General features: G+C 40.4%; 1 protein-coding gene across 2 annotated transcripts; it reads right to left on the reverse strand.

Moving 5' to 3' along the window:
- Positions 1-2,716: 2,716 nt before the first annotated feature.
- ABCB1 (ATP binding cassette subfamily B member 1) lies at positions 2,717-75,170 on the reverse strand. Of its 2 annotated transcripts, none has more exons than XM_070424175.1 (28): positions 75,024-75,170; positions 74,385-74,452; positions 70,202-70,253; positions 65,722-65,908; positions 56,567-56,618; positions 54,201-54,392; positions 53,431-53,602; positions 47,695-47,819; positions 39,659-39,830; positions 37,172-37,285; positions 36,911-37,021; positions 36,611-36,736; positions 36,304-36,507; positions 34,868-35,038; positions 32,400-32,561; positions 30,335-30,511; positions 29,512-29,658; positions 26,788-26,895; positions 25,767-25,844; positions 22,745-22,828; positions 19,832-20,035; positions 17,870-17,970; positions 16,156-16,296; positions 13,936-14,092; positions 13,007-13,204; positions 7,064-7,270; positions 4,344-4,490; positions 2,717-3,552 (listed from the first exon to the last, which is right to left on the reverse strand). In XM_070424175.1, the coding sequence occupies exons 2-28, from the start codon at positions 74,444-74,446 to the stop codon at positions 3,346-3,348; spliced, it is 3,858 nt and encodes a 1,285-aa protein (XP_070280276.1). In that variant the 5' UTR covers positions 74,447-74,452; positions 75,024-75,170; the 3' UTR covers positions 2,717-3,345. The 2 variants fall into 2 exon arrangements, with proteins under 2 accessions (XP_070280276.1, XP_070280277.1); XM_070424176.1 differs by having other exon boundaries at positions 74,986-75,170.
- Positions 75,171-108,501: the final 33,331 nt, after the last annotated feature.

Here is a 108,501-nt window from a genome sequence, read left to right on the forward strand (position 1 = left end):
CTTTCCTTTTATTCTGTTGAATAGATAAGGCTGGGTCACAAGTCTTATGGTAATGATGGGTACATAAAGTTATATGGCTTCATATAAGAATCATTTTAACATATCATATTAACAAAGGGCTTTTCAGATGTTAATTTGTGATCAAACAAAACTGACCCAGAGGAAGGCACATACTAGATCAAAAACTTGGCAAAAGAGTAAATACTTATGGAACCTTTGCTATATGTTAAGGACTTTGCCAAACACAAGAACAGAGTGATGCAAAGACACAGTCCTTTCCTCAAATGGTTCACAGATGGGAGCTGCATTTGAAACAGAGATGTGAGTAAGAAAAATGAATAAAAAAGACATTATTGAAACCTGGGAACAAATGGTTGCTTTGTGTGTAAAGAAACAGATTGAAACACATTTTGGCCTAAATTCAGACGTTGATTCTGATGAACCAAAGAAAAGGGCCATCACTGTTTAGAATTGGATATAGCTAGGAAAATAAAAGAGTTGAACTCAAGCAAACAGCACACACTGGTACCCATGCTTGTTTAGTTACTACCTGAGGCCACACTTTCAAATGCCTCCTACCATAATGTCCCCTTCAAGCCATATGAACAAATCATCTTCCTCCTAAAACAGTTTATCTCCATCAATGTCACAGCATTTTGCTAGGCAACTTTTATCATCCCTCCACCTTTCACGTCTAACCTCCGCTGTTTCCCAGAGCCACTTGTTCTTCTCTGTTCTAACCAGCCCAACTCAGAGCCTCATTACCCTCACACTGAACAAAAAATAAAAGCATCTTGTTTAACCTCCCTGATTTGAGGCTTGTGTCAGTTTCCCAAGGCTACTGTAAGAAATAACCATACACTTATTTGATGGCTTAACATTATGGAAAACAGAATAGAGGTTACTAAAAAAATTTAAAAAATTAAAAAGAGAAATACCATACAGCAATCCCACTTCTGGTTATATATATCCAAAACCCAAATTAGCAACACCATGTTCCTGCAGCATTACACACAATAACCAAGATATGCAAACAACATGTATCCACTGACATATGAAGGCATAAAGAAAATGTCACACACACATAACACACACGAAACATATTCAGCCATAAAAAGGAAATCCTCCCATTTGTGAAAATAGATGAACTTGGAGGACATTGGACTAAGTGAAATAAGCCAGATACACACACACACACACACACACACACACACACACACACACACACGATCAGAGCATCTGCAAAGACAATTTTACTTCTTCCTTTCTGGTTGCAATGCCTTTTGTCTTGCCTGATTGCTCTGCCTAGGGACTTCCAGCACTAGGTTGACTAGGACTGTTGAGAGCAAGGACCCCAGTCTTGTTTCTGATCTTAGAGGAAAACCTTCCACCCTTTCACCATTGAGTATGATGTTAGCTGTGGGCTTGTCTTTATAGCCTTTATTGTGTGGAAGTATGTTTTCTCTATACCCGATTTGTTGAGTTTTCATCATGAAAGGATGATGTATTTTTGTCAACTGCTTTTTTTGGGGTATTTATTGAGATAATTTATGTGATTTCTACCTTTCAATCTGTTAATATGGTGTATTACACTTGTTGATTTGCACATGTTGAATCGCACTTACATCCCAGAGATAAATCCCCCTTGTTCATAACGTATGATACTAACAATGTGCTATTAAATTCAGTTTGCTAGCATTTTGTTGAGAATTTTTACACCTATATTCATCAGAGATATTGATCTGTAGTTTTCTACAAGTGTCCTTATTTGACTTGGGTATCAGGACAATGCTGGCTTCTTAAAATGAGTTTGGAAGTGTTCTCTTCTCTTCACTTTTTTGGAAGTGTGAGAAGAATTGCCGTTAATTCTTCTTTGAATGTTTGGTAGAATTCACCAGTGAAACAATCTGTTCCTGGACTTTTCTTTGTTAGGAGGTTTTTGATTACTGACTCAATCTCCTTACTCATTGGTCTATTTAGATTTTATATTTCTTCAAGATTCAGTCTTTGTAGGGTGTATGTATAATTTTACTTATAATTATATAAATTATATAAGGACCTTTTTTTGGTCTCCTTAACCATTTTTTTATCCTCACCCGAGGATATGTTTATATTGATTTTAGAGAGAGAAACATTGATGTGAGAGAGAAATGTCAATCAGTTGCCTCCTATACACGCCCCCCAAAGGGGATCAAACCTATAACCTAGGTATGTGCTCTGACTGGGAATTGAACTGGCAACCTTTTGTGCACAGGATGTCGCTCCAACTAACTGAGCCACACTGGCTAGGGCTTATGTGATATTTTAAACATCTGCCACCAGAAAGATCAACTTTGGAGAGATCAATAACTGGGAAAAGTGATTCATTATTGAAACAGGAAAAGAGTAATTGTATTTTTTTAAAGTACAAAAATATTAAAATCCTATAAAAGTCCTTTGTAAGAGCAATGCAAAACATGTAATGAACATCAGAGTAGACAGGTCACATGGTGCATCCTCTGTCCCACCCAAACCCATGAATCTTGTATCGATCTGTGTGGTCAGTTTGAGAACCATCATTATGTGCAAATGCAAGAATCAGCAGGGCCAATTTCAAGAATGAAGGTAGATAGTTCTTTAGGACCCAGTGTGAAAATACATGTAGACCAGGAATTATTTACACTATTTAAGCATTCTCACAACAATAAAAAATTAACAGGCGTTTTTAAAGGAGTCCTTTTATTTTTTTATTATTATTTTTAAAAAAAATTTTTTATTTTTATTTTATTTTATTTATTTTATTTTATTTTATTTTTTGCTAAAAGTATTACAAAGGGTATTACATAAGTGTCCTTTTTCTCCCCCCGCCCTTGTTAAAGGAGTCCTTTTAAAAAATGCAGATAGGATCTTCAATATTCCAATTAGGAGGTAATATATTTACAGGTGTTTTAGACAAGATGACTCCAGTCATATAAAAGTTTAGTTTTATTATAGGCGCTTTATGCAAACATTCAGTACTTTTTGCTTCTTCTATAGTACTTTTAGCAAGGCAGTCAGTTGCAGTCCAAATAAGAAAATATACACAAAAGTTACACATTTTATTGACAAAATCTACTTTGAATTATTATATAAACTTCTAATGCAATTGAAAACATCGTTTTATTCCATCTGATGATGTTTCTTCCGGTTCCTTCCACTATAAAGTCTTTCAAGACTCTGAACTTGATGGGATGATCTCGTGTCAGGAAGTATGAAACAGGTCGCTCTACATAGTGTTTCCAGTAAGTGCTCACTTTTTAACTTTGACTAAATGCCATATTTTAACACAAACATTAGAAAATATTTAACAGCTTATCTGGTCACAGTTCACGAGCGCTTGGCCCCAGCCTGGACGCTGACCATGGAGAAGTAGATGCCCTTCTGTGCAAGCAGCTGCTGATGGGTGCCGTGCTCCCTGATCTTGCCGTTCTGAAACACCACTATCAGGTCTGCGTTCTGGATGGTGGACAGGCGGTGGGCGATCACAATGCAGGTGCGGCCTTCTCTGGCTTTGTCCAGGGCTTCTTGGACAACCTATTTAATATTCATGTAAATTAATCCTGATACAAACAGCCCTCTCCCTTTACATCCTCTCCCATAATAACCCTTAAAACTAATTTATCCAACAATAGGTTCTTCTGTAACAATGGTATCGGCGAAACGTAACAGGTTTTACAAAGCAAGGGATCTGGCGTGTCAGAAGATAATCGAATCCTAGTTTGGATTAGTTCTGAGGCACGAGTGATCTATTCTCCAAGACATGACAATAAATACAGCCCATCCAATCGTTTAAGAATATTTACTGGTGGCCTCGCTATACAACATCTTCCAAAGCAGCCCTCTGGTACCGCTCTACCGCAAATTCGGGAAGACCGAGCACAAAGACAGCTTCCTTGCATTTTGGTCCTTTTAAGATAGGCTACCTCTCAGAATTAGTGTGCTTCCAGGTGCCTGAATACTCCACTTTTTCTCGAACTGAAAACGATTAGGAATGTCTACCTTAAGGTACGGTCAGCTTTTAATATCGTGGTGCCCTCCCCCTTTTTTTCTATAGTCGCGGAGGAAATGCCTCCAGTGGAAATGGAAACATATCGTCTCCTGAATGCAGCTTCTTAGCTCAATACAGAGTGATCGAGGCTGTTGTGCCTGGTTTGATCTCAGTTCCCTTTACCAGTAATAACAGCTACAGGAAGTGTTTGAGTTCCACTGAAAGGTGACATAAGTGATCATCAAAATATGTGGCCGAATGCTGTCCTCTACTGTGGAAGTTAGAAGAACACATAATATTTTAGGTCCATGTGAGTAAGTCCAATTTCCATTCTTACCTTTTCACTCTCTGTGTCCAGAGCTGACGTGGCTTCGTCCAGAAGCAAAATGCGCGGCTGTCTCACCAGGGCACGTGCGATGGCAATGCGCTGCTTCTGGCCGCCGGAGAGCTGGGTTCCTTTGTCGCCTACTCTGGTGTTATATTTCTGCAAATAAGGTGGAGTTATTATGAAAAGTAGAACTAAGATCCAAAAAAGGGTTTGCTCCAAATGGCAGGTTTGATCTCTCTTCTTGAAACTAGAACACTTACATCTTCAAAGTTATGTCTTCGTATAAACAAGTGAGCATGTCTAGGAGGAAGAATACTGTCTCAATCTTAGTCTCTTCCAGTCTTCTGGTTTCATTACATTTGGGACAAAGATTGGTAGGAGGAAGGAAATTTGATTTCAATGGGCTATGCATACAAAAATAAATTAAGTACAAATTTGATGCTCATTGTATTTATAACCAGTAGGTGACGCTCTCTGCATTATTTTAAAGTGAGGAAGGGAAGACTTCTTAGGATGCCCGCCTTTTGGTGTCTGTTTTAATAAAATTATCTCCCATGTTTCAACAATTTTAATGGATGCTAAGCATTGAATCTGGCTCTCCCCAATTTGTTTTCACACACTTGTTGCCCACATTAGGTAACTGTCACTATTCAATATGATGATAGGAACAGATGTTAGGAGGGTACATAGGGGAGAGCCAAAACAGGATATGAAAGCACGTGTAACCCTAGATAACAATGCTATCTTATTTACAGGCCCTTCCCGGCTGAAATTTTAGTCAGAATGTAGACTCTGATTCTGACACTCAGAGTTTGTAAAGTCCAGGCTCTCTTTTTAGTTGCTATACCTGCAACCCTAGTTCTGTGGCACTCAGACCAAGGACTCCACCCGCAGATGGAATAAGGAGACTCCAGGTGAGGTCCCAGCAGATGCGTGGGGCTGGCTCTACCCCAGGGCTCCATCTGCCAGGGAGGCAGGAGCACTGTGTCCCATGTGAGTGCTGGGGTGACCAGGTTGCACTGATAAAATATTGAGCCTGTTGAGGCCGGGAAAGGCAAGGCTGTAACCCTGCAGGGCGAGGTAAATCCTAGTACAAATCACTCAGGAGAAGAAGTGGCTCCTCAGACAGAAAACGGGACTCAGGGGATTTGCCTTCTCTTTCCTTGTCCGAGAAAAAGACTCACAAGATCTACTTGTGCTCTGTGTGACAGATGGAGCCCAGGAGCCCAGAATGGTGGGGTCCCAGTGGAAGACCAATGTCAGAGGGCAGGCATATCAATAAGCTAGGTAATAGCTCCTCTCTGTGTTTGTCTTTGTCAATCCCTAGCCCAGTGGTTCCCAAACTTTAGCCTGAGTCAGCATCACCTGGGCTACTAAAGCATCAACGGCTGGACTCCTCCAGAGTTTCTGATTCAGCAGGTCTGTGGTAGGATCTGAAAATCTGCATTTCTTACAAGGTCCCAGGAGATGCTGATGGTCCATCCCCCAACCTCGTCATTAGTAAAGGGGACTGAAACTATATTTTAAAATGTGCTAGCTGTTGGAAAGGGCCAGCTATTCACAGGGGGGCTAGAAGATGAAAGGCTGGGAGGGGGACAATACCCTGTCCTGGGGACTATGATGTGGTGGCAGCAGTTATCCAAAGAAGAGCATCAGGAAAAGAAAACACTGGGAAAGAGGGCCACCTGGCATTGCTATCCTTCCCCACGAGCAGACTGCCTTCCCTGCTGGTTTGAAGCTACTGAGCTTTATTTCTCAGGGGAGACTTCCTTACAATAAAGAGGGTTAGATGAGTTACGTCAAGATGCACTTTAAAATGTAGGACTTATTAGTAAGCCCTGACCGGTTTGGCTCAGTGGATAGAGTGCCTATCGGACTGAAGGGTCCCAGGTTCAATTCTGGCCAAGGGAACGGACCTCGGTTGCAGCCTCAATCCCTGGCCCTGGTTGGGGCATGTGTGGGAGGCAACCAATCCACATGTCTCTCTTATATCAATGTTTTTCTCTCTCTGTCTCCCCTCTTCCCCTTCCACTCTCTCTAAAAATCAATGGAAGAATATCCTCGGTGAGGATTAACAAAAAAATAAAATAAAATATAGGACTTAAGGGGCTGAAGAGGGTGAGAAGTTCTGTTTATCTAGCTTCCCAGGAGGAATTCGGAGGGCAGCCATGGGACCACAGCCCAGGGAAGGTTTCAATAATCAACCCTATAAGCAGAGCTTGGGGCCCATGAAACGGGCAATGGTGAGAGATTACACGACATCACTGCCACCCTGGCGGTTCAGCCCTATTCACAGAGAGCCTTCTTCCTGGCATGGGTCCTGTCCCCTGGCCTGACTCCACAGGGAGGTGTGAGGCTTGGGGAAGAGCTGCAAGGAGGAAGGTTGGGAGACACTTGGGGAGGGAGGGCCATGCCTGCTTCTGCGGGCCCTGCACTCAGACTTGAAGGGAAAGGCCCCCCAGACACATGCCCTGTCAGGCTGTTCACAGGGAAGGTCAGCCAGTGGGGATAGAAAAATGTGGCCAGACTCTTGTATTCAGGTGTGGGTGTGTGTTGGGGAGGGGTGTGTGTTGGGGAGGGTGTGTGTGTGTGTGTGTGTGTGTGTGTGTGTGTGTGTGTTATAGTTGCTCATTTTCGTCACCTTTGGGCAACCAGCCCTTTAGAAATCAAACTGTAGGTCAGGGTGGCTGCCACAGGCTCCTGGACTCCCATGTGGGAGGGAGACTTACGTCAGGCAATGTCTCAATGAAGTGGTGGATGTTGGCCTCCTTGGCGGCCCGCACAATCTCTTCCTGTGACACCACCCGGCTGTTGTCTCCGTAGGCAATGTTCTCGCTGATGCTGCAGTCAAACAGGACGGGCTCCTGGGACACGATGCCCAGCTGTGCTCGCAGCCACTGGACGTTCAGCTGCTTTATTTCTTTGCTGTCGATGCGCTGAAAGCAGGAGTTCACAGATCAACCTCATGACCAGGACACTGTGCATTTGGCAATATTAATATCATTATCCATACACTAAAATTGCCAACTGACTGTGAGACTACCTTTTTATTGTTGTTGGTTTTTTTTATTATCAAGGTTAATTAAATAAGGTCATAACGGTATGCTTTGAGGAGCTGTCATGGTTCTTCTGCTTTAACCCTAGTATTTGATATATGCAGGTGGTAGGTACAATAATGCCATACACACAAGCTCAAGAAACTGATGTTCTAATCCACGAAACCCATGAATGTTATGTCACACGGCAAAGGGGAATTGTATAAATTTGCTCATCAGCTGATCCCAAAATGAAGAGATTATCTTGGGTTATCCAGCTGGACCCAGTGTGACCATAGGGTCCTGAACTATGGAAGAAGTGGCAGGAGAGTGAGTAGCAGAGTGTGCGATAGGAGAAAGACTCAATCGGTCATTGCTGGGGAAGGGAGGGGCCAGGAGCCAGAAAAACAGATTCTCCCTTAGGGCCTCCAAAAGGAACCCAGCCCTGCTGACCCCTTGATTTTAGCCCAGTGAGAGCCATTCTGGACATCTGACCTCCAGAATTGCTAACATAATACATTGTTATTTTTTACACCACTAAATTAGATGAAACTTGCTATGGCATCCACAGGAAACTAATAAAATGCATTATATTTCCGGAATATTTCCTGGCATCCTTATTCTTATGTATCAATTTTTCATAGGAAAAGTAGCTGAGATTAGATGGGGAATAACTACTCTGACCACATAATAGGTTTGCAGGTCAGGGTTCTGATCTGCCCTGAGTTGGTTAGGATCAGGTTGTTGAGGAATGGGCTGCAGCAATGAAATGGAATAGAAGTGAGAGTGGGAGGAAGGTGGCTGCTATACTCAGTAGTTGTTGATGCTGGGAAAGTGATTTAATTTCTTGAGAGCTTCCTTGTAGATAAAACGGGAATTGTGATCATTCCTAAACTCTTGGAATTAAAGATTAAACAAGATCATGTATGGACCCCCACTAGCACAGTTACTGGGCACAGAGGATGCACGCAAGGACTACCAGCAATATACCTCTCTCTGCATGTGCTGTAGTTGGAACTAAGGAGGATGGGTAGATGGTTGATGGATGAAAGATGGATGGACATCTATAATGCTGAGCCAAAGAAGTAGCAAGGAGAGGCTGGCCTTTCTCTGGTCATTGGCTCCCTGGATTCTGCTATAGATGCCCAGGGTGGTGCCCCTCACAGCCTTGCTGATAAAAGTCCTCACTCTCTGATGTGGATATGTCTGTCACAAAGATCTACTTTGCAAGAGAATTCTGGCATTTGAGTGAGACAGCTGTTCATTCCCTCTGATAAAGACATGAGTGACTCAGCTTCAAGCTTTTCTAACAGTGGTGACAAGTATACACCGAGAGCCATAAATACTCTCTGGATTCTGCGTGACTGGCTGGGCACCTCTGGGAGACAGTTGGCCAGGGGTAGGGTACAATCTCTGCTGCAGGAGGACAGCTTCTGTTTGTGAAGCTCGCAGATGCAGAATGGAATACAGCCGTGACCTTATTGGTACCAAGCCCAGTTGCCATGGAGACTGTTCCAAGCATCTATGCCCCAGGCTTCCTTACAGTGTGAAGTGAAGGTAGAAAGAGGCAGGAAAAACCATACAAACGTGTGGCAAAACAGCAGACCTTGTTAAATGGAATACGGTGCATGAGAAATGGAAATCTGAGGGAAGAGAGTAGTTGTGTGTTTAAAATTCTTTTTTCCAGGGGCATGCCCCTGGAAGGAAAATATATACTGCCGAATATAATCAGACAAATTTGAATGATTCCAGCTAGTTTAAATGAGTTTCTCCTTCACACTGAATACAATAACAGTCTTGGGCCTCCTCCTTCCCACACGATACACCAGAGTTTCAAACTATTTAAAATCTGTGTTAGCTGAAGAATTCTTTTTTGGGGGAAACATGTTTAGAATCCAAAATGTAAAACAGATGAATGCAGAGCTTCTTTGTCTGAGGTCTAAGGGGTGGTTTGAGGGAAGACCAAGGAACTCTTGGAAATCAGTGAGTACCGTTCAAATAAATAAACACTTAATTTAGGAAATCAAGTTTTTGGGTTTTGGTAACACAAGTGTCTCATAATTGAAAGATATTTCCTGTCCTGCCTCAAAAGAGGAATGCCCCCATGTTAGCCCAGACACCCACCGGGCAATACCCAGACAACGAAGACAGGCTATTAACTGTGTCCTAAGGACAGAGGACTCTGAGGGTGGTGTGTGGGATGGACCAGAGAAAGGAGAGAGGATAGGTCAGGTGAAGACTCAAACCAGAGGCAGTTTAACAGTGAAGCTAATGAAGTTAAGCTTTAAAGGCCTCAACTGCAGGTCAACGCTGGGTCTTGGACAGTGTTCTGCGTGGGAGGAAGGCCAGGCTGTGGTCAAGAAGCGCTTTTAGGTAAGTATTGTATTGATGATAATTTGCCTAAAGAAGGAACCAGAATCTTTAAGTTTCTAGTTAAATTTTGTTGTGGCTTTTTTTCACTCTAAGCAAATATTCACTTCTGTACCTAATTTTGTATTCATAACTTTATTCTTTTAAGTAGGGTCCATAAAATTGTATAACCTCCAGGCTCCACACAACTTGGAACCTCCCTCTATACATACAATTCTGTTGCTTCGTTGTTCAACACTCCCCACAATTTAACCAAAACCATTCAAATGTATCAGTCCAGTGGTTCTCCAACTATAATTGGCATCGGAATCACCTGGGAAAATTGTGAAAACTAAAAGGCCAGGTCCTAACCTACTTGAATAAACCAGGTGACTGTGCTGGTTACTAGCTCTCTAGGCCATTCTGATAGACACCATTTTGAGAACCACCACACGGGTAATGTTCATGAGATTTCCTGAGTTCAGGATCAAGTCCTTTTTGCAGTTCTTACGATCACAGATCAAATAATGCTCAAATCCCACATCCCCATTTTTACACGGTAATGAGGACTAATTACTAATAACCACTGAGTTAAGGGTTACTAATTGGTATTCATAAACAAACTTGGCACATGTACTAGTGTTTACTGGTGACACTTCCACTAAGTCTGGCTGCTCTGTGCCACTTGGCAGTATTTCAAAGTTCTAGTGTAAATGCACAGGAGGAGATAAAGCAATAGATGAGGTCACTGCTTTCAGTGCATTATCAGTGTCGTCTTGAGATGGTTATTGTCCAACGCACTCAGCATTCATCTCCATTTTATTCTGTGTCTGCCCTTCCATAAATCAAGGGACTGGAAGGCTAAAACTTATTTCCCAGACTCTCTTCTGGTTCTGGAAGTAACTGAGGTTCTACCACTGAGGAACCCTTTGCAAACTCTGGAAGGCAGAGGCCACTTCTCTTTAGCAGCAGAGGTAAGCTTACACACATGTTCTAGCAGATGGGAGTTTTTGCAAAAGGCACACTTTGATCTTATGTCTTCAAGTTTGGAGTAGCTGTGACAGTGGCATAATTTACGCAACTTCCTGGCCACAGGATCCCAGCCTGTGGTGCTGTGATTTGGCTGTCTTAGAGCACTTACTTTCTTCCACTTTTTCTTTCTACTTTTCCAGCTCTCTCAATGATTTTGTAAGCAGCTAACTGCTTTTATTAAATACTTATCTACTTGAAATACCTATAGCAGTTTCTGTTTCATATGCTGAATCATCACTGATATGACCCATGCTTTTAATTATGCTTCCCTTTTATTTCTGTATGTGTAGAATAATTAATTAATTTCTTTACGTTCTTCTTGTTTAATTATTGTACTGTTTACCATTACTGTTGTTTTTCAACTCAACTCTGTTATCGAGAGATATTTCCATTAAAGTGACTATGAGTGCAGCAGTGAGGCCATAAGAAATTTTTTTGTCCTTCCTAAATGGGTTATAATTTTAAAAAAGCATGAGAGGGGTGGGGTGGCCAGGGAGAGATCAATGGGGGGGCGGGAAAAGGAGACATATGTAATACTATATGTAATGCTTTCAACAATAAAGAATTAAAAAAAAGCATGAGTTAAACCTGGTTAAACCCACTATTTCAGCCAAATGGGCCTATATAGACATAGGGAACAAATCACTTATCAACCACAGCTCACATGATCTCTTGGACCAAATAGCACCTGATTGACTGCTCATCCTCATACCCTTATGCAACCAGTTCTACTTATCCCTTAAGAACTGGTTCAAATTTATCTCCTTCTTTATTCTACCTCATGGAAGTATGTGCCCCATCTCTTCAGTTGAGGACAGACACCAGACCCTATAACTCATTAGAGCTCAACATTTAACACACGGCTTACTACATGTCCATTAAGGGCCATCATTGGTGTCTGAGAGCTAGCATTTCCTCCTCTGATTGCCTCATTTGTCAGCGAGGTCTTCATTTAGAGTCCTTTGTTCAAACTTTAGCCACAAAATTGAAGCATGAAATCAGAATTCACAAAAAAAATATTAAAAAAGGTAATAAGAAATAAGAAACAAAGCTTATGTAGCTGCGAATGAATAGACTGCGTAAAGGCATAACTGTCTTTGAATACAATAATACAACTGAGTAACCATAAATGCTATAGGGAAATAAAAATGCCCTGGTCTACAGGCTGAAAATTCTATTTTCATATCAGTCACTAATGCAAGTAGGGCCCATAGGGAGATGATGGGCATCAATCTGACTATATGGAACAGGTGTCCATTCTGGTTGGTCAGTGCCCATACCATTCCAGTTGTTAAATATTTTTAATATCATCTGAGTGCAACCAATAATTAAATAACATCTTCATAATGAAATTTTCTTGCTGTAAATTCTATTCCTTCCTACTCTGATCCCCGCTCTCATTCTCCATTATAATTATTTAAAATTTTACTGCTCCCTTCATGACTCCTATCTCATCCCCAGTACCTAAGATAGTCCCTGACAGTTACTCAGCAAGGTTTGTTGAATAAATAAATATAACCATTCACTTATTCTATTAGTTCAAGAAACAAAAGGGAATCCCTCTACATTCTTTACCCATTTCCACAATTGGTTGATCTTACTATTTCCCCTCAGAAAATGCTGCAATGCCCTTTCTCCATCAACAGCTTTCTCTCTCTCTCAGCCATAAAAATGCTCAAGATCTCCCCCCTCACCATTTTCCCTAGACTCCACCTCCCCACTCCAGCTGCTATTCCTATTTGCCCTTCCTTCATCTTTGACCTTGATAGTCTATACCAGTCTCTGTTTCCTCTCCTAACCACAACTCAGCAATGCTCACCTGCTTCCAAGCACCACCTCTTTACTGAGAATACCTTACACTGCCAGAAGCAGCCCATTCATGGCCAAATCCTATATACTTTTACATTCTTCATCTTACCCTGCCTCTCCATAGCCTTTGTCATTGCTGACACCTTCCTCTTCTTGAAACACTCCCCATCCTTGGCTCCCACCTTGTCTCTCCTACCACCCCTCTTCTATCTTTATGGCTCCTTAAATTTTTGCTGGATCTTCTCATGTAAGCTGAAACCCAACTGAGAGAAGGGAGGGGGCAGTGTTGAGAGAGAGGCTGGAGATGTTGGCTTGGAGACCATATCGAGGATGTCAGAAATTAAAGGACTGTTCTTCAAAGGTTTGAAACACTGTAGCTTACAGTGAAAAATTAAATGCGTCCAGGTTTTTAGACGATGAAAAACTTCAAGTGAGTTGAGTACGCACCACTGTGCCGGCCAAGGGGTCGTAGAAGCGCTCCAGCAGCTGGACCACCGTGCTCTTCCCGCAGCCGCTGCTGCCCACCAGGGCCAGCGTCTGGCCCTTCTTCACCTCCAGGCTCAGCCCCTGCAGCACGGGCACGTCGGGCCGGGTCGGGTAGTTGAACACGACTTCATTAAATGTCACATTTCCTTCCAATGTATTCTAAAATCAGAACAATACCATTAGGTTTCATTGCTGTAATCCTGGAAACACCTTGTATGGCCAACCCCTTGAGCTCCAGGTGTCAAAGGTAGTGAACTTGTATTATAATTGGGTTTCATTAGTAATTGCTAGAATGTAATAAATACAATCTCAAAGAGTCAGTGTTTTTAGAGCCTGCATTGTTAATACAAAACAATGTGATAACTCAATCTGTTCCCCAAGAATAATCTACATATAATAAAACTTGGTTAACAAGATTTGCTTTTAAGTGGGCAGTATTCCTATCTCCCAGTAACTTCGTCATACAAAAAGTATTGGATGTAAATATATATTATTAACATTTAAAAAAATGAACCCATGATCTAGAAAGTTTCATTTTATCATCAGCAAATTTTTAAAAGCACAGATTTTATCAGATTTCCTTAGAATATGTTTTATCTCTCTTTTTTAAAAATCCTTAGCTGAGGACATACTGTTTTAGAGAGAGGAAGGGGTAGAGAGAGAGAGAAGAGAAACATCAGTGTAAGAGAAAAACATCAATCAGTTGCCTCCTGTATGCACTCCAACTGGGGACTGAACCCTCAACCTAGGTATGTGCCCTGACTGGGAATCAAACCTGCAACCTTTTGGTGTATGAGACAACACTCTAACCAACTGAGCCACACTGGCCAGGGCTCCTTCCAGAATACTTTCATTCATCAGTTAGGAGCAGATCTTATAATCAAACTCACCAGCTGTAGGCCTTCTGTGCTATAGCTGTCGATGAGAGGCCTCTTTTCAATTATCATGAGGATGTGGGCTGCTGACACTTTGGCTTTGGCATAATCAGGAGCAAATGAACTGACCTGCCCCACGGCCATGGCACCAAAGACAATAGCTGAAAATACCCTATAAAAAACAAAGACAAAATGTGCGCAAAGAATTATAACTGCGAAACTTGAAAGCTGGCACTTTTACAACCAGAGAGCATAGCATCAAACAACTACAAAACAGAAAACCACTTCTCTTTTTAAGGTCATGTAAGTGCAACAGGTTGACTGTAAAATGGCCCCATTTTTCATCTCTGTATCCTCATCTTCTTGCATTGTGACTTTGCAGCTTCTCCATTTAAGAAGGGGAATTTGTTTTCCTACCCTTTGAATCTGGGTTGGGCTTGTGACTTGCTTTGGTCAACAGGATGTGGTGGAAGTGACTGTTGCCAGTTCCAAGCCTATGACTCAGGGGGTTCTGTATGCTTCTCTCGCTCTCTGTCTCTCTCTGCTTCTGAACTCTGCCATCACCGCAAGCCCAGCCAGCCTGCTGGAGAACAAGGCACAGATGGAGGGAAGCGTGTGGGTCCCGGCCAACTAGCTCACAGCTCACTGCAGACACGGATCAGCCTAGCTGAGCTCTGTTATGCCCAACCTACATCAGCAGAACTGTCCAGCTGACCCATAGACTTGTGGGCAAAAATCAATGTCTATCATTGTACACCACTGTAATGGCTAGCTGTTATGCAGCATTATTGTGGCAATCAATAATGGACATAGGCAGGGATGCTGGAATTGCATCAGTCTTAGAAAACCTATGAGCTGTACAGTAAGGAAAGAGCTCCTTACAGACCCAGGTAGCATGCTGCTCCCAAGATGCATTAAGCTTCTTCATCTATGACATGGGAACCATAACTGCTTCAAGTGGGGAAGGACTCTACAGGATATCTAGTCCAGCTCTCAATGTTTACATCCAGGCACTTCCCTACATTCGCTTCTATCTTCTGTTTTAGGAAGTAGCAAGTTTGATTAAGTCTACTGTTAAGTTTTTCAAATTGGAAAAAAAATCTATCATTTTGCTTAAGATATCCTTCAAGTATAGGAATATTGTGGGGGAAAAAGAGCAGCACAAGGTAAGAGCTGGAGAATTTCAGAAAAAGCAAGGGAAAGCTAGATTGGGATTTCGGCTACACCACAGGTATAGTGCAGGAACTTTGCTTCTTTGATAACTTCTCATACTCTCAACATTCCAGCTGCCTTCCCCTGCACACATTTATCAACATGCCTTTTGAAACAGTGCACCTGGAACTGACCTAAAACTTGGGAACCCTCCCAGATTAATACTGTGAGTCCCTCACTGCCTCTCCTCCAGAATCCAGACCCTCCGCCTCTAGCGCACAGTGTCTAATCAAAGCCCCGATGCGAATGATGCCTCTCCTGGTCATGGTCATAAACAGCACCAGCGTATCACTTGTCAAATGGATATATTATGTGGAAATATAGTTTTCCCAACTGGCGGCCTGAGAAAACTATAAAGCATGCATATGTCCATATCTACATAGGATGAACATCTTATACTAACACATCACGTTGCCAAGCTTAGGTGATTCTGGTTTAAATGTAAAACTATATTCCTACCAATGATCGTATGTTATCCCAGGGCAGAATCTCACCCATCACCAAATCTAGACACTCATATACAAACTGCATATCTAAGTAATTTAGAAATATAATGAAGTTCAGGCCTATGTCCCCGCAACTGAGGTACAGTTTTCAGCATTCAAAGAGATGGAGCAAAAGTCCAAGTCTAGCTTTCCTTTGTCATTCCTGAAATTCTCCAGCTCTTACCTTCTAACTCCTCTTCTTTATCAAAGAGGGCCAGATACTTGGTTCGGGGTTAGGCTTCCTCCCAAATGTCAAGGCCTTCTGGAAACCCCTTACTGAATCACCACCCCAACAAACCACAGACCCAGAAGATCAAATGTGTGAGTCAGCACTTTGGGGACGGGAAGTCACTGACTCCCCAGATGAAAGAGGTGCTTCAGTGACAACACACGAAGACTCAGAGGCAAAATGACACCTTCTGAATCATGAAAATCTGTTCCTGAAGCTTCACAGGAAAAGTTTTCCAGGCAGGCATGAAGCTTGTTCACCTCGGCTTTATTTCTAGAGTCTAAGTGTAAATATTAATCCACTACTTACAAGAGAACATCCTCGAACGTCATCATCCGACGTGCCACCAAGTAGGCACCAAACCGGAAACAGGCAGCGTAGGAAAAGTACATCATTGCCTGGGTGAAGGAAAACGTGATTCCAAAGATGTGTGCTTTCTTCAAAGAGTTTCTGAAAAGAAGACATTTGGAAACTTACTTGGCTTTCATGTTTCAGTCCTTAAAACGTAACCTTTGATAGGTCAGTGGTGGGGCAATGGAGGCATGGCAGGCAATGGTGGGTTTAGTTTCCAAACAGCGAATTTTGGTCCTCACTTTACCACTTGTGAGAATTTAGGAAACTGCCTAATCCCTGAGCTGCAGTCTTTATCCTATATAATAAAACCATAATATGCAAATCAACCGAAAGGCCAAACAGTGGACGACCATCCGGGACCACTCTATGACACCCACTGGCACCAGACCAGCCAAGGCGGGGGCAATGCGATTGGTTGGGGGCCTGGCCATCACCCCATGATCGCCACAGAGGGAGGCCCAGGCTACCAACTGGCGGGCTGCGGCAGGTGGGTGGGGCCTCCTGTGAGGGAAGCCTGGGTCCCGGCAGCCGGATGGAAGTCTGGTTCTCAGGTGCCAGAGGGAAGCTGGTGCCGGCAGCCAGGGGAAGAAAGGCCTACTCTTGCATGAATTTCATGCATTGGGCCTCTAGTCTTTCATGAAGGATTAACCACACTTCCAAGTGTTGAGGCTAAGTTAAAATAAGCCAAGGAAAACCTGAAGAGCCTGTTAGAGATTCATAAATGGAAGTTTCTTCCCCATTTCCCCTCCTCTTGGATATATAATGTATAACGTATGTACACTATAGTAAACATTCATGCAACATACATTTATCCAACACCTACAAGCTGCAGGGACCATGAGGGGCAGCACAGAGGAATCAGGCATGTTCTTGCCATTGGGGACCCAGGAATCAAGTTGGATTAGAGTGTATGCAATGGAGGTACCTTATGAATAACATGCTAAGGGGAGTTAGTGGTTTCACAAAGGAGTTTCCATTCATGCATTTTCTGAGCCACCCGGGACTGGGCAATGTGAAGGTAAGAGCAGGCCGACAAGTGGGCGGTCTTCTGGGCCTCTCCTCCTGCTTCAACCAGATCAACTCTGCTTTCATCTACTTCACATATTGGGATTTCAAATAATTTTCTCCCCAGGAAAATATAGGCTCTACTATCGTAAAAGAAAAGTTTGAAAACCCATCGATAAGGTGGAGCTCTCTCCTTTTCCCATAGAAGAAACTGAGACTCAGAGGTTGGGCTTACTTATTTATGCTTAGATCACTTCCCAGAGCCCCCACTGGATGAGTTCATTAGGGGAAGAGCAGGCTTCCCTGGAACAGGGTAAAGAGAGGAAGAAAAGGCATCCTTTAAGATGCACCACCCCCTCATGTTCCACAAAGAACTAATTTCCAACGAGGCAAATACTTGGGTCATTATCCAAACTTGGCATCAGAGAGTCATTCTCAGTATCCTCTCTCCCACCCCCTCCCATCAGGCACCTGTTCTTACAGGTTCTACCTCAGAGATGCCCCCGTCTTAGGTCCGGGTCTTGTGATTTCTCTCCTGCACAGTTACAAGTACTTCCCAAATGGTTCCCTTCTAGTAGCTTCTCCACTTGTTCCCCACCTTCTGGCCAAAGCAATCCTCCGGAAAACCACTCTGATGATCAAAACACTCTTCAGTGGTTATTACCTGTATGGTACCTGCAAACTCTGTGCATACATATATTCAAACTTCTGCTCCCGAGTCAAAGAAACAACAGTTCGGAAGTTTTCAATGGCTTCGGTAGCGATCTGTAACAGAGCACCCAGTCACCCAGGGGCACAGAGACAAACGAGGGCAGTTAGCTTGAATTCCATAAAAGTGAGAAAGAATATGTCATAATAAAATTAACATTATTAACTTATTATGACCTATGAGCTTCTTCACTATGGAAAAGGATCCTAAGTAATTCATCAAATTGAGTTTTAGATCTGGAAGAGAGGTCAGCTAACTCAATCTCCTCTTTACAGAAAGAGAAGCTAAGGCTTAAGCCGATAAAGGCATTTACCTAAAGCCACACAGCTTTACAGTGGCAAAAGTCACCCAAGAACTCAGTATTTTACATTATTGCAGTGCTGTTTCTTCTATGACAGTCACATTTTAAGTTTACAGTAATTTTATATTTTTAATGTGATGTTCATATTTTCCTCTTTATATTTATCATTCATGACAACTGAATAATATTTGGAAAATATAAAAGAGGTACAGAAAGTGATACAAAGTCACATATTGGTGTATTTTAGATATTAGCTTACATTTTATTTTCCCCTAAGCATGTACATATTTAACAAAATTGGGATACAATTCCGTATTTGGCCTTATATCATTATTTTTTACCTTAACAAATATCAAGAGCACTTCCTAAGGTCATTGAATATACATTAATAATGGGATGTGCAATGGGCCACTTAATATCCCAGGCACTTAAGAATGCCTTTATTATTGAACAAGGTTTTCCGTTCTTTTTTTAACGAAAAATAATGCTGTGATAATCATCCTTGTACATAAATGTTTGTCAATGTTTAATTTTTTTCTTAGAAGTTCTTCAAAGTGAAATTCTTAGGTCAAAGAGAATAAACTAATTTGTAAAAAAACATGGCACATATTATCAATTTGTTTTCCAGAGAGTTTCTATCACTTAATTATTAAAAAATTTCTTTTAAATTTCGATGATAATTGACATACAACATTATATTAGTTTTGGGTGTATATTATAGTGATTAGACATTTATATAACTTACTAAGTGATCATCCTGATAAGTCTAGTACTCACCGGGCACTATTCATAGTTATTATAATATTATTGACTATATTCCCTATGTTGTACTTTACATCCCCGTGACTGTGTTTATAACTGGCAATTTGTACTTCTTAATTCTTTCACCTTTTTCACCCATTCCTTCACCCCCTTCCCATTTGGCAACCAGCAGTTTATGCTCTGTATCTATGAGTTTGCTTCTCTTTTGTTTGTTCGTTTATTTTGTTCACTTATTTTGAAATTATATGTATTTGTCTGACTTATTTCACTTAGCATAATACCCTCTAGGTCAGTGGTCAGCAAACTGCAGCTCGAGAGCCACATGCGGCTCTTTGGCCCCTTGAGTGTGGCTCTTCTTAAGCCTTAGGAGTACCCTAATTAATAACAATGTACCTATCTATATAGTTTAAGTTTAAAAAATTTGGCTCTCAAAAGAAATTTCAATCGTTGTACTGTTGATATCTGGCTCTGTTGACTAATGAGTTTGCCGACCATTGCTCTAGGTTAATCTATGCTGTCACAAATGGCAAGATTTCATTCTTGCTTATGGCTGAGTAATGTTCCACTGTATATATGTACCACCTCTTCTTTATCTAATCATCTATCAATGAACACTTAGGTGCTTCCATATCTTGACTATTATAAATACTGCAATGAACATAGGGGTGCATATATCATTTTGAATATCTTTGGATAAACACCCAGAAGTGGAATCACTGTGTCATATAGTTCTATTTTTTATTGGTTGAGAACATTCTTGGAGCTTATGAGTAGTAATGAGTTATAGTAACAGAATAACACTGATTAGAATATTTTAATCTATTGAGGTAAGCAATTAATTTAGTTGAACTCACCTTCCCAGAACCTTCTAGCTCTTTCTTATCTTTTAGTGCATGTCCAGACAACATTTTCATTTCAACAACTCCTGCTATTGCAATGATGGGTACAATCGCTAAGAGTAAAAGTGTTAATTGCCAGCCATAAATTAGGGATATAACAATGCCTGTCCCAAGATTTGCTATATTCTGGGCAATTATAGCGAGTCTGGAACCTGTTGCCTGTAAAACAAACAAAACAAATTAGATGGACACTTTTACATTATCTTTAAAATCCATGCTTACGTTTTCTTTAGGATTGTGACAATTCAGCCTCATGAAAACCTATTAGGTATCTTCTCAGTAATAACATAAAAAATAAAGGTTTCATTGGTTTGTAAAATGAAGACTTTCATGACTTCACAATAAATACTGAAAGTACAGGATCAATAATACAGAATTCAATTTCATATTTCTATTTCTTCTGATGTTTCAATACCAAGAAAACTTCCATTAATCAAACCACGATCACTAAAGTGAGGTCTGCAAATTAACAAGATAAAAGAGTCTGACAATTATATTAAACTGGGAATGTTGGAAATTTCCAATGTCAGCTGCAGAATTACTTATAACATTTGTCATTAAGAATATTCAAATGTATGTTGGCATATGTGAGATGCTTATTGTGTGCAATTTAATCTGCATTTGATTTGGAAAAAATACAGAGAGCTGAAAGTTATGGAATTTAATTCAGGACATTAAGCAGACATCAGATCCTTCTGTTTGAATGCCAGGGGGAGCCTGAAGCATGACTTTCAGTAGCGTGCAGGGATTTGCAACTCTTAGACCAGGAATCAAACTAGACGGTCAATTCTATCTACCATTCCATACTTCCCTTCCTCTACCCTGGAAACCCCCTGTGCCCGAGAGCTATTCCACATCCCTCCTCTGGCCCCCAGATCTGCTTTGTCTGGAAATGGCTATGCTCTTTCCCACTCTCAGAATTTCCTCTGCTTGAGTAGGGCTGGTCGCAGGTAAAGATTACGGTGAAGTACAGTCCAGGGTGGTCACTGCCACTTCTGTGACTTTGGACAAATTTCTCCCAACCCCGAAATGAACAGGTGCATTGATTCATAACTAAAACTTCTCTTAGTTATGAATTTCAGGACAGAATCCTTTATAAGACCCCCTTCCCCAATATCGACTCTCTAAACCCATTCAACACTTATGTGATAAAACAATAGACCAGTAATTAGGGGAAAAGGTTGCTAGAACTACCAGTAGCCTCTTTACTTTAAATTGCGTACCAGGGAACTGCCTTGGGGCTGAAGGGACAGCATAAATAACAGAGCATTTATTTGTATTTGATGCCGTCATTGAGCTTCTATCCAAGGAGTGCTTAGCTAAATTGGGTATAAGTCAAAGAATGGAGTGGCCTTCCAAGCCAGCTCTCTCTGTATTTATACATTTTTAATTCAAAAGTCGGAAGTTACGAGCCGATCAAGGATTCTCTCATACGAGGAGAGAGCTGCCTACAGGAAGGATGTAGAATGCTCCTGTTCTCAGCATTTACAGGTCCTGCTCAGAGCTCATTCCCACAGCAGACGGCTGAGAGAAGCACTGAGAACCTCCCCCCAGTGCGGGGCCCATGAGTTATCCGGGCACGCCTTTCACACATATAAATATTTAGCTTTGGATGTTAGTCAAGGCCACAGAAATAAGTAACAGGGGTCAACGATGACAAATTCTTCTTTTATATAGTTCACGAAAGATGAACTAAAAGATCTAGAACCTGCAAGCTGGGGAGTTGGGGGGGATTTGTGGGAGGAGATTAAGCCCCTTGGTTTAATTTAATTTCAAAACATAGGGCTGAGAGGAGGTAACATTCCAAACACCACCGTCCAAGTGTGAAGCAAGGGAAGAAAAATGCTTCATCACTTGAAACGCACGAAGCCCCCTCGCAATCTCTCCACTGTACCCCCATGTATTTGTATCTCACTTCCTCACCTACTCATTTTTCTCAAAAAAAGCTTTTTTTTTTTTTTTTTGCTATAAACAGTTGTAGTTGTAGAAGGAATTGTCACTTCATCCATAAATCAAAATGTCCTGGTTCAAGTTTCTAGTTATATCAATGAAAGAGATTCATACAGCAGCAACATGTAGCTTTATAGTCAGATAAAGTTGTTCCTTCTACCCTGGCTTTAACTTTTTAATGTGCTTCCAATGCATTTCTTTCAAGCATTTTTATTTTATTTTATTTTTTTCTCAAGCATTTTTAAAGGTTTTCTTCCCTCTCCTCTGAATGTAGTGCCCCAAACTTTCTTTTTCTTATTTTTTAAAATATATTTTTATTGATTTCAGAGAGGAAAGGAGAGGGAGAGAGAGATAGAAACACAATGAGGGAGAATCATTGATCAGCTGCCTCCTGCACGCCCCCCACTGGGGATCGAGCCCGCAAACACGGGCAATGTGCCCTTGACTGGAATCGAACCTGGGACCCTTCAGTCTGCAGGCTGACGCTCTACCCACTGAGCCAAACCAGCTACGGCCCCCAAACTTTCTTATAGCAACTACATACATTCTTTTTTTTTTTTCTGGAGGCAATTAAAATTTTGTCGATTAATTGAACATTAAAACAGACTGATTCCTGTGTGATATGCTGATAAATACCTTTGCTAAAGAATCATCTTTCCACGTGTACACTACTACTAGCATAAACAAGATAGCAAATAACAAAAGAAAGCTTGTAAGTTATCTATACACTAAACAGTATATGATGTTTAAATAGTTAACATTTTTGCTATCAGGCACATGATATACTGTGTGGGTTATATGTTCATTTAACGTTTTCTTAAATATAATGGGAACTAACACCGGAAATGAGGAAATTAGTTTCATGCTGAGATTCAAAGTGGCCACTGAGACAAACACCCACAGAAAGGAGGCACGTACCCCTTTGACTTGAGCAGCGTCATTGGCCAGCCTGGTCGTCAATGCTCCAGTGGTGTTTTTGGGGTCATCAAACCAGCTCACATCCTGTGGCACAGAAAATGGTTTTATTCTCTTAAAGCCCAAAGACTCTTAGCTCCAAAGACAATGAGAGGGTCTGTTCTGTTTATCATTTACATCTCCTGCATTTAGCACTCAGGATTTGACACTCAATAGAGAAGAAAAGGGACTTAGCAGACCAACACATAAATGTGTCAAATTTTTTTGAATGCCTAATTTGTTCCAAAGATGATTTCTAAGTGTTCAATCCATACAGTAATGAACAACAACAACAACAACAACAAAAGACAAAGTTGCTGCCTTCAGGAAGACTGAATTCTAGAGGTGAAAGCCACAAACAAATAAATATATACCATGCCAGGTGGTAATAATGCTATGAAAAAACATAGAGCAGAGCAAGAAGGATAAAAGTGAGGAAAGGTGCTATTTTATAGACAGGGAGGTGACAGAGAAGGCCTCTCCAAGGTGCCATTTGAGAAGAGATCTGCATAAAGAGAAGAAAGAGAATTTCCGAGAGAAGGAAGAAATAGCATGTGCAAAGGCCCTGTGGCAAAGGCATACTTGATCTGCTCATGCACAAACAAGAATGTCCGAAGGGCTGCCACTAGTCTTAAAAGCACCTTTGTGTGTATTTGTAAAAGTTGCCTCTTCCTCTAGACCAGCCGTGGGCAAACTACGGCCCGCGGGCCGGATCCGGCCCGTTTGAAACGAAGAAAACTAAAAAAAAAAAAAAAAAAAAAAAAAAAGACCGTACCCTTTTATGTAATGATGTTTACTTTGAATTTATATTAGTTCACACAAACACTCCATCCATGCCTTTGTTCCGGCCCTCCGGTCCAGTTTAAGAACCCATTGTGGCCCTCGAGTCAAAAAGTTTGCCCACCCCTGCTCTAGACAGATTTCCTTTCTCACTTGTCTCTCCCACTCCTCCATTCGCATATTCAGAGTCAGTGCATATATTGACTATGTGCATATATCGAAAAACATGTGAAGCTGTGGGTGATGAGGTCTGAGAGGTAGTGGGGGGCCACACCTTGTGTGACCTTCTAGTCAACCGCCAAGATTCCAGATTTTTACCCTGAGAGAGATGGGAAGCTTTCAGTAGGTTTTGGGCAGAGGTTTGTGATCTGATTTTATTTTAGAAGAATGACTCTGGTTCTTGGGAGATGAACCTACTGCATTGAGATAAGGATGGAGGTGGTGAGACCAGTTAGAAGGCTATTGTAATATTAAACAGAAAGAAAGGAGTCAAGGGTGACGCTAAGAATTTTATCCTGAACAGCTGGTGGAATGAAGCTGCTGTTTATTAATATGGAGGAAGACAAGACAAGGAATGGGCCCTGTGGGGAGGGGAGAGTCTAAAATTCAATTCTGGAAATAAGTATGAAATGTCTAATAGATGGCCAAACAGAGAAGCTGAAGAGCAGTTAGGTAACTATTGTTCAGGGCAAAATAAACGAATTAGATTTTTAAAAACTCACCAAAAGAAATCTAGACTAAAAACTCACATTCAATGTAAAATAGGATTTTCTTTGTAAAACCACTTACGTTTTTAAATACACAAATATGAAAAAGATTGTATGTTTGAGATATACATTTATGTCTGTTACAAAAATAACTATGGTCCTAAAAAGTTATCTGAACTGGTGATTTGCATTAAAGCAGTATCTATCACTCCCCCCCCGCCCCCCCGCCCGCCCAAAGAATTAAGGAAAAACAGCATTATAACTTATTCTAGCACATGTCAACTTGCTTTGTAAAGCAAGCCCCCAGGTGCCTCCCGCACTGGAACTTAACTTCCTTGAAGATGGGGTCCAGCCAGGTTTGAATGACTTATAAAATACTAAGCATTGTAAGCAGAAGGCACTTAAATGTATGATGACTGGATTTCATAATTTATGGAGAGGGCATTACACAAACCATCTGCTCACCTTTCAAAGTGTACTGGACCTAGGAGTTGGCCTCGGGGCTGAGGGGGTAACGCGGCATTTGGCCCTGGGCCAGGGTCAGCCTTGAGCCAAAGAGGAATCTCAGCTATCAAAACCTGAGTCAGGGCCCTCCATCGAACAGTGTTCTGTCACCCATTAGATTCAGCCCTGGCTCTGTGGGTCACTAGGTAGCAAGTCTGATAACTCGGTCTTCTTTTAAAGTGGCATTGAGTGGTAGGGGTGGGAAAGCATGGAGGAACCAAAGACAGCTGGGAACCTGCGAATATCACCCAGGAATTCTAAGACAGCACACAGGTGTTTCTCAGCCAGGTTCCAGTGCCCTGGCATCTCGGGGGCATCCTTTTACTCACTGGTAAATGATTAGTGGAAAATTACATTACAAAGTCACACACACAATGTTCATGATGGTTATTAAAGAAACTTTCTTGTTTGAACTGGACTTCTTCGGGCTACACTCCTCGAATCTCCTGAGCCCTTTCCCCAGGAAAACATCACCTCTATCAGTTAGGGTTTTGAAGGAGTAAAATGCGAGCGCCATTATCAGCTGGTAACACTGCAGCTTAAATTAGTCTATCAGACTGGCCCCAGCAAAGGAACAGGGCAGTGAAGAAATGGGCGTGGGATGCATTGTGCGTTGTAGGAAGCAAGAGGGCATCCGTTGCTGGGAAGAAACACCAGAACCCTGGGTTTCCCAGGGGAAAGAAGGAAAGAGAGAGGAGAGGGAGGAGGGGGACTGAAGATCACTTCTGCCTGCTCTGCCAACAGCTGCTGAGGTCAAGCTGGGGGTGAACCTGCTCTGGAGACTGCCTCGCAGCCATCCTGAGCCCACCCCCTGCAGACAGGCAGACGGCAGGGCCTGAGCCTGCACCTGGCAGCATCCAGCCTCATCTTCCCCATGAGACCCAGGGAAGAGCAATGCAGGAGCTCCTAAGAGTGACGTGAGAACGCCCCCACCACCTGCACCCACAGGCCCAGGAGCTCTGCACATCCCAGTGCCCAGTCCTCAATGCAAATACCTGTCTCAGCATGGATCTGAACACCAGGTATCGAAGCCGCTTGGTGAGGATCTCTCCGGCTTTGCCAAATGTGAAGCCCTGTGGAGAATGAGAAGACACCATAAGGAAGGGGACCTGTCAGAGGCTGAGGTGCAGATGGCATGGTGGCACGGCGAAAGCAGAGAGGAAGTGCCTGGCTGGGGCATCAGCAGAGCAGAGGCCGTCCTGACAGCCCGCGTCTCCTGCAGAATCAGAGGAGAGGAGGAAGGCAGCCACAGCTCCACTGTGCTCCCAATAGCATGCTGGGCACGACTGAGAGAGGGAAGAAACAGATGCAAAGGACACAAGTGTAGAAAGAACCACCTCACACAGTCCTAGGCACTTGGTCACGTTCTCTCTTTTAATCATCTGCAGTGGTCGGCAAACTCATTAGTCAACAGAGCCAAATACCAACAATACAACGACTGGAATTTCTTTTGAGAGCCAAATTTTTTAAACTTAAACTATATAGGTAGGTACATTGTTATTAACTTAATTAGGGTACTCCTAAGGCTTAGGAAAAGCCACACTCAAGGGGCCAAAGAGCCATATGTGGCTCTCGAGCCGCAGTTTGCCGACCACGGATCTAGGGCAGTTAATGATCCTTATTTAACAAATGAGAAAACTTAGTTTAAATTACTTATTTGCCTGAGGATACAACATTAAAAACTGGTTCAACTTGTACTTGACGTATGTCTAACATGAAAACCCATAATGCCTTACAATACTAATCTCTTAGGGCACTGAATTCCTTTCCTCTGTTCCCTCTGATTTCATTAATATTACAGTTGGGGATGGTAAGAGTGAAGAGGAGGAGGTAAGCAAGGGAGCCAGAGGAAGCAAAACATTTTTTTTTAATATCCAAAGAAATTTAGCTGTGAATAGCCCAGTTAATATAGGAGCAATTCTAGTAAAAAGCAAATTAAATAGATGTTTTTAAATTCCCAGAGTGGAATAATGATGCATTTCTCAAAATCAATAAAGTGAAAATGTAGACATTTACCTGAAGGAAAAATGTAATAAAAGAAATAATTCCGAGGACTAGAAACAACAGTGAGAACAAGTTACTGTTCTGTCGTTTTGTTTCAGGATCATCATTTCTGGTAAAAACCTGTTAAGAAAATAATTAAAGGGTTCAATCACTAAAGAAGTCATTCAGGGTCAGACCCATTTCCCATCTAGCACAGTAACCAGGGGTCAAGAGGCCTTTGGCATATTGAAGGTTGGGGTTGGCTTCCTTAATCCCAAACTGAAAGGTGTACATGCATCCCTTTCCTTAGAGACTGATAATGGGTCTGTCATTCCCAAATCAACCCAACCCTTTTTCTGCTCAGACTCCCCCTTGGAGCCATGAGTGCCACCCCTACTCTGTGAAGTGGAACTGACACGGAATACTCTGCTCCTCCTTTGGTGGGAAACTACACTGTGTGGCCATTCACTGCTTTACAATTTGGACAGTTCAAACTGTCCCAAGGTGTCTGGAGACAAGCCTGATGTGATTTGGGTGAATCAGAAAGTGGTGGTCGTTCACTCAGTGCAAAAAGAGAGGTGTTCCCTTGACCCAGCCTTCTCTGTAGCATGGCCAGTTGGGAAGCCAGTGGGGAGCCAGCTGACCCAACACCACACATGGAGACACTCCCAGAGATGGGCAGAAGAGTACTAGGATGTACTGGGCTCTAGGAACGCAGAGAATAACCACTCCACAGGGGAAGACAGCAAACTCGCTCTAAACAGTGAGCCCAAATCAGCATTGTAACAGCCACATTCCCAACCCAACCCAGACAATTTTATTCTTTGTAAAGAAAAAAAGCTTTTTAGAAAAAATTAATTTTTCTTGATGTCATTCCAACAAAAATAATCGCTACCAATCAGTGAGTTCTTACTCTGTGCCAGGCACTATTCTAAGCAAATTCATGTATACTATTCTTTTATCCTCACAATCACCTCCTGAGGTTTGTTTCATTATCATCACTGTTTTACACAGAGGAAAACTAAGCACAGAGAGGTTAATTAACGTGTTCAAAGTAACACAGCCAAGAAAGTGATGATCCAGGGATATAAACCCACGCAATCTAACTCACAGCCCACAACCTTAAACTCTGTGTTACAAACCTTCAATGAGGCCGATGGCTGATTGCCTACCTAATAATATCTAGGAGCTAATGTGTCAGTCTGGACCACTTGCTTTTTTAATTTTATTTTTTAAAAAAATATATTTTATTGATTTTTTACAGAGAGGAAGGGAGAGGGATAGAGAGCTAGGAACATCGATGAGAGAGAAACATCGATCAGCTGCCTCTTGCACACCCCCTACTGGGGATGTGCCTGCAACCAAGGTACCTGCCCTTGACCAAAATCGAACCTGGGACCCTTCAGTCCACAGGCCGACGCTCTATCCACTAAGCCAAACCGGTCAGGGCAATACATAACGTTTTAACATGACAACTTTTGCACTACCATGGCAAGGTTGAGTATTTGCCACAGAGACCATATGGTCTACAGAGCCTGAAAAATTTACTATCTTATCCTTTATAGAAAAAAAATTTGCTAAACTCCTGACCTAGAACATATGCTCCATGCAATCAGACCCTGTTTTCCTTCTTGCTACCTTTTCAGCCCCTAGAACAGTAGCTGGCACAAAGCAGACACTGAAAAAATATTTCTTGAATGAATACATTAAGCATATGAATGGCAACCTGAAATAAGTTAGCCAGGCATGGGTAGACCTGGATATTTATGGCAGTTTTTGATATAATCAAAAGTTAGTGTTTGGCCTATGTTTTATGTAGTGATCAATTTCTTTTTCCATAGTATTTCCAGAAGTTAGGGCCAGGGTATCCTCAGCTTGAGGTTTGAATATCTGTCACTAAAAAGAAAGCATTCCTGCCTGGATTGTACCTTTTTTGTTGAAAATGCCATCATTAAAAGCAAGTGCAACCAATGTATGACAATTGCAATCTTTTGGAAGCTGCTCCATTTGTTTGCATCTTAATAAACGAGATGGACTTCTTATGGAGGCAGCAAGCTAGGCCTGCTCACGTCTTGATAAGTGCATATGTCAGAGAAGAGTTCCCTCTGACAAATACACGAGGGACTCTCTCTGCCTGGTGGTGATAGGACAGCTCATGACGTTTACTCAGAGCCTAGTGATGGCAGGTAAGGTTCAGTCACCTAGTCAGTTTCATCGACTACTTCAGGGATCTGGTCCCCTGGGCCCTAGAGAAAGCGACTACCAGACTGCTATTCTTACATCTTCAAGCTGCTTAGTTTCATAAAAAGGTACATGTTCTTTGTGGCTTTTATATACACCTAGAGGCCCAGTGCATGAAATTTGTGCACTGGGGGATGGGAGGGGGGTCCCTCAGCCTGGCCTGCGCCCTCTTGCAGTCTGGGAGCCCTCGGGGGAATTTCGACTGACAGCAGTCGGACATCCTTAGTGCTGCTGTGGAGGTGGGAGAGGTTCCCGCCACTACTGCTGTGTTTGCCAGCTATAAGCCCGGCTACTGGCTGAGTGGTGCTCTCCCTGTGGGAGTGCACTGACCACCAGGGGGCAGCTCCTGCGTTGAGCATCTGCCCCCTGGTGGTCAGTGCGCATCATAGTGACCGGTCATTTGGAGGTCCGGTAGATTTGCATATTAGCCTTTTATTATATAGGATTACAAATATAAACAGTTCATTCTTTAGTCAGGACTCACAAGTAAATCCAGATGTAAACATAAACACTCACCCCTATGATCTTTGAAAATATCACTGAAAATGCTGGTTGCAGGCCTCCATTTATAATGGCACAAAATATACCCACCACAAAATAAGGCCATTCGGTGATATTCAGCTTTAGAATCCTCCAAAAGCTAACTGAAGGTAAATCTTCATCCTGGAAAACACAAAATAGTTCAACAGGCTAGTAAGAAAAAGAATTGATACTTAATTGATTTAATGATGAACAGTTCTTCCATATATAAAAAAATTTTAATGAATGAATCTAATTCTTATTTCCTAATCAATTGATGGCTCTTTAGCTTTAAAAAAAAGCATGCCCGGCCAGTGTTGCTCAGTTGGTTGAGCACGGACCCATGTACCAAGAGGTCACTGGTTCGATTCTAAGTCAGGGCACATGCCAGCTTGTGGGCTCAATCCCTAGTTGGACATGCAGAAGACAGCAGATTAATGTTTCTGTCAAAGATGTTTCCATCTTTCCCTTTCCCTTCCTCTTTCTCTAAAATAAAAAATATAAATACTTTAAAAAGCACTGACTGTTACTCCTCTGTTTTTAAAGAACTAAATGATATTTCCACAAACATGACAAGAATATTTGCAAGTAGGGATAAAAGAATAGAAATGTTTATATTTGAAGCCCTATAATAATATTTCTCTTCACATTCTACATTATAATCCTATAATTCTTGACCTATAAATTATCATTCATAAATTCTAGCCCAAGTCTAACATGTTGAGATTTTGGTTTGTGGAACACTCTGGGGGATAGGACAGGAGGATTCTGGATAATCCTTTCTTGTTCCCACTCCTACCCCAGCCCTAGCCCTCCGTACCAAGGCCTCTTTTTCACTAAGCTTTCTGTCTTGGCTTTGTGGTGCACGGATACTCTTGCGAGATGATCTTCTTCTTACTAGACTGGATCCTGAATCTTTTGGAGACATTTCCAAGGCATCCATTTCACTTCTGGATTCACTTGTTTCATTTTCTAATTCAATTTCATTTCCTCTTGTCTAAAATAAACAAGATATATACATAAGCTGGTTAGGCTCAGTTAACCCATGAAAATTAATCACTGAATATCAGGTATCCAGGAAAATGGCAATCTGAGTAAACATACAGGAAAGGGTAAAGTTAAACCGCCATTTCGTTTTTTATAATGTATTTGAAAATTAAAACCACTAAATAAGGATTCCCACTAAATATACTAAAATGGCATGGCATCACTCCACATAGCTGATCTAGTCATCGGTTTTGTGGGTGTTTTTGGCTCAATCATGTTTGCTTTGGACCAGTGCTGTCAACAAAAACATGGTATAAGCCAGCCGTGGGCAAACTACGGCCTGCGGGCCGGATCCGGCCCGTTTGAAATGAATAAAACTATTGAAATAATATAAAAAAAAAGACCGTACCCTGATGTTTACTTTGAATTTATATTAGTTCACACAAACACTCCATCCATGCTTTTGTTCCGGCCCTCCGGTCCAGTTTAAGAACCCATTGTGGCCCTCGAGTCAAAAAGTTTGCCCACCCCTGGTATAAGCCATATTGTGAGCCACAGCTGTCATTTTAAATTTTCTCAGTGGCCACATTAAAAAGTGTGAGACAAGTACTAACAATCTTTTTGTGTGAATTTATTTTTTTATATTTTGATTTTAATAATTCTTTATTGTTGAAAGTATTACATATATCCCCCTTTCCCCCCATTGACCCCCTCAAACCCGCCCCCATCCTCCTGCAGGCCTTCAGCACTCCATTGTCTGTGTCCATGGGTTACGCATATATGCATATAAGGTCTTTGATTGATTACCTCCCACTCCCCACCCACTCTCCCCTACCTTTCCTCTGAGATTCCACACTCTGTTCCATGCTTCCATGTCTCTGGATGCACTCTGTCAATCAGTTTATTTTGTTATTTAGATTCCACACATGAGTGCATTCATGTGATACTTGTCTTTCTCTGACTGACCTATTTCACTTAGCATGATACTCTCCAGGTCCCTACTCTTACTGTCTCAAAGGGTAAGAGATTCTTCTTTTTTATGCTGCATAGTATTCCATGCTATAAATTTACCATAGCTTTTTTATCCACTCATTTACTAATGGGCACTTGGGCTGTTTCCAGATTTAGCTATTGTAAATTGTGCTGCTATGAACATAGGGGTCATACATTCTTTCTGATTGGTGCTTTGGGTTCCTTAGGATATAGTCCTAGAAGTGGGACCACTGGGTCAAATGGCAAGTTCCATATTTAATTTTTGGGGGAAACTCTATACTGTTTTCCATAATGGCTGCACCAGTCTGCATTCCCACCAGCAGTGTACTAGGGTTCCCTTCTCTCCACATCCTTACCAGCACTTGTCATTTGTTGATTTGTTGATGGTAGCCATTCTTACAGGTGTGAGGTGATACCTCATTGTTGTTTTAATTTACATCTCCCTGATAATCAGTGACTTTGAGCATTTTTTCATATGTCTCTTGGCCAGTAATATCAATTTTAATTACATATTTTATTTAACCTAATGTATTGAAGACATTAGCATTTTAGCATGTAATCAGCGCAGATATTTATTGAAATATTTTGCATTCTTTTGTATTAAGTATTCAGAATCTGGAATGCATTTTCTGCTTACAAACACTTCAATTCAGATTCTGCTCAACAGCCACATTTAAACCTTTTTAGACTTTTCTTTAACTTTCTCTAATAAGCCTTCTTTATTTTCCCTCCTTTAAAGAGAAATAAGATATCTAAAACAGTGGTCTAATCCTAAATCCCTCAAATATTTTTTTTTCCTCACTTCTCAAGATAATCAAATCAACTTACCTTTACTTATAGTACTAAGCACAGCAAAATCAGTGTATACCTGAGGTACTTTAGGAAAATCTGGAGGTAGACTGTACCTGCATTGTGACAAGTTTGAAGTAAATGCCTTTCTCTTTCATGAGTTCATCATGATTTCCTTTCTCTACAATGACTCCATCATCAAAACCAGCAATTACATCAGCGTTACGAACTGTAGACAACCGATGTGCTATCACGATGGTGGTCCGGCCTTTTCTGGCCTAAAGAGAGGAAAATTTGTCTTTTGAACACATGAACAATTTTAGGCAAAAATTTATTCATTCAACTTGTGTTTACTGAGTATCAATGTTTACATTGTAAAACCATCCAAGCTATATAATGTAGTCTCTGGCTTTAGTAAATGTATAGTCAATTGATACTGGCTTAAATGATGCTTTATACTTATAATAAAGCTAAGTATAAATATGATAGTCACATGTTAATATTATGTACACCCCTAAGTTTACAGTTTAAGGGCTTATTCAAAGTAAAAACTCTACAGCCCAGGCATTGGCCAATCAGAGCAGACACAGGCCAGTGTGCCACACTGGTGCACACTAGCTGTTTCACAGGATTTCTGGAGGATCAAGACAGGCAGTAACTAGGAGGCAGCACAGTCCAGATAGACTTCAGCGTCACATTGATATCACCTCATATCTTAGTTCTTCCATTTATGAGTTCCAGTGTTTTATCCAAATCTGTTAACCTGCGTGAGGATCAATTTATTCAAACATAAATGGGGATGATAATAGTACTCATTTTTTTTAGAATAAGTGTGATGCTAAATAAAATAATGCACATGAAGCATTGTAACATACACACAGGACGTTCTAAGTAAATGATACTTTGCCTAGGTGAAGCACTATGGAAACACTGAAGAGCTATAGATATTTTTAATGTCAATCTCATTGTTATTTTAATACTAAACACAGCCAGATAACCAGAACTTGTATGAGATTTCTTTAGGTTTTGTAACTTTTCCAATGCTTATGATATTTGGTACTCTATATTTTCCTTCTGGAACTGGCAATAAAATTCTCAAAACAAATTACCAAAAAAGATATCAAGATCAACATGAGAAAAAGTGGAAAACTCTAAGGAGAACAATACATGTAGGAAAATTAGGTAATGGCAACTAGAAAGTAGAGAAGACAATGGCTCAATGCTTTGGATGTTTTCAAGAAAAGGATAACAAAAACGTGTTTTTAAATTTTTTAATACTTTTTTGTTGATTTTTAGAGAGAGAGGAAGGGAGCAGGAGAGAGAGAGAAATATCGGTGTGAAAGGGAAACATCTATCAGCTGCCTCCTGCAAGCCGTCTCTAGGGGATTGAGCCTGCACCCTGGGCATATGTCCTGACTGAGAATCGAACCAGCAATCTTTCAGTGCATGGGAAGATGCCCAACCAACTGATCTACACCAGTCAGGGCAGCAGAAAGTATTTTTAAATGCAGCCTTTTAAAATAGTTTTTATTTATAAGTTAATACTATTGTAGAATAATAAGAAAACACAGATGTGAAATTACAGATAAGCAGAGCGAAGGCGGAAAACACCACACAATTTTTATAACCTTCTTCCTCCCTCAACAATCTATTAAGCACAATGACAGGATGTTTAAAGGAACATGCCGTGTTGTTTTATTATTGGAGAGAGGAAGAGTTGGGACAAATACTAGTCCATCTTTGAATTCTACTGTGACACTTCCACTCAGAGCGCTTTTGGGTTAAAAGGTCTCCGCATTCCTCGTCCTCACGGAGCTGGCCTGGTTACGTTGTATGCCAGGGACACAGCACCTAGTGCCTGGTGCAGAAGAAGCACTCAAATCCTCTTTGGTGAATGAGTCACACCAACTCAAGAATTGGAGGAAGTTAAAACCCTGTGGCTAGTCAAGGACATTTCATGGCCTCTCTCTGGGGGATAAGAGGTTTCTCATTTCCCATGGAGTCTTCATTAAGCCTTTAACATCTTGGAAATTAAACGTGAACCTTCGGATTATATTTCCCTCTTGTCGACAAAAGTAAAAACTCACAAAACCTCAATAACAGGTTTTCTCTAAAACTACATTTTCAAGATTACAATAAAGACCCATTTTCCTTCGAGTCTGTATTTCCCATTGTTTAATTTTAAAAATGTGCAAGTATCTTTTAATGGGAGTTTATTCATCTCTATTTAAAAAAAATAAATAGAAATGAAACAAACAGATCCAGAGGCCTGATTATTTTATTTTGATAGTGGAAGGAATCACTTTAGAAGCGATTGAAAATTTACTTAAAAAAAAAAAAAAATAATACTAAGGCCCTGGCCAGGTAGCTTAGTTAATTAGAGCATCGTCTTGATACGCCAAGTTTGTCATAAGAGAATCAACCAATGAATGCATAAATAAGTGAAACAACAAACTGATGCTTCTTTTTCTCTCTCTCTACCTTGCTCTCAAAAGAAATCAATAAATAAAAATACTAAGAATAACTTATGGTGAGGTGATCTTATGCTTATGAATCAGGTTTGTTTGAATTGAGGCTCACAGACCTTATCCAGGGCCACCTGAACCACTGCTTCACTTTCAGTGTCCAAGGCTGACGTGGCCTCATCCAGCAGCAGGATCTTGGGGTTGCGAACCAGGGCCCGAGCGATGGCGATTCTCTGTTTCTGTCCGCCACTCAGCTGCGCCCCTCTCTCTCCAACCAGGGTGTCAAATTTCTACAACATAGAAAACACAGGATGATTTAGCAGAAGCACAAGCTATCTCAGCTCCCGTTTTAAGATGGGAAGGAATCCCCTAGACCAGTGGTTGGCAAACTCATTGGTCAACAGAGCCAAATATCAACAGTACAACGACTGAAATTTCTTTTGAGAGCCAAATTTTTTAAACTTAAACTATATAGGTAGGTACATTGTTATTAACTTAATTAGGGTACTCCTAAACTGGCTTTTGCTAAAAATGTCCTCAATCTGATTGAGGTATGTTCGCTGAGGTCAACCCCTTCCAACTCTCCCATCCACACTCGTCTTGTATACTTGTTTCGTCTATCTCCTTTGGTTCATCCTCTCTATATGTCCAAACCATCTCAACATACCTTTCTCAATCCTCGACACTACATCTTCTTTCACTCCACAACGTTACCTAAAATTAACTTAATAAACTTTACTTAAAGTTTTAAGTCATCTTTGCACTGTACATGCATGCCCGCACGTGGTATTTTGTGAAAGAGCCACACTCAAGGGGCCAAAGAGCCGCATGTGGCTCGCAAGCCGCGGTTTGCCGACCACTGCCCTAGACCAGCAGTTCTCAACCTGTGGGTCACGACCCCTTTGGGGGCTCGAACGACCCTTTCACAGGGGTTGCCTAGGACCATCAGAAAACACATATATAATTACATATTGTTTTTGTGATTAATCACTATGCTTTAATTATGTTCAATTTGTAACGATGAAATTGGGGGTCACCACAACATGAGGAACTGTATTAAAGGGTCGCGGCATTAGGAAGGTTGAGAACCCCTGCCCTAGCCCATGCCAGCCTCACAGGTAATACAATCCAGTTCCTTAAAACTTAGCAATAACCAACCTTCCTTTTCAAAAATATGACTGGCTGCTAGAGCTTTAAAATCTGAAGTTGTCTGGATTTCCCTTCTTAGAAGATTCCTCCAGATCACAGTTTCCTAACTTAAGCATTAGGTCAGCATTCTATTCTCTGAACCTCTAGCATGACAAAGATCAAGAAGGACTTACGCCTTAACCTGTTTGGCTCAGTGGATAGAGTGTCGGCCTGCGGACTGAAGAGTCCCAGGTTCGATTCTGGTCAAGGGCATGCACCTTGGTTGCGGGCACATCCCCAGTAGGGGGTGTGCAGGAGGCAGCTGATTGATGTTTCTCTCTCATCGATGTTTCTAACTTTCTATCCCTCTCCCTTCCTCTCTGTAAAAAATCAATAAAAAATATATTTTTTAAAAAGAAGGACTTACATTAGGCAGTTTCATGATAAAGTCATAGGCATTGGCTTCCTTGACAGCTTTCTCAATCTCATCCATGGTGACATTTTCACGGCCATAGCGAATGTTTTCGGCTATTGTGGTGGCAAACAGCACAGGCTCCTGACTCACCACACCAATGATTTCCCGCAGATACCTTACGTTTATGGTCCTGATGTCCTGTCCATCAATACTGACCTGAAATGAAAAGTGTGAATTTTATTCACTGTGGCATTGTAGCGTGTGGTCTGCAATGGTACTGTGATCACTGCAGCATCTAGCCCAGCCAGCGCCCTCTCACCATGCCCTCCGTGGGGTCGTACAGCCGCTGCATCAGCTGGACTGTGGTGCTTTTCCCACAGCCGCTGTTCCCAACCAGGGCCACCGTCTGCCCACTCCGAACCTGCAGGTTGAGGCCCTTCAAGATCTAGCAGGATGAATGAGAAATAAACTTAAGAGCAATGCACAGGACTATGAATGGACAAATGAATTCAAAATGAGGTTTAAATATTCACATTCTTTTAAAGTCTCTAAAGGAAAGTATGAGAAATTCTTTATTCAATACATCATTGAATCATCGATTAGTCATTTATCACTGTACCTTAACTTCTTTTCGAGATGGGTAACTGAAGTGAACATTTGTGAATTCCAAATTTCCCTGAATATTATCTGGTTTGTGCCCATTCTTCGAATAGCTGTCAATGCTTGGCTTCTAAACAGAATAAAATACCAGAAGATTTAACTAGGTTACAACAACTACTTTGAGTGACATTTGTGGAGAGTTGGAACAAGTGATAAAGAAATCTACTTTGTAACTAGAAAAACTTTTAAATATCTGGGTAAATAGCCAGCGGAGACTTACATTATCAATTATCTTGAAGATTTCATATGCTGCTCCTCTTGCATTTGCAAATGCTTCAATGCTTGGCGATGCCTGTCCAATACTAAAAGCCCCAATTAACACAGAGAAGAAGACCTGAGGAATGGGAAGGAAAATCGTCAAGCTACTGAGGTACTGTTTAGACAATTTTTTTTATACTCTTTTTTCTTAATACAACTTATTAAATTTTAAAATGGCAAGGCAACATATAAATACTGGGTGTTAAAAATATTTTTTTAAATATTTTTAAATATTTAAAAGTTTAAGTACTTTTCAACTTAGAATGCAGGATTAGTCTTACTTGCTCAGTGTGTAAATTCTATAGGACCAGACTATTACTAATATAATAGAATATTGTAATATTTCTTCAATGGCCAAGAATTTTGGTTTAGATCATCAGCAGAGGATAGAGGAAATAAACCCTAGTAGGAGACACACAAGGTCTAAGCCAGCCGTGGGCAAACTACGGCCCGTGGGCCGGATCCGGCCGTTTGAAATGAATAAAACTAAAAAAAAAAAAAAAAAAAAGACCGTACCCTTTTATGTAATGATGTTTACTTTGAATTTATATTAGTTCACACAAACACTCCATCCATGCTTTTGTTCCGGCCCTCCGGTCCAGTTTAAGAACCCATTGTGGCCCTCGAGTCAAAAAGTTTGCCCACCCCTGGTCTAAGCACTAATTGGCTATATGTCTCCAGGCAATTCTTCTAGAGTTTCTGGGTTTCAATTTCTTCATTTGCAAAAACAGGCAAGATTCTATTTTCCATACCCAGCAACCTTAGAGCTGGTGTATCAAATGAAATAGTATATATAAAAATATTTTGTAAATTATAAAGCACACACACCTAAGGCATTATTCTTTACCAGGTTGTCTTTCCCCCCCGTCTACCAAACTGTGTTCTCTTTGAGGTCTGGTAAACAGGTTTTTATTTTGCCCAAATCAGTGTCTTATGGATAAAGACCTGTCTTTGACTTTATTTCTCATCTGGGTTAAAGAGAACTAATGTCACTATTCCTTTCTTTCTAAAACACACAGTAATTTTAGTCTCCAAGAATTTACATGCAAGGAATTTTGCTAAGTGATTCTATATTTATTTTATCAATTAGTCCTTACAACAATACTGCCATTTATATTTGGCAAAAGAGGTATGAAGGCTTGAAAAGTCTGTATGTGGCCGCCCCAAATCTTACAGCTAAAAGTTGTAGGCTGGAATTTGAAACACGTCGGCTTGATATCAAATCCTGTGCTTGCTCCTACTCTTGATGGTTCCAGTTGGAAAGGCAGATCTGTGTTCAGTGAATACTGGATTTAAAACTGCCTATCTACATCACAAGTAAGCAGAACACTTCTCTTGCCAACCTAGGCTCACCCACAGAATCACTATCCTAATAAAAGCTTTTTGGTTAAAACCATTCTTAACTGAAGAACCCTATACATTGTGGGTGAGGCAACAGTCTGAAAAAACAAGAGACACAATTATCAGATTCACACTACCAACCTGTTTCCTGAGAAAGGGAACTGTTTTTAAGGGACTCAACCACATAATTGGGTCTGTCATTTACTGAATATAGGTACTGATACTTAGCCTGTGAAAAAGGAACCAAGTGACACTTCTAACAATATGTACTTTATTAGATCAAAATGCAGACTGAGCCCAGCCTGTGTGGCTCATTTGATTGAGCATCGTCCCGGGCACCAGGAGGCTGTCAGTTCAATTCTCGGTCAGGGCACATGGCCCCGTTGTGAGCTCGATTCCCAAGAGGGGGTATGCAGGAGGCAGTCAATTTATGTTTTTCTCCCTTCTCTCTCTCTCTCTCTCTCTCTCTCTCTCTCTCTCTCTCTCTCTCTCCCTCTCCCTCTCCCTTCCTCTCTATGAAATCAATAAAAACATTTTTTTAAAAAGATGTAGATTGAGCTTGGTTAGTGAATAGTTCATTGTCTTTAAATACAAAAGGATAGCATAAAATGGCAAGCCTTCTATACTTGTACAAAGATCTATATGGCAGAGAAACTCCAAATAGCACATTCTTTTAGGAAGAATAACACTCTATGCTTCCAAAAATTGGCTAGGTGTATTAGCTGTCACTCAAAAGATTCTGAAAAGAAGTTCAAGTGTATTTTGCCATTTATTGTTATGAATAGTAAATCAGAAAATAAAAGTAAAGTGCTTAGCACAGTGTATGGCACAAAGAAATAATCTCAACTAATGAAAAGTTTATGCTATAGAGACTGGTGATGTTGGTATTATTTAGGCCACAGGATAGGCTTTTCAAGAGGGGTTACAAAAAAGACAAAACTGGTTGTTGAATACATCTAATTTCCTTGCCACTTTTTAACCTAATAGTGCATGTCTGTGTTAGTCATTCGTTCTTCAAGATACATTCTCCAACAGTCAAGCCAAGACCACACAGCAATTTCATTGGCATTTTAAACAGTGATTCTTTTCTTAATATAATATCACTTACAGTGAGTACTTTTCCAATAGAATATTGTCCTGAAAGGACCAAGGAGGTCCCATACCAGAATGCCAGAGCATATGAAGCATAGATCAGCAGGAAAGCAGCGCCCATAGAGATGTTGGCCGTAATAGCTTTCCTTATCCCAATTCTTTTAGCTTCTTCTAAATTTTTGTTGTACCTGGGAGGAGTAACAAAAATGATCACATATACTCATAAACATGTGAAATGGGTCAAATAGCATGATGCTTGTTGAGGATTTAGAATGTGCCCAGCCCCATGGTAGGTGTTTTACACATATTTTCTTTTTGTCCATACATTGACCCTAGGATGTTAGAACTATTTAATCTCTTTTTGTAGAAGAGGAAACTGAGTCTTACATAGATTAATTGGTGGGGGAAGTCTTCTAAAAGCCCCTTCTCTGTTGGCCTAAGCAACAGTGAAATAAGTGGAATAATAGCACACTTCTAACACTGGCATTGTTTCATACACAAAACAAAACAGACACTATGAACACTGTACTTTCCCTTACAATCTGCATGCTTTTTAAATGTATTAATAATCCGAAGACATAACGCTAGATAGTGTTCAACATAAGTAAGTCCTTTAAGTCTCTGAATATTACAGAAGCTCTGGAGACAGTCTGCACCCCATCCTGCATCCCTGTGCGTCTACTAGAAGAACCAACTGAAAGAAAAAAGTGAGGAAAAGGGTGAAGAAATAAAATGGAGTCACTATGGTCAAGCTGCTAAATCATTCAAAGCCAGTAGGCTGAGGCATGAAGTGTTTCTATTCCTGCTTTAACGAGCCGGCAAACGAAAACTTTTGAACTTTCCAGTCTTGCTCCAATGCCCAGACATTTACTTAACTGCGGATAACCCTCTGACTATCCGCCAAAGAACTCGGGACAAGACCAGACCTCCTGGCGCCTATCCTCCACACCACGTGGCATCCATCATCCAGATCACCTGACATCTGACTGGTAACGGTTCTGGGCCAATTGTGGGGCTAAGAATGCAGGACTGATTATTCTCAAGGATGTGATTTTTATTATAGGAACTCTTAACTTTTCTTTCCTCATCAGAACACTTCTGGGGTTTTGCTTTGCTGTGTTTCTAGTTTGCATACTATAAGAACTGGGAATAAATCTTAGTCATTTATTTCTAGCAAAGCCCCCAGTCTCTTTTGTTCGACATAGGTGTAGGAGCATTTTGAGAGCTGTGAATTGTTATGTAATACATTTTACATTTAAATAAACTATATAGTTTATCTTATTTCCATTGACATTTATTTTAAAAAAAATCACTGACCTGAAAAAATGACCAGGCTTAAAAATATATAATAATCCCTCATTATGTATGAGTGTCCCCTTCCTTAGTCTTTCTACACATTGCCTACATCCTATTCCCTCAGTCACTGCTCCCGACACGGTCATGTCATGGCTGCCCGCTGCTGGAAGAAGGGGCTCTGGCCTGGTGGCTCGGGTCACCCACCCCAGGCCTCAAGGACTGAGAAAATAAAAATCTCAGCACACTGAGGACTGTGTAACCTGTTCACAGCACAAAGGTCTCTACTATATTAGCCAAACTTGGAGAATACCCATGAATACTTCTCACAGAAAGTACAGCAAATTTCAACTGATTATTTAAAAAATAATCACTATGGAAATAAGATAAAACATACAGTTTATTTAAATGTAAAGAGTATTACATAGCCCTTCAAATTATACAGAAGAGGGCAACAGCAAGGAAGCAAATAAAAAACAAAAACAATGTTGGTGTCCGCTGATAAGATTTTCTCCCTCCAGTTCTAATGGTTTAAAGCTCTCTCCCAAACGTTAATTCTCGTACTTTTTAAACCCGTGGGGAGCAGTGAATATCTGATGTTAAAGTGAAAGGAGATGCTGTCTGTAACTTCATCTTCATTTGAAAGGAACACAACAGACTATTTTGCTCAAAAAGACAGATGTGGAGATAAGATCATGGGGCCCAAATTTAAAGTAAAGGAAGGATCTTTGAAAATATAGAATCAAGGTAATATTAGTAGGGAAATAGGACAGATTATAATTAAGCTTTAAATCTGACTTTATCCTCTTAATCACAACGCCCTGCAGAACTTAGACCATTGCCTTATGGAAAGGAGTTCATAATTGTGATAAAAGAACTTACTTCCATATAGAATTCTTATTTTGAGGTCTTTAATCTAAAAAAACATGGACCATTTAAATGTTATACTAATTTTCTTTGGATGTTTGTTCCATTCGCATGTACAGAGTGGTTCAAGCCCTGCTCAGATGGAAACATGCATTCTTTCTTGGCCTCATGACTTTTTTTAACCAGCTACTCTACTAGTTGGGAAAGTCTGTCGAATGAAATTTACATGGCCCCCATGTTCGCTGAAGACCAAATTTAAACAGAACTTTATGGTGATAAAATAGTAACATATTATTAGAGTTTCTTCCTCCAAAAATGTCAATCCCCAACTTGCCAGTTTTAACCTTTGAACAAAAAAATTATCTTTGAGAAAGATGTTTCAATGGTTTATATATATATATATATATATATATATATATATCTCCCACTTCATGAGTTGATCTAATGTGAAAAGTACTACTAAGCATGAATTATACATGATTACATTTAAGGAACTTTAACAGTTATAACTCACACCCTGTTATCTCCTTTATTTCAGTTCTTGCTTACCGAGAGACTAATGTAGAAATCTTTCACTGATGTCGCATGCAGCCAGAGGAAACATTTGCGTAGGAAGAAGCAACAAGGAAGAAAATCATTTAGATACCAGAAAAGATAAATGAAAAAAAAGAAAGGGGTAAGGAGGGAAGCGGGGGAGACATAAACAATACTCCTTTTACTTTTTGATTAGCATTTCCATAAAAAATGTCACAATACAAAATCAGCTATTAAATTCACTAAAAGCATTAGTACGAAAATGGTAATTAAAGTAGGAGTTCCTAAAATGGAATAAAGTCACACAACAAAAACATTGATATTTAGAAAAAAATTCTTCTTAAATATTATAAAAATATTTACCAGCCACTTCCAAGAGCAAGGAACAATTTTAATTAAGCAAATAAAAAGCAACACTAATAGATAAACATTTGCAAGACACATGCAGAGAGAAAAAAAATTTAATTAAGGAGAACAAAACAATTCTCTACTAATGATTAAATTCGTTTTAAATCCTGGTTAATTTTCCTTTTTTTTTTTTTTTAAAATATATTTTATTGATTTTTTACAGAGAGGAAGGGAGAGGAATAGAGAGTTAGAAACATCGATGAAAGAGGAACATCGATCAGCTGCCTCTTGCACACCCCCTACTGGGGATGTGCCCGCAACCAAGGTACATGCCCTTGACCGGAATCGAACCCGGGACCTTTCAGTCCGCAGGCCGACGCTCTATCCACTGAGCCAAACCGGTTTCGGCTAATTTTCCTTTTAAGTTTCCTCCTGCACCTGCTAATCTGAAGAGGGAGACTGAGAGACCTTAGTTGCTTGTCTATTTGGAAGCACAGAAGGGTAGGGGAAGAAACTGAAGGATTATATTTGGTCTCAGAATAGTTTTCTCAATTCTACCCCCAAATTATATCCCAAATCTATGTACCTGTCACCCATCTCCGGGCAGCAGTCTTGATCAGGCCACAGTAAGCCCTCTCACCTGGACCACTATTGCAGCCTTCCCACTAGCCCACCTGGCTCTACTCTTTAACTGCTCTCTTCTACTCACCAGACCAATTACAGACAGAGAAATAATCTATAATAATAAAAGGGTGATATGCTAATTAGACCAGACGTCTTTCCGGACATGATTCCAGACAAAGCCAGGGCCGGAGGGAAGCCAGTGCCAGCAGCCGGAGGATGGCAGGCCTACTCTTGCACGATTTTCATGCATCAGGCCTCTACTCTTAAACATAATGTGGACACCCGTTCCCTTCTTTAAGATCCTCGACCCCTTCTCTATGCGCTTGGAATAAAATCCTAATTCCTCATCACAACTTGCAATTCCCCACGTTATGGCCTGACCCACCTTCAACAGCTTCCCTTCACCGCAATCTCCCCTGGCTCAGCTGAGCTCCAGCCACAGGAGCCTTATATTTCCTACAGTCATTGCCACCTCAGGACATCCAAAAGCCTCTACTATCCCGGCCCTCACCCGGGAAGGCCATTTCTCATCCCTCCCGTCTCAGCCTAGATGGAACCTCCTCAGAGATGCATTCCTGACCACCAAATTTGCCCTCCTCACCTTCATCAGCACACTCTTTGATTGGTTCACTGACTGTTTTAAAAATCTATAATCTGCTTCTTTGATGTCTTTCTTATATTCCTTCTTACTTTCCTTCCTTCTCTTTTTTTCTACCTTACTGTTTTGACTAAGGATCACATAAGGGCAAATATCCTGTCTTTCCGATTCATTGACAATCCAGACCCTAGCACAGTGCTTGTCATGTGGTAGATGCTGGTTAAATTTGTTGAATAAATGAACTTTTAAGAAATGGGCAAGCTGGAAAGAACCTTAGGCCTTCAGGTTATAGTCTTAAATCAACTCTTAATCTCAGACAAAACTAATTTCCAATTTTCCAGGGGAGGTTGTTCTTTCAAAGACACATCCCAGTAACTTATCGTCTGAAGAAATGCTTCCACATATAAAATGAATCTTTAAATAGAACTATGTAGGCCCACTTCACTTGCTTATTCTTATAATAAAAAGTTGATCACCATCTTCTCTAGGGGACAAAATTCTTTCTGTACCTACTAATTAAAGCACTCCATTTAAAAAATATCTTGATTCCTTTACACTTTTAGTGAACTAAAATGATCAGATTCACCTAAGTTCTGCATATTGGACTTGACTCCCATAATGCCCTCTCCCTTCTACCCAGGTTATATCCCATATCTCATTATAATGTTGTTGCTAATAATCTTTCAAAAGTATCATATTTCTCAAGTTTAGGATGTGATTATTTGTAGGAAGTATTGCTATTCTGTTATTTTTTAAAAAATATATTTTATTGCTGAAACCGGTTTGGCTCAGTGGATAGAGCGTCGGCCTGTGGACTGAAGGGTCCCAGGTTCGATTCCGGTCGGGGGCATGTACCTGGGTTGCGGGCACATAGGGGATGTGCAGGAGGCAGCTGATCGATGTTTCTCTCTCATCGGTGTTTCTAACTCTCTATCCCTCTCCCTTCCTCTCTGTAAAAAAATTAATAAAATATATATATATATATAAGCTGTCAAGGAAGCCAATGCCTATCATGAAACTGCCTAATGTAAGTCCTTCTTTTTTAAAAAAATATATTTTATTAATTTTTTTACAGAGAGGAAGGGAGAGGGATAGAGAGTTAGAAACACCGATGAGAGAGAAACATCGATCAGCTGCCTCCTGCACACTCCCTACTGGGGTTGTGCCGCGCAACCAAGGTACATGCCCTTGACAGGAATCGAACCTGGGACCCTTGAGTCCGCAGGCTGACGCTCTATCCACTGAGCCAACTGGTTAGGGCCTATTCTGTTATTTTATGTAGCATCAGTTCATATACAGGTGGGACCCAAAGGGCTAGAGCCTCAGTATAATAAGCACATGCCACATGGAAAGTGACAGCAGGAGAACTTGTGTTTCAACCGTGGCAATAGGTAAAGGCAGGGAAAAACCTCCCCTGGGAATCTGAACCATAAGGCAGTATCCATGCAGGTCTGAAGTGTGAATTCATACTACCAGTGTAGACAAAGAAGTTAATGTAAGGTGGTCTCGGATCAGTGACCCCAGTGAATGGCGCAAACCCAAGTCCCACCTGGAGGAATCGACCTCCATCCAGATCCATAGCAATTGTAAAAAGACACTGATCATAGGATTTATCTCAGTGCCAGAGAAGATGAGTTGTGACAGAAAAATGTGCACCTTAGAACTGATGCAATACTATCTATTTCCTAATTGGCCACTGCTGGTTCCTGGAATGCCATTTTTTTCTGAATCCTGATCAGGTTCTCAGATCTTATTTTATGCTGTTAGTCTGCAGGCTCTACAGGAATTTCCATGCATACAATCATATCGTCTATGAATAATGAAAATGTTGTTCCTTATTTTCCAATCATTATAGCTTTTATTTTTATTTAGTATTCTTACTCTTTGTATCTTTGGCCTGTAGACTATATAAATTCAGACCCTACTGTGCAGAGGTATAGGCCTGAGGTTTTAATTTCTATGGGGAAATGCTTTCCTCTGGCTCAGAAATGAGGAAGATGCAGATACGCTTTGCTTGTCTCCCGTGCTGGTGGCCATCGTACTTTTCTGGTCCACCTTTCCATTGAGGAAAACTGGAAAGAATCCCAAGTTAAAACCTCCATTCTCTGTCTGCTCAAGCATCAACTACTCAGAAAGAACTTTCTGAATAGCATCTCTACACAGAAACCCCTATGACTCTAAAAAAGTATTTTATTTCCTAATAATATTTACCCCACCTGGTATATTAGGTATTGCTTTATTTTATTTTTTGGGGTTGTCTGTACCCTTCCTCTGCCCTGTTAGAATTTAAGCTCTAGGAGAAGGGATTTATCTCACTGGATGTTTGCCTGGTCACTAAGGAAGACTTCTCAGTTTAGTAGTCAGACGTATCTTAAGGGAAGAGCAAAAACCTTAGCAAAAAATCAAGATGGGTCTTTCCTTTGGACTACAGTACTGCATCATCACAAATCATTCTCAGAGGACATGTATGTGGGGTAAAATATTGCATATGAACAAAAGGCTACTCCAAACACATATGTACAGTTTAAAGAATAATTATACAGTGAATAGCCACGTAACCACAACTGAGGTCAAGAAATGGAACACCGTCAGCCCCACAGAAACTCCCTGCTCTGTGTCCCACTATGACCCACAACTCCTTATCCCCTGGACAGGTAATCATTATCCTGGTTACAAAAATTCCCGTTTTCCTTTATGGCTTTAACAAACAATGTATAACCTCCCAAACAATATAGTTTAGTTTTTCCAATTTTCTAAAAGATATATTCGTAACCTAAAATACTATAATATCAGATGTTATTTTAAGTAAATTCGATTGCTGCTCAGAAATCAATGAATCTGATATTCTAAATTTCAATAAATTACCATGTATACTCTCAGAAATCTAATAAGAGGGAATATAAGTAGTTGTAAGGGAAATATTAACACACAGTTAAAAATATTTTGAACTTTTGCACAGATGTGCTTTTCAATTATATTTTTATTTTCTAAATCATGGAGCATAGCTACTGATCAGGGGCCAGGCAAGAGGGGAAGTGAACCAGAAATTAACATGTCCCCATAGATATTACACAAAATACTCATTCAATCTTAGAAAATCAAGGATGGTATGTGTCAATTATATCAAATACAGAAAGAAATAAGAACTTATTAGATGGAAACATTATCACCAGGGATAAAATGGTTCAGCACTGAGGAACTATTTTTATGCCACTACCCACCTAGGAGACTCTAGGAAATGCTTTGAATTATGCTTTGATATAAGAAGAAATTCATAGATACAGAGAACAGATTGATTATTGCCAGAGGGGGAGGGGAGTTGAGGGACTGGGTGAAAAAGGGGAAGGGATTAAGCAGTACAAATTGTTAGTTATGAATAGTCATGGGGATGTAAATTATAGCATAGAGAATACAGTCAATAATATTGTAAAAACTATGTATGGTGCCAGGTGGGTACTGGAAATATCAGGGGACTACTTTGTAAAGTATATAATTATCTAACCACTACACTGTACACCTGAAACCAATACAGAATAATATTGAATGTAAACTGTAATTGAAAAACTGTTTAAATGGTTAAAAAAAACCACCCAAGTATATGACATTAACAACAACAAAAAAAGAAGAGTACAACTAGAATCACAACTTCTCCAGAATATTAGACATGCTCTAATATAGATGAAGCTGTTTAAAGAAACATATACATTGTCAACAACACTGTCAACCTGAAGGGCATAAAAGGTGACACAGAATTTAACATTCCTATCAACTTAAAAAGAGATTCAAACCTTTCCAGTTCTTTCTTCTGTCCTCCAAAAGCAATCACAGTTCGAATTGCTGCTAAGACCTCCTCAGCTACTGCTCCAGCTTTTGCATATGCAAAGAGTTCTTTATCAGTAAATGAAGATAGTATCTGTTTAAAAATGCAATTTCAGATCATGTAAATTTTTTAACAAGTTCATTTTATCATTTGTAAAATACAAATATATACACAGATGCTGCTGGTACATTAATATATTCATTGAACAAAATCTGTCTTACTTGTTTTTGGTCATGACATTCTAAATTTTAGTATACGGATATTCACTCTGTAAGACACTTCAATTCTTTTAGAACTGAGCTGACTATATGTATATATATATATATATATATATATATATATATGTATATATATACATATATATATATATATATGCCTAATATGCAAAGTGTTCCTGAGACTGGGAGTTAGATCGATTACTATGACGTGTGCTGACCACCAGGGGTAGGTGTGGAACAAAGGAAGGCCCCAGACCCTAGGGACCCTATCCATGCAGGAATTTCATGCACTGGGCCTCCAGTATATAATAAATTCCATTAAAATATTATTTTCTCACTGAGTGCTTCAGGGATCCTCATCTGAATAAATAAAACTAGGAGTTTGGAGAGATCTTAAATTAAATGTATACATGTAGTCATAAGCAAATGTGGAAAAAAGGCAATTACACCAAGGAAACACAGCAATTGCTCATGGTACTCTGGTTCAGAAGTGTGAGCCAGAAGAATGCTGGGGACAAGCAAGTTTCACATGCCAGGAAAGCTGGCACTGCTGAGCAAAACAATACATGCAGCCACCTGGGAGGGCTTTGTTTTATGGGTGCTCATTGATTTCTCTGTCTGATTCCTGGACATTTATTCTGTGGAAGAAACAGTACGGGGTACTTTAAATACACAGGATCTCATTTACTCTTCTCAATTGCACAGTGAAGTAGGTACTATTGCCCCTACTATATCTGCGAGGAAATGGAGGGATGAAGAGGTTACATCATTTTACAAATAAAGAAAATACCGAGGTCCTAGCTGGTTTGGCTCAGTGGATAGAGCATCGGCCTGTGGACTGAAGGGTCCTGGGTTCAATTCCGGTCGGGGAGGCAGATGCCTGGGTTGTGGGCTCAATCCCTAGTAGGGGTTGTCAGGAGGCAGCCAATCAATGATTCTCATCATTGATGTTTCTCTCTCTCTCTCTCTCTTCCTCTCTTCAATAAATAAAAATATATTTAAAAATAAAATAAAAAACAAAGAAAATACCCAGGATTGAAGCCTGATGCCATATGGCTTGAATGAACCATATGGCCTGAATGAACAGCCTAGAGCAGTGGTTCTCAACCTTCTGGCCCTTTAAATACAGTTCCTCATGTTGTGACCCAACCATAAACTTATTTTCGTTGCTACTTCATAACTGTAATGTTGCTACTGTTATGAATCGTAATGTAAATATCTGATATGCAGGATGGTCTTAGGTGACCCCTGTGAAAGGGTCGCTCGACTGCCAAAGGGGTCGCGACCCACAGGTTGAGAACTGCTGGCCTAGAGGGATTCACTCTCTGAAACCAGCCATTGACATCTGTGAACTCTAGTTCTAATGGACCCTATTATGAAAATCAAATCACCTGGCATGGGCGAAGAGCCAAGGTTACTATTTATACCTGGAATGCCTATGTAGTCAACCATCTAGCTAAAGGTTACACACAAGCAGTTCATAATACAATACTGATTAACCGTATTACACAGTTTCATCAATAATTTACGGGCATTTGCGGACTCACTTGCGTAAGTACTACAAGTCTATTCCTTCTCGTCATAAAGAGCTCAAAGCTGTTTTAGTTTTAACAGTGCACTTCTTCCTTTGCTGTGTGTCAAAGTAAAAAGGAGCTGTGGCAGATGTAGGAATGGGTGGGTGAAAGCAAGCGAACAGTTATTAACTATGTCCTATGGGCAGATATTGTGCTGCATGCACTTATCTAATATCCCCCGACACACTAGGCCTTGCTGACTTCTCACAGCCATTTTCCCAGGGCGGCACCTGCCTGAATCATTCCCAACGCTGGGTCTGAGCCAGGGAGCTCAATGCCATCCCTGAGCAAACATGCTGCATAATATGAGAGGCACATTCAATATGCTTCAGCTATTTTTCTCTGCTTCTCTTAAAACATCACCCCACAACAGTCACCCACAACTGAGGCAGGCAACAACAAGATTACCAGAAATATTCTTGAATTAGGAGTTTCAAAATATGGTATTTTAAGTCACTGTTAAATATATCAAGTACCATACATTCAATAAACCTGGTTCATTCCCCTTCTCCCCCATGAGATTCCATAATTATAAGCATATGGGTAAGCAAAACTATGGGAGAATCTTCATTAAGTGTTTTGTTTTGCTTTTGTACTTGAAGAGATCATGCCTGTTAAAAGAAAAAAAAGAAGCCTTCCAAACTATTCTTGGGGATATAAAAAGGCAACTTCCACTGTTAGTCTAATGTAATCAAATGGTGATGATTCCATTATTACAACTACCCACATAAACAATATGAAGAATCACTGACCCATCCCTTCTTCCAAAGGCTGACAATTCCTTAACAAAGCTTAATTAGTATCAGTTTGAGACTTATGAAATTGTTATTTAAGTTAAAAAACTGTCTACTATAGGCAATTATATATTATTCAAACTAATGTATTTGGAAGCAATATGTTTTTACCACTATAGATATTTTGACCTTCATTTTTCTATTTCCCAATGAAGTTTTGGTTTTGAGATAATTTATACCTTTTGTTTTTGAGATAACTATAGATTCACATGCAGTAAGAAGCAAGACAGTGAGATCCCACGCACCCTTCATCTACTGTCCCCAATAGTAACATCTGGAAAACTACAGAACAATGTCCCAACTAGGAATTTAACATTGATATAATCCATCAATGTTATTCGGATTTACCAGTTTTACATGCATTTGTGTGGGTGTGTGTATTTAGATATAAGCAATGTTATCACCTCTGTATGTTCATGTGGCTACAATCATGACACAGAGCAATTTCATTACAAGGATCCCTTATGTTAGTTTTCATAGCCATAGCCACCTTTACCCGACCCCTTACCTCTCCTCCCCTCCCCAACCACCCCCAACCTCAGGAAAGCACTAATCTGTTCTGTCTATAATTTTGTCATTCCAAGAATGTTACATAAATGGAATCATATGGTTTGTCACCTTTTTGAATTGGCTCTCCCTCCCCCACACCCCCACCCCCAGCATAATTCTCTGAGGTTGTTAAGAATATCCAGAGTTTTTTCCATTTTATTGGCAGGTAGTATTCCACGTACCATAGTTCGTTTAACCATTCAGTTGTTGAAGGATAGCCTGCTATTGTTGGATCGACATTTTCAGCTATTATTTCTTCCAATATTCCTTCAGTCCCACTCTCTTTCTCCTCATCTTTTGGGACCCCAATGGTAATAAATGCGATTGTCTTTTGGATCTTTTGCTATTGTCCCACAGGTCCCTGAGCCTTTTCATTTTCTCCGTTTCAGAATAGATGAATTCTATTGTTCCATCTCCAGATGCGCTGATCCTATCCTATCATCTCCACGCACTGAAAGAGCTTATCCATCCTGACTATTCTGTTGTTGTATCTTCCATTTCTCTAATTTCACTTTGTTCTTTTTAAATAACTATTTCATTGCTGATATTTTCTATTTTTTTCTTTTGTTTCAAGAGAATTTGTAATGGCTGAGTGGAGCATTTTTATACTAGCTATTTTAAAATTCCTGTCAAATCATTCTAGCGTCTGACTTATAGTCAGTTTAATTGGTCTTTCTCTCATTCAAGTTGTGGTTTTCTTGGTCCTAGGAGTGACAAGTAAAATTTTATTATATCCTGGACCTTTTATCTATTATGTTAGGAGACTCTGAGTCCTGTTTAAACCTTTATTTTAACAAGGAGTAACCCTCTTTGGGTTTAGCATTCGAGTTTTGGCCTACTATTTTTTAAAAAAACTTTCAATTGCAGTTCACATTCATCATTTTTTTTTGTATTCATTTTGGCCTACTTTTGTGAGTTGTGGTTCTACTGGCAGTTTAATACTCAGAGCCTTGCTAGTATTATTTTGGTCAGAGCGGTTTGTCTGGGGCTGCTGGGGCTCCTATGGAACCTGCCTCTGCTACCTAAGGGAGTAAAAGGGGCTTCCCAAGGTCGTTCCACCAGGTACAGCCTGCTGGGGGCAGAGCGTGCTGGGTGCTCCTACTTGTGCCCTGGGTGGGACAGAGAATCCCCGTGCCCATCTAAAAGGCTTCCTGGACCAGGAAGGTTGCTGGGACTGGGTCCCTTCCTGTTCTTCCTTCTTGCCCTGGTGTCTCTGGGTTGGGTAGGACAGCCTCAGGCTCACAGGGACAAAGAGGCTTCCCAGACTGGCCCACATTCCTTTCTAAATGGCTGACAACCAGAGAATGCAGAGTGAGGGTTAAAATGTATGTCTCCAAGTAATAAGCAAGTTATCAAATAAATAGTATCTGAAGCAATGCATAATTAGTTAATAAAAGATGAGTTATTTTCCTAACTTAACTAGAACGGACATCAGTACATTTTATATAGTTTATCAACAAATACTCATATGAAGAATTGGTCACCTGACTCGCTTAATATTCTAATCAATAGAAAAACTGATTAACATGAAAAGCTTTCGTCAAATATTTCAGCTGACTGATACTGAGATGCAATTTAAACACCAAGAATACCATTGATACCCTGTGTTATTCTGAGCAGCAAATTAACAGAATCCTCAAAACTTCAGTTTCTTCCTCTGTAAGATGATCTAATAGCTATACTTCAGGAAGATAATACATGTAGTGGCCTCACATAGTAGATGCCCAATAAATAGTAGTTACTGTTTGCAAGAGCAAAACAACATCTATCCTACAGAATAAAAATCTGAAACTTCTGAATGTTTGCAGCCTGATTAACGTTGTTAGCCTCAGCTTTGGTGGGCCCTCCTTTATTGATATCTTTTTTGCCACACGAATTTGTAGCACCTTCTTTAAGTTGTGTTAAAGAAACCCAACAGAAATTACATACTGAGCCAATCTCTCCACCACAGCCCACTCTTACATCTTATTAGGTTTAAAATGAATACCACACTGAGCCTTAAAAGGGAAAATAAGTTTTACTCTGCCTTTGTGATCAGGAGAGAGAGAACTACAGGCTTAGTGTTTATAATGCACGTCGGAGTAGGAAGTATTTTTTAAAATTATTTTCATACCAATGGATTTAAGTATATATAAACATAAAACCATTTATAATGCTGATAAAACTGACTTATAAATTAACAAAATCTACCAAACCAAAAACATTAACACTAATCAAGCTAATTGAATGGGACACGTGTGTGGTTCACTAAACTTGGGTTTCTATTTGCTGTGTGAGTATGGAATTGTCAAGTAGAGAACACAGCTCTTTAAAGAGGTGAGCATGCCTTCTCTAAGAAGGCAGAGGATGACACAGGAGAGCTACTCCTTTCTCAGCTCTTCCCCAAATAACCCCAGGGCCCAGGACAGCGTGGGGTCCCAGCAGGGGTAGAACTCAGTGAGGTGGCATCTGCTGGTTCCCACTGGTTTTGAACACAAGATTTAAAACCATGGATCAGGTATAGAATCAGGATCATCATTTGGTAAAAGCAGCCATAGGTTGAGGGCCTGGATTCACAGGCGTCACCTACCTTTGCCCAGATGGCAGCTGACAGTCCAAGAACAGGACTGACGGCCAAGATCACAAGGGTTAGCTCCCAACCACGTGTGAATCCTACTATAAAGCCAGTGATAAACGTTGCTATCGACTGGAAGAATATTCCAATTTTGTCACCAATTCCTTCATTAATTTTGGAGACATCACTAAAAGAACAAACAGTGTTAGAGACAAATGTCAGGATTGTGAACACAGAACTTTTCTTCTGAATCCAGTTTTTGTTGGTTTGGATGTGGGGTTAACTAGTTTACATCTCAGCTCTAGCCCCAGGAAGTGTCATGCTTTGCTCTACTGCTCGCTGGCAGACGACCTTTTGACTGGGAAGTCAGTTCCTCATTCAGCGCTAGCCATGTAGGTCCCTCTTCATGTCCCATCTCATGTACTGGGGACAAAAAAGATGCACAAGACATGGCCGCTGCTCAGAAGGAACTTAGACTCCCAGTTACTTCTAAGTCAGTGGTTCTCAACCTGTGGGTCGCAAACAATGAAAATACATCCTGCATATCAGATATTTACATTACGATTCATAACAGTAACATTACATTTATGAAGTAGCAACGAAAATAATTTTATGGTTGGGGGTCACCACAACATGAGGAACTGTATTAAAGGGTCTCGGCATTAGGAAGGTTGAGAACCACTGTAAGTGATGTACTCACATCTCCTAACAGATGTCATGACATCTCTTTTATCTTAATAAGAATCAGAACCACGTCTGAGTTCAACATAAAACTAGGAACTTACTCTGTGAGCCGAGTGTTAAGCTCCCCAACATCATGCATGTCAAACCAGCCTATCTCCTGACGCATTATAGCGTGAAAAAACTGCTTTCTAATTTTAAATAGTTGTCTTCCAGCTGCCAGGCACCAGAATGAAACCTGAATGTATGCAGCAACAAGCACACCAGCTCCGATTCCACTGTAATAATAGGCATACCTGAAACACAAGAAAAGAACTGCATATACTGTTTTCTGATTAGGGCACCGTTCCCAAACACACCACTCATTTGATCTCATTGGCTCTCTGGCTACCCTTCGGTCCTTAACAAATAGGAAGGGCTGTAATGAGCAGGTTGACCTCCAACTACGTTCTGTGTTGGTAGAGTAGGATGGTTAAGAGTGCACTTTCTGTGTCGGCTCCAATTCCAGCTCTTCACTTGCCTGATGTGTAATCTCAGGCAGGCTGCTTAATCTGCCTAAGCCTCAGGTTTCTAGTTGGTAAAATGGAACTAAGAGCCGTAATGCAGTAATGCATGTAACACACGTGGCCAGTGCCCAGCACAGAGACTGCAAATTGTTGTGAAAGGCTTGGAGCATCAGAGCATCAGGTAAGATCTACCACGGTTGTCCTACCTGCTTGTAACACCTCAGCATCAGTTGATGCACACGTTGAGGAGGTGTTTTTTGCACATTAGCACGTGGAAAGAAGTGACAGCCCTTGCCAGAAAGTGAAACCAAGAGATGGAAATGGTCCCCTGGCTTTTTTGTTATTAATCTGGCAGAGCTGGGATGCCAAGAGACAACTGAAAATAAGAAGTATTTCTATATCATCTGCCTAGCTGGCCATCATGAGCTAGCCTAAAATGCTTAATGAAGCAAACCGTTTAGTCCTTCTAGTTCAGCCGTGGGCAAACTACGGCCAGTGGGCCGGATCCGGCCCGTTTGAAATGAATAAAACTAAAAAAAAAAAAAAAGACCGTACCCTTTTATGTAATGATGTTTACTTTGAATTTATATTAGTTCACACAAACACTCCATCCATGCTTTTGTTCCGGCCCTCCGGTCCAGTTTAAGAACCCATTGTGGCCCTCGAGTCAAAAAGTTTGCCCACCCCTGTTCTAGTTTAAACTCTAACAGAGAAAACCATGAGCATCTTCTAAAACCAGGCCCTCAATCACCTAAAAATGTTGAATTTATGCTTCCTCACTCTGACTCTTCCTGTTTAAGAATGCCAAACAACTGTTGGGTTTTACTTAGCAATTAAGACACACATTCTAAAATTAAATATATCAATATTCCCATTTTTTAAAAAGTTCATTACTTGCCATCCTCAAATAACTATGTTTGAATGAACCATACACAAGCTATAAAAATGGTTATGTAATAAACAGTCTCTGATTGCACTGTTCACGACTCAGCAGGAACCCTGGTAAACAGACCCTCCCAGAGCTACACTTTGTCATTTACAATGTCTATCAGGGAAGATACAATTTCGGTATTAAATTTTAGTTAATAGGTAACTCAATGATTAATTATTATCTAAGTGTGAATGATCTAGCAAGACAAAGCTAAAAAGAAATCCGATTTAACAAGTAGAAACTCATGCTTTGAAAATCAATGAATGTATTTTAACTGTCAGTCTATGATTATTTAAACAAATATATTTATGTTTAAGACTTTACAAGGTGATTATAGGACAGTTTTATTTTCCCCAATATTAAATTTCCCATATGAATATTGGAAGTACTTGCTTCTCATCTTTCAATAAATGATCAAGCATATCCATTCTCTTCAAATCTACCAGATCACTTATAGGATAATGTGGAATTATCTTTTGATTCATCAACTCAGACCTTTGGACATCTTTTATAACCTGTTCTTGGGCACAAACTACAAGATACGTAAGTCATTAACAAAAGCTTCCCTGAGGTGAGTTAAGGTAAGAGTGATTATATTTATTCTGGGATATTTTGTTTAATTATTTAGAATTACATGCTGTGTTTTTAAAAAATCCTGTTGACTGATCTCGTTATTACATCATTATTGAAAACATCCCAGAAGCAAACTAATAATTACAAAGCCATTGAAATCAATGTGATTCTTAATTGATTCTACATTTCAAAAGGCCACTTTGAAATCTTATTGCCCTGTATATGTATTCTATATTTACCAATGCATATGTAAATCTAATCTAGACTTACTAGTAACTTTATATCTTATGCAGCTAATCATTTTCTTAAAAAAATTCTGCATTATATCCTCCTAGAAAACTAACAATAGTATTGTTCTCCTCAAAACTGTAAATCTTTATTAAATGCAAACTTTTAAACATTGCCACAATCACTCTAGATACAGAAAAGCTTAACAAGAGTAAGGAAAATGTCAAATTACGTGGTCATTTCCTCCTCCAGCTTTTTGAGGAGTTCTGTAGTGTTGATCATACCTAGATCACCGCAGACAAAAAAAAAAAGAAAAAATACCATTATGTCTCTTTGTTCTCCATTAAAAATAAGCATACAAAAATGAATCACATTTGTGTCACTTAACAACTTACACAAAAATGGCTCAAACTGATTCAGTTTTAATTGTGTATAAACATTACAGCATCCATTCAAATCCTTCACTGCTGACCATGTGCAACAATCACACACACACACACAAATTCAATGGAACTTATTTGCAAGAAGAAACATACATTTACTAAGAAGAAGCAGTTTATCAGCAGGAATATCGGTATCCTTGAATTAAAATAATTTTGTGAAATATACTCAAAGATGACAGGAAAAAGTCTTTCTAGGGTCTCTGTCGTCATAAATAAATATCAGTGCCGACCTGACACCAAAGCACTTAGTATTTAAAATCTAACACTGCATTTTTCCAGTTTTTATTTTTATTTACAATATATAAAATACAAAGGATAATGCAATAAACACCAGTGAGCTTATCACATAGTATTAGCAAATGTTGACACTGTTGGACACTAAAACTTTAATACCTCACCTCCACCCACACACATGATAATCACTGTTTGATATTTGGTGTATATTTTTTCATGGCTTCTTCTCTGAATACATGTATACAGATACACAAATACATATACAAGCTTATTTTTTAAATAGAATTACAGTCCATATTCAGTGGCCCATTTTCCATGTCAGTATGTGTGTTTATATGTGTATCTCTATTTTTTCAAAATTACATCTATTTTAATTGTTTCCAATATTTTACTGTTATAAGCAATGCTGCGTTAAACATAGTTATACACACACATATGAATACATGGTACATATTTTTATAGAATAAATGACATAATCAAGATTGCTGGATCATTGGGGAAGCACACCTTTAATCTTGTAATAATTTAAAAAGTTATGTTATAATATAACTAGAGACCTGTAGCATGAAATTCGTGCATGGATGTGTTCCCTAGGCCTAGCTGTCGATTGAAGCGTGAGCATCTGATGTGGAAGGGAAGGTCCCAGCTGACTTCTGGACACTGGGCAGCACCTGGGCCCCTGGGCCCCCACGTGCTCCCCTCTGCCTGAATCATCAGGCCCCTGCCAGGCTCCCTCAGTGCCTGGGAGCCGGGCGGCAGCCCTGTGCTGACACTGCTGCCTCTGGTCACCATCTGAGTGGTGATCAGCGGGGCAACTGGGCCCCACTCGCATCTGCCTTGGCCTGGCGCCACCCACTCACTTGCTCCACCACCCCACCACAGTCCCACTCTCGTTGGGGCTCATCGGGGCTGGCAGCGCCTCCACTGCTGCCCACTGCCAGTGTGGCGTTGCCGACACCTGCCATGTTCCACGCAGCCCCTGGAGGTCAGTGCACATCATAGTGAGTGGTCAAACTCCCAGTCGAACTCCTCCAGGTCAAGCGGACAATTTGCATATTAGGCTTTTATTATAGTACTAGAGGCCCGGTGCACAGAAATTTGTGCACTGGGGGGGGGAGGGGGCGGTCCCTCAGCCCGGCCTGTGCCCTCTCGCAGTCTGGGACCCCTTGGGGATGTCCACCTGCTGGCTTAGACCCGCTCCCTGGGGGATTGGGCCCAAGCTGGCAGACATCCCTCTGGCAGCCTGGGAGCCCTCGGGGGATGTCCACTTGCCAGCGGGGAGCAGGCCTAAGCTGCAGTCGGACATCCTTAGTGCTGTTGAGGAGGCGGGAGAGGCTCCCACCACCACCGCTGTACTGGCAGCCATCAGCCTGGCTTGTGGCTAAGCAGAGCTCCCCCTGTGGGAGTGCACTGACCATCAGGGGGCAGCTCATGCATTGAGGGTCTGCCCCCTGGTGGTCAGTGTGTGTCAGAGTGACCAGTCATTCCCAGTCGTTCTGCTGTTAGGGTCAGTTTGCATATTACCTTTTTATTATATAGGATCGAGGCCTGGTGCATGGGTGGGGGCCGGCTGGTTTGCCCTGAAGGGTGTCCTGGATCAGGGTGGGGGTCCCGCGAGGGTGGCTGGCCAGCCTGGGTGAGGGGCTGATGGGTGTTTGCAGGCTGGCCACACCCCCTTCAGGGTGGGGGGTTCCCACTGGCGGGCCTGGCCAGTCTGGGTGAGGGGCTGAGGGCTGTTTTCAGGCTGGCCAAGCCCCACCCCAGCGACTGAAGCTCCCAGCCTCTCCTTTTTTTCTTTTTAATTCTGGGATTTATTTACCTTCTATAATTGAAACTTTGTAGCCTTGAGAGGAGCTCAGAGCCGGCCAGGGCAAGCAGGAGGGAAGCTTGGCTTCCTCCATCAGTGGGGCAACCAAGCGTCCTGCTCGCTCCAGCTCTGTGGCTGCCGGCCGCCATCTTGGTTGGGTTAATTTGCCTATAGTCACTCTGATTGACTGGTGGGCGTGGCTTAAGGCTTAGTGAAGGTACGGTCAATTTGCATGTTTGTTTTTTATTAGTGTAGATAGGATATGAGAGGGCCTGGCTCTGATGGGTCTGATTTTGACAGGTATGGGAAAGGGGAGGAAAACTTTTTCTAGCAAAGGGAACAACATGGACAAAAGTCCACGGCAAGTTTGAAGAATGAGCGAGCCAGTTCAATTGGGGTGTGGGGTGTGTTTTGAGGATGGGAAGAGGAGGATATGTAGCTGGAAAGGTAATCTGGGCCCCACAGGTATGGTGTATAAAAACTAGTAGTCATTTAGCAGTTTGTTCAGAAAAAAAAAACCAAAAAACCATAACCAGAGGTATGATCTAGGATGATTTAGCTGCCAGCAAAGTATAAGATTAAAACAGGGAGAGACTGAGAGACTTGAGCTACTGAAATTATGTAAAGAAAGAGGATCTAAGTGGGAACAGAAAAGACAGACAGTGCCCATAAGATTTAGAGAGGGAGAAGTTACAGGTCTCAGCAACTGGTAGAACACAAGTTGAGAGAATCCAAACAAAGGACCATTGAGACCTCAGGTGTGAGCTTCTGGAGCGGGGTGGGGTCATGGTGGGAAATAAGCAGTCAGCCAAAGCAGCAGGTCTGATCAGGTGTTAGTTCAGTTTTGAAGATTTTTATTCTGTGGTACCTGGGATGTTCGATTGAAGATGTCCAATAAGTATTCAGACGGTGGCTCTCCAGTTCTGGAGAGAGTTCAGGTCCAAAGACTTAGCAGTCATGTACTACTGGCCATAGCTAAATTTAGGAGAGAAAAAAGCCATCTCTCCTCACCTGTGAGGACAGGATGGCAGGCAAGGAGAAAACGGCAAGCAAGCATAGAACCCTGGGGAAGACCACACTTAGGGGGAATACAGAAAGTAAGGAAGGAATAAAGAGACACAGAGAACATAGGCAAGGCCAACAGACACATGAAAAGATGCTCAACATCACTAATCATCTGAGAAATGCAAATTAAAACCACAATGAGATATCACCTCACACCTGTCAGAATGGCTACCATCAATAAATCAACAAATAACAAGTGCTGGTTTGTCTTGATTTGGTTGTGATACACACTAGTGACAATTAATACCATTTAGAAACACTTCCTGGCTAGCCGGATAAGATAGAAAATTCCAGGACTGATAAGGAAACGAATCCTTACCCCGCTACTTATTATCCTGTTTTAATTTTGGAGCAGAAGGAAATCTTATAACTAATAAAGAAAAAAAATCAGCCTGGACACATTTATTGTTGCATTGACAGAACGTGAAACAGTCAAGCTTCTTTGCTACGTTCGCTCTGTCTCTGCATCAGGTGTCGCCAGGCGGGAGAGAACGCTATCAGTGACTATCCTGGCTCTGGGCTCCCATCTACCACTTTGAGCCACGGAAGCCTCCCTTCCAGCTATCTGATCAGGTAAGCTTCCGTGACAGACGTTATTTACATAGGGTGGTTCTCTGATTATAGAAGATAGTCAACCCCTGACTTTTGATCTCTTCTAACTCAGGAATACCATGATTCCAAGTTTTCTGGTCTTCTTGTGCAGGAATTTAGACCTTTTGCCTAGATCCGTGGTTGGCAAACTGTGGCTTGCCAGCCACATGCGGCTCTTTGGCCCCCTTGAGTGTGGCTCTTCCTAAGCCTCAGGAGTACCCTAATTAAGTTAATAGCAATGTACCTACCTATATAGTTTAAGTTTAAAAAATTGGGCTCTCGAAAGATATTTGGCTCTGTTGACTAATGAGTTTGCCGACCACGGGAGATGATCAATCCCTGTGCATTGCTCAGGCTAGTGCCTGCCACTGGGTGTGGCTGGGCCTATTGCAGACAAAGAGGACTCCAGGAGCCATGCTCTCCTGGTGTGTGCCGCTTCACACCTCAGGCCCCAGGGCTGACCTACCTGACTTACTAATAAGCAACTCTACCTAACCAGGATGGCACCTGGAGGAAAGACCAAGTGAAAATACTGTGCTTGCTACAATTTTAGGCAGAGTCTGAAACCACTAGTAGAGCAGAAAAATCACACAAACACACAAACACACACTCAAAGGGAGGACTCCTGGCGCAGGAACTCAGCTCTGTCAACTAGCCATCAAATTCCATCGTGGCCATGTGGTTTCAAGTTCCTGGGCATTGGTTTCTACACCTATAAAAATATGGGTTTGGGCAAGATAATTTCTAGGCTCTGTTTCACCCACACAATTCTGTAATTCAGGCTTGCTTTCTTCATCCCACTTTTAAGCACCTAGAATGGGTCAGGTACTAGCTGCCTATCTTTATTTATTTTTTGATGTTTTTATAATATACTGCAGATTGCATGTTGTAACTAATCTACTTTTTGGCTGAAAAGCAATCCTTCGATAGCAACTAAAAAAAAAATCTGACTATGTTTCACTAATTCTAGAAAAATTAGTCATATTTTAAGTTTTAACTCAAACTTAAAAAATAAACTGCCACACTAAATAATATACTTGGAATTATATTGCCATTACTTGGTACCTAATCTTCTAGAAATCTATCTATAAGAATTTTTCCAATGAAATGGTCAGCAGTAGAGAAAAGCCTTGAATAAGTAAAAGAAAACAGATCCATCGTGGAAAGTTTTAGAGCGTTTGGAGAATACTTGTAATGCTGGCCTTGAGGACACAGATGGCAATGTTTCTTTTGCTTACAACACTGAAGTCTTGAAATACACATTCAAGATCTGCACTCAACACATGCACTCATAGATTAGCAGCTAAATATAGATTCTATTTTGAGAAATGGCATTTTACAAATAGTTTCCAGGTTTCTCATATGAGTTTTAGAGCAGTGAGAGTAGGGATTATAATGATAAATATAAAAATAAATTAGTTCCAATTTATCCCTTTTTTATCTGAATTATTAACTGATATTAAAATTTGAGTGTCTCATTTTCTCCTTTCCTTGGCCCACAACCTGGAAGAAGATTGAACAGAAACTACCGTAATATAGTTATAGAGAAAGAGAAAGGCAGTCAATGTGGATGTGAATCATTAGAGACAATAAAGAATCAGCAACTATGTAAAGAGCATCTCTGACTCTTAACCACTACGAGACCTGGCAAATCTCCCCTGTGTCCTCCAATTTCTGAATTAGCATGTTAACCTCGGTGTCCTCCTTTCTGGTGTCCCTCTATTTCAGTGGTTCTCGGTCTCAACCCCTTTGGGGGTCGATGACCCTTTCACAGGGGTCGCCTAAGACCATCGGAAAACACATATATAATTACATATTGTTTTTGTGATTAATCACTATGCTTTAATTATGTTCAATCTGTAACAATGAAAATACATCCTGCATATCAGATATTTACATGACGATTCATAACAGTAGCAAAATTACAGTTATGAAGTAGCAACGAAAATAATTTTATGGTTGGGGGTCACCACAACATGAGGAACTGTATTAAAGGGTCGAGGCATTAGGAAGGTTGAGAACCACTGCTCTATTTCCTTCAATGTATAGACTCGGGGCCAGTCTGCATGGGTTCAAATACTGACTAATTGCTAACTCTACGACCTCAGGCACTTTAAGTGTACTCAACCCTCTGGGCCCCATGTCCTCATCTGTAAAGTACAGGTAGTAGTCTCAACCTCATGTTCATGAAAGGAATAAAGGAGTTAATACATGTAAAAAACTACGAACAGTGCTCAGTCCATATTTAATGCTCAGTAAATGTTAGCTTTAGTTATTGTTAACTGAGTTTTTCCTCAAGGCTTAAGGCTCGAATTCCTTCTACTTTTCTCCATATCCTATCACAGGAGATTTAATATCCCTTCGACTCAAATATTGCCAAATCTCTAGTCCTACTCTTCATACCAAGATTCAGTCTCATTTCTTCAACGGCCTAAATGTCATTTACACTTGTTCCCAACCTGTCACCTTCAATGCAAAATGCCTAAGGTCACAATCACCTCTATCTTGGCTCACTTCCAGACAGTGGACAGTCCCGAGGAAGATGGGAATCCTACAGAAATCCAGCAGCGGTTCGCCTTTGCACACACAGTGGAGTTCCCTAGGCTCAATTCATCAGAGACTTCAAGGCAAAGGCAAGTGTGGCCACAAGATGGAGAGCGTTGGGAGTCGGGTATCAGGAATTCAGGTCCACAACGAAAAAAGCAGGAAAGAGGCCGGTGTCTGACCATCAGGGTGAGGTATCAAGGGAGAGAGCTAAGGAGGGACCCAGTGCACGGCAGAGAAAGATCTGCTCTCAGAAAGATGTTAGCACTGTCTAGTTAAACCAGTGATGGCGAACCTATGACATGCATGTCAGAAGTGACACGTGAACTCATTTTTTTGGTTGATTTTTCTTTGTTAAATGGCATTTAAATATATAAACTAAATATCAAAAATATAAATCTTTGTTTTACTATGGTTGCAAATATCAAAAAATTCCTATATGTGACACGGCACCAGAGTTAAGTTAGGGTTTTTCAAATGCTGACACGCCGAGCTCAAAAGGTTCGCCATCACTGAGTTAAACCTCTGTTTAGCTTAAAACGCTCAGACTTTCACGAGCCTTGGCAAATCCAAATCTCCTTAAGGAAGGAATACTTCCTGTCCAACAAGGAGGCTCTGGTACCTAGTCTACTCCCAGGGCAAAGCTATGAGGTTCTACACCTGGGGAATGTCAAGAAGACAAAAGGTCGGAGAGTATCTGGAGGCCCAGTAGCCTGGCTCTCCCTCCAGAAGCATCAGAGAATTCATTTGCCCTCATCTCTAGGTCCAGCGTCAAAATGTTTGATGCTATCCCCCCTCCCCTTTTGGTGAGTGGTAAGGTGTCAATTCAAAGGTGGCACAACCCTTTTGTCACCTTCCTTTGAATTCCACGAAGGGATGTAATAAATGCATAAGGATTTTACAAAACTCAAACAGACAGTAACATTGCCTGGCCTAACTCATTACCTGCATTCACGGAACTGAAGTAGTCCTGCCTTAGGATAAACAATGTGCTCTTCTGGATCACAAAGAAGGGGTTCTCAAGATCACTAGACAGGCATAAAAATTCCTTAAATACTCCAAAATGTTATGAATATTCATGTGCTTGCTTCTGGGGAAAGGATTCATGGCTCTCATCAGAGACTTAAAGATGGGAAGGTGGCAGGGTCATTGTAAAAGCTACAGGGTATCACTGTATTCGCAAGTGTTTTTCAAACAGGCATTTTCAACATTTCTACCACCTGAGTGCACACAGGTTTTAAACTAAGTCTTTGAGTAGCTTAGTTTAAATCAGTGATGGCGAACCTTTTGAGCTAGGCATGTCAGCATTTCGAAAAACCCTAACTTAACTCTGGTGCTGTGTCACATATAGAATTTTTTTGATATTTGCAACCATAGTAAAACAAAGACTTGTATGTTTGATATTTATTTTATTTATGTAAATGCCATTTAATAAAGAAAAATCAACCAAAAAAATGAGTTCGCGTGTCATAGGTTCGCCATCACTGGTTTAAATCAAACTATGCGTGACCAAAGTTGACGTGGAAGCTCAGAGTGATAACCAGCCCTTCTGCAATCAAGCGTGAGGGAGTGTATCTGTTGACACCCAAAGTACTCTAACAGTCCATTCACTTTCTTATATAAGGATTTCTGGTATCAAGAATTAATCAATCAGATGCAATCTTATGGAACATGATCAATAAGGGGCAACTCTATTATATGACCTATATATTTATGGTTCAAGAAAGGGTATTTATACCAGATGGCTATTGTTGTGTTGGCTGTTGTCACTTTTTTTTCCATTTGACACTCTAAGGAAAAAGAGGTCAGTGTCCCTGACTAAATAGTCAGGTATTACATGTTTTAAAACTTCCTGTGGCACACAAGCTGAAAAATCAGTCCTAGAGGATTGTCTTATATCTCCTTAATCAGCCAAATGTCTTGCTTCCTACTTCAGTGAGCAAAGTGAAGTAATCAAAAGAAAATGTTCACAAATTCTCACCTCCTCATCTACCCATCTATGGGCATTGGTACTCAAACACTCTCTCTTCCCACCTGTTATTATAGATGAACTCCTGTGCTCCTACCTTAAGCAAATAGTTCTTCTTGAGCATTATATCCCATCCTTTCTCATGGATATCCCTAAAGCAGGCAAATCTCTTCCCTCTCTTAAAGCATCACCTTCTCCTCGTTTGGATCATTTCCATTTGTATTCAAACAAGCTATTATTTACCCAATTCTAGCGTGCGCGTGCGCGCGTACACACACACACACACACACACACACACACACCTTCTCTCAGATCCATTTTTCCATTTTAGCATCTATTTCCGAAGAGCCCAATCCAGTTTATCAGGCTATAAACTTTAGAACCATCTTAGACTCCTGCCTGTTACACCCATATCCAATATGTCAGAGAGTTTTACTGGCTCCTAATTATCATTCAAGGTCAAGATTAGGTTCCTATACCTCTTCCTGAAACTTCTTGACACATTTCTGATTTCATAGAGCTCTCTTTTTTTACATACCTCTGCCAGCACTTCCACTGTGCATCCTAATGCCCATGAATATTCTCTTATCAAACTCATTACAAATATGAACTATAGCTCAGATCCCTCCACCTCCCACCGCACTAAACACACTAGTGCATATGTAGTAATATCACTCTAAGTAATTGTTTTTTCCTAAGCTTCCAATAAAACCAGAACCACAAATAATACTTACTTTGATTAGTCATATTTGTAAAAGTCATGTTTGGTGAAGTCATGTCCTGATACTTTCCTGCATTTGCAAAGCTATCTGTCATGTCTCCAAAAATCAGCATCATGAGGGGGAGTGCAGCACCGTGGATGATGGCGGCCATAGTCCCCAGCAGCATATACAATCTATCAAGCCAATTTGAATAGCGAAACTAAAAAAAGAGAATAGGAACAATTAGCACAGTTTCACGGATGGTTTGCTTTACTTTTAGTACATACCCCAAACCCAAACACTTTTTATACTACCACTCTGGTCCAAGCCAAACTACTGCAATAGCCTAATTAGAAATGGGTGTTTGCACCCTGACTGGTATGCTCAGTGGTTAAAATGTCTCCCACACACCAAAGGGTCAAGGGTTCAGTTCCCAGTTAAGGGCACACACCTGGGCACATGCGGAAGGCAACCAATCAATGTTTCTCACACCTCTCACACTGATGTTTCCTTCTCTCTCTCTCTCTCTTTTTTTCTCCCTCCCCTCCTCTCTCTCCCTTCCATTCTCTCTAAAAATCAATGGAAAAAATATCCTCAGGTGAGGATTAACAACAATGACAAAAAAAGGCATTTGATTCCTCTATTGAGCTCTGACCTACTTCTTCATATTGAATTCATTATGTCTCCTTTTCTTATGCATGAGGTTAGATGAGAGGGATATGATATTCATTCCTCTTGGGAGTTGTAAAATCTTTAATGGTACAGTAATAGTATATGTTGCTCTGATTTCCAAGAACAGAAGCCATTTTTTAACTTAAAATTTTTTAGTCAAGAAAAATCTGGATTGCCAGAGGCTCCTCCGAGGACCCAATTGAGCAAACCCCATTGAGCGCTTGTTTTATTGCTCTAAGAAAGTGGCTTGGGTCACAGATCTGCTGCATAATAGCATTGGCATAAATGTAAAATGATTTTAATGTAGTTAGGCCTCTGTAGTGAGAAGGAAGAGGAAAATAATGAATTAAGATGGATGCTTGTTAAAGAACAGATTTCCTGAGAAGGCAGAAGGTGGTCATAATGACTGCCAAGTGTAGACCTGCAAAACCTCTTTTACTGCAGGCCAGTCACAAGAAGAAAAAAAAGACTTCTCTGGGTCTAAAAAGTGACAAGAAGAGGGTACGGCAAGGGAAATGGTATTGAGGCTCTGTGAAAGGCCCACTTGGGAAACAATATTTCACCTGTATAATTCAAAGAACTAGTTAAGGACTGAAAGAAAACCAAATGGAAGAAAACAAAAGAAACAGGAGGACACCAGCTGTGGCTGTTTGTGGCAGGTGCTCCTTCTGTGGATGCAAGATATAGATATAGTCAGCAGGTGTTTTTTTAAATTGATTTCAGAGAGGAAGGGAGATGGAGAGAGAGATAGAAACATCAATGATGAAAGAGAATCATTGATTGGCTGCCTCCTGCACTCCCCCAACTGGGGATCAAGCCCGAAACCCAGGCACATGTCCTTGGCCAGAATCGAACCTGGGACCCTTCAGTCTGCAGGCCAATGCTCTACCCACTGAGCCAAACTGCCTAGGGCTAGTCAGCAGGTTTGTAGGGAGGAAACAGTAAAAACTGGGTCTGGGCAGGTCATGTAAACCAAAACAAAGATCAAGATCAAGATAAAAAACACCGCAGCAAAAAGCGAAATTTTAGAACTACTATCTACTCTTTGTAGAAACAGAAACCAATCCTATAGTTAGCTAATAAGGAACTTACAGTAGCAAGAAATAGGAATAAGTATTGAATTGACAAGTGGAGAAATAAAGAACAGAACAGCTCTTAGAGGTAGTGAATGGCAGCCCATAAAGCAGATAGAAAAAGTGAAGCTTATTCCCATTGCTTGCAACTGTAGGTTCCTTGTTAGCTAACTACAGGATTGGTTATCAACGAAGAACACATACGAAACCCCTGCCTTCATGGAGCCTGGACCACAGTGACAGGCAGGATCTGCTGGCTTAGACTGGCTGACCAGGGACATCTCTCTGAGGAGGCAATATATGAGCTGAGACCTCAGTGACAGGAAGGATATAATCAGTCATGTGACAATCTGGAGGCAGAACCTCCCAGGTAGGAAGAACAAATGCAAAGCTTTGTCCTGGGATGGTGTGTCTCAAGGACCAAACGGAATTACTACTGCGGCAAGAGCAGAGCGAAGAAGAAACCATAGTGAAGTCAGAGATGAGACAGAGGTCATATGGAGAGCCTTTTATAGCCACAGGAGGGAATTTGGGTTCCACTCTAAATTTCCCATCTAGAGCATCTTAAGGATGGAACTGAGGTGATGTGATGTGGCTACTATGGAGGAAAGTTTTCAGACGAGCAGAAATGGAGGAGGGGGACTAGCAGTAAAGAGAGTGGTTCGGAGAGCAAACAAAGTCTAGACCAGGAGTGGAAGGTGGAATAATGCCCTGTTCACCCTAAACATGTCCACATCCTCATCCCAGGAACCTGTGAATAGGCTTCTTTACATGGGAAAAGGGACTTTGTAGATGTTAAGGATCTTGAAATAGGGAGGTTATTCTGGATTATCCAAATGGGCCTAATGCAATCACAAGGGTCCTTGTAAGAGGGAGCCAAATATATCAAAATCAGGAGCAATGAATGATTACTGAAATTAGAGGTTGGAGTGATGCAAGGAAGGGGCCACGAGTTTAGGAATGCAGGCAGCCTCTAGAACAGTGGTTCTCAACCTTGGCTGCACATTAGAATCACCTGGGAATCTTTTTAAAATCCTGATTTCTGGGCCTCATCCTGCGGAAATTCTGTTTCTTTGTTATGGGACCACAACATTAGTAACAGCCTAGCTGATAAAGAGGCCAGAACTATTTGTACAATGTGGTGGATCCTGAAAACCTGCCTTCCTTCTGGGAGTTTGGAATTTCAGTACGTGCTGTGCCTCCAGGGCCAGCCCCCCCCCACCCCCCTCCCCAGGTAAAAACATTGCATGCTGAGTCTTGAGTTCCTCTGATAGCCTTTCACATATGTTGTCCCAGCTCATTGCTGGGGGAATGAAGTGGGACTCGCCGGGAGAGGCCTCTGAGAGCTTGTGTCTGGTTTCTCCTGGATGTCCCTCTATGTGCCTTGTCCCAAGGCGGGTTCTGCTTTGCATTCGGCTGCAATAAATCTTATCCGTGAGTGTAATTACATGCCAAGTCCTGTGAGTTCTTCTAGTGAATCATCAAACCTGGGGTTCTTGGAAACCCCCTGACACACATAAGTTTTTGTCTTAACCGGATAATGTTATTAATATGCAATGCCAATAACATCAGCATTTTACTGTTAAACTTTCTTAATGAGTCCTGGTGTTTATAGGTTTTACATATAAGTTAAGTTCACAGTTCTCTGTGTCAGCTCTTCAGGAAAAAGACACAAGGGAAAGCCACATTTGTAGTACAGCACTTCGGCACAGGCTTAGAATACATTCTTTCTATGCCATCCTGAGCGCTGTGATTTAGAACATGAACTTCCCAGGTCTGAATCCTGGCCCCATACTTTATCGTTGGGCAAGTTAATGTGTGTGGCCTTCTTCATCTGTAAAATTAGAATAATAATAATATCTATCTGAAGGAATAGTACCCATGTAAGGAAAAACAGGTTATATATAGTGTTTAGAATAATACATGGCATATAAAGCAGTATGTGTGTTATTACCTCACACTGAGATTCTAGATTTTTATTCTTTTGTGCCTTGAATAGTATTGGTAGTATTACCTCTGTGTATTAAGTCTGTTAAATTTTCTAAAATCTAAGATTTGTTCTAAAATTTAAGCTATAAATAAAATAAAAACTAAACTATGAAAGACAGAAATGTTTTGGTCTCAAAATGAATTTAATTTCAATTCAGGTAGAGAGAGAGACCATCAACCAGTCACATCTATAAAACCCCTCTCTTATTTCCAATTGATGAAAATAAAGTTTCTGAGCAACCTTTGTGCAACCAGAAAATGAGATAAAGAATTAAGGTCTTCACATTCTAGAACTGCCAATTATTCAGCACAGAAGAATGATTATATGTACCAAGTCACAGTAATAAACAATCCATTGTAAACTTTTATTATATGAATACCTGGGACTTTGGCCTCAAACCTGCCAGGACTCTGATCAGAGCCACTGCAGTCAGGGAACCTTGTGTCCTATGTGGCTGGTCTCATCCAGGTGGCTGAGAGATCTGTTATCTATGCAAGCATCTCTCCCAGGGCTTGGCATAGACTAACAGATCACTGGTGACACAACTAACTAGGAGGATAATGAAACCTAGGACAAAAAGGGTAGCTACTGAGGCTCAATTCACATGGCAAGTTATGACTGGCATTACCCTGAACATAAGCTAAATTAAACCAATTTGGTTTACCTCTCCATCCAAATGCTCTCCCAGAAATAATCATAAGAGGTAAAATATCTCTTCTCTAGGTAAGGAGAAGTCAATTCCTATGTATTCTGAATAGTGAATAAATTCAAAACTCACCATTGTAAGTACACTGACAGTTGGTTTCTTTTCTTTCTTCTCTTTTTTTTTACTGAAAAACATAGCAATAGAATTACACAAAACTTTTAAAATTATATAAAATTTTAAATTGCCAAATTAACATACAGTTTATAACGTGCTTACATTATACAGTGGGGCCTTGACTTACGTGTTTAATTCGTTCCGTGATGGAGCTTGTAACTCAAATTACTCGTATGTCAAATCTTAAAGTGAAGGAGTGAGACACATGATGCTGGGCTGATGTTGTGGCGTTCACTGTGACGTTCGCTGCGCCAACTAGCGGTGGGGTATCTGAGGCTGGCTCGTAACCCGAATTTTAGCTCACAACTCAAAGCAAAAAATCGGCCAAGAGACGGCTCGTATCTCGAAAAACTTGTTAGTCGGGACACTCGTAAGTCAAGGCCCCACTGTATTATTCAGTAAAAAAGCAGGTTAATAGTCTGATCCTATTTATGAAGTTTAAACATGTTAACATGTGTCCTAGAAATCTATATGTGTGGTTATCACTGGGTGTAGAGATATTTATCAATATATTTTATTCCTTGTGCCTTTGGCATTTCCTAATTTTCTATGATAAAAACATACAGAGACACACGACTTTTGCAATTAGAAAAATTACTGAAAAGAAGAGAGATTTCTGTTTTTACTATTAGAAAATTATTCATGCTCTCCCAGGGTAATCTCCTGAATTATCATCTAAGAATTCTAGAAGTAGATATTCCATCTACTACCCAGATATTAACCTTAATCACTCTCTCTGCTAACGGAGGGTATTGGCAGTCAGATACTAAGCATAAAATAACCTCATAAGAAAAGTAATTGAATTACTATGAACAAATCTAATTCTGAAAGGATGTCTGGACCCCTAAATGGACCATTATGGCAATAAATGTAACCTAGAAAAGCTACAGTCAATTATTATTTTGAGCCTAGATTTCAAATGAATCTAACTGCAACCCTTTTCCACTCTACGTAATTGCCACCAAGGACATGAAGACAAACCCACAATCCCCAGCCGCCGCATCGATATTTTCAAATGTACAAAAGAAAGACTATTTCAGAGAAGGACCATATTATTTTTTACACAGATTTTCAAGTTCAAAAAGTTAATTCATCTTTGTCTTTGTTCTTTATACTAAGCAAGGTCGAAGAGCTGAAGAGACTTCTAACGAAAAAAAAATCCAGAGTTTATCCCATATTTGGCTTTGGAGTGATGTGAGACGAACATAAACACACAAAATACACAAACTTAGCTCTTCAAATGTGGTCCCGCCCTACGCCCAGTAAAGGCATGTTTCAGTAACCCTGGGACCAGAGTGAGAGGAGAAAAATAGCCATACATAATTGAAGTTGAGCTCTAAGCTTTCTACTTATTTTTTTCTTCTTTAATATTGCTGCTACTTTGAAGAAGTTATAATGGTGCTGAAGCACTAGCTAAGTGAACACTTCCCATACATAATCTCGTTTAATAATTTTTAATTGTATTACATTTATTGGGTGGCATTGGTTAATAAAATTATATAGGTTTCAAGCATACAATTCTATAACACATATCCGTATATTTCACTGTGTGTTCAACATCCAAAATCATTTAATTTTGATCTCTGTGAGGCAGGCACATTTCTGTACTTTTAGAGATAAGAACACTGCAGGCGAGAGGAATTAACTAGCTTATCCAAGGGCACAGGGCTAGAGCAACGCCAAGATTTCAACTGAAAAGTCTAGCCTCTCAAGGCCACAGATTCAGGGCAACCTCAGCCTTCTGAGTCACTGCATTGCAAGGATATACTCTTCCACAATGACTTTCCGCCCCACTAGATTACCCATTTACCCATCAGCTTGAAACACTGGGCTGACCAAAGGCAAGTCGTTCATCAAACCTCGTTGTAATTAAGAATATTTATAAATACAGATATTCCAAGGGGTACGATTGAGCACCCAAGCCTTAAACCTATTAACAAAGACATATGCTTCTTTATAATTACAAATGAGAATATACTGTATAGTTTTAAAAAAAACCCCAAACTCATAGAAAAACAGATCAGATTTGTGGTTACAGGGAGGAGGGAGGAAGGATTGAGGAGGAAGGTACAAACTTCCAGTTATAAGATAAAGTACCAAAGCTATGCCTGGTGTGGATCAGCGGTTAGAGCATCAGCCCTGCACCAAAGGGTCATGGGTTCGATTCCCAGTCAAGGGCACATACCTGGGTTGCAGCTTCTATCCCCAGCCCAGGTCAGGGCATGTGCAGGAGGCAACCAATCAGTGTATCTTTCTCACATGAGTGTTTCTCTCTCTCTCTCTCTCTCTTTCCCTGCCACCCTCCCTCCATCTCTCCACTCTCTCTACAAAAAAAAAGAAAGAAAAAAGAAATAAAATGGAAAAAATATCCTTATGTAAGGATTAACAACAACAAAATAAAGAAGTACCAGGGATGTATCAACAAAAAAGATGAAGAAGTACAACATGATGACTATACTAGTAGTTGACAACGACATATAGAAAAGTTGTTAAGAAAGTAGAACCTAAGAGTTGTCTTCAAAAGAAAAAAAAAGTTTTACTTTTTATTGTATCTGTATGAGATGATGGATGTTAACTAAATTTATCATGGTAATCATTTCAAAATATATGTAAGTCAAACCATTATGCTGTATATCTTAAATTTATACAGTGCTGTATGTCAACTATATCTCAATAAAACTAGGGGAAAAGGATATAGTTTTATTAAGAACAGATTAATATCAATGAGGATGAGCACAATTTAACTAAAAAAAAATCTAGTTTGAAAAATAAAAGTCTGTAGGCCATAATAAGAACCAATCCTATATAATAAAAGGGTAATATGCAAATAGGCCACAGCAGAAGGACTGGTCTCTATGATGTGCACTGACCTCCAGGGGGCAGATGCTCAACACAGGAGCTGCCCCCTGATGGTCAGTGCGCTCCCACAGGGGGAGTGGCTCTCAGCCAGAAGCCGGGCTCACGGCTGGTGAGTGCAGTGGTGGTGGTGGGAGCCTCTCCCACCTCCACAGCAGCACTAAGGATGTCCGACTGCTGGCTTAGGCTCGCTCTCCCAAGGGCTCCTGGACTGTGAGAGGGTGCAGGCCGGACTGAGGGACAAGCCCCCCCCCTGCATAATTTAGTGCACCAGGCCTCTAGTAATAAAATAAAGGTATGTGCTGCCTTGAACCAATTTCTTTGCCATTTCCCTCCATATACCCTCAATATTTCTTACTCCAATATCCCTGTTTGTGTCATAAGTTCTTTAAAACCTGGGGTCCACAGTTCTTTGAGTGAGGTATGGTATTTAGAAACCAACATCTGGCACTCAGTGTGCTCACTGCTATTGTCCCTTTCATTGGAAAGAAATTGAACTATTAAAAACCATGAGTTCATAGTGAAGTTTCCAATTAAAGTTTAACATTTACTAGTAAAAAAAAAAAAAAACTTACTTGATGCCCACATTTATATTTCTTTTCTCTTACACTAAAAAGCTCAGCTTCTAATAACATATTTATTAATTTGTTTTATTTTACGATTTTCTACTAACAATGAACCCACTGTGTGAAGTTTAACATTTCCTGTGTAGACACCGCACTTCGACCAGAATTTACTTAAATTATTTTCCCCGAGTGGCCAATTCTTTATACATTCGGATATTTTCACACCACGCTAGTGGGTTCTTTGGTACTGCAAGTCTTCTCTTTTCACAATTTCTAACTAGGGTCAGATATTCATTGCCCTTTTAAAAACACTCACACCTAAATGTAGTTTTGGTCTTCTGTCCCACCAGCCATGCCGCCAACAATGCAAAGCTTCTGACTGTTTTACCAGAAGCAAGAGAAGGGCCCAGGGAGCAGAGTGTAAGCAGGGAGCAGATGAGACCTGAGGCTTGTAAAGCAGAAGGTCATCAAACACAGCAGAGGATGCGAGCCTTGTCCTAAAGCTCAAAGGGCCAGGAAGAAGCTCACCAAAGCGGAGGGGAAACTGCAAACGCGGTGCTCAACTCGGCCAGTGAATTCCCACAAAGCGATCGCTAGCTCCGTTAGATTAAGATTAAAATCATCACCACCTGTTCACTGATTTCAGTGCCGGGGGCTAGAAACACACAACTCAAATCTCTCAGGCCATGGAAGATACGAAAGTGAAAGAAACTGGCTACCTTTTTTTGTCCATTTTCAAGATTTCCCCCGCTCTTCCATTGCGGCCCTCTTCGTGATCCATCGCGACCTGAGGAGATGAAACCACAGCGGGTGAACCCAAGTGTGATGCGCAGGAGGCGGAGGTGAGACGGAGCCCCGCGCGGAGCCCCGCGAGCAGTAGAGCGGTGCGCTCGCCCCGAAGTGCCCCAGCCGCTCCCGAGGTGATGTTCGCCGCAGGGGGCTTGCGTGCGCGCCCGGCTTCCGGCCTTCGCACGCGAGCAGAACTGGAGGACGGCGGCGCGACCTGAACTTTGCCCGCCGGCTAGGAGGCTCTCCCTCCCGGTTCCTCCCGCCTCCGACAATGCGCCCCGGTCCACCCGCCGCGGACTCAGAGCCGCGCCATCGGCACCGCGCCGGCTCTCCGCGCTCTGGACTACAGAGTCCTGCACGCGTGGCTAGCGCCGAAAGCTTCGGGCTGGGGGTGCTCCAGGAGCTCCCAAGGGGACTCTAGGTCTCACCCCCACTTGGTCCCCACGGACTTCCCAATTGGAATCACCGCCTCCATCCCCTCCGAAGCGCTTCTCCGACAGGTACCAAACTCAAGAAATTGGAGAGCCCCACCTTTTCTGCGTCCAGCCCCCAACCTCGCACACCCCTACCTCGGGCTTTCCTCGGATTGTCCACCAAGACGTGGATTCTGTTAGAAAAGAGGCCGATTTGAGTGGAAAGCCCGGGCGGATGCGGGTGAGGAGGAGCCCAAGCTCAACTGCGCCGGGGCTTCCTGCGGCCAAGGGAGTGAACCGCTGGGCGTGCGCAGCCAGCACCCTGGGGCTCTCCTGCCCAGCCAATCAGCCAGACCAGTTAGGACTGCTACCCGCCCCGCTCGATTGACTGCGGATTGCACAGGTTATGAAACAGGTTGTATTTCCAGGAGGAATGTCCTTGCTACCGTTGCCCCTTCGCAAACGGGCCGGTAGAGAACCGCCTACCAGCTGAATCATTGGGGGCGCTTACGTTTATAGAGTTATGTCTCTACATGTCCAGAAAACTCTCTCTTCTCTTCTTTCCTCTCGGGAGAGACATAATTTGGCTCCCCAGGTCTCAAGAAGATAAGGGAAACTTTCTTTGGCATCACATCTAATATAGTTAATAAAACAATCTCCGACCTGGTCCATTTTGAAGTTAAAACAAGTTAAACTTTCCTTCCTAGCAGCACCTTTAAATAAGCCAGGGGACGTTTTCTGCAAGACTTTCTTCGGTGTGTTTGACAGTTTCTGTGGTTATCTGTTCATCCGTCTTTTATTTGAAGATCAAGGGAAGGACATAAATAGGAAAAAAATGTTAATATGTACATTGAAACGGACATTTTAGGATAGAAATAGTGCGTTCTCTGCCTGTTGCCTCTCGGCTCACTGCAAAGGTTTAAAATAAAACTTTTTTTAACTGCATAGTATGAGCATTTTCCCTTCTTTTTAAGGTCATACTTCAAAGCCATCATTTTCTTTCCATTCTTTACTCGAAATTTTCCTTGCCTTGATTTTTGTTTTAGCCATATAATCAGGTTTCTTTCTTTACAAACTGTTAGTTAGACTTTCTAACAGGCCACTGATTTTCGCTCTGTTCTAACTGGATATGCATGTGTGCAGCATCTGTTCAACTGCTTACAGGCTTACCATCAACCCTGTGGTCCCACCTGGAGCAAATGGGTACAGCTTTCCTCGTCATCACATGGATTTTTAATCTGATTTATGCCTCTGCTCTGTTTCCATCTTTATTTTACTTGTCCCACTTTTAGTTTAAGATCTTGTTATATTAGGTGTATACTTGTAAACTGCCCTAATTCCTCCCTAAAACAATGCAGTTATTTTTTAAGTATAATATTATGCTGCTTATACTATGTCTACATGCTTGAGTTTCAAGTGAAAAATCAAGAACATACATAGTTTAAGGATCAGAACAGACCAGAGTTTTCAAAAGAGCTCTGTTTTTCTAACATGTATTTTTTAGTTTCTTTACTCCACGGTCATGAAACTATGGATATAACATATGATGGACCTAAACTAATGGACAGTTCTAGCTACTTCCAAGCTACAATCCTTGACCTTTAAGACAGACTCCGGTCTCACATTACTGCCTACCACTTCTGGGAATACGTCACAGCTGCACTTGGCAGTTCCTCAGGGAAGCCCAAGCAGTTCCTTTCCAAGTCTTCACACACACTTTCATGCAAGCAGCTATATTCCTTTTTTGCAGTGTGCTTCCCCGCAATTCTGCATCTTCCTGTCCTCCACCAGCACGTAGCCCTTTCACAAACTTGTATGTACTCTCCCAATACTCAAGATTCGCATTCCTGCTGCAGTCTGTCCTATACATATCTGTGGGAATAATAATATTAAACATTTACTAAGCAATGGCCATATACCAGAAACTGTCCAAAGAGATTAATTTATTTAATCCTCACAAGAACCGTGTGAAGTAGATACTATTATTCTCACCCCCATTTTACAGTGGAGGAAAATGAACAAATACAATGCCATTTTATGTCTTCATTGCCACTTCCCCTAGACAGCCGTGGGCAAACTACGGCCCGTGGGCCAGATCCGGCCCGTTTGAAATGAATATAACTAAAAAAAAAAAAAAGACCGTACCCTTTTATGTAATGATGTTTACTTTGAATTTATATTAGTTCACACAAACACTCCATCCATGCTTTTGTTCCGGCCCTCCGGTCCAGTTTAAGAACCCATTGTGGCCCTCCAGTCAAAAAGTTTGCCCACCCGTAGGGCCTAGCATCTGTCATCATGAATATTGAAATAACATCAACAATTGATTATGTATAAAGGAAATGTGATTAACTTGATGGTCTTTCTGTTCTTACCTTTACCCTTCTTTACAGTCTCTCTCCACCCTCCGCTCCCTACGGTGTATTGTTAGAGTCAGTCAAGTCTAATTGTCACTATCCAACCATTTTCCCCTCTTACTCAGAATAAATCCAAGGTTTTCCCCAAGTTCCTACATGATCTGCCCCCCCTCTTAACTCTGACCTCATCTCCTATTACTCTTTTCTTATTAATTCTGTTCCAGTGTCATTGGCCTTCTGTTCCTTGAACATCAGAGCATGCTCCCAGCTTAGGGCATTTGCACTTCACATTTTCTCTGGCTGAAACTCCTTCTCCTTAAGTTAGCTGTGCAGTATAGCTCATTTCCTCATTTTTTTCAGGTTTTTATTAAAATGTCATGCTATTTTCTCAAACAAGCTAGAAACAGTGTCTGGCACATAGTAAATGCTCAATAAATATGTGTGACATGAATAAATGGAAAAATGAATGAGCAGATTGACTTATAAAATTATATAAAAGCTTTTTATTCTAAGAATATTGTACATATATGCTGCTTAAAATATTTTAAATTATTTAAACTTATACTTATTGGGATATTTCTCCATAAATTTGGGCTTCAGTTCAGTCAATATTTGTTCCACAAACATTTACTAAGTGCTTGCCATATGCTAAATATTGTGCTAAATTTTAGTGATAGGTGATTTAAACATTACATTCTGCCTTCAGGGAGATTGTAGGTTATTTTATTTGTAACAGTTTTATTGTCCCAGATAGACAGAAATTGTGTTTTGTTTATTTGTTTGTATAATAGTTAGTACAGTGCTTTTCCAGTGATAGGAATTCTATGAACACTATTGACAGGCTAGTTGCCTTATTTTGTTTGAACCTATTTGCCACCCATTAATCTTTTCTGATACACACCTGTCTACTCTACCTTTAGCAAATCTTATATGCAAAGATCTATCAAACAACTCAATCTTAAATGTGAAAGAGTATTTGCCATATAAATTCCATAAACAGTGAGTTTCTCCCAGTGCATTGAAATATTAGATATTAGATGTGGAAGGTTCACCAGTTTTTAGTATACTCATTAGTTCTCTTTCTCTTATAGCCCATTAAACACGCACAAATGAATATTAATTCAAATTTCTTACTTTTTAATGTCTGTAAATGTGTTGTCAATAAATGTACAACATATCTATTATGTTTTCCACCTACTTTTCCTACTTCTAAGAAGGAAAACAAATTCTTCAGGAGGATCTTCCCATGCTTCTTTTATTATAAATCCTATGTGTTTCTTTCCCTGATTACTCCAGTAATTCATTTCCCCTGTTTCTCCTAGCTCCTCTATTTAGCCAATCTGAGTATGAATTAAAAGTTCAATACGCTAAAAGAAGTCTACCTTGATGAACTTAATTGACCTGAGTCAGAGAAAGAATATACCTGAGATTTCCAGTCCAAAGAGCAAGACAAATGACTCATTTGTGGCAACAACAATAAAGGACCCACACACTCTCCACCCATTTAGGTGTGATTGATTTTTATGTATAAAGGACATGTGATTATACTTGATGACAAGGAACATTGAATGATGACTGTACCTAAACTCACGTTGGATTACATCAGATTGATTCTATGCACACGTGCACTTAAAAGAAAAAAAAACCCACCTTACTCTCTGTAACTCTAATCCAGGGGTCCTCAAACTTTTTAAACAGGGGGCCAGTTCACTGTCCCTCAGACCGTTGGAGGGCCGGACGATAGTTTAAAAAAAAAAAACTATGAACAAATTCCTATGCACACTGCACATATCTTATTTTGAAGTAAAAAAACAAAACAGGAACAAATACAATATTTGTATTTGCATGTGGCCCGCGGGCCATAGTTTGAGGGCCCCTGCTCTAATCTATAACAATAAAAGCACAATATGCTAATTAGACCAGTCAGCCAAACAACCTTCCGGATGTCCTTCCGAATGTCCTTCTGGACAAAGCTGCTGCGGCAGGGGCCGAGGCAAAGGTGGTTAGGGGCGATCAGGCAGGCAGGCAGAGTGGTTAGAGGTGATCAGGCAGGCAGGCAGGCAGAGTGGTTAAGGGCAAGTAGGCAGGGGAGTGGTTAGGGGCAATCAGGCAGTCAGGCAGAGGGGTTAGGGGCAATCAGGCAGGCAGAGTGGTTAGGGGTGATCAGGCAGGCAGGTGAGCAGTTAGGAGCCAGCAGTCCCGGATTGCGAGAGGGATGTCCAACTGCCAGTTTAGGCCTGATCCTGCAGCCTAAACCGGCAGTCAGACATCCCCAGCGGGGTCCCAGATTGCAAGAGAGTGCAGGCCAGGCTGAGGGACCTTCTGCCCCGTGCACGAATTTTGTGCACCGGGCCTCTATCTAGTATTCTAATAATCTCTAAAGAGGTTATTTCTCTTAACATTATTTAGCCAATGCTGCAACACTGAAGTGGTAATCAGGTGATAATAAATTGACTTAATTTAAAATTAAGTGACTTAGCTATGTGCCAAGTCAATGGCAAATAAAAGCCTGAATTTTACTCTTCTGTGAACCCTTCTGTCTACACTAGTCAGAAATGATTTCTAGCCCTCCCCAGCTCATTATCTGTACTTCTCATTTGGTATTTATTATTAATGTTTTTATGACGAGGAATTTCTCTTTCTATCTTAATAGTACAGCAACCTACAAAAATAAAGCTTTAATAAATGCCTGTTGAAAATATTGTCAAGAGTGTGATATCAGAGACAACTTTATAGAAGTCAGACTAGTAGGGTAGCTGCCTAAGTTATCATTAGGGTTCTTTGAAAGTTCTATAACCTCCGTCAGCCTTAAAACTTCACTACAGAATCACCCCTCTGAGTGAAGCACTGTCCTCTATTAAAATAAATCTACCTTAAAAGCACAAGAAGCCCGGCTGGTGTGGCTCAGTGGTTGAGCATCAACTTATGAACCAGGAGGTCACATTTCCATTCTTGGTCAGGTCACATGCTCAGATTGCAGGCTCAACCCTCAGGGGGGGATGTACAGGAGGCAGTCGGTCAATGATTCTCTCTCAGCATTTATGTTTCTATCTCCCTCTCCCTCTTCCTTCCTCTCTGAAATAAATACAAAAATATATATTTTTTAAAGCACAAGATTTTCAAAATGAATTATGGAATTAATGGGAGAGGGACAAAGGAGTAAGATCAAGAAAAAGGTGAGAATAAAGTGGGGTCTCAGGAGGGTTTGAATTCCAACTTCGTCCCTTAGCTGAGTGGCTTTGGACAGGTTGCTCAGTCTTTCATAACTTCATTCCTGCATCGTTGAAATGGACACAATAAAATGTGCTTGAAAAGAGTTTGTAATAACATTGGAAAATATCTATGTTAATATACAAGGAAAAAGGCAGGGGGAAATTGTGACAGCATAATATTAGCTATGTAAAGCAAATTAATTGCTGTAATAATAGGAAGAAATATCTCAAAATGTGAAAACGGGTTGTTTTTGTTTTTTATATACTTAATCTTGTAGTGTTATCATAAAGGATATACATAGGATGAGGTATAGGAAGGGTGCAGGGCTTCTGTGCCCTCTCCATGAAGTTAGGGCATATCACTCCTCCAAGCATCTTGATGTGTTCACCAACCACAAAGCTCCACTGAGCTTTGGTGGCCAGGATTTTTATTGAGGTTTCATTATATAGGTGTGCTTGATTACATTGGCCATGTGATGGAACTCAAGCTCCAGCCCCCAAGCCCTACCCAGAGGAAGCACTGGCCCAGAGTTTTAATCCTCTAATCATGTAGTAGGACTTTCTAGTGATTAGCCCCATCCTAGAGGCTTACCCTGAGTCACCTCATTCCCATAACAAAGACATCACTCCGGAAATTCCAAAGCCTTAGGAGCTCCATGCCAGGAATCCTGGACAAAGATGAGACAAATTCTTTATTATAGCACAGTTGGGTTTGGAAGATTGACTATACTAGTAAGTTCAGTAGATAGACAAGAATGGTTTTATAGTGATGAAATTTAGGTCATATCTTTTTTTAAAGTTCTTTATTTTACAATTTTTTTATGTTAAAAGTGTATTATTTTAACAACGGAAAAAATTTTTTTTATAAGGCATGGAGATGTGGATAAAGAAGAGAGTCCAGGATCCTAATTACAATTATTCATTTCTCAGTGGGACTTTATTAAAGAACAGTCAAATATAGTGAAAGCCAAAATTAACTGGTTAAAGCAAGTAACATTAAGAATTCCCAATAGTCGCCGAAACCGGTTTGGCTCAGTGGATAGAGCGTCAGCCTGCGGACTGAGAGGTCCCAGGTTCGATTCCGGTCAAGGGCATGTACCTGGGTTGCAGGCACATCCCCAGTGGGGGATGTGCAAGAGGCAGCTGATCGATGTTTCTCTCACATCAATGTTTCTAACTCTCTCTATCTCTCTCCCTTCCTCTCTGTGAAAAATCAATAAAAATATATTAAAAAAAAATTCTAAAAAAAAAAAGAATTCCCAATAGTCTACATGTCTTCAAAAATCCTTATATTCCTGAAAATTTCTGTAGCATGTTTCTAAGAAAAGACAGAGGTAAAAATAGAGGTGATACGTAAGCAAATAAAAAACTATACCGTAGACTGAAGTAATGAGTCCAGCTTTGGTTCTGCCATCAACTGTCTGGGTAACTTGGATGCATTTTATCTAATTGCTGCTTCCATATCAACCTCAAAGAATCATCCAGAAGATGAAAAGATTTGGAGGTACTTTTCCTTTAAATCATTTCATAACTCCACCAAGGAAGAGAATAAGGAGGAAAGACTAATTAAGGACTTGATTGTCATTCCCCTAAAGCAGTGATGGCGAACCTTTTGAGCTCAGCGTGTCAGCATTTTGAAAAACCCTAACTTAACTCTGGTGCCGTGTCACATATAGAAATTTTTTGATATTTGCAACCATAGTAAAACAAAGACTTATATTTTTGGTGTTTATTTTATATATTTAAATGCCATTTAACAGAAAAGTCAATCAAAAAATGAGTTCGCGTGTCACCTCTGACACGCTTGTCAAAGGTTCGCCATCACTGCCCTAAAAAGTAGATTTCTATGAGGGGAGGAATCTTGTGTTGTGTGTGTGTGTGTGTGTGTGTGTGTGTGTGCGCGCGCACGCGCACGTGCTGTGTTGCTAGTGCCTAATACAAGGTGGAGTAGAGATAGATAGCAGGTACTGTACTCAATTTTAGACTGTTGAATAGACATGAGAAATTCCCATTAACAGCATTATTTGACATTTTAAAGCATATTCACACAAAAAATATGGACTTAGCTGAAGCAAATATTTTTCTTGATTCTTCTTAATATTTTTATTGAGCACTAATTACATGGTAGGTACTCTGCTAGATGCTGACAATATGAAGATGAATGGGCACACAGTCCTTCAAGTCGTATGTTTGCATTCAGGGATAAAGATTCGTGTAATTTTAGTATACAGGGTGGTTGTATTGTTTTGTTTTTAACAAACAAAACTGAACTTTTACATTTAAAATGAGCACTATCTCCCTGGCTTGGAGTGGCTCAGCTGATTGGAGCATCATCCCAGAAGGTGGTGGGTTGGATTCCTGGTCAGGGCACACACCCAGGTTGTGGTTTTGATCCCAGGTTAGGGAGTGTGTAGGAGGCAACCAATTGATGTTACCCTCTCACATTGATGTTTCCCTCTCTTTCTCTCCGTAAAGTCAGTAATAAAAAGAAATGAGCACTATCCTTTCCCAAGTGAATACTGAAGGTAGCTATGAATTGATTTCAAGATGGCCTGCCAAGAAATAAAATAGTTTGAACTACTTTTGTATTTGTCTTCAGAATATACAGACATATGTTTTGAATGTTCTCATTAGTATCAAATTTGGCCTTTTACTGATAAATTTAAGTTTTAGAAACAAGAGACAAGCTAGCATTTCAGTAAAGAACATGGGCTTTAACACTAAGATTGAATTTAAGTTCAGATCATTTGACATTGAAGAATTTATTTATTCTCACTACTACTGAAATTCTTCATTTGTAAAATGAGACAGTAAATGTAGAGCAGTGAGCTTACTACCTGCATGTAGAAGTTCTGAACCTTTACTTCTGTTGTTATTGTTATTATTATTATTATTATTGTTAATAGACTAGTGGCCTGGTACACGGATTCATGCACATTGAAAGGAAATTAATTAGAAGAAATATTTTAATATCACTGTTTGCCCTTTCTCTATAATAGAAGTGGCAACCAAATTCACGATAGACAATGACAGATCAAAACACACGTACGAATGGCGCCAGTGGGAGCTTTATATGTACCGAACATGCGCAAGTCAATTTAGCCTTTTATCTACATAGAATAAACTTGCTTAATTAGACCTGCTTTCTGATTTAGCTAAACTTTTTCCAGCCCAGTGAAGCACCCCATCTTCTCTTTCAGGTAATTGTCAGCAACACAGCGGTACATATCAACACGGAGCAGATTCTTATTGTAGATCACGCAGGAAGAACAAAGGGTAAAATATTTAACTGCAGCCAAAACCGGTTTGGCTCAGTGGATAGAGCGTCGGCCTGCGGACTGAAGGGTCCCAGGTTCGATTCCGGTCAAGGGCATGTGCCTGGGTTGCGGGCACATCCCCAGTGGGGGATGTGCAGGAGGCGGCTGATCGATGTTTCTCTCTCATCGATGTTTCTAACTCTCTGTCTCTCTCCCTTCCTCTCTGTATAAAATCAATAAAAATATATTAAAAAAAAAATATTTAACTGCAGCAGTGTTTGACTATATTCTGTGCAGTGAGAAAACCTGAAGTCATTTACAAGGTCCACCATTTCTTACTTCTTTTCAGTCGGGTCAAGTTTCTAAACTTTCTAAATCTCCATTTTCCTGCTAATGAAAAGAAAATAGGATTCTACCAAGTCTCCTATCTACCTACTCTAGGACTTCTGTGAGGATCAAATAAAATGAGGCACGTGAAAATGCTTCACAGACATTTGGTTAAAGTGTACAATGTTTGCACCTGGCTATAAAGCAAGTCATGTTCCTGGGCTGAAGAAACTCCAAGGAGACTAGTCGCTAGGGAGAGGAAGCTGGGCATTGCTATGTGACATTATTACCTGGTGCCCACAGCAACCATTTCTGGGCTGGGCTGGGCTGGGCTGTGGGCCACATTTTGCACCATGGGGTCATGGCAGTATTGGCTGCAATTTGGTGGGCTGTCACTCTTCACTCTGGGGTGGTGGTAGGGCCTGCGTCCCACTTGGGGGAAGTCGAGTGTTGCTTTGTCAGCACCAGGTCCATGGTACCATTTCTTTGTAAATGGTCAGTACGCATCATGGCAGCTCCTGTATTGAGTGTCTGTCCCCTGGTGTTCAGTGTATGTCATAGCGACTGGTCGGGTGGTTGGAGGGATACTTAGCATATTAGCTATATATATATATATATTAGAGGCCCAGTGCATGGATTCGTGCACCTGTTGGGGTACCTCAGCCTGGACTCCACTCTATTGCAATCCAGGACCCTTCGGGGGATGTAGCAGTATGCAAAGTGGCAGGCGGCTTGGGAGGAGCCCGAGCTGGGCCGGGCGCTGCTCTGCTCCTGCTCATCCTGGCGCTGCTCGCCACCTGCCACTCGCTGCTCGCTGCTTGTTGCTCGCTGCTCCACAGTGCTGCCACGGAGACAGGAGAGGCTCTCACCACCGCAGCTGCGCTCACCAGCCGTGAGCCCGGGCTTCTGGCTGAGTGGTGCTCCTGCTGTGGGAGCACACTGATCACCAGGGGCAGCTCCTGCAGTGAGCATCTGCCCCCTGGTGGTCAGCGCACATCATAGCAACTGGTCAACGGGTTGTTCCGGTTGTTCTGGTCGTTCAGTCTTAATGGTTGCTTAAGCTTTTATACATGTAGATTGGTGAGTGTTAGGGTCGCCAAAGGAGGAATGCAAGAGGCCAAAAGTGGTAAGGGATTATAAGTTTATTAGGTTGTCTGGATACCAGATGGGCTGAGCCTCCAAATGGCACCAGCACCCACGGGTGGGAAATTAGAGGTTTTAAAGGACTCTAGGCAGGGAACTCTCTGGGGGAGTCCAGATCTTGGGAAAGTCCGGAGGGGAAAGGTAATGGTGTGAGCAAGTGGAATGTTGTCTAAGCAAAAGGCCTAAAGGTCAGTTCCCGGGGGAGGCGGTATTGATTCGATTACTTGATCAGACCTAACAGTGAGCGGCTTACTTGAGAGAAATTTCAGTTAAAAATGAAAAATACAATTGTAAAGTAATGAGCCCAATTTTCTTGTGCTTAGTAAATTTGTTCTGAAGATTATTTTTCAAGGGAGATTCCTTTGAGGTTCAATATATATTTGGTTGGATCAGTCCTAGTATATATATCTATTTATCATTCTCTTTATAGCCAAACCTTTCACCCTAAGACATCAGCTCTGAGGAATTCCTAATAAGATAATATTACCCTAAATGGTTCTGAACTTGCAGAGTTCATAAAAAGTGTCATTTCCTTTTTTATTATTATTGCTTTATGATTCATTGACTTTGAACTTTCCTGATCTTAAATGAACTCTCTCCTGGGAACAAGGTCAAATCAGTTCAATGAGCCAATGTTCATACATGTTTTGTTTTGTTTTTAAAGGTTTGTGTAATTTCAAAAGACAAATCTACATAAAATATACTTCCATATGAAAGGAACACTATACTAATTGGATCAGTGCATATTTGGTTAAATCTGATTTCATAATTGTTACTTAACTTGAAAATGTTTCATCTTAAAATTGTATTAGGAAATCACTCATTCATCCATTCAACAATATTGAGTACCTACTGTATGTTATGTACTATTCTAAGTGCTTGAAATACATCCATGAATAAAATAAACAAAACTCCCCGCCCAGGTAGATATTATATTTAGGTAGATTGATAAAAGCACAAAACATAAGTGATTTAGCATGTTAAAAGTTGGAAAGTGCTATGGGGGAAAACAGTAGAGGAAGGAGACTGGGTATGCCAGTCAGGAAAAGATTACAATCTTAAGTAGGAATGTCCTCATTTGTGCCAAGACAGAATAGAGCAAAGTTTTGAATAATGCAGTTAAGATATTCAAAATTTTTTAATATTAATGCTTGTAAAATTATTTCTGTTAAATGGTTTTCAGGTAATTCCCATGCTCCAGTGTGTCTCTCTAAATTCATGGATGCCTAGGCAATGTATGTAGAGGATATTTTATGTTATTTATTCATTACACCAAGTCTCTGATGCTAATTAACCAAGGCCGCATAATCAGAAAGAGGATCAAGTTTACAATGTAGGTTTTCTCACAGTGAGGTTGCTGTTCTTCCATTCATATTGAGAGGAGATTCTAAATGTTGGGGATTTCAGATTGGCTAGTGTGGGTTACTCACTGGGGGCTCAGGTGCATCGTTTTCTCTAGCCGTTTTACTTCACCTTTGTGTGAAGTTTCTCTCATCTTGATTTGTATTTTTGCCCTTCATGAGTCTCAGCCTGTTTTAACTGCCATTCTTCAGGACCCAGGAGAAGGGCTTTAGGTTCCTTCTACGGTGCATTCTATTTGCCCTACTAGTATCTGCATTCCAATTATCTAAGATCCCGAAGCTGGCCAGCTGAGGCCTGAGTTTATTTTATTGCACAATCCTTGAAAAGGGGGTGAAATAAACATTGCTCATTACAAGTTGCATTTTTGTGCTTAATAATAAAAGTATCTATTAAAAGGCTTTAAATGACATGAACACATAGAAAACGGGGGGATGATAACTATAGTAGTGTAAAAAAATTGCAAAACTTTTATTGTGTGACCTTTTTGTGAGGCACTGATGAATTCCTTTTCTTATCTTTAGTTGGCTTCCCTTGCATTAGTCCTTCCCAGTGGGGTAATCTGTAACTCTGACAAATATTTGCCTGCATTGTCTCTATTGCTTGATATAGCATGCCATGGCCTTGTAGTTGTGCTCCTTCTAACTGACAAGTCATACTGCAGTGCTCTTTTTTAGAAACTGGCATTTAATTTGCAGTTAATATTCTAGTGACAAAAACTTTGTCCAAACCACTATATCCTATCTTGAATTTAAACTAAGAGGGTTATCTTGTATGTATAGGATCATGAAGGAACATCAGTATCCTACTGTAGTGGCTTCATAATGAAGTTCTACGGTTTAGAAAGAAACAGATAAGAAGCAAAATTCTGGAGAGTTAAACCTGAGTTGATCTAGGTGTCAGTTTTCTCAGTGTCCTTCCTAGGGTCCTTCATCCATAATTGGAGATTCATGGCAGGGTTCATAAGAAAGATAAAAAGGACTTCTGGCCCTGACCGGTTTGGCTCAGTGGATAGAGCGTCGGCTTGTGGACTGAAGGGTCCCGGGTTCGATTCCGGTCAAGGGCATATACCTTGGTTGTGGGCGCATCCCCAGTGGGGGGTGTGCAGGAGGCAGCTGATCAATGTTTCTCTCTCATTGATGTTTCTGACTCTGTCCTTCTCCCTTCCTCTCTGTAAAGGATCAATAAAATATATTTTTTAAAAAAGGACTTCTGAAACTTTATTAAAATTTGCCTTACCTGTTCTGATGAGGCAGTCCAAGCCAGGATATAAACTTAGACATTTTAAAATGAACACACACACACACACACACACACACACACACACACCCCTATTCTTTCTAAATAAGTCTTTTATATCAATAAGGTTACAGGACTTATGTGATTATTTCCTTTAAAGTAAGCAAAGGAAGTGCCTGGGGAAATGGGAATAATCGGAGGAATGGGAAAAGACATAAAATGGGAAGGCACGAATGTGTATATATTAAGGCCTTTTCTTCATTTCCCTAACATTCTGACATTACTTAAGCCCATAACTTTCACTTGATGGAAGACAATGTTTATACAACTACAATATTCAGTGAATTTTCTCACTGTCCTGAACATGGTGAACAGTAAGAAAAAAATTCAGCCAAGAGTAAGCCTTTTCTCAAGGAAGATGACAGTAACTACAATTTTTTAAAAGAAAATCTCATCCATTTAAAAGATAGTCGCATTCATTTATTTTTGCCTTTACTTCCCTTGCCTTTGGGGCCAAATTCATAAAATCACAAACTAATCTTGTTTCACTCTTTTGCATGTGGCTTTCTAATTTTCCCGGTACCATTCATTGAAGAGGCTTTCTTTTCTCCATTGTGTGTTTTTAGCTCCTGTGTCAAAAATTATTTGCCCATGTACATGTGGTTTTATTTCTGGGCCCTCAGTTCTGTTCCACTGATCTGTGTGTCTGTTTTCCTGCCGATACTGTGTTGTTTTGATTATTATAGCTCTACAGTGTCATTTGAAGTCAGGTAATGTGATACCTCTGGCTTCATTCTATATCAAACTGAAAAAGCTTCTATACGGCAAACAAAACAACCAACAAACCAAAACAGCAACCAATCAAATTAGAAAATATATTTGCAAACAACAGCTCTGATAAGGGCTACTATCCAAAATATATAAAGAGCTCATACAACTCAACATCAAACAAACAAATAATCCAATTTAAAAAAATGGGCAGAGGACCTGAACAGACACTTCTCCCAAAAAGATATACACACAGTCAACAGATAAATGAAAAGATGCTCAACTTCACTAGCTATTAGGGAACTGCAAACCAAAACTATAAGGAGATACCACCTCACACCTGTTAGAATGGCTATTCCCAACAAGATAGGTAATAATAAGTGTTGGAGAGGTTATGGAAAAAAGGAACCCTCATTCACTGCTGGTGGGAATGTAGACTGGTAAAGCCACTATGGAAAACAGTCTGGTGGGCCCTCAAAAAATTAAAAATAGAGTTACCATATGACCCAGAAATCTCTCTCCTAGGTATCTACCCAAAAAACTTGAAAACATGTATTTGTAAAGATAAATGCACCCCTATGTTCATTGCAGTATTATTAATGGTGGCCAAGACATGGAGATAATCAGTGTTTTCCATAGAGAATTAGATAAAGATGATGTGGTACATACATACAATGGAATACTAGTCAGCCATAAAAAAGAAGAAAAACTGCCATTTGTGACAACATGGACGGACCTTGAGAATATTATGCCAAGAGAAATAGGTCAGTCAGAAAAAGCTAAGGACCATATGATTTTACTCATATATGGAATATAAAACTGAAACGCATATACATTTACACTGTGGAATTCTACTCAGCTGTAAAAAAAGAAGGAAATCTTGCCATCTGCAACTGCATGGATGGACCTGGAGGGCATTATGCTAACTGAAATAAGCCAGTCAGAGAAAGACAAGTACCATATGATTTCACTCATATATGGGAATCTCATGAACAAAATGAACTAACAAGCAAAACAGTGACAGACTCGTAAATAGAGAGCAGGCTGACAGCTGTCAGAGTGAGATGGAGGAGGGTATAAGGAGGATAAATGGTGATGGACCGAGACTTGACTTGGGGTGGTGAACACAGTAAAGTACACAGATGATGTGCTGTAAAATTGTGCATCTGAAACCTGTATAATTTTCTTAACCAGTGTCACCCCAATAAATGTAATAAAAAGGAAAAAACTGAAACTCATAGACACAGACAACAGTATGGTGGTTACCAGAAGGAAGGGGGTCGGGTGGTAGTAAAGGATAAAGGGGCCAAGTATATGGTGAGGGAAAATGATTTGACTTGGGTGGTGGGCACACAATGCAATATATAGATCATGTATCACAGAAATGTACACTTGAAATCTATATGATCCTATTAACCAATGTCACGCCAATAAATTTAACAAGAAAAGATTTTTTTTTTTTTTTTTTTTTTTTTTTTAACAAGAAAAGATTTTTAAAAAAAAGACAAGTTAATGATAAACTATCATACACTTCATAAAATGGTAACACTATCTTTCTAACTGAATTTATGCAATCAGATTTATGAATATCTTGTCTCCTAGATACCTTACAGTTTATGGACATGTTACAGCAATCTCTTTTAAACATTGGCCCTAGGAGATAATGGTCACCGTACAACAGGTCTTTGAAATGTGTTTATTTATAGGACATAATTTAGTTTAAAAGTTACAGCTCCTATCCACAAAACTTACATACTAGTTTCTAAAAGTGGAAGATGTCCAAATCTAATGAAAAAATATTAAGGAAGTATTAGCATTTTCTAGTGCAATTAAAGCAATGTGGTAGTGTCACAAACTGTATTATCAGATCAAGGGAACAGAACAACTAACTCAGAAACAAATTCTGTTATATTTTAGAAAATATCACAAGTAATGGCGTAAAGGGGATTTTTAAATAAATTGTATTTAAGCGATTGACTATTTACCTGAAAATAGATCCATTTAGATTTTTTTTAACGTTATTATCACCTACCAAGGTAATTCTAGACATGAGCATTAAAATAAACAGGAAAAAAACAAACCACAGACAAATTGGAAGAGAATGTTAGTTAGATATGTATCAAGCTGCCAAAGAGAGGGCTCTGTAAATTTAGAATAGAAAAAAAAATCACTAAAGAAAGGTTTGACAGATTTGACAACATAAAACTTTTGTTTGTAAAAATAATTAAACAGCAAACCCAGATTAGGGAAAATGTTTAAAGCAGACACAAAAGACGAAAAGTTAATATATTTACTGACCAGTGAGCATACTAATATAAAAAATTTATATTTCCCTCTACTAGGTCTCCATTTCCACATCTCTAAAATGGAGATAAAGCAGTCTCTTACAGGATGACTATAAGAATTAGATGAAATAATGTATGAAAATAGCCTAGCACATAGTGAGCAACTAATGAGTTTCTTTTTTATTATACAAATACAAAAATATGAAGAAAAATGATGCCTTTAAAGTGCTAAGATAGCAATATCTAGATACATGGCACCTGGTTAGGTAAGACTGGTGACAAGAGAGAAGGCCGAAAAGGGTGACAGAAGCCAGAATTCAGAGGACCTTGTTTGCAAAAGAGTTTGGACTGTACCATGTAGGTAGTTGAGAGACACTGAAAGATTTTAGTCAGGAATGTATCAAGGTTGGATTTGTTTTTCTAGCAACTTTAGAAAGGTCACTCTAGTGGTAACATTAAATTTGAATGGGAGCGATTAAGATCAGAGGCAAGGAGCAGGTGGATTATTTTAGAGTGACTCTCCGCTGTTGCCTTCCTCACTGCTAAGCCGCTGGTTAACCCTCAGTGGAGTCAACAGCTCAACCTTACTCACTAATTAATTTAACCAACATATGCTAAATTCCTCTCTGGCATAGGCTTTGGGAGATTATAGAAGTGGACAAGAGAGAGCTCCTTCCTTTGTGAATTTACAGTGTAGCAGGAGAGAAAAGAACAAACAAGTAATAAAAATAAGCCAAAACCAAAAGAAATTATTATAAATACTTATCCTGGCTGACTTTGAATACACGTTGGGTTACTTTATTTTCGATTGCAACCCTCTTCTTACTCAATACACATTTCACCTTGAAGCATATCTTTATTTGATCTGATGCTTTGTAATGCAAGGTCATGCATGAACTTTGAAATACTGTAATCAGACTCTTTGTAAGAGTCTGTACATAAGTATCAATCAGGTTTTTTTCCTTTCATCATATTATAATTTTATTTTTGGGGGGGGATAGAAAACTAGCTTCAAATAGTAAAAAATTACTAAAGCATTTAGGACAATTTAAATGAGGGTTGAGCAAGTAGAGGATATTAAATATTTTTATAAATCCAAATGACAGTAACAGTCCTTTGAATAAGTATCTTCATAATAACATTATGAGATAGGTTGTACATATATCAGCTGCACAGTATTAGAGAATGAATTTAGGAGCAACGAATTAAAGCAATTTGCCACGGGGTCGCATAACTTTTGACAAGTGGTCACAGTAGAATCAGAATCTTTCAATTTCTAGCTTAATAACCTATCCTCAAAATTCAATACTTCAGATCTATGCAGTTCAAAAGTGGACACCAACAGAAATATGTATACACTTTAACTCTCAAGGATTTTTGCCTTACCATTTTCTTCTCTTTGCTTGTATCAATATATATGATTAAATTGACCCAAAAATTTCAGGGAGCTATCATTACTATCATTGTCACTTTGATATATTTTTAGCTTGCATAACCAAAATTCTCTGTGGACATAAATTGCTACTAAAATTGCTGCAGAATTTACCAGGTGATGGGAAAATACACAAGGAGTACTGGAGATTCAGGAAAAACCCTTTATTTAAAGCAGCGCTGCTGGCTCAGGGGATTTGAAGATCCAAAGCCTGAACCCCTTATACAATGAGATTACTCCTTATATATATTCCTAAATTTCTTTGTTTCCTGTTTCCTAACTACCAGGCTTTTGTGGCGGGCTTTCACAGCACTTCCTGAGCCAATTAGAATGGGGAAGTTAGGTTGTAGCTAAATGCTTGGCCTGGGTGGTGCCAGCAAACCTCCTCCTTGCCCCCTCAGCCCAAGCTGCCAAATTCTTGGCCTAGGCTCCTGCAAACTGGGAGCACCCAGGAAAACAGATCATTGCCTAAGGATGGGGCAGTGACTTAATTATAGGCTAATAAGAATGTGCACTAGGACACAGGTCACTGGCACTGATTCAGATTGCTAGCCACCCCCCCCCTCCCCCGCAGGTTGAGTCCTATATTCCTCCTCATAATAGGTGTTGCAGAAGACCACAGAAAAACCAAGTGACACTTTAGAGAAAAGGAGTGACACTGTTTATTTACACCAGTGGACTCAGGGAATAACTTTCCAAATCTAAGTAACATGCAAGGGGCTTCTCTTTATATCTTCCTGTGGTCTTTGTCCCGCAAATATGGAGTATGCTTCTGGTTCCTTTTTGCAGGCCCTGCAAGAAGGCCCCCAGGTGTTGGGTGTCTCCAGGTCATATCTGATGGTTTGGCCTGGCATTAATAACCATCCCTCCGGGGCAGTGCACTGTTCACGGTTTTATGGCCTCTGTAACAGGTTCTGCAAGACCAGTTTCTGGGAAGAAGGTCGTGACTTAATTATAGGTTATCAAGAATGTACACTGGGCTGGCCGGCATGGATTCCAATTGCTAGCCCCCAAATATCAGGGTTACATTGGAATTAGCCCTTTTTAGCCTTCTCATAGGCACCAAAATATGGTAACAGCAAACTAGAAAAAGTATTTGCCTACATACAATAGACCAATGTGAAAATAAGCCACTATAAAAAGGACTAATTCTCTTTTGGAAAATATAGGCAAAGAACAATAATAGATAAAACCCAAAGACAAAATATAAGGGACCAATAAGCACATGAAATAAGTATACAGTTGTGCTACTGATAAAAAATATGAATAAGATGTTGTTCTTTGCTTATTATATGGAGAAATAGCAAAAACAATGGTAGTTGCAAGAAAGCAAGGGTGTAGAAAAATGCTCTTATGTACTGTTACTAGACATAAATTGGTAAAACTTCTCTATAGAAAAATTTAATTTGTATCCACTAAAATTTCTCATATCTTTTGACTCAACACATATTCTCTGATTCAAAAGTATATACAACAATTTCTCTTAAGGCAGTAATCATGGATCTGCAGATATTGCAATGCTAATGCTGTTTATAATAACATAATTAGAAACATGCTAAAAGTTCAACATTGCAGGATTGATCAAGGAAAAGTTCACCATTGAAGCATTGATTAAGTAAATCATAATACAATTATATTACCGAATATTATTTTGTTATTATATTGTAGAAGAGTATTTATCATCATTAAGGTGACAGAAAAATGTTGATGAGATGTGATAGAAACACAGAAGAGGAGGGGAGTGGGTAGAAAATAAAATTGATGTGCTGGAGAATTCTGATAAGACCTTTGATGTAAAATAATTCAATCTGGTACAATATGAGGCTAAGGTCTTAGTCTAAAGAGAAGAGTAAGAGGGAGGAGAAAAATAAAAGAACTGCTACCCTCTCTAAGTTGATCAGGTGATTGTCTTGCTAGCTCCAAAGGTGAAATTCATTCCACCTTTAAAAAATATATGTAGGAGGAAGCAAGATGGCGGCGATATAGGCAGACGCGTCCCAGGTCTTGTCCCGGAGCAAACGGAGTAAGCAGCTGAAACTAATAACACCCACCCCGAATTGGCAAATTTACTCAGCTGGTGAGACGGCTTGCAGCCTGGAAGGGCAGACCTCCCCTGGAAAGGTTAAAAACCAGGGATCTGGGCAGGAAAGTTTGCCAGACCTGAGCCCAGAGGGTCGGAGGGAGACCGCATGGCAGACAGCCGCGTCTCTTGGGACAGACACAGACCCTGACCAGGGTAAGGAGTTCCGCGGGTTTGCTGGTGCCAGGAGATTTGAGACTTGGATTTTGTGATTGCGGAGAACTGAGACTAAAGGGGGCATCCTGAGGAACTGATCAGACCGTGCAGTGCCCATAAGAGAGGAGCGTTTCCCAGACCATGCAGTGCTGGTAAGAGGAGCGTTTCCCAGACCGGTAAGAGGAGCGTTTCCGCGGCCGGCCGGCGTTTGTCTGTTTCTTTGTTTTCACTGAACCCTGCTCATAGGACAGTTCGGATACAGACACTCACCTGTGCTGAAGAGAGGGTGAAGGTGCAGACGAGGGGAATCTGGGGAGAGGCTGAGGAAAGAGGGGGAGCCGGAGGAGGTGGCAGCGAATTGAGTGCTGAGACCCCCCTGGGCCCAGGACTGGGGCAGCCATTCCTCCAGAGGGTGGAATTCCTCCCCCCAGCCCCCCAGGCAAGGAGCACAGCCACACCCAGATTCCACCCTGTATGAGATAAAGGACTAAAACAAGCTGATTAGTCCCTGGGAGTTACCAGGGTCTGGCCTATAGAGGGATTTTCAGTCCCACCAACAACACAGAGCAGGGTAAGGATTAAAAAAGGATAGAGAAGCTGTATAGCCTCAGAGGCCAACCCAAAAACACTGCCACCCAGAGGTTGAGCCACAAACTGACTCTTAGGGGAATACAAATTAAGGCAGACTGGATCACAAATACGGCCTGCTTTAAAATCAGGACTGTGATTTACAACACGGAGGAACAGTGTAATGCAGGCAACACTCTCCTAAATACCTGGCAGGACCAAGGCGAACCAGGCTGAAGAGTAGAAGAACCGAAAGACCATCACTACTGCAAATTTTCTCTTTTTCTTTTTCTTTTTAATTTTTTCACCTTTTTACTAAGAAACCAATTTTTTTTTCTCTTTTTCTTCTTTTTCCATCACCTGATTTTACCCTTTCAATTACCACATTTTTATTTTTAACCAGTATTATTACTCCTACCATTTTACCATTTTTTAAAGTGCCATTTTATTTTCTCTTTATTTTCTTTTGGGATTAGTGTTCTCCATTCTATTTTCATCGTTCCTTTAGCATTAATTTTCCCTATCTCAATTCCACCTCTTTGCTAAAACCCTCTTCCTTACTTTTCCCCTTTTGGTGTCCTGTTTCTCTTACCCTATTCCTGCTCCAGACCTTCCCAATTCCCTCTTTTTACCCCCTGTCTAATTCCACCCTACTTATATATCCTATTTCCAATCTACTGCTCTAAATCCTTATACACCTATTCTTTATCCTTCTTCACTTTCCAACCATTTTTTTTTCTCTCTTATCTTTCTATTGTTTTCTTGATTGTTGAATATATTGGGCTTTTTTTTTTTTTTTTTAAATTTGTTTGTTTGTTTTGTTTTGTGTTTTTTCTTCTTTTTTAGGACTGGTTGTGAGGTTGTTTTTCTTTTTCTTTTTCTTTTTTTTTTCTGCTGGTTTTTCCCTTCCCTCCCCCACCCCACCCCAGCTATTTTTGTGCTTCTGTTTTCCCTTACCCCTCTGGATATTATTGGTGGTTTGTAGTTTGCATTCATCTCCAGGGATCTGTTGCTGGAATTTGTTGAGATTAGTGGCAGTTCTATTGGAGTTTGCTCCTCATACGGGGAGTCTCTTCCCCACTTCTACTTCATTCTCTTTTTTCGCTCTCTTTTTTCCCCCCTCTTTTTTCCCAATTCTATTTTTGCACTCCTTTTTTGTTTGTTTTTTTCTTATTTTTCTTTTCTGTTCTCTCTTTTATCTTCTTCTCTTCTTTCTCCCTTATCCCCTAATTCTCTTAATTCGGTTGGTCACCTTTATTTGGAGTTATTAATATTGTGAATATACTTGTGTTCAGTGCCTGGTACGTTGTGCCTTGCTCTGTTGTATTTTGTGCCTTTAAATCAACGCAGCAGATCCAAGCAACAGCAGCCCCCTGATCACCGCAGCCTCCTGATCACCACAGCCTCCTGATCACCACACCCTCTGTCTGTGGAACAGCAACTGTACGTGAAGCCTCCCCCCACCAGCCAGAAGAGCCAACACAGCTGTGAACAACACCCACCAGAGGAGCTGCTGCCAACTGGAAAGCAGCTGCTACCGCAACCGTCTGAGCAGCAACCACAACCCAAGGAGCCCCTGCCACCCAGGGAGCAGCCACTGAACACCTCAACATCTACATATGTCAGCGAGATCAAACATGGGTAGGCAAAGAAACCCCCAAAGGAAAGAAAAGGAGGACTCGCCAGAAAAGCAGCTAAGTGAGACAGAGATATGCAACATGACGGAAAAAGAATTCAGAATAAGGTTCCTAGAGTACATGCACCACATGTTCAAGAAGCAAGAAGAAACAGATGAAAAACTCAACTACTTATGCAAGAAGCTAGAAGAAACAGATGAAAAAATCAACAACTTAAGTAAGTCCCAAGAAGAAATGAAGAGTGACATAGCTTCAATAAAAAACTCCATTGAAAGTATCAACAGTAGACTGGGAGAAGCGGAGGACCGAATTAGTGAATTAGAAGACAAGGAAGCAAAACACACTCAAACTGTACGGCAAATGGAGAAAAAAATTAAAAGACAGGAGGAGAGCCTAAGGGAGCTTTGGGACAACATGAAACGAAACAACATATGAATAATAGGGGTGCCAGAACAACAGAAAGATGAACATGGATTAGAAAACCTATTCGAAGAAATAATATCAGAAAACTTCCCTGAGGTGGGGAAGAAAAAAGTCACACAAGCCCAGAGAGTCCCAAACAAGGTGAACCCGAAAAGACCCACACCAAGACACATCATAATTACCATGGCAAATGTTCAGGATAAAGAGAGAATCTTACAGGCTGCAAGAGAGAGACGGAAAGTAACATACAAGGGATCTCCCATTAGATTATCAAATGATTTCTCAACAGAAACACATCAGGCCAGAAAAGAATGGACGGAAATCTACAAAGTGATGCAAAGCAAAGGACTGAATCCAAGAATACTCTATCCAGCAAGGCTATCATTCAAAATTGAAGGCGGAAATAAGAAGCTTCACAGACAAAAAAGGGCTAAGGGAGTTTATCACCACCAAGCCAGCCATGCAAGAAATGCTAAAGGGACTGGTGTAAAAAGAAGAAATATCAAGCTCAGAAAGAAAACAGCCACACACACACACACAAAAAGAAATGGCTACAAACAAATACCTTTCAATAATAACTTTAAATGTAAATGGACTAAATGCTCCAACCAAAAGACATCGAGTGGCTGAATGGATAAAAAAACATGACCCATACATCTGCTGTCTACAAGAGACCCACCTCATTAGAAGGGACTCACACAGACTGAAAGTGAAGGGATGGAAAAATATCTTTCACGCAAATGGAAAGGAAAAGAAAGCTGGGGTAGCAATACTTATATCTGACAAAGTACATCTCAAAGTGAAGGCCATAACCAGAGATAAGGAAGGCCACTTCATAATACTAAAGGGATCAATACAACAAGAAGATATAACCCTGGTAAACATATATGCACCCAATGCAGGAGCACCCACATACATAAGAAAACTTCTGGAAGATATCAGGGGAGAGATCGACAACAATACAATCATAGTAGGGGACTTTAATACACCACTGACATCACTGGATAAATCCGCTAGACAAAAACTCAGCAAAGAAACAGCAATCCTAAATGACTCACTAGATCAGATGGACTTAATTGACATCTTCAGAACACTTCACCCCACAGCTGCGGAATATACATTCCTCTCAGGTGCTCATGGGACATATTCAAAAATAGACCACATATTGGGTCACAAGCAAAGTCTCCACAAATTCAAGAAGATTGAAATCATAAAAAGCTTCTTCGCAGACCACGATGGCATAATGTTAGAAATAAACTACAATAAAAACAACCCAAAATACTCAAACACTTGGAAGCTGAATAGCATGTTATTAAATATTGATTGGGTTACCGATGACATCAAAGAAGAAATTAAAAACATCCTGGACACTAATGACAATGAAAACACAACAATCCAAAACCTCTGGGACACAATGAAAGCAGTCCTGAGAGGGAAGTTTATAGCTCTACAGGCCTATCTCAAAAAACAAGAAAAAATGGTAGTCAATCATCTAACTCTACAACTCAAAGAATTAGAAAGAGAGCAACAAGAAAACCCCAGAGTGAGCAGAAGGAAGGAGATAATAAAGATTAGAGCAGAAATCAATGAAATAGAGACCAAAAAAACAATACAGAAAATCAATGAAACCAAGAGCTGGTTCTTTGAAAGGATAAACAAGATTGACAAACCCCTAGCCAGGCTCACCAAGAAGCAAAGAGAGAGGTCCCAAATAAACCAAATCAGAAATGATAGAGGCGAAATAACAACAGACCCCACAGAAATACAAATGATTGTTAAACAATACTACGAGCAACTCTACTCCAACAAACTGGACAACCTGGAGGAAATGGACAAATTCCTAGAAAAATACAACATTCCAAAACTCAATCAGGAAGAATCTAAAAACCTCAATAGGCCAATAACTATGGAAGAAATTGAAGCAGTCATCAGAAAGCTTCCAGCAAACAAAAGCCCAGGGCCAGACGGCTTCACAGGGGAGTTCTACCAAACATTCAAGGAAGAACTAAAACCTACCCTCCTCAGACTACTACAAAAAAATTCAAGAGGAAGGAACGCTTCCAAGCTCATTCTATGAAGCCAGCATCACCCTAATACCAAAACCAGGTAAAGACATCACAATGAAAGAGAATTACAGGCCAATATCCCTCATGAACATAGATGCCAAAATCCTCAACAAAATCTTAGCAAATCGGATCCAGCAGTACATCAGAAGGATCATACACCATGACCAAGTAGGATTCATCCCAGAGATGCAAGGATGGTACAACATCCGTAAATCAATAAATGTGATACATCACACAAACAAATTGAAAGAAAAAAACCACATGGTCATATCAATTGATGCAGAAAAAGCATTCGACAAAATCCAACACCCATTTTTGATAAAAACTCTCAGAAAGGTGGGAATAGAAGGATCATACCTCAACATAATAAAAGCCATATATGACAGGCCCACTGCCAACATCATACTCAATGGACAAAAACTAACACCATTTCCCCTAAGAACAGGAACAAGACAGGGATGCCCACTCTCACCACTCCTGTTCAACATAGTACTGGAAGTATTAGCCATTGCAATTAGGCAAGAAGAAGGAATAAAAGGCATCCAAATTGGAAAAGAGGAAGTAAAACTGTCCTTATTTGCAGATGACATGATATTATACATACAAAACCCTAGAGACTCCATCAAAAAGCTACTAGACTTAATACATGAATTTGGCAATGTAGCAGGATACAAAATTAACCCCAAGAAATCTGAGGCATTTCTATACACCAACAGTGAACTTTCAGAAAGGGAGATCAGAAAAACAATCCCATTTACCATCGCACCAAAAAAATTAAGATACCTAGGAATAAACTTAACTAAAGAGGTTAAAGACCTCTACTCAGAAAACTACAGGACGTTGAAAAAAGAGATAGAGGAAGACATAATCAGATGGAAGAACATACCATGTTCTTGGATTGGTAGAATCAACATCATTAAAATGTCCATACTACCCAAAGCAATCTATACATTCAACGCACTTCCCATTAAAATACCAATGGCCTTCTTCAAAGATCTAGAACGAACTCTCCAAAAATTCATCTGGAATAAAAAAAGACCCCGAATAGCTGCAACGATCCTGAGAAAGAACAAAGTAGGTGGGATCTCAATGCCAGATATCAAGCTGTATTACAAAGCCACTGTTCTCAAAACTGCCTGGTACTGGCACAAGAACAGACATATAGATCAGTGGAATAGAATAGAGAGTCCAGAAATTAGCCCGAACCAATATGCTCAATTAATTTTTGACAAAGGAGGCATGAACATACAATGGAGCCAAGATAGTCTCTTCAATAAATGGTGTTGGGAAAATTGGACAGACATATGCAAGAAAATGAAACTAGACCACCAACTTACACCATACACAAGAATAAACTCAAAATGGATAAAGGACTTAAATGTACGACAGGAAACCATAAAAATTCTAGAAGAATACAAAGGCAACAAAATCTCAGACATATGCCAAAACAATTTCTTCACTGATACAGCTCCTAGGGCAGTTGAAACTAAAGAGAAACTGAACAAATGGGACTACATCAAAATAAAAAGCTTCTGCACAGCAAAAGAAACCATCAACAAAACAACAAGAAAACCCACCTCGTGGGAAAACATATTTGCCAACGTCATATCGGATAAGGGCTTAATCTCCAAAATTTATAGGGAACTCATACAACTTAACAAAAAGAAGATAAACAATCCAATCAAAAAATGGGCAAAGGATCTAAATAGACACCTTTCAAAAGAGGACATTCAGAAAGCCAAGAGACATATGAAAACATGCTCAAAGTCACTAATCATCCGAGAGATGCAAATCAAAACAACAATGAGGTACCATCTCACACCTGTCAGAATGGCCATCATCAACAAATCAACAAACGACAAGTGCTGGAGAGGATGTGGAGAAAAAGGAACACTTGTGCACTGCTGGTGGGAATGCAGACTGGTGCAGCCACTATGGAAGGCAGTATGGAGGTTCCTCAAAAAATTGGAAATGGAACTCCCATTTGACCCTGTGATCCCACTACTAGGAATATATCCCAAGAAACCAGAAACACCTATCAGAAAGGATATATGCACCCAGATGTTCATAGCAGCACAATTCACCATAGCTAAGATCTGGAAACAGCCTAAGTGCCCATCAGTAGATGAATGGATTAGAAAACTGTGGTACATCTACACGATGGAATACTATGCTGCTGTTAAAAAGAAGGAACTCCTACCATTTGCAACATCATGGATGGAACTGGAGAGCATTATGCTAAGTGAAACAAGCCAGTCAATGAAGGAAAAATACCACATGATCTCACTCATTCATGGATAATAAAGACCATTACAAACTTTTGAACAATAATAGATACAGAGGCAGAGCTGCCTCAAACTGATTGTCAAACTGCAGTGGGAAGGCCAGAGAGAGTTGGGGGGCAGGAGGGAGGGGAGTAAGAGATCAACCGAAGGACTTGTATGCATGCATATAAGCATAACTAATGGACATAAGACACTGGGGGGTAAGGGAGGGTAGTGGTTTGTCAAGGGTGGGGGGGGGGGAATAGGATACTTATGTAATACCCTTTGTAATACTTTAAGAGGAAAATAAAAAAAAAAATAAAAAATAAAAAAAAAAAAAATAAAAAAAAAAAATATATGTATTTTTTTGAGGGAGAGATTGAAACATCAGTGGTGAGAGAGAATCATTGATTGGCTGCCTCCTGTGTGCCTCCTACTGGGGATTGAGCCTGTAACCCCGGGCATGTGCCCTTGACTGGAATTAAAACCAAGACCCTTCAGTCCACAGGCCGACTCTCTAGCTACTGAGCCACACAGGCTAGGGCTCATTTCACATTTTTTTTTTATAAAGCATTATGGCCTTCCCTTTTCCCCACAACCTCTCCAACACTTGGTATTGCTTGTTGTGTTGATAATAGCCATCCTAACAGGTGTAAGGTGGTATCTCATTGTATTTTTGATTTGCATTTCCCTAATTGCTAGTAAGGTTGAACATTTTTTCATATATCTGTTGGCCATTTGTATGTCTTCTTGGGAGAGGTATCTTTTCAGGTCCTCCACCCACTTTTTAATTGGATTATTTGTTTGGTGTTGAGTTTTAAGAGTTCTTTATATATTGTGGATAGTAAACCTTTTTTGGAGCTATTGTTTGCAAATATAATCTCCCAGTGGTCAGCTGCCTATTTTGTTGTCAGTTTCTTTTGCTGGTGGGAATATAGACTATTACAGCCACTATGGAAAACAGTCTGGCAGTTCCTCAAAAAATAGAATTACCATATTACCCAGCATTCCCACTCCTGGGTATCTACCCGAAAAACTTGAAAACCTTTATTTGCAAAGATATATGCACTCCTATGTTCATTGCAGCATTATTTATGGTGGCCAAGACATGGAGACAATCAAACTGTCCTTCAGTAGAGGATTAGATAAAGAAGATGTGGTACATATACCCCATGGAATACTACTCAGCCATAAGAAAAGATTAAACACTGCCATTTGTGACAACATGGATGAACCTTGAGAATACTACACTAAGTGAAATAAGTAAATTAGAAAACGCTAAGAACCATATGATTTCACTCATATATGGGATATAAAACTGAAACTTCTGGACACAGACAGCCGTGTGGTGGTTGTAATAGGGAAGGGGGTACATTAGGGGTAAAGGAGGCCTAATATATGGTAACAGAAGATGATTTGACTTTGGGTAGTAGGCACACACTGCAATATACAGGTCTTGTATCATAGAAATGTACATTTAAACCTATATGATCCTATTAACCAATGTCACCCCAATAAATTTAATTTTTAAAAAGCATTATAAAAGCCAAACCGGTTTGGCTCAGTGGATAGAGCGTCGGCCTGCGGACTCAAGGGTCCCAGGTTCGATTCCGGTCAAGGGCATGTACCTTGGTTGCGGGCACATCCCCAGTAGGAGGTGTGCAGGAGGCAGCTGGTTGATGTTTCTCTCTCATCGACGTTTCTGACTCTCTATCCCTCTCCCTTTCTCTCTGTAAAAAATCAATAAAATATATATTTTTTAAAAAAAGCATTATAAAAGCCTTTCAACTCTCTTAGAGACTCTACATTCCACAAGTGATAAAATTGGTCATTGATTCTTAAGCACTATATATATAAAGCAGCGGTATTGTGTTTAAGACTCACCTATAGTTACTTTCTCGGTAGAGCAGTACAACATGTTAAGAAAAAGAATGTATCCATTTTGCCCATCCAGCTTGGCTCATTGGTTGAACATTGACCTATGAACCAGGAGGATATGGTTCAATTCCTGATCAGGGCACATGCCTGGGTTGTGGACTAGATTCCAGCATGGGGTGTGCTGGAGGCAGCCAGTAGGTGATTCTCTCTAATCATTGATGCTTCTATCTCTCTCTCCCTCTCCCTTCCTCTCTGAAATCAATAAAAATATATTTTAAGAAAGAATGTATCCATTTTGCATCTTATAGGTTGTGGAGAGCGGCTACAGCATTTGGACAGGATCAAGCCTTGGACTGACTGTGGCAAAGCCACATATAAATCCCGACTTGGAGGGCAAGGTCCTCCTAGCACAATTATAGCCAAAAGGCTATGATTGTAAGCTTGACCTTATAGCCTGACCCTGCAGTCCTAGGTAGCTAAGGGATATATGGGCTGTGGGCGGTGAAGCAAGTGCTGCCAAAACAAGGCTTGATAGAGTTCAGAGCATGGCAACAACAGGAAAGAAGCAGATTTGAAACTCACAAGAACATTGTAAATAGCTTGCCCTTGTTTTGCTTTGTGTGATCTGACTATAAAATAAAGCTTCAGCTTACAGGTTGTATCACTGTTTCCTCATCCAGGCACAGTGACACACCTAGCCCCAGCTATATTCTCTTGTCTGTTTTAATCCTTCACCGCACCCGCTCAGGTTCACCACTGGCCATGCTGGACGTGGTTCAATAGATCTTTAATCTTGGCTCTGCCACTTACTCTGTGACTTTCTGCAAGTTACTAAAACTAAGTCTTTGTTTCCTTGTTTGTAAATGGCAGACTACAACAGACCCTACTTCAAAGAATGGCTCTGAAGATTAATTGATGATATTCCATGCAGTATCTGCAGTCTGTAATTTTTGGTTTGTTAACACCCCTCTTCAAGTTAAAAAAAAAAAAAAAGGAAAGAAAAGAAAAAGCCTTCTGAGATGAGGGCCCATATTGCTCTCCTTAAAGAAACTGTAAGACCTAATGCACCCAATTCTGATCAGTCTTTACCCAAAGAGTAAGCCCTTTTACAAAGAACAGCTTGTTGGACCTGCCTCACTAATAGCCTGTAATGCCAGCCTCACCAGTCATACCCTCTTGAATACATGTTTTGTACTTCCTTGACCTTGACCCTCTCTGCCACCCCCTTCCATGATGCCCTCTGGAACTTTTGCTCTGTGACCAATACTACTTATGGTCTCCAATTCTTCTGAGTGGTCCCTCCACCCTCTTTCCTCAGTGGAAACCTGGATCTCTCCTGATGGCTTCGCTTCCCTTGTACTTTCAAACGGATGTTTTTGTTTTGTTTTTAAATATTTTCATCTCTTTCATACCTCAGAGCCAGAGAAGTAGTGTTCTTCCTGGTTTCTATTGTCACTTCTAAATCATTATTTCTCCACCCTCTTGTAAAAAGCAAGCAAACCAACAAAATTTGCTCTGAGTCCTTGAGGTTTATATTACTTGACATTTACTAATCTTCCACTTACTCCCCCCAAATTATTGAAGATAACACAGCAGCTGTTGTGTATTCCAAATCCCGCCATAATTCTGGGTGACTTCATAACAACATAAATGTCCATTCAACACTCTGACTCCTGAATTTTTTTTCACTTCCTCTCATCACCAGACATAGCCCTCCACTGCCACACATTACCATGATTACAAACTATGGATTTTTGTCATCACCCATAACTGCTCTAATTCCAAAATTGCTCATTCACGTATGCCACTACCTGACCACAATCTCGAATCTAGTCTCCCTGTTTGCTTGTTTACTATATCCATTATGATTATTCTTGGAACTCAACAGATCATCCAGTCGTTTGACCCTCTCTTCTCTACCCCAACCTGTCACTTCTCTCTTCTTTTCCTCTATATCCAACTTAAATTGCATTCAAATCACACTCTTGTTAATATTCCAAACTTCCTTGTATTTATGACTTTTCTTTTTACCCTCTGTAACATTTCAGTCCTGCATGAAATCAACATCTTCCTGATTACCTGAATGCCAGGAGTCTAACTATTCTGGGCCAAATGCTGTGTCTTCCCAAATTTAAACAAAACCTCAATGTAAAGTTATTTGGGTATGGAACCATTGGGAGGTAATTAGGGTTAGATGACATGTTGAAAATAGTCCCTAATGATGGGATTAGTGACCTTTTAAGAGATGCCAGAAAGTTTGTTCTCTCTCTCTCACTCCGTACTTTACCCTCTGCACACAAAGAAGAGGTCATGGGAGCACATAGGGAAATGGTGGCCACTTACAAGCCAGAAAGAGAATCCTCACCAGGAACCAAATCATCTGGTACCTTGATCTTGGACTTCCAAGCCGCTGGAACTGTGAAAAAAAAAAAAAATCTCTGTAGTTTAAGCCACCTAGACTATGATTATTTTTTTTTATGGCAGCCCGGGCTAAGACACAAATAATGTCAAAGAAAGTCACACAATCAAGTGGATGTGCCTCGTAAATTCATCATTACCAATCTTCGATGAGTCCTCAAATATTGACCAGGAGTTCTAAATTTTATTAGTCAACTTATTCTACTAAGAGGGACTAAAACTTTCAGCTGGTGACATTGTCTTTTAATTTCTAGATAAAGCAGAAGCTATCAGATGGGAACCTCCCAACTTTCTAATAATAAAAAATCAAAACTACATCTGCACCCATACTCTCACCAGTTCTCCCTAATTACAAGTGAGAATTGGTACCTTCAACCAAAGCTCAATCCATCCATCTGTGCCTTGAATCCCATTGCTTTTCTGCATTCTCACTTCTGATCAATTTTCTCTCTCTCTCTCTCTCTTGCTTTTCTAACCTTTCCCTCTCAGTGGTTTCATTCCACCAGCTTTACAATGTACTCAAGTCACTTCCAAAAAATAATACAATAGGGATAAAATACTAACATCTCTCTACTCAACATTCCTCAACGATACTCCCATCCCCGCCCCCCTGACTCTGTTCACAACTTTTTAAGAGTTATATTATTTTTACTTCCCACTGATGCTTTTACTGGCTCCTATTTGGCTTCCACCTTCATTGTTCTATTGAAACAGTACTTATTGATCTGTGTACATAAAGGCAATTAGCTTTTTGTCCATGATATGAGTTTCAAGTATGTTTTCTAGGCTGTCATTTTACTTTAGCTTTTGTTTATGGGGAAACTTGCTTTGTGGGTTTTTAAAAAAGTTTGTGTCTTCACGTTTATCAATCTTTTCTGAATGGCTGCTGGGTTTGGGTGAACTTAGAGAGTCTACTTCTTTGAGATTAAAATAAACAATGGTTTGGTAATATCTCTGGCTTATAGCATTTTAGATTTGAGGACATTTTATATGTTATACTTGTAAGGTTGTCTTTTCTGATGAGGAGAAATAGGAGGTTGGGAAAATAGTGAATGAATATGCTTTGCCCATTCAGTTCTACAGGATTCTTTTAGGTTAAATTTGGCATTTACAGTTTTCATTATTTTTACTGTGAGTCTTTTCACAGCTCTGAATACGCTTTGTGCACATACTCGGATAAATAAAATAAAGAATTGTAACATGCCAAAAGAAGTTCAGAAAGCAGTGTGAAAAATCATGTGGTTCTACAGTAGTATTATACTTGATATTGGCTATAATTGATTAATTATCTTCAGAATAGTAATCTAGAGAAAGAATCCCATTGCTTCTTTGGATATATTGCTCAGGAAAATTAAGAAATTCGCTTTATCAAACAAGGCCCCCATGTGGTAGTTTAATGACACACCGTACATACAAAAAATGGCTTGTTTTAAAGCAAAATCTTGTTTAGCAAGTACCAATGTCAACTGAATCCCTCTAAAAGTAAATTTGAAAAATAAAATTTTACCTAATCATCTAAGATGTTGTTTTACCAAGATTTCAGTCATAGTACTAGTATCATGAATATGTACTCGAGTCTAGAAAGCTAATTTTGAGAATAATTACACCTCACTTTTCTCTGTTTGACATGATCGTTTGGTTTTGTCTTCTGGGTGTTTCAGGTATGTGTTCGCTCCCTCCCTCAGGACAAACCAGTGGGTGTCTAGGAGTTTTCTTGATAACTGATGGCCTTCCACGCTTCTCCCTGTGCAGTTTTAATGTGTGTTTAAATAACAAGTTCAGTTTAGGCAGCATTTGTCATTGCCAGTGCAAATATTTTGCTGAGACTTGCCTGCATAGCCAGTGCATCTGCTACTGGATGGCCACTTCTGAATGCAAACTTTTGGGGTAGCAAGAGGAGACAAGTTAAATTGGAGCTCCTGGAAGGGTAATCCTTCTGATGAGTCTCTATGTCTCTGTTGAGCAGACAAGAAATGTTTGGGAACACATGCGCTGACCTAGAAAACCCTCCTGTTTTTACTGGTAAAATATAAAATGTAAAGCCTGTCTAACTTATTTTCTTATAATTTTAATATAAAATTAAATTTACTTATTATAGTAAAATAGTTAAGGCAAATATTTTTTTCTTGCACAAAGTTTTATATTATTGTGATTATATTTAGTAGCTGAAAGGGCTCAGTCTTTGCCCCGATGATTTAAAAGAGAGATTAGCCCTAACCGTTGTGGCTCAGTGGATAGAGCTCCAGCCTGCGGACCGAAGGGTCCCGGGTTCGATTCCAGTCAAGGGCATTTACCTTGGTTGCGGGCACGTCCCCAGGAGCGAGTGTGCAGGAGGCAGCTGATCGATGTTTCTCTCTCATTGATGTTTCTAACTCTCTATCTGTAAAATACCAATAAAATATATTTAAAAATAATAATAAAATAGAGATTAAAACATTTTTTATGACCTCAGAAATTAGTAGTCTACAGCGTCATTACACAATATTTTGTATTTTGAAAGCATTCAACATTGAGTATCTCCTGTAGTACTGTGCATGATATACATGTAATATACATAAAGTATGTAATATACATAAACTATATATCCTATAACATTCTTTGAGAGAACCTGCAAAACCAGAGGCGAAAGTTATATGGATTTTGGAGCCACCCAAACCAAAATTTCAGTAAAATAATACCAAAGGTGTTTTTAAGTTAAGTTTAATAAATGTTTATTGAGAATCTGTTCTTTGCACAACGCCCCCTAGGTAGGTCCCACAGGGATAT

The sequence above is a fragment of the Myotis yumanensis genome, unplaced genomic scaffold (genome assembly GCF_028538775.1).
Source record: "Myotis yumanensis isolate MYYU_CA2020_CCGP unplaced genomic scaffold, mMyoYum1.0.hap1 SCAF_9, whole genome shotgun sequence".
NCBI lineage: Eukaryota > Metazoa > Chordata > Mammalia > Chiroptera > Vespertilionidae > Myotis > Myotis yumanensis.

Coding starts and splice junctions, on each gene's coding strand:
- ABCB1 (XM_070424175.1), bottom strand. CDS start 74,446: ATGGATCACGAAGAGGGCCGCAATGGAAGAGCGGGGGAAATCTTGAAA. Junction 29,659..30,334: donor TTAGTGAAAAAGAGGCCTTG/GTACGGAGGGCT, acceptor TGTGTTTTCCAG/GATGAAGATTTACCTTCAGT. Junction 14,093..16,155: donor ACGTTCGAGGATGTTCTCTT/GTAAGTAGTGGA, acceptor TGTTTTTTATAG/GGTATTTTCAGCTATTGTCT.